Source organism: Cyprinus carpio, chromosome B16 (genome assembly GCF_018340385.1).
Source record: "Cyprinus carpio isolate SPL01 chromosome B16, ASM1834038v1, whole genome shotgun sequence".
Taxonomy (NCBI): Eukaryota; Metazoa; Chordata; class Actinopteri; order Cypriniformes; family Cyprinidae; genus Cyprinus; species Cyprinus carpio.
Genome location: NC_056612.1, coordinates 11,232,108 through 11,358,509, shown reverse-complemented (window position 1 = coordinate 11,358,509; position 126,402 = coordinate 11,232,108). Strand labels below are relative to the sequence as shown.

The window sequence follows — 126,402 nt, the reverse complement described above, 5'->3', positions numbered from 1 at the left end:
GTCAACAAGGTCTTGATTTTCAAGTCCATGCTGGAAATCCAACTTGCAGAGAACAACGTGGTAGGTTTCTAACTGTATATAAGCTTGTGCAAGCAAGTAGACCATTTTTGGCTAGCAACAAACCAGCAACAACCTGATCAGACCATATTAAAGGCTAATTCACACTGCAGTGACAAATGCCGACCAGTGCTGACAATTACGTACATAGAATGTCACTTCTCAGACATTCCATGACATAACTACTCGCAGGAAAAGTTGGTCAAGCTGGTTTTTAGGACATGGTAGCTAGCTAGATTCTATCTGGTCTAAGATGGCAACAAATTTAGAACAGTAACAAACCAGCTACCAGCTGGTCATGTCATTTTTAGGTGATCAAGCTGGTTTTTGGAACATAGTGCTAGTTTCTAGCTGGTTTAAGCTGGTCATTAGCTGGTTGATCATCATAGACCAAAGAAACAAAAAAAAGTTGGTGATCAACCTAGTTTTTGGGACATTGCAGCTGGTTTCTAGCTGTTCATTAGCAGGGAGACAAACACTGGGTCAAAAAAAAAAAAAAGTAAAGGTGGTCATGCTGGTTTTTGGAACATAATACCTGGTTTCTAGCTGGTCATTAGCAGGTGGACCATCATTGGGTCCAAAAACAAACAAAAAAAGTAGGTGGTCACGCTGGTTTTTGGAACATGGTAGCTGGTTTCTATTTGGTGCAAGCTGGTCATTAGCTGGTATACCATCTTGGACAAGTAACAAATCAACAACAACCTGGTAATACCAGCTTAAGATGGTCAAGCTGTTTTTGGAACAAAGTAGATGGACAAACAGCCATGGAACTGCTTGAACCATGGAGCTTGTTCCAAAATGACTAATTACTGACTTAAGAGTAAATGTTTGCACTGTTAATGGCATCAAAGCATCTGTGTTATTTGTGTACAATACTGAGATTTTTGTGTTTTGTTTAGATAGTGGTAGTGGTAGTGGTAGAAAGTTTTCCACAGAAACAACTGAACAATACTCTATACTGTATAATGTGATTTTTGGCTTATGAATTCCCAGAAATGCTTGTCAGTAGATGGTTGTTTTGTTAGGCGTGTATACAGCTCAAGGCTTGGCACTGCTTTGACTAAGAGGGTAAGGTCAGGTCAGTAACAGAATGGTGGTCTCTGATGTGGGCCTGCTTTAGCGTGATTTAAATATCATACAAGCCGGGGCGCTAGTGAGCAGTGGCCACCCATCATTTCCCATCAGCTGACATGACAAACACTCTCTGTGCTCCACTAGAGGATTTTCACACTCAAACTCTCATCAGGTGCTAGAAAGGAAAAGTACAAGCCAGATCTTTGTGGAGAAGGTCAAAGGAATTGTGTATGGAGTTATTTTAGATGAATATGTCCAACATGTGACAGGTTTTCAACAATTTTTGGGGGATGTAGCCTTTGCGTTCATTTCTCACAAAATGTGTTTTCTTTGCTTATCATGTAATATGACTACAACATTGTCAGGTTAAAAAAAAAACCTTACTAATAGGATCTGCTTAAATTGAAGGAAATTATTTAAGAAAAAATAAATAAATAAAAATCTGTGTGATGTTAACGAACCCATTGCAGTGGCAATATGAAAAGAGCTGACTTTATATTCACAGTTTTTATCAATAGGTGAGCCTGGACCACAAAACCAGTCATAAGGGTCAAAAAGTCCAGGGTCACATATATGTTTTATAAATATTAGAAATTTACAAAAACAAGTGACACAAAAATACTATAAAATGTTAGTAATGTTTCTTAAAGATATATTTATATTTCTGATTTTCTTACATGTTGCATATATTTGAGTCTATATAAAGTAGTAAATTATGGTCTGAGGGCAGGTGAAGTATAATCTAATGGCATAATTTTGATAAAATAAAGATAAAATCAGATTAAATTGTACATTTGTGTTAAAAGTGATTAAAGGGGTCATATGAAGCTGCTAAAAAGAACATTATTTTGTGTATTTGGTGTAAAGCAATGCTTTAATGTGGTTTAAGGTTCAACAAACACATTATTTTCCACATACTGTACATAACTGTTGCTCCTCTATGCCCCGCCTTTCTGAAAAGCGCAGATTTTTACAAAGCTCATCGTTCTGAAAAGCGAGGTGTGCTCTGATTGGCCAGCTATCCAGTGCATTGTAATTGGCCGAATACCTCAAACGTGTGACGGAAATGGTACGCCCCTTACCATACTGTGATGCCTTGTCCCGGCACGACGAGACAAAAACAATAAAACCCATTACAAACTAGGCATTTGTTGCATCCAGTGGGAACATAATTATTGATTATAATGACATATATTGTCTTTTTACACATTCCGTTGCTATCGTGCCACATACATTTTTTCATTTGTGATCGGAGAAATGACAAACAACAAGTGCTACTCTACACTGCTCAAAATTCACATTTGAATTATCAGTGGCAAATTCTTTAACTATGAAAACATACTTACAGGCTGTGAGTCAGAACAGCCGGATTGTAGGTTCAAGAAACAGTCCTCCGTTAAATGCATTGCACACACACAAATATTTGGTTTGAAGTGTTTCGGAAAAGAGTTGTAAATGCAACTTAACCACTGATTTCTAGTTGTGCCCTCTTTTGGAAGACCAAACAAAGTAGTTTCACTTTCACAACGAAACACACAGCGTCTTCACGACATGGCGGCAGTGGCAGCAACAATGCTACAGCAAGAATCAAAGTTACTCCTTTCTTTGCGTAAACATTTGGGGGGTGTTATGCAAATCTTCCCACACAGTGATGTAGACGTGGGGGCATGATTAAACGAGCTGTTTTAGGAGGGCGTGGACGAGTCTTAACTTTTATAAAGAATATCACTTTGGGTTTGAGACTCTAGTCTTTGCAACTTTAGGGATCTTATCTATGCACGAACAGCTTGTAACACTCCAAAGACAAAGGAAAACTTGAAATCGAATCATATGACCCCCTTTAAAGTATAAATCATGCTATTTAAAACATTTTAGTTTGATCCTACAATTATTACAAACCTGAAACCTGATTATAGCAGGATGTTTGGTTAAACTGTCCATTAAATCAGCATGGTGGTTGTAATATGTAAAAAACAGATGCCACATTATACATTTTTAATGTTTGTCTTTTGCCATTATATTGGTAAAAAAGGGCATAATTCTAGAGAACAGCATTCATCTTAAGCAATAACTGATAAACAAAGGTGAGAGACTGCTAATCGCAGATAGATTAAAAAAACTCTGTAAGCATGTTAAATGATTAGGGAATTTCTTACCAGAAGAAAACACCCATAAAGTCATTCAGGAGCAGGAAATATACTCAATGTAAACTGGCAAGGAGGCGGAGTATGAAAAAACTTTAAGTAGGAGATTTGATTGCCCCGGGTCCTTTGGCTAGTGGAGCTAGGGTCTCTCTTTCTTCATTAACCTCAATCAGTCACAGGAGGTTCTTAAAGCTGATAGAAGGAGCTTCATACAACACTGAGCAGGAAAGAAGCAGCTCCGAACACAGGTAAGACACATTCTATTACACATTATTATAATCATTGTATTCATTGCCACCATCAATAATTGGCAGTAAGAACTGCATTTATTTTAAGTGGGCTGGATGTTTTGTACTGTAAAATAATGGTCAGTTTAAGATTGGTGGATATTAAGAATTGTAGATGTTAGATAAGAATCAAATAATAAAAATATTTTTTTAAGGATCAATGTGTATATTTATTCATATTTATGCATGCTATTAATAATTTATATATATATGTGTGTATAGTTTATCAGTTTTCAATAAAAAATAAATAAAATAAAATAAAATAAACTATGATTTTTAGGCCAGTCTAAACAGAAGCCTTTGTGAAAGTTTTACTTCATCTCCAATTAATAAATATTTTTTTGGATGCTTCTGTGGTGAGCGCTTGAATATACTGGAGTATTTTTTTAAACTGGAAACTGGCCCTGGTAGTTTTCAGTTGGCCTAAGTAAAGATTATATAAGAGCTGAGTCAAAGACATACAGTCCCTGTGAGAGGAGGACAGTACGCCTCTGTTTCTGCGGTACATTCCCTCTGCTGATAGAAGTTTGAGGGCTTTTTCCAAAAATGCAGTCTTGAGCTCAGCCAGCCCAGCTCATCTTAGCCTGACATACATTTAATAGGCATGTATTTTATTTACACAAATTTGAGCAATGAATGAATGAAGGTGTGAAGAAAACTGCATGCAAAGACAAACTAACTCAGCTATTCTCTTTTTCAGGAATCACATCCATTATATCACAAATACCTTTAAGATAGTTGAGGAAAATATATCTAAAAAAAAATAGCATTTTAGGCTTTATATAATAAGTTCAAACCATTTATTTGTATGAAAGACTTGACACCTTAATCCAGCATAAAATGTTAATCTCAATAGTTTTTATCCTCATGCTAAATCCTGTGCTTTCTCTTCAAGGCACACTTAGCGAGAATAAAAATGGCACTACCAAATCTAAGGAACACACTATTAGCCACAATATTCCCAAGCTAGTAACCACAACATTAACCACCAAAGTGAAAATCCAGACCTATGCTGCTTCTTCAAAAAGCACCAATCAGCCTCTTAATTCCACACCAAAGCCTGTTGTGGATGGTGTCCAGAAACCTGTGCCTACTCTTCAAGACACACTAAGTGAGAAGAAAAATTCTACTACTAAATCAAAATGGAATGCTATTAGTCTAAATGTTCAGAAACCAGTAACCCCATTATCAAACCCCAAAACGAAAAACCCAAGTCAATCTGCTTCCTCAAAAACTAGCAGCATTAGTCAGACTCTTTTATCCACTACAAAGCCTACTGTAGATGTTGTCCAGAATCCTGGGCCTGTTCTTCCAGGCAAACTTAATGAAAAGAAAAATTCTACTGCCAAAACAACAGCAGGCACCGGTAGTCTTAATCTTCCAAAGTTAGGATCTACAGCATTAAATACCAAGCCGAAAAACCAGACTCATCCCACTTCCTTACAAATGAGCAGCATCAATCAGACTCTTCCATCCACTACAAAGCTGGTTGCTGAAGAAATCATACTTAGCGAGAAGAAAAATTCTACTGTGAAGTCAACAGTCCAAACTATTAATGTTAATGTTAAGTCAACAGTCAATAGTGTTAATGTTAATGCTGAGAAACCAATAACTACATTATTAAAGACCAAAAAGAAAGACCAAACTCAATCTACTTCCTCAACAACTAGTAGAGTGAATCAGACTCTCCCATCATCTACAAAGCCTGATGTGGAAACCATCCAGAAACCTGTGCAAGGTGAACAAAACACAGTTAGTGAAAAGAAAAATTCTACTGCCAAAACAACAGCCAACACCGGTAGTCTTAATCTTCCAAAGTTAGGATCTACAGCATTAAATACCAAGCTGAAAAATCAGACTCATCCCACTTCCTTACAAATGAGCAGCGTCAATCAGACTCTTCCATCCACTACAAAGCTGGTTGCTGATGAAATCATACTTAGCGAGAAGAAAAATTCTACTGTGAAGTCAACATTCCAAACTATTAATGTTAATGTTTCAAAGAAAGTGGCTACATTATTAAACACCAAAACGGAAAACCAGACTCAATATACTTCCTCAAAAACTAGCAGCGTCAGTCAGCGTCAAGACATCGTCCCGAAACATGTGCCTTCTCTTCAGGACCCACTTAGTGAGAAGAAAAATTCCACTGTTAAGTCAACATCCCAAACTATTAAAGTTGCGACTACATTATTAAAGACCAAATTGAAAGACCAAATTTCCTCAAAAATTAGTAGAGTGAATCAGACTCTCTCATCATCTACAAAGCCTGATGTGGACACCATCCAGAAGCCCGTGCAAAGTGTACAAAACAAAGTTAGTGAGAAGAAGAATTCTACTACCAAGTCAACAGTCAATAGTGTTAATGTTAACTCTGAGAAACCAGTAACTACATTATTAAAGACCAAAATGAAAGACCAAACTCAATCTACTTCCTTAACAACTAGTAGAGTGAATCAGACTCTCTCATCATCTACAAAGCCTGATGTGGAAACCATTCAGAAACCTGTGCAAAGTGAACAAAACAAAGTTAGTGAGAAGAAGAATTCTACTACCAAGTCAACAGTCAATAGTGTTAATGTTAATGCTGAGAAACCAGTAACTACATTATCAAAGACCAAAATGAAAGACCAAACTCAATCTACTTCCTTAACAACTAGTAGAGTGAATCAGACTCTCTCATCATCTACAAAGCCTGATGTGGAAACCATCCAGAAACCTGTGCAAAGTGAACAAAACACAGTTAGTGAGAAGAAAAATTCTACTATCAAGTCAGCAGTCAATAGTCTTAATGTTGATGCTGAGAAACCAGTAACTACATTATTAAAGACCAAAATGAAAGACCAAACTCAATCTACTTCCTTAACAACTAGTAGAGTGAATCAGACTCTCTCATCATCTACAAAGCCTGATGTGGAAACCATCCAGAAACCTGTGCAAAGTGAACAAAACAAAGTTAGTGAGAAGAAGAATTCTACTACCAAGTCAACAGTCAATAGTGTTAATGTTAATGCTGAGAAACCAATAACTACATTATTAAAGACCAAAAAGAAAGACCAAACTCAATCTACTTCCTTAACAACTAGTAGAGTGAATCAGACTCTCTCATCATCTACAAAGCCTGATGTGGAAACCATCCAGAAACCTGTGCAAAGTGAACAAAACAAAGTTAGTGAGAAGAAAAATTCTACTATCAAGTCAGCAGTCAATAGTCTTAATGTTGATGCTGAGAAACCAGTAACTACATTATTAAAGACCAAAATGAAAGACCAAACTCAATCTACTTCCTTAACAACTAGTAGAGTGAATCAGACTCTCCCATCATCTACAAGGCCTGATGTGGAAACCATCCAGAAACCTGTGCATGGTGAACAAAACACAGTTAGTGAAAAGAAAAATTCTACTACCAAGTCAACAGTCAATAGTGTTAATGTTAAAGCTGAGAAACCAGTAACTACATTATTAAAGACCAAAATGAAAGACCAAACTCAATCTACTTCCTTCACAACTAGTAGAATGAATCACACTCTCTCATCATCTACAAAGCCTGATGTGGAAACCATCCAGAAACCTGTGCAAAGTGAACAAAACAAAGTTAGTGAGAAGAAGAATTCTACTACCAAGTCAACAGTCAATAGTGTTAATGTTAATGCTGAGAAACCAATAACTACATTATTAAAGACCAAAAAGAAAGACCAAACTCAATCTACTTCCTCAACAACTAGTAGAGTGAATCAGACTCTCCCATCATCTACAAAGCCTGATGTGGAAACCATCCAGAAACCTGTGCAAGGTGAAAAAAACACAGTTAGTGAGAAGAAAATTTCTATTACCAAGTCAACAGTCTATAGTGTTAATGTTAATACTGAGAAACCAGTAACTACATTACAAAAGACCAAAATGAAAGACCAAACTCAATCTAATTCCTCAAAAAATAGTACCACTGATCAGACTCTTCTATCCTCCTTGAAGCCTGCTGTAGATGTTGTCCAGAAACCTGTGTCTTCTCTTCCAGCAACAACTGGTGCAAAGAAAACAACTAGTAGTACCGAGTCAGTGGGACACATTATTCATGTTAATGCTTCAAAGTCAGTAAACACCAAAATGATAAACCAAACCTATTCTGTTTCATCAAAACCTAGTAACGTGGGTCAGACTCTCGTATCCACAGCAAAGCCTGTTGTAGATGTCCAGAAATCTGGTCCTTCTCTTCAAGGCACAATAAGCAAGAAGAAAAATTATACTTCCAAGTTAACGACTCAAACTATTAGTCATAATATTCCCAAGCTAACTACATTAGTGAATACCAAAACTCATCCAACTTCCTCAGAAACTAGTAGTATCGATCAGACTCTCCCATCTACCTCAAAGCTTGATGTGGATGAAAGCACACTTAGCAAGAAGAAAAATTCTACTGTAAAATCAGTATCCAAAAATATTGATGTTAATCCGCTGAAGACATTAACTACATCATTAAACATCAAAACAAAAACTAAAACTCAGTCTACTTCCTCAGAAATTAGCAATGTCAATCAGACTGTTGCATCTACCACAAAGCCTGTGGTCGATAGAGTCCAGAATCCAACTAAAGACAAACCTGCAGAGAGTTCACCAGTTAAAGTAGTCATCACTGAGGGTTGCGTTCCTCAGGAGTCTCAGACAGACTCAGGTAACGTAACCAAAGTACAAGAAACTGAGCTCAGTTTGAATCCTGGATCTCCTCTGGTAATGACTCATCACATCAACCTGGTTCAAGGAGCCTGCACAGGAAGCTGTGACACTGAGATGGCCACACTGAGAGACAGAGTTGAGTTTCTTGAGAAGGAGATGGCAGCGATCAAAAAAATGTGTAAGTAAAGTTATGCACTAATAAAGATCTTACATTTTTTTGTTAACTATAACAATGGCACTGGTAAATGGTAAAACAAGCATTAGCAATCAAAAATGTGTATAAAACTGTTCAACAGGTTATGATTCACACACTGTATCTTCAGGTGTTCAGTGTTCAGGAGAGCAATGCCCTAAAAACTGTAGTAGCCAGGGCAAGTGTGAAGATGGAAAGTGTGTTTGTTTCCAAGGCTTTAGTGGCCCAGACTGCAGTGGCAAAACCTGCCCATCTAACTGCAACAAAAAAGGGAATTGTGTGAAGGGAAAGTGTGTGTGTCAGACTGGTTATACGGGCCTTGACTGCAGTAAGGGTAAGTAAGGCATATAAGAGTATAACACTGTTAAACTTTAAAGTTAATTGGAATGGTTCACTATAAAATGAAAATCTGATAATCTGTTGTTCCAATATGATTTTCTTTCATATGGCATAAAAGGAGAATTTTATTATAATGTCCATGCTGCTGTTTTCCATACAGTGAAAGTGGAAAATTGAATGTATGTAAGATGATAAACTTTAATGGTGCTTTTTTATCATTTTAGAGCTTAAAGGTAAATGGTGAGCAGTAAGCGATTTCTGAGAAACACTGTTGAAAATTCAAATCAACAATTTTGTGAATATTTTCTAGCAGTCTGTTCTGTGTGTGTGCTGAAAAAAAAAATTGTGTCCTGGCTGTAAATAGGGGAAAAACAAAGTGAATTTTACTGATCAGACTGAGCACCACAGCACACTGGTCAGAGAAATAAACCTGGAAAAAGAAGGGTTACAATAAGTTAATATTGGAAAATCTTTCCAGCGCTGAACAGACGTGAGCATGAAGTTACTCAAACACCTGAGTAATTTTGGTTTTGTGTTGTATTAAAGAACCAAGATACGCTGTTGTAATATTAGCTATAGTAGGACTGATTAATCCACACTTGCGCAAGCTTTCTGTTACCTACTGTAAGTTGTTGCCTGTGATGGACAGCATGTTTGCGAATTTGGGGACAAAGCAATGAAAGCAAGGGTGTGTTGGATGTGTTTGGGTGTCAGTTTCAAATATCAACTGTGTTTCTCAGAAATCGCTTACTGCACTATTAACAGACCATGGTCCCAACCTATTTTCATTGTGAATAAAAGAGCAGCAGGAACATTTTGCTAAATATGTTGTGTTTCATTTTGGGCTGAACTATTCAGTTAAGAATGTATTTAAGTCTCTCTCTAAATTATTTCCCCAGCTGCTGACAAAAAGATCACAGTAACTGTTGAAACAGTGGCTTTGAAGATCCCCACTGCCAAGCCCGATACAAAACATGTGAAGACAAAGCCAGACAAGACCATATTCGTGAAAAAGACAGACACAAATGACACAAAGACAAACACCACAGCCAAGCCAACAGTGAAGCCAAGTCCAACCGTGTCTCCAGGTAAAGCCCAGTCCAATACCACAAAGAGAGACAAGTTTATTAAGACTATTGTTCAAGTTCTGCTAAACCATGAAGGTAGAAGACGTCAAGAGCAAGCAAAAAAAGGCAAAACAACAATCATAAATCTAGAATTAGACAAACAATCACAAACTGATCTCACTGACATGTCCAAGAAAAATAATCTTAAAGATAAGCCTGTCTATCAGAATGTGACTCGGAAACCTGGAAAGAAGGTTAATGGAACCTCCAAAGTTTCAGAGAATGTGTTTAAAGGCACCAAAGAATCATCTAATTCAACTGTGTCCAAGACAAAGGTCACTATTAGAACTGTAGGTGATCAAGCAAAAGAAAGCAAGACTATTAATGTTACATCTACTGGAAAAGAAAAGAAGCTAACGCACAGCAATGTAACAACAACTCTCCAAGCAGAGAAGTCATCTGATAAGCATATAAATGGGACAGGTTTTGCATCCAAAACTCATACAAGGCATTTTAATAAAACTATCAGCAGATTATCAGTCATTGGATCAGTTGAGGTTCATAATATCACTTCTACTGGGTTCATTATGTCTTGGGAAGCTCATCGAGACATTTTCAAGAACTTCACTATATCAAGAAGGGAAATCAGAGGAGGAAATGAAGATTCTGAGAAAATTCAGGATGGAGCAGCGGCTGTAAATGTAACAGATGTCCAAAGGCCCAGTTTAAACAGAACATCAACTAAAGTCCAAAGTAGCAAACCTGAAGGAAAGACTGTGAAAAATTTCTACCAAGTTCTTGCTGGTACAGCACGGTCATATCATTTCAAAGGCCTTCAACCTCAAACGCGGTACTCGGTTTCCTTGTTTGGCTCTGGTCTTGGCATACGATCCAAAATTCACCGTCTTACATTATCCACAGGTAGGTTTCCCATACTTCCTGCTTTGTTTCACTGCAATAAACACCAGTGAAGAGCATTTACTCTCCTGCGGTGTGCTGGCAGCACTTAAGTATGCTTAAATCTCTAATGAATGCATGAAATACAGTACCTTGTGCATTTTAAATATTGATGTTGGCAAGACCCACTTACTCTATTTTAGTCATAAATACTAGGCATGAGTTCAGTGACATCAGGAGCACAGAACAACCTTAGATTTTCTTTGGCTGTCAACTTAACATAGAATTTCAACTGCTAAAATTAATGATGTGTACTGTATTGGTGAATAGTGATATTCAAAATTCCCCATTAAATAACTTTAAGACTGAATGCACCAATTGATTACTTAGATGATATGGCATATTTATGCAGGAATATAAATGTCTCAGAACTCTAAAACAAACATTTGTGGTGATATTTTTAATGTCACTGGCTTCAGTTTAAACTGCACCATCTTTGAGATTTTCTTTGACTGTGCTTTATGACTTTTTGACATTTTTTCCAGGCCCTGAACCACCCACTGACTTGATGTTCAGCAATATAACAGAGACTTCCTTCTCAGTATCATGGGCAAAACCTAAAAGCATAGTAGCAGAATTTAAAGTCACATACACCAACATTGTAACTGGTACTGTAAATGTCTTTTGAGTTATCCTGCTTTTCTGCTATGACTATTAAGTGCTACTGTGTGCACCCTCACAATACATGATGATTTTACAATGCTTTACCTTTTTGTACTGCAGGTGAAAGTGGCTCCATGTCTGTTGACTCCCAGCTGTCCCATGTTCTCCTGTCTAAGCTCTCTGCTGGCTCCACCTATGATATTACTGTGAGCTCAGTTCTGGAGACACTCGAAAGCGAGCCAATCACAGCCTCTGTCACAACAGGTGTGAAGAATGCTTATTGTTTTTTGTTTCTTTTCACTCGATGTTATGGTTGACGCTGATGTTTTGGGGTCACTGATGTCTCTTTCACATTTCTATAAATCCCAGTGCCGGATTCTCCTACTGAACTAAAGGTGGTGAACATCACAGACACTAAAGCTCTCCTGGTATGGAAACCATCACAAGCTAAAGTGGACAGCTACATACTCAGTTATGGAACTACAAAATGTAAGTGCAGTCAGGGTTATTAAATTGCTGGTTCTATACTAAACCGTCATTGCTTATTCAGTTTTTTTTTTTCTTTTTTGCTTTCTAGCTCCTAATGTGACTATTACAGTGACATTATCTGGCAGTACTGTGGAGCATCAACTCAGAGGACTCCACAGATCTTCTTTATACATGGTGAAAATCAAAAGCCAAGTCAACCGGCTCCAGAGTAGCCCAGTCTCCACAACCTTCACAACAGGAAGTGGTGCGTAAACGGTCACAATTCTGTTTACTTACCTCAAGTAAACTAAATGGCACAAAATATATCTAGTTAAGGAATTTAACTCTTGTTTGTGTTGGGAACGAGACGCTGCGTCGAAACGCTTTAGGGAACGCACTTAGCGTGAGCGACTCTGAATATCGTGTGTAATCTGTCTCATGGAAGAGTGTGACGTCACGGGCGGGGTGACGTAAGCGACCAGGAAGCTATAAAGGCACATGCCGCACAGCTGGCATCAGCTTCGAGTACCAGCAAGCGCCGGCAGGGGTGCCGGGGGTATGGCTCCGAGACGCAGCGTCTCGTTCCCTCGAGGAACCAGGGTTACATACGTAACCTAGAGACGTTCCTCTTCAGGAACTCGAGCTGCGTCGAAACGCTTTGGGGTACGAGTACCAACGCTGCTAGACTACCAAACCCCTGCCTAGTGTGTATCCGAAGAGCACAGCTTAGGACGAGAGGACAGAAGCGCCTGGAGTAACTAGCATGTCTAAGCCATAAATCTTGCAACTGTAGAGGGCGTGGACCACCCCGCAGCGTTGCAGATGTCCAGCATGGATACACCTGCTAAGAAGGCCTTGGATGCCGCCATACCCCGTGTGGAGTGAGCCTTGGCTCCCAACAATGGGGGAGGACCAGAGGACTCATAGGATACGTTGATAGCCTCGACTATCCAACGACTAAGAGTCTGCTTAGATGCAGGAGAACCCCTCTTGGGGGGACCATAGCATACGAGCAATTGGTCTGTTTTTCTCCACAGGGCAGCTCTGTGGACGTATGTGTCCAGTGCTCGAGCTGGATACATACGATTAGCTTCTACTGGTCTGACTCCCGGAAGGGAGGAGGGCAGAAGGCCTGCAGTACTATTGGTTGTGGTGTGACAGAGGGAACTTAGAAACACAACCCGCTCGAGGGTATAGAAGTGCTTTGGCCATGCCGGGCGCAAAGTGAAATGAGTAGGGGCCACTGAGAGGGCCTGAAGATCTCCAACTCTCCTCAGAGAGGTAATAGACAACAGGTCAGATGTCTATCTGATATATCTTGGATCGGTTCGCATGGAGCTTTACAGAGCCTCCAACACCACAACCAAGTCCCAGGGGGGACACGGGACCGTACTGGAGGCCTCAGCCTCAGCGCACCATGGAGGAAATGTATCAGTAGGGGGTGTCTTCCCACTGATTGTCCACCGAGAGGGACATGGTAGGCCGCAATGACCGCCACGTAAACCTTTACGGTGGAGTGGGTCAACCCTGCAGAGAACCTGGCTTGTAGAAACTCCAGAACTGTACCAACTGGGCAGTTAGCTGGGTCAAGCTGGTATGCTCTGCACCATGAGGTGAAGAGTTTCCACCTCAGGGCGTACAGTTTCCTCGTTGAGGGAGCTCTGGATTGGAGGAGGGTCTCAACAACCTCGGTTGAGAGACCGGATGCTATGAGCTGTGCCCCCTCAGGGGGCCACACCCACAGTTTCCACAAGTCCAGGCGAGGGTGAATTATCATGCCCTGCGCCTGTGAGTGTAGGTCTGTCCTGATCGGTATCTCCCGAGGAGAGCCGTCGAGGAGCGAGACCAGATCTGAGAACCATACTCGGCCCGGCCAGAATGGGGCTACTAATAACAGACGAACCCCATCCCAGCGTACTCTCGCCAGAACTCCCGGGAGCAGAGCGATAGGGGAAAGGTGTACAGACGAAGCCTCGGCCAGGTCTGTACCATAGCGTCCAGTCCAAGAGGAGCTGGATGAACTAGAGAGAACCAGAGGGGACATTGCGATGTCTCGAGTCGCAAAGAGGTCCAAAAAAGATGTCCATATCTGCTTCACCACCTCGGGGTGAAGCCTCCATTCCCCGGGCCTCGGCCCCTGTCTCGACAGTATGTCTGCTCCAACATTCAACCTCCCAGGAAAATATACTGCTCTGAGCTAGAGGAGTTTATCCTGGGACCACAGAAGGATCTGGTGTGCCAGCTTGTACAAGGGGCACAAACGCAGACCTCCCTGCTGGTTGATATAAGAGACCACCGCTGTGTTGTCGGTGCGCACCAACACATGATGACCTCTCAGGTCTGGGAGGAATATTTTAATGCTTGATGCACAGCTAGCATCTCTAGACAACTGATATGCCATGTAGATTGGCGACCGCTCCACAGACCGCGGGCAGGGTGGCCACTCATGACCGCACCCCAACCAGTGAGGGATGCATCCGTCGCTAGTGTTACACGGCGACCAGGAGCTCCCAGCACCGGGCCCTGATTCAAGAACCAAGGTTTCTTCCACATGTCTAAGGCACGGAGGCAGCGCCGCGTGACCTTGATAGTTCGAAGTGGATTGCCCCTTGGGGAAAATCCCTTGGTCTTGAGCCACCACTGTAGGGGTCTCATGTACAGCAGGCCAAGAGGTATCACGTTGGACGCAGTTGCCATCAGACCCAACAATCTCTGAAATTGTTTGACAGTGAGTGACTGGCCTTCTTTGGCTCTCTCGACTGAGATGAGGATCGACTCGATACGAGCAGGGGACAATCGTGCCTGCATCGCGTTCGAATCCCATACTACGCCTAGATAGGTGGTTCTCTAAACTGGAGAAAGTACACTCTTCTTGGCGTTCAGTCTCAAACCCAGCTTCCATGTGGGCGAAAACGACATCTCGATGTCGAACCGCCATCTGCTCTGATTGAGCTAAAATCAACCAATCGTTGATATAATTTAGTATGCGGATGCCCCGCAGTCGCAGTGGAGCCATTTGAGCAGCATCCACGCACTTCGTAAATGTGCTGGGTGAGAGTGCAAGGCTGGACGGAAGTACTCAATATTGGTACGCTTCGCCCCCGAAAGCGAACCTCCGAAACTTCCTGTGTTGTGGAAGGATGTAGACATGGAAGTATGCGTCTATGAGATCTGTCGTAACAAACCAGTCCTCAGACCTGATTTGTGGTACAACATGCTCTAGAATAAGCAGTTTGAACTTCAGCCTCATTACTGAGCGATTTAACTGACGTAGATCTATGATCGGACGCAACCCCCTCATCCTTCCTTGGAACTTGTGAAATACCGGCTGTAAAACCCCGGATTCCCTGTCTTGAGGAGAGACCACCTCGATGGCCTCCTTCCCTAATAGGGTATTCACTTTTTGTTCCATAACCAGAGCCTGCTCGGGTCCGACCAACGTCGGAATAACCCCGTTGAATTTCGGCGGTAATAGCCGAACTGAATGCAATAGCCTTATTGCCATATGCAGGCCCCATTGAGATACATTTGGCAGTCATTCAAATGCTGCTAAATGATCTACTAAGGGAATCAGTCTCTCGAGACAGACCTCTGGTGTAACTGTGGCAGCTAAATCGGCGCCTGAAGTAAACACCATTCCCAGCAGCCGATCTAACTATTTTAGAGACCCCCGAAGGGGTTGCGAGCCTCTCAGCACCGCTACGCTCGCGGGCGGAAGAAACTGAGAGCAGCGCTCGCTGGAAACCGCTGCGCCCTGGAGCTCTGGCAGGGTTGGCAGATCGATTTCCCGAGGGCACTGAGGAGAGACGGGCACCGTCTAAAGCGTGTAAACACCACTCTACCCCAGTAGGGGCCGCCCTCTGCAGTCGTGACCGATGTGTCAGGACTTCTTAGCCGAGGACCTCCCAGCCTGAAGCACGGCCCTCAGATCCGGCTTAGGCTGGGAAACCCTGGCCCAGAGCGTTGCTTCAGCCACCGGTCCCGACGCGCGGGGGAGCGCGGGCGGCAACACTCTGATTTTGCGCCTCCTTAAATGAGGAGACGGTACACCGAGAGGGCTGCTCCCGCCCAGCAGCCCCTCCAGTATATATATCTTTTCAAAGTGAGATAAATGTCATTATATTCCTCAGAATTTAATGCAGTCACACAATCAGACAAGTATACACGGTCTGAATTGTGATACAATTCATATCGAAAGTGATATATCGGACTTTTCATAGTCAGGTAAACACTGAATTTAATTCCTCAGAATTAAATGCAGCTAAACAACCAAACAAGTATACATGGTCTGGCGTGGTAAGATTCAGATCAAGAATCAAAAAATTATATATCTAACTTCTTTCAGTCAGATAAATGCCTCATTTAATTCCTCAATATTAAATGGAGCCAAACAAGCAGACGAGTAAACACGGTCTGGCTTGTGATAAAATTCATATCTAACTTCTCATAGTCAGATAAATACTGAATTTAATTCCTCAGAATTAAATGCAGCTAACCAATCAGACTAGTAAATACGGTCTGGTTTGGTAAGATTCACATCAAAACTGAAAGTGATGTCATACACGCGTTGCCTCGGCAGCGCGCGAGCCGCTTAGTCACACAAACAATTTTAATCTCCTCGGAGATAAATAGCTGCAGCTGCGAGTTCACGGTCAGAGGGGGGAGGAACCGCAACGCGGGCTTCCGAGCCTCGAGAACGAACTCTTGATCTAGGGAACACGGGTGAGATAGGAAAAGCCGTCTCCAGCCCGTCCCCAGATATGCGAGAAGCACAGTCAGCCCCCTTATTTTTCCCGCGAGCTGACTACGCGAGCTGCGCTCCTCATTAATGCTGCTCGTTATAATGTTTTGGCATAATATGCTTGTGAAACTGATGCTTGTGCAACTGATGCTTGTGCAACTGATGTCTGTGCAACTGAGGTTTATGCAGCTGATGTTTGTGTAACTGCGAGCTCATCGACGCCCTCCGTGTCAATCTCCTCGGAGAAAGAAAGGCGGTGCGTCGCGGCCGTTACTCAGGTGGAAGGACCGCAGCGCGGGCTTCCGAACCCAGAGATCAGGCAGATCTGGCGGGTGAGGTAGGAGATAGGGAAGCGCCCGTCTCCATTCCCTCCAGCAGATCTATCTGCGAACCAAGCGAATGCAGGCGCCGCTCCGCCTCGGCGAAAGCGGGACCAACACCGCGAGGAACGCTGGCGAAGACCCCCTCTCGAGGAAAGCCCTCCGGGATCGAAGCGTCCGCACTGGCCGTACACAGTGCAGGCAGACGGCTCCCTCAAGAGCTGAATCAGCGTGCTTCGATCCCAGGCAGATCGCGCACAGACTGTGTGTATCCCCACTCGTGATTGTAGCGAGGGCAGGGAGGAACACACAATCTGAAACGCTGATCTGGATTCGCCTTTCAGATGTCTCATCTTAACTTTGCTCTTTGACTATTGCTTACTCTTTGAGGAGCTAATAGTGACAAACAACAATAAATAAGACTGACAAGACAGAATGACATGCACACACAGAGCGCTTGCTGAAAGACGCGAAGCTGATGCCAGCTGTGCGGCATGTGGCTTTTATAGCTTCCTGGTCGCTTACGTCACCCCGCCCGTGACGTCACACTCTTCCATGAGACAGATTACACACGATATTCAGAGTCGCTCACGCTAAGCGCGTTCCCCAAAGCGTTTCGACGCAGCTCGAGTTCCTGAAGAGGAACCACTATAGAAGTAACATAAAAGTAATTTTAGTGTTGAGACTGATAATAATTAAATGGTCAATATTAAAAGTCAATATCAGCCAATATAGGCCTAATAACATACACAAATCTATTATAGTAACTGACATCCTTAGTTTTACTTGTTATATGGTCACAGTTGGTATGACAAAATTGTGTGATGAACAGAACGAAACTGATTATTTATTACTAAAATACACCTTTTCACCATTTTAGTTCAATATTCTCTAAAGAAGCTCCCATATCTTGTTTTTATCCTCTTTTTTTTTCATGCCTGTATGTTTTCCAGCAGTGAAACTTCAGGTCTTGACTCCCGATGAGGTGACCTTTCACTCAGCTGTGATTTCATGGAAGGCTCCCCGTGTGGCTTTCAAAAGTTATAGGCTCACATACCAACTGAGCGAGGAAGTCAAGGTGATTATACCAATAACTCAATAGCACCCGAGACAAATTTAGCAGACTTCGCACAGTTTTCACTGACCCCTTGCTTTGCATTAACAGGAGGTGATTTTAAATCCATCTGTGACACGTTATGAGCTGACTGGACTGGCAGCCTTTTCAAACTATACTGTGAAAATAGATGGAGAAAGAGATGGACAGTACATCAGTTTTGTCTATGCTGAATTTACCACTGGTGTGTAATGCTCTGTTTCGTAACTAACTAAATTTCACCCTTGGTTGTGTTCTATCTTTCATAGATTTGATTTTCTTTATTCTTGCGCTGTAGCCCAGCTCCCCCACCCATACCCCACAGACTGCTCAGAGGTACAGGTCAACGGGATGAAGGAGTCAGGAGAGGCTGAGATTTACCCTGAAGGGAAGGATGGAGAGCCAGTCTGGGTCTACTGTGACATGGAGACTGAAGGAGGAGGCTGGACAGTAAGCCTGGTTTGATACCTATAGTACACCCACAGCTTTCCCCATGAAACTATTTTTGAAGCATGACATATTTTATGTTTGGATGCATGATTGTGTGTCACAAAAAAATTTTTATTTTAAAGACTAAAATTAAGAACGAATTGAATGTTATGTTTTTAAACGCTTCATTGCATGTTAATTAATATAATGTATTTTAGTTTACATTTATATTAAATGCATTTACTTGAACTTACTGTAAGTGTGTTTACATGTAATTTCATTATTATTTATATTAATATACAATCTTTAAATAGTTAAAGTGCACTGTGAAATGTACAGACAACCATTTATAGTAATCTAAAATATACTTTAATGTTTCTGTTGAAGCTTGTATGACTTGTATTTAAATGTATCTGTACACATTTGTAATGAAGTTGCAATTTAGTCAATTTAAAATATATTGTTACACTTTATTTTATTCGCACTGTCACTTTAATGTATTTTGCACACAGAAAGACAAAAGACTGTTGCTTTTATGCATTTGCATTGTTTTGATCTTATGTATTTTTTATCTAAACTGTATTGTCACCCCCCTTTTTGTGAACTGAACTGATATGTGGCCAAGTATATGGTTTTTGAATTTGAGTAAGATTTTGTTGTCTTACAAATGCAGGTATTCCAGAGGAGAATGGATGGATCTACTGATTTCTTCAGGACCTGGAGAGACTACAGTAAAGGCTTTGGTTCCCTGAGCGGGGAATTTTGGCTGGGTGAGATTTTTCACAGTCATTGTATTATATTTTTAAGGAACCCAAAAATATGTACATTGAATATATTTTCAATTTCCCAGGTTCCCACCTAAATGATATCAGTTTAACAGTTGCGGGGACTTTGAATTACATTTTTGCACCCTCTCTCAACAGGAAATGATATCCTTCACGCTCTCACCAGTCGTACACCAATGAGCCTGCGGATTGACCTGCGTTCAGGAAATGACACAGCCTTTGCTCATTATACCAACTTCAACATTAGCTCAGAGACTAACCACTATGAAATCGAGCTGTCTGGATACTTTGGCACTGCTGGTAAGAGAAAATATAATACTTCGTGAGAAAAAAAAAGCTGTTTTTATATTAAGAAAGACAATCTGACGCTCTAGATATATTTTGTCTTTTTGCAGGTGATTCCATGAAATATCACAACCGCCGTCCATTCTCCACCAAAGACAGAGATCCAAGCACTCTTAGCATCCACTGTGCTAAGGCCTACTTGGGAGGCTGGTGGTATAAAAATTGCTACAAGGCAAACCTCAATGGCCTCTATGCCTCCTACTCGGACAATAAGGTACTGCATCAGCAAACAGCAGCGTTTCTGTAGCTCAAACAAAAGTACAATGTTAAGAGCATCAAACTATAGCCATTATAGAGACACCAATAGAGCTCAAGTTACAAACCATCCACCGATTTCTGAGTATTTTTTTTTTCTTGTCTCTTAGGGTGTGGTGTGGATAGACTGGAAGGGCAAAGACGCATCCCTCCCATTTACTGAGATGAAGCTTCGACCCTCCTATATCAGTCAAACGATCCCGACAACCCCAACAACCCAAGGTTAAATCTACAGAGTGAATAGTGCACATAGTGCAAATACACTGTACAAACTTCTACACACTGCTACTTCAATATTGTATATAGGTTAACAACATAAATTACAAAACAAGCTTTGCAAAGTAAATATGCAAACAACCTCCAACCAATCACAACAACTTTTGTAAGCAAGTTTTTTTGTAATTTTTTTTTTATTATTATTATTATTTTTATTTTTTTTATGTTATGTAGACTTTATGCATGTGTCGATGTACTTGTGTTAATGGAGGTCCATCATTGATATTAACATTTCCGCTACTGGAATAACTGCACTGTCTTGATCTATTGGTACTATTTTTTAACTATTTTTTATCTTTTCATATGACTGGTTTCCTCTCTATGAAAATGTTTTATTTGGATGTTGTAGACATGTAGACAAAACCAATAAAACAAAGTACTAACCAGTCCTGGATTCAGAAGTGAGGTTTTGTGTATTATTTTTTATATTTCTTTACATATTTATCATTTCATTATATTTACTAAATGTGTTTGCTGTTATATTTCAATAGGCTACATGTATATAATATAATATTATTTATAATTCTTTAAATGCAGAATTAAAGCCAAATAACTTTAAGAAAGTTTTTGCATGTGACGGCAAACAAATTTATGTTAATATAATGAATCAAATGATTCTATCAGTGGATTATTACAGCATGACTTTGCTTTACAGGCAAATCCTTTTATAACCTAATATCCAAGTTTGGTGAAAATGGCAGTTGAAGCAGACTGATTTAACAGTAACTCCATTCCTGTGTAGAGCTGAAGGCTTAGATTGTGGTTTGGCTATAGACAAGATTCCGCCATACCTGACACTATACTTCTTTGATTGGTTTTTCAGGGTGGCAACTGTATTTCACTATATTCCTGAGCTTATGCTGAATCACTGCTTTATTTGCAATGAATGGGGCCTTTCCATCCAACACTTGCGGCAATATATCAGCATGGAGCTCGGCAAGTAAAGGTTGTACAATACCATGCACAGTAACTTAGTGTTAGAATCCACTTCCTTTTTTCGACTAAATACAAACTTTGTTGGTTATAAAGCCAGTGGGGATTTGGTATCCTGTAATATAATTTATCAAATCGTAATGTTAGTGGTTCATTCTTCTTGCCTTGAGAGTAACATTGAGATAAAGGTCAGGATAATATTTATCTATCCTTGATGAGAGGATAAATTGAGATACAGTCATGTGGATTGGAGCAGGGTTGGAGAAGGAAGATAATAAAAGGGAGAAAAAGAGTAAAAGAAAAGCATTCAGAAAGTTTTCAGTAAAGAATCAACAGCATGTGTATCTCAGCGGTGAGTGTGGTGCTGTTACTTTTCATTTTGTGGATGCTTGTGGTCCAGCTCTGTAGACAGGCTGACAGGCAAAGTGCTGGAGATGCCAAAGCAAGCAAGCAACCAGAAGGTAGGAGGTTTGAGTAATTTAAAAATATGTCTATTGATAACCTGAATACCAGAAAAGTGAAGAAAGTGATTGTGATCTTCAACAGCTCTGCTCCGGTTTAATATGTAGGTTTCTTTCCACTGACTTAGCGGCTGTACCCAGACTCCTGCATTCCCTCTCTAAGTGCTTCTGTGGCACTCCTTCTCCCTCTCTTTCTGGTCCTCCCTCTCTCCCTTTGCTGGGCAACATGCTGGATCTTGCCCAAGAACATCTACCCATCCACCTGACTTCACTGGCACTTCGCTATGGAAATATCTATCGGCTCAACTGTGGGAACACAAGTAATTATTATTTTTATTCCATTTAAATGATAGCAAAGCTCATTGCAACTGGTGATATGAAGTCATATTATGTAAATTTAGAATAACATAAACTTCACTAAATAGAGGAGATCAGGACAAGCTGTCTAAAGGCTTACATGTTAATAACTATATGGTCTTTAATCAATATTTTTTCTGTTGAACAAAAATAAAAACAAAAATTAACACAATAAAACCACACATACATTCATACAACAGTGAATTATAATGAAGCTATAACTGTAATTGAAACTGTGGTGTCAGGGCAAGAATATTTGCTTGTCATTTTTGCTTTTCCAGGAACAATTTTGTGGTTCCTAATTGTCTTGCTCTTTATATTTACCTAAAAGCCTATATTAGGCTGTTTAAAGACAGATTCTATAGTAGCAATGTTAAACAATGTCAAAAACAAAGTTTTACTTTTAGATTTTTTTTTCTGATTAATATATAAAAAACCATGAGTGATATTTATTGGATTGGATTGTATGTATTAATTCATTAAAATCTGTTCATATTGTTTTTTTTGCAGCCATGGTGATTTTAAATAATAGTGAGATCATCCGCGAGGCTCTGGTTAAAAAATGGTCTGACTTTGCTGGGAGGCCTCATTCATATACCGGTAATTTAGCTCTATCAACTAGCCCAGCATGTTTATCTTTTCAAACTGATGATAAGTACTGTATATCATATCGTATGTGTTTCTTCTTGTACCTTAATCTTAGGTGATATAGTATCAAGCGGAGGGCGAACCATTTCTCTGGGTGATTTCAATGAGGAATGGAAGGCTCAAAGGCGTGTGGCCCATAGTGCTCTGCAACACTGCACAACGGATTCCCTGCACTCGGTCATAGAAAAGCAAGCACACCATCTCTGCCAGGTATGGTACAGACACATACACTGATACATTCTTTATCATGATGGACACTAATTGGCCTCCAGGTCACAGGCTCAAGGTCAGAGGAGCGAGAAAATGTGAATGCACAGTATAGGAAATGATAAGCACCCTACTTAGCTATCTTAATCAGTAAAAATAACAGTTATGTTTCAGAAAATAATGAAAAGGGGGTGTGTAGTTAACTAAAGGCTGGAATACACTACACGACTTAATCGGGGCAAAACTCTGGGCAAAAGTCGTGTAGTGTATTCCAGCCTTAAAACTAAAATGAAGCCCTCAAAGGTTTTTTTTTTAAGAATGAATGAAAGAATGAATGGTTTTGCTGGGATAAACTTAATTTCAACACTTGTGCTTATGAAACAGGTGTTGCGGGACTACAATGGAAAAGCAGTGGATTTATCCGAAGATTTCACTGTGGCTGCGAGTAATGTCATCACAACACTAACCTTTGGCAAAAGTGTAAATGATGTTTAAACATTATTCTCCACAATATACTCACATGTATTCCTAATTTTACAGTCTCACTTGTTAAACTATGCAATCTTAATCTTGTGACAGCATGATAAGTTTTCAGTAGATCTGCAGAAGCTGCAGGTCTGTCTGAATGAGATTGTGTCTCTCTGGGGTTCACCTTGGATCTCAGCGCTGGACTCCTTCCCACTGCTCAGGGTAACACATTTGATTTTAACCCCAAAGCTGGGTTTTAGAATTGATTTGACCCAAGAGCCCTTTAATTTCCAGCCTTTTTAAAGATTTTTTCCTCATAGAAATTACCCAACCCTCCATTCTCTCGCCTCATGAAGGAGGTAGCCAGACGCGATGAGCTGATAGGGAAACACATTGAGGAGTTTAAGGTAAGAATGAATGGTCAAATGATGCAAGTAATGATCAAACATAGATCTAAATTTGCAAAAATATATCTAAATCAAGTACCTTTGTGTGATGTGTGCAGAAAAGTGACTGTAAAGAAGGTGGCACAGTGACTTCCTCACTTCTGCAGAGCTTGAAATCACCACAAGGGGGAGCCAATCAGATAGTGAGGAGAAAAAAAAAAAAACATTTGTTTTAACAACACAGATTGCCAATCGTGCCACTAAAGAGCCTTGGAACTAAACTCTGCAGAACAGTGGCCCTCCAGAAGACAGCCATCTTGGACCAGGGTTTCTCAAACTAGAGACCCAAAATGAAAATAATAAAATTAGTTGTCCCTTCATAATGTTTTTCTAGAAACTCAATACGTAGCATTATAAATTGTCCAATGTTGTTAACCTATAAATAAATGCAAATATTGTTGTCTCCTCTACATAGACTCTGACAGACACTCATGTGCACATGACCACAGTGGATCTGCTGATTGGAGGGACAGAAACTACTGCTGCCTTGCTCAACTGGACTGTGGCCTTCCTTTTACACAGACCTGAGGTGCATTTTTTTTTCTGTAATAAGTGTCTTCCTTCAAATAGGGGTGCTCAATCCTAGTCATGAGAAGCTACCACACCAGAGGAACCTTTTCATAATTCCTAGAACTACTGGAAGAATTACCCGCTTTTTGGCGTATTCGCACCGCAGGAACTAGGAACAGTTTTAGTTCTAGGTACTTCAGAGTAGGGTCTAAATCAGTTCTATAGGAACTATCAGTGATGTAAATGTATGCTGATTGGCTAAACACAGATGAAACACAGGCTACCCTGCATTTTTAAAAAGCCATGTAAACATATTAACTCCACACACATGGAAAACAGTGATAACGGCATTTACCTGTTGTGTTCTTTTCTCAGCCTCAATGATATGTAACACTGCAAGCTGTCATAGAAATTTTGTCTCTTAGGCCAAATTTTTGCTGTTTCATTTGTGTAAATTGTGCATTTATGTTCCAACCCCTGTTATCACGAAACCCACGACACACAACAAAAACAGTTCTAATCATGGCGTCCTCCATTCACTGGTTGTTAATGTTTGAAAATGCTGCACACAAAGACGTTGCTGTTGGCCGCTTCAGATTTCCTGCTGCCAGTGCAAATGCAACCAGGAAAATAGCCCAAGGGAGACCACCCTGCTGGCTAGTTCCTAGAACAAATTTCCCATAACTATCCGGTGCAAAAGCTCCTAAGGTTGGCCAAACTTGGTTCAGATGTGTTTACCTGGGGTTGAAGCTAACTCCGGACAGGACATAGTTTGCTTGGATGTACGTCATTGATTTCATTGCGTGAGTGCCCACTACTGGCTGAACCATTGGAATGGGTTGAATTGGAACGTCCTAAGCCCTTGATCAGTTAGAATCTGCTATGGAGTTGGTTTATTGTTTACATGTTACCCCTAACCAATTTGTTTGGTGCAGCATTCTATATGTATATAGATATGCTTGGGCTGTTATAAATGTAAAAAAAAAAAAAAAATTATATATTATAGAGTTGTTTAGGGTGGGGATAAATTAAACGCGATCTGCAATGAAGTCATAGTCGTTTTGCACTGTGGTCTACAGAGCGGCCTGAAGTGTGCATATGAAGCCGACTCGCTCCCTCTGTCAAAATCGAGGGGTCAAGTGTATGTCCATGTAAACTTCCCTTGTCCACTTGATGAAGTGGAATGCACTTCAAAATGGCAGCGGGGATTCCCCCGAGGGTAAGTGCTTAGGGAAGTTTGCAAGTGCGTGTCTAAAAGTGGACTGGAACACAGCCCTTGATGAGCTTGCACAGGTGTGTTTGATTAGGGACGGAGCTAAACTCTGCAGGGCATTGGCCCTCCAGGGCAAAATATGAGGAATGCTGCTATAAACTCAACTCAGGGTTTGATCCAGAGTTTGTGACACAACTAAAAAAACAGTCCATCTTCTTAAACCCCCCAAAAAAGCTGTTTTTTTTTCCTAAGTTTACTTAGTCAAGTTTACTTAGCCACTGAAACCGGCTTCATGAAATAGACCACAGATCTACAAGCGTATAAAGAAACATTCAGCAAAAGCAAAACCATGTTTCCATTCTCTTGTTGTCCAGGTTCAGAATAAAGTGTACGAGGAGCTGTGTGGTGTGTTGGATGTGCGGTACCCTCAGTACAGTGACCGACACAGACTGCCATATCTGTGCGCTCTGATCAACGAGATGTTAAGACTTCGACCTGTAGCTCCCCTCGCCGTGCCTCACAGAGCCATACGAAACAGCAGGTGAGCATCAGTGCAATCACAGTGCTGTGATTCTTCACGATTAATTTCAGCTCAGTTCGTGACGTAGGCAAGGCATGGCAAGTTTATTTATATAGCACATTTCATACACAATGGTAATTCAAAGTGCTTTACATAAAAGAAAGTAAAATAATCATGAAATAAAAATAATAATCACATAAGTAAAACAAGGAATTTAAAAACATAAATTTAAAAATAAATTTAAAACAGTTAAAAATAGAAAATGATTTTACATGAAATACAGTGCAATCAGTTCGGACATCGCACAGTGCTCATTCAATAAATGCACAGCTAAACAGATGGGTTTTGAGTCTAGATTTAAAAGTGGCTAATGTTTTAGCACATACAGTATGATCTCTTCTGGAAACTGATTCCATAATTAAAAGTAGACTCCCCTTGTTTTGTGTGAACCCTTGGTATTTCTAACTTACTCGATTTCTAACTTACTTGATCCTACTGATCTGAGTGCTCTGTTAGGTTTATATTCAGTGAGCATATCTGCAATGTATTTCGGTCCTAGGTCATTGAGTGATTTATAAACGAGTAAAAGTACTTTAAAATCAATCCTAAATGTAACTGGAAGCCAGTTTAAGGACCTGAGGACTGGTGTGATATGCTCAGATTTTCTGGTTCTAGTCAGAATCCTGGCAACAGCATTCTGTATGAGCTGCAGCTGTCTAATGGTCTTCTTGGGAAGGCTGGTGAGGAGACCATTACAATAATCCACCCTGCTGGTGATAAAGGCATGATTAAGTTTCTCCAAGTCTTGAGTGGAAACAAAACATCTAATTCTTGCAATGTTTTTGGATGATAGTATGCTGATTTAGTTACTGCTTTGACATTACTACTGAAACTAAGGTCTGTCTCCAGAATCACACCAAGATTCCTGACTTGATTTTTAGTTGTTTGACCCCTAGAGTCAAGGTATGCATTTACCTTGAAAACTTCATCTTTGTTTCCCAATGCAATGACTTCAGTTTTTTCCTTGTTGAACTGAAGAAAGTTCTGGCACATCTAACTGTTAATTTCATCAATGCATTGGCAGAGGGAGTCAATGGGGCTGAAGTCATTTGGAGATAAGGCTAGGTAAATCTGGGTATCATCAGCATGGCTATGATAGGCAATTTGGTTCTTTCTCATTATCTGACTTAGTTGGAGCATATACAGGCTAAACAAGAGCGGTGCAAGAATTGAGCCTTGTGGGACTCCATATATCATGGATGTCCACTTAGACAAATTCTCCTATACTCACATAATAACCTCTCCGTTCTAAGTATGACCTGAACCATTTGAGAACCATCCCTGAAAGCCAGACCCAGTTTTCCATTGTCTCTATTGGTATGTTATGATCGACAGTGTCAAACGCAGCACTGAGATCTAGCAATACCAGCACTGATATTTTGCCAGAGTCAGAATTTAAGCGAATATCATTTATTATCTTAATGAGTGCTGTCTCTGTGCTGTGATGCGTTCGGAAACCAGATTGAAAATTGTCCCGGTATCCATTTGAGTTTAAGTATTTGTTCAGCTGATTAAAAACTATCTTTTCTATAATTTTGCCTATAAAAAGAAGATTTGATATTGGTCTATAATTGCTCAAAATGGTGTTATCAAGATTGCTCTTTTTCAGGAGGGGCTTAACAGCTGCAGTTTTCAGGGAGTTTGGAAATGTCCCAGAAAGAAGTGAGGGAAGTGTGTCAAGGTAGCAGGTTGACGATTTTAGATGCTGCACTATTTCTTCCAAAATTTTGCTATCAATTGCTTCAAAAATAGACATTGTATCTTTTTGATGTTGTGGCCGAATCTGTCTGACCTCTGCATTACCTGAGGATGTGCTAATCGCCTTCCTGATATTGATGATCTTCTCAGAAAAGAAGGAACCAAACTCATTGCATTTGCTGTCTGAGAGCATTTCACTGGGTATCTGACTTGGGGGGGTTGTCAGTCTCTCAACAGTAGCAAAAAGAGTATGAGTGTTGTTTAAGTTACTGTTTATAAGGTTTGAGAAGAAACCCTCTCTAGCTGTGGCTAGTTTCACATTAAAAGCATGAAGGCTGTCTTTAGAGATGCTATAGTGTTTTTCAAGTTTCGTCTTCCGCCACATCCGCTCAGATTTTCTGCATTGTCTTTTCATACTCTGAACTGCTGTTGATTTTCTCCAAACTGATTTCTGTCTGCTAATTTTCTTGTTGACTATTACAGGAGCAATATCATCAGTAACATTCTTAACTTTTGAGAATCAAGGAGAAGATCAACAGAGTCTGCAGAAATGCTTGGTGTTAAAAATATAGCCTCCATAAAAGCACACTAGTGATCCCGTTAATGCATCTCTTTCTGACAGAGACAGACCTAGATACAGTGGTAGCAGACATCAATAAATCAAAGAAAATACAGAAGTGATCAGATAGTGCTACGTCCTTAATGACAATGGATGAAATGTTTAGACCCCTACTAATGATTAAATCTAGAGTGTGTCCACCTTTGTGTGTGGGTCCATTCACATGCTGAAGCAGGTCAAAAGTGTTTAAAACCGTTATCATTTCTTTTGTAGTTTTGTTTGCTGCATTATCTACAGTATGTGAATATTAAAATCCCCTGCAATAGCAAAACAGTCAAACTCTGAGGAAATCATTGATAACATTTCTGTGAACTCTTCAACAAAGGCTAGAGAGTATTTTGGAGGCCTGTAAATAATGATAAACAGAATGCGTGGAGCACCTTTGAGCACAATCCCTAGATATACAAAAGACAAGTACTGACCAAATAACACTAGCTTGCATTGGTAGACATCTTTAAATATAGAAGCTACACCTCCACCTCTCCTAACAGTCCTGCAGACACTCATGAATGTAAAGTTAGGAGGGGCTGCTTCATTGAGGACTGTTGCACTGCAGCTGTCTTCTAGCCATGTATCGTTTAGAAACATAAAATCCAGAAAACACAGATCCAGATTTGTGATTAAGTAATTGATTAGAAATGATTTATATTTTAGTGAGCGAATGTTTAAAAATGCTAACTTGATGGCAGTGCTTTGTGTCTTTACAGCAATCTTATTAGGCCGCAGCATAATAGGCTGCAGATTAGATGAGTTAGCCCTTCGGCTTGAGAAGACCTTAGCCTTTCTATCATGTGATAAAACAGAAATAGAGAAAGCTACAGGCACACTGGGTTCCCGCTTATTCTGTAAACATTTGTGAATGTTGCTGCTATTATAGCGGGGACCCGACACATATCACTGAGAGCTGCTATCAGTTGTTTTTGGTTCACCTACAGCAGATGGAGGGTTGGGCCCTGGCAGCGGTCAGAGAGCTCTCACAGGAGCAGGGCCCACAGGCTTTGGTGGTTGGGGGACCCGCCTTTTTTAGATGATATCTGGGGGCAAAAAGAGCAAAAGAGTGGGAGAGTTTGGTCCCAGCATATACCAGTTTCTCCATTTTCTGTGAGAAGCATAGAAGTGGAGATGCTGGAGAGAGGGATAATGTGTCTGGTGAGATGGGCTGTGTCTCTGGTGTTTCCGGTGACTGTGATATGTTTTCTTGGCTTCCCTTGCTGTTTTCCAGAAAGTCGTCCTTGGATGCTGAGTCTTGGAGCTATTTTGATACATCACAGTCTGTCTGTGATGAGCTCTGTGGGCAGGGCTCAACCGGGATAGTGTCCATGAGCAGTGCTTGTTGTGGCTGCATGATGTTATCAGTGTCCTTGTGGGATGTGTCAACCACATGACGACTCTAACCAGGTGTGTGTGCTGAATGGATTGACACACTCTGCTGAAAGATGACATAGGGAGAAGTAGATATTGTCCTTAAGCACTCTAGCACCAAGTTTATTTGGGTGGAGGCCATCCAGTTTAAATAGTTGTCTATGGCCCCAGAAAAGATTGAAGTTGTTGATGAAATTCATTCCTTTTATATTGCAAGAGCTTTGTAGCCATGTGTTTAGCCCAAGCAACCGTGAAAACATATTTGTTCCCCTTGCTGGAAGTGGTCCACTAATGAACGACTGAACTTTGAGTCTTCGAAGTGTTTCAAAGAGTTCACTGAAGTCTTTCTTAAGGAGTTCTGACTGCTCTTTCCGAATATCATTCTTCCCCACATGGATGATGATTCGATTTGCAGTCTTGTGCTTCATCAGAATGTTCCGAAGTTCCTTGTTCACATCATAGACCGTTGCTTGAGGAAGGCAGCATGTTGTTGTTGTTGTGTCCTGCTACTGATGTTTCTGATAATGGAGTCGCCCACTATGAGAGACCTGGGCTCAGCTGCACTCTGAGCTGAATGCTGCTGTGTGCTCGACCTTGTGCGCCTGTTAGCAGCGATGTTAACAGCTGACTGATCCGATCCATGATCGCATTTGGGGATTCCTCACCCACATTCATTAATGCTTCAAATCTGTTCTCACGATGTATAGGGGGTGGTAGAATACCAGTATTCACAAGCCTTGTCATAGTCGAATCTGGAGAAGATGCTACAGCAGCAATACAAGAAACTCGTGACAATCTGATGTCTCGTGTGCCTTTGGGTCTCGCTCCCTGTTTGTGCCATCAATTAGTGTGACGATCAGTTTTGGCTTGTTCCTCTACATACAGTATAAACTATTGAGATTCACTAGATTCATGGGACTCACCAGCTGTATGCTGAGGGGGTCCGTGAGTGTTCCCCCTGATTTGGAAGTCCAGCAAGTAACTTTGTTTCAAGAACCACAATCCTTTGTAGAAGTTTGCAGCAGTTCATGCAACAAGTATATTCAATAGGAGGCATTTTTTCTCTCTTATGTTTGAATGTAGGCAGTTTTTTTCCCGTCTCCGGAACGTAAGCTGCTGGCAGTGGGAGGCAAAGTCTTCTTTTTGTAGTAATATTCCAGTCCCAAAGAGTTTTTAGTTTTAGTGTTTGTGCCAAAAATCTGTTGTTTGAGCATTGTGCTGATCTGCTGAAGTAAAAATCTTAGAAAAATCTCAGAAAAGTACAGAAATAAGAAGCAAAGCGCAGAGCAGTAAGCAAGAACGTCCGAACAGTAGTGAAGGTGGAAGCCGTATGCATTACGGTTTGTCGTGATTTTTCTGAGATCTGATTCTGAACTGCTCTTGATAGATCACTGTGTGGTTAAATTGACTAATGAAATTGACTGTGAGAGTTTGGGAAAAATTAATGTGTTTTAGACCCATTAAACTGGACACAAATATCATATGAAACAAATTCTGACATTTATTTTGCATTGTCCTGTTTTTTGGTGCAAAATTAAGTATTGTGGCATGAGAGTGTGACCCAAATGAGTGAAAGTTTAAGTTTTCTTACATTTGAGCTGAACTTTGTGCATTCTGGGATTGCTTTTGGTACAAACATGCAACGATACCTTAAAATGTGGCCAAAAACAAAGTAATTTATGACAGCATAATCAAGATGCCTACTTTTTGGAACAGCCTCTTCTTTGTAGGCATGACATCCTTATGCTGAATCCTTAATGCTGACTCTGTAGGCTGTTCACTGGGTTTTGAAACAGTCAAATTAACAAAGATGTAAACAGCTGTGCTGCATGAATTTGTAAGTTAGATTCCTGTAATAAATTCATACAGTCCTCTGTTTAGTATTGCAGGCCATTTCATCCCCAAGAATACAATAATCATTCCTAATCTGTATGGTGCCCACCATGATCCAGAGGTCTGGGATGATCCATACAGCTTCAAACCAGGTACAAAAGCACACATTTTCCATATTTTATAATTAAGATATTTACATAGTACATTTTGCAGTGCTCATTAACTGTGACAGTGAATCTGATTTATTGCAGAACGCTTTTTGGAAGGTGGTGGCGGGTCCCTTCGTGCCCTGATTCCTTTTGGAGGAGGGGCCCGACTGTGTCTGGGAGAGGCAGTAGCCAAAATGGAGATGTTTCTTTTCACAGCTTATCTGCTGCGAGACTTTCAGTTCCTACCTGCCAGTAAAGAGGAGCCTCTGCCTGACCTGCGAGGTGTTGCCAGTGTGGTTCTTAAAGTCAAACCATACACAGTTATAGCACACCCAAGAGAACAGTAACTGATATGAATAGAGTGCCACAGGAATGAGTCCTAAAACCCATTACAAACTGTCATTTTTGAACTTCCTGCTCCATTATCCCAAATTAAATGTTTTTATTAATATAGGTTTTTGGTTAAATGCCTGAAATAAGGTCTGTGGTTAACACAAGCTCAAGATATTTTCACATTTTATTCTACAACACAAAGTACATTAGTAATACCCTACTCATGATTTTAAGCTTTTATGTGTCTTGTAAAAGGTGGTTGCTAACAAGTGGCTAAATGGGACTACAGAGGTTGTCAGGGACATTAAACGACATCACGCTGAACTAGAAAACTCATCAAATCTCTTGTCCACTTTTAAAGCCTTGTTGCATTTATTGCATGACAATTTTAACTCAAACTTTCCAACTTGTAGATATTAATGGGATACTCCACCCCAAAATGAAAATTTTGTCATTAATCACTTACCCCCATGTTGTTCCAAACCCATAAAAGCTCTGTTCTTCTTCGGAACACAATTTAAGATATTTTGGATGAAAACCGGGAGGCTTGAGACTGTCCCATAGACTGCCAAATAAATAACAGTGTCAAGGTCCAGAAAAGGTATGAAAGTCATCGTCAGAATACTCCATCTGCCATCAGACGTGAAATCTGGGTTATATGAAGCGACAGGAACACTTTTTGTAAGCGAAGAAAACAAAAATAATGACATTATTCAATAATTCCTTTGTCACCTCTGTGTCTCTCCATATCACCGTATGCTGTGTACGCTCTTCTGTATCATCCGCGCCACAAAGATGCACTGTTTTTCAAATCAAAGCTAAATACACGTAGAAACAGCGCATTCCTTGTGGCACGGCTGTACTCCAGTCATCCTGAGTTTGAGTCCTGGCTAGCGGACCTTTCCCAATCCTGTCCCTCCTCTCTCTCTCCCGAAAAAAAAAAAAAAAAGGTTGCACTACAGATATTCTTCATTCCTAAAGATGCACTAATTTCCCACACAACAAACAATATATAGGGTACAACGGGGCTAAAAGCACACCCTAGGAAAAAATGTGCTTTTCACTACGTCCAAAGTTATGATTGCAGAATAAATATACGCTTGTATTGAACATTTATGGAGCAACAGATTTTAAGTGAAAGTCATTTATTTTGTTTAAAAATCTTAGAAATGTACGAGGTGGCAAGGGGGGCCTTTTACCCCACACACGGGGTAAAAGGCTCACCAGCAGGGGGTAAAAGGCACACGGTATTGATACAAATACTTTAACTGAAATAATGTTGTTGTTTTTTTTTTTTATAACATCTACAGTAAGTTAATACTTGTTCAAAACAATCACTTCAGCAAAGTTTGTACTATTTTCTGCTTATTTTGATAAAATAAAACAATTTTTGTTCAATAAATATACAGTTATTAAAATGTTTTTATAAAACTTTAATATAAAAACCATTTTAAACTACAGAAACAAAATCATTAAAAAAGTAAAGATTCTGAAAAGATTGAAGGAGATCCTATAATAATTTAAAACAGATTTTCAGTAGTAAAAACAAATGATATTTTATTATATATTACTATGTTATTCTAAACATGGTGATTATGGACACCCAATATCAAATATGATATTTAGCCTACCATCTGAATCTAACCACACTGTAAACTACCATAGCCCAATTAAGTTGTATGAACTTACTTTTTCTCTTGATAATTATAAAGATATTTTTTTTTACCGGAGTGTTTTTTTTTTTTTAATTAAAAAAAGAGGAGTTTTTTGTACAAAGGTGTTTTTTGGATGTTATAAAGACAAACACTTGAATGCTCACTTGAATTTAAACAAGAACTGTAAACAAGATATGTGATAGTGGTTATTATTATATTATTACTATTAATAAATATATTAATAAAAGAAAAACAACATTAAAAGCATTAGTATTCCATAATCCAGTGGTTATGCAGTAGGCTGATTCCAGGTCCTTGTGAGAACATTTTTTTTTCATTATATTAACGGAAGTATGACACCAAATAAGTACACGCTATTGAAATTAAAACCAATAAAGAAATTAATTTAAAATAATACCTCTCCTGTATCAACCTCATGGTGTGTGTCTTGTTATTGTTTTCATAAGAAGATTTTTTATATTTGTTCTAGTCACAGAACTATAACAGAAAACATGCTATCGAAATTCAACAAATAAGACAATGCTAGCAAAGAGTTGTTTTGCAGTTGTTTTGACTTGAATTTGAAAATATAAATTTTAATAAATTGATTTATAACACACACAGTTTTGTTACACAGCTTCAAAGGGTGTGTCTTGTTACAGATTAGACAAACATTTTGATGGTGGTTTTAGCCACAGAACTATAACAGAACACACACTATTGAAAATGAAACCATTACATCATTTAGTTCAAAATAAATACAGTCTTCTATTTTAGCTTCAAAGGCTGTGTCTTGTTATGGATTTCGTTAAGAACTTTTTGCAGTAGTTTTCATTGTCAGAAGTGAAACAGAAGTGACACTATTGACTTTCAAAAATCAATTTTGAAGCCGTCCAAAGAGTCTCCAGTGTTACTGCCCCATAGAGGAAGATAGTGCAGGTGTTTTGACTGAGTTTGACATTCAGAATATTTTAATAAATTCATTAAAAAGTGTACAGTTTTCCATATCATCTTCAAAAAGTGTGTCTTGTTACCTGGGCCTAAAAGAACATTTTCATGCAGGTTTTACTCTCATTTGTAATTCAGGATACATGCTACTGAACTACATTCAAATCTGTTAATAAATTCATGTAAAATGCATGCAGTGTTCTTTCTCAAATCCGAAGGGTGTGTCTTGTTACTGGTTTCTAGAAGAACATTTTGATGGTGGTTTTAGCCACAGAACTATAATAGAAGACACACTATTGAAAATGAAACCAATACATCATTTAGTTTCAAAGAAATACAATCTTCTGTCTCAGCTACAAAGGCTGTGTCTTGTTACAGATTTAATAAATGATATTTTGCAGTAGTTTTCATTGTCAAAAGTGATGCCGAAGTCATGCTATTGACATTCAAAAATCTCTTGCGCAGCCTTCCATAGAGTCTCCAGTGTTACTGCCCCCTATAGGAATGTGCTGCAGGTGTTCTGAACGAGTATGACATTCAAAGTTATAAATTATTTTAAAATCAATAAAGTCTTCTACTTCAACTTCAAAAGGTGTGTCTTGCTTCTGATTTCTAAATGAACATTTCAATTTAGGTTTTACACTCATATGTAAATCAGGACACATGCTATTGAATTAAATAAATAAAAAAAATCAATTCCATTCAATTGTTGTTGTTTTTTTTGTTTGTTTTTTTGTTTTTTGATAGTTGTTCATGAGTCCCTTATTTTTCCTGAGCAGTTAAACTGTCCAATATTCTTCATAAAAACTCCAGGTCTCACAAACTCTTTGGATAAATTGTGCTAGGTTTCTTCTGAAGCTTCTGACATAATTCAGTTATTATTTTGTCTTGTGGACTATATATAAACATCTTTGATGCAGCATATCTTACTCAGGGCAGCACTAAAAAATAAAATGCATTTTGTGTAATACCTCTTATTTTAGTAAAATAATTAACATTTTGCACTCAACTATATCTTCGTAGAACTATAAGAATAAACTTCAGTCAAATGGACAATTTGTACATTTTTTGTGCTTTGACAGCTAGCAAATGTTTATACTTATTTATCTTTTTACTGTTATTTAGAATCACATTTCTGAATGTTACAATCCAAAATAAACAATTTAAATAAATTCCTGTTTACATATTTTTTGTATTTACATGACATTTTAATTATGCATGATTTTTAAATACTTTCTGTAATGTTTTATTATTATTATTATTATTATTATTATTATTATTATTATTATTATTATTATTATTATTATTTATAACAATGTTCATTAAACAAAATAATTTCCTCAATATTTTACTCAAAAGTACAGTAACTTTTGTTTTAAAAAAGCTCTTTTAAGAGTGCAAGACCACTTTTTAGGTGTTGGTGATGGTAATGCATGGATAGATATTTTATGCTGATTTATATGTGTGTGTATGTATGTGTATTTATAGATCTATAGATAAATTGTAATTTGTGTTGTTCCATACTTATATGCTTCAAAAAACGAATGTATATGTCAATAAACTAATGTACAATATATATGGGCTGTTTTTTCTTTTTTGGATTAGAATTTCATATATAATATGCAGTGATGGTCAAAATTATTTGAACACAAGTATTCACACCAGCTAAAAATGGTTTTAAGTCAGTTATTTCTATCTTTTGCTGTAGTGTGTCAGTAGGAAATATCACTTTACATTTCCAAAAATTCATTCATTCAAAAATTCTGACAGCAGGCAGTGCTCCACACAGAGATCTGATCTGATCATCATCAGTCTGTCTGGAATGACATACAAACTGAGAGAATAAATCCAGAAGTACTGTGACAACGGGATGCTTCAAGAAACCTACTGTTTAATTCAATAGCATGTGTCCTGATTTACATATGAGTGTAAAACCTGAATTGAAATGTTAATTTAGAAATCAGAAACAAGACACACCTTTTGAAGTTGAAACAGAAGACTTTATTGATTTTAAAATAATTTATAACTTTGAATGTCATACTCGTTCAGAACACCTGCAGCACATTCCTATAGGGGGCAGTAACACTGGAGACTCTATGGAAGGCTGCGCAAGAGATTTTTGAATGTCAATAGCATGACTTCGGCATCACTTTTGACAATGAAAACTGCTGCAAAATATCATTTATTAAATCTATAACAAGACACAGCCTTTGTAGCTGAGATAGAAGATTGTATTTATTTGAAACTAAATGATGAATTGGTTTCATTTTCAATAGTGTGTCTTCTATTATAGTTCTGTGGCTAAAACCACCATCAAAATGTTCTTCTAGAAACCACTAACAAGACACACCCTTCGGATTTGAGAAAGAACACTGCATGCATTTTACATGAATTTATTAACAGATTTGAATTTAGTTCAATAGCATGTATCCTGAATTACAAATGAGAGTAAAACCTGCATGAAAATGTTCTTTTAGGCCCAGGTAACAAGACACACTTTTTTAAAATTGAGATAAAAGACTTTATTGATTTGAAATGAATGTACTGTATACGTTTGAATGTCAAACTCAGTCAAAACACCTGCACTATCTTCCTCTATGGGGCAGTAACACTGGAGAGTCTATGGAAGGCTTCACAATCAATTTTTGAATGTCAATAGCGTGACTTCTGCATCACTTTTGACAATGAAAACTACTGCAAAATGTCCCATAAGAAATCTGTAACAAGACACAGCCTTTGTAGCTGAGATATAAGACTGTATTTATTTGAAACTAAATTATGTATTGGTTTCATTTTCAATAGTGTGTCTTCTATTATAGTTCTGTGGCTAAAACCACCATCAAAATGTTTTTCTAGAAGCCAGTAACAAGACACACCCTTTGAAGTTGAGATGGAATACTGTATGTTTTAAAAATAAGTGTGTTAAGGGATTCAAATTTAATTCAGTAGTATGCATTCTGATTTACATATGATAGTAAAAGATGGCTGTAAGTACTGTTCTTTGTACAAGTAACAAGACACACCCATTTAAATTTACATATGTATGCATTCTAAATTAATTTATTTAAACTCCTGAATGCCAAACTTGGTCAAAACAAGTGCAATATCTTCCTCTAGGGGGCGGTAAACTGCACAATCTTTGTAATGCTTTGCAAGCTTTTTCTCAGTAGGTACATTTCAATAACTTTTGTTTTGCTACAGTTCTGTGAATAAAACCAAAAGCTAAATGTTCTTTTATGAACAAAAAATAAGACACAGCCATTTGATTTGAGATTTATTATTTATACATTTCACAAGTGAAGCATTTAGATGGAATAATTGTGCTTTTTTTTCTCTTCGTTTTGCACTTTGCAGACAGTCCCTTTCCTGCACTTTTACATTACAAGGTCTATTAGTTATAATTCCTTAAGGCACATTAAAACCAATAAAACACAATGTGTGTTCTCTTCTACATTTGAAAACAATTACAGTATCGTTCTTGTCATTGTGCTAAATCTTTAAAGAATTATTGAAGATTTTCGAGGCTGAATCTCTGACAAAATGTCAAACGTGAAACGTCGAACCAACTTTATATATTTTTACATTTAGACCACCTTAGTTATTAACTGATATCAGGTTGTGAAGATACTCTAATGAGGAAATGTCCCGAGTTGCTGCACCACCGTTACTGGTGCTGTCCCTCTCTCTTCCGCTAGAGGGTAACATTACAACACCCGCTAAACACAGAACAGCACACACTTCCTGTGCTCGCTCTAGTCGTTGATAAACAGCGAGCACATGCTGAGCACAATTTTTGTCTCATAACAAAATGACAACAACTTTGATTTAAATGCTAATTTATTAGCTTGACATTTTGCAGTTGTCATGTCTCTGCTATTACACGCTGCACAATGAAAGACTTCACTACTCCGGTATGTATGGTGTGACAATCCTATTCACAATATACCGACATAGTAGCTTAATTTGTAGTCGCATTACTGTTTATATACATGGTGCATTTTTCGTTTTCATTATAGCTGTTTTACCTGCCAGTTTGTTGCATTATCCAGTGAGAGTTTGTATATGTCAGTGCAAAGTCATTTCATGTTTTCATTGTGATTTCAATTATTTGTTTTGCAATAATGTTATACTTAAACATAATGTTTGTAGTGCAGTGCACACTTATAAGTGCACTGATTTACGCAGCTGTTTTATTTGTTAATAGGGCACTGATGGATTTTATAACAGAGTTTACCCCAGCCATGTCATGTGTGATTTTGTCTGTCTCATCATTGCATGCTGCTTATCGGCTATTCAAGGTAAACATCCATTCAGTGTCTTGAATGCAGCAACTGTTAGTAAGACGCATATGCACTGTTATGACTTTACTTTCTCTTTTTGCAGGACCACAGAGCCTCATCATTGGGCTTCCTCCTGATTGGCCTTTCCTCTGTCCTTTCAGTCTTTTCTCCCAGTAACCAAACTATCAAATCAGTCACGAACGATCTAGAATGGGCAGGCGAATCACTTGGTCCTGCTCTTATTACTTTTGACTTCTTGTGGCTAAGTGAGGACCACATCACTGCTAGTATCCTCCTGATTGGCTCTACTTTTTTCATAATGCTCTCTGATTGGTTATCATCAGATGGGTTGATCATTATGTCACGCTGCCTGGCATTTTCCACCCTCTCCTGTTCGCTGACAGTGTGTGCGTTTGCTGAAAATGCAGCAGGGGCAGTAGGGAGTGTTGCCCTCAGTCTGCCTTTATTCGTTTCCCCAAGGACCAGATCTGGGTCTTTGGGTTCCCTTGTGATGCCTACAGAAGGACTTCTCAGCTGGATCCTTAAAGTCATCATGGCATTTGGGTGCTGGACCACTGGGAAGGCCCTTAATAAATACCTGTTTGATTTAAAAGGCTGGGACTGACTAAAGCAATGGTTTTCAAAGACAACAGAAAACTACAAAATGCTGCTTTCGTACTCATGTTATTATCAGGCTTACACACTCTGTGTTACTGTTGCATATAAAGCCCTTCTCTGTCTTAATAAGCTAACATTATATTGTAATGTACTACAGAAACTGGAGTTTTTTACGTTTGTAATCAAATAATGGAGTTTGCTTATAACATTAAATCCATTACACTGACACTGAGGGCTAGTAAAATCCATGAGCAATGAATAAATTCTTTTTGCATCTACAACAATGAAGTCTTTGTAAAGGAAGAATGGGACTCTGTTTAAACCAGTGTTGCCATGTCCTGTCATTATGAACAACTTTGGTAATTGTGCATGATAAATTTACTCATTAATTTAGATGTCCAGTTATATATGTGAATTTTTTATTTTTTTTTGTAAAGTAATATAATTATTAAGATGTCAAAAATGCAACTTAAAGGGATAATTCACCCAAAAATGACAATTATGTCATCATTTACTCACTTAAACCTGCATGAATATACATAACATTTACATTTATTCATTTAGCAGATGCTTTTATCCAAAGTGACTTACAAATGAGGAATAGAACAAGCAATTCATCATAATTTCTTTCTTCTGCTGAACACATGAATACATTTTGTTTAGTCACTGCAGGTACATGGTTTGTTTTTATTGGGAGATCTTATCTCTGACAACACTGGTTTAAAGATGCTTAGTATTATATGTTTGTGCAGAGGACAGGTTGATTAAAAAAAAAGGAAGCACAGAAAAGAAACATCAGTGTATGCTGTTGCAATAAAAAAAAATTATATATATTTTTAACCTGAATTGGTAGGTTTGGTGAACAAGTCATTAACTTGTGTGATTCAAAATTAGGATTTTGCATGGACTTGATTATATGAAACATGTTGAATAAAATATTAAAACCAAAACCAAATACAGACATTATTTCTTGCACACTGGATGTGATGTTACTTTAAATATCATGCTGATGCATCTTGTTAATGAGGTGTTCGGCAATCACAAAGGACACATGGGAATCGCAAGCCTAGATTAAGTGCTTGTAGTGCACTAATGTAAAATCCTTTTAGGAAGTCTCCATTGAGATATGGTTTTAAATTAGCCATGAGACTTTTATTTCTTCAATATTATGACACTTGTAATAGGGAAAGTGAACGCGAGCATTTAGTATCCTGGAGGCCTGAGCTTAAGGCACTTTAATCATTCTGATTGATGATTATCCCTGGCACTTTGCAAACGATTGTATCATTAGACAGAGCATGGTATCAATAAAGTGTCCCATCAGTTTTAAATGTATTATAGTAGCAGTAACCCTCCTAATTCTGCCTCAGTTTAGTGGCGCTAGCTAAGGGAGGCACCTTTTGGTTTTGCTTATGTAATTGACTGTGGAATTGCTTTTGCTTGTACTTTTTGAAAACTCCTGACCCTCAGTATTAAACTTAGAGGCAAAGTATACCCTTTATGCCTTATTTTTGCCTAGTAGTCAATTAAACGGACAAAAAACAATGTCCTAGTATCTAAGCACTGGAATGGATCACATAACCTTGCAAGTGGGCTCATTTGACTTGTAAACAACTAGCAACCACCTAGCAACAAACAGTCATCCAGAACTCCCTACCAAACAACAACCAACCATTATAACAACTACCTAGCAAACACCTTTAATCAACCAGAACACTGTAGCAAACACCCAGCAACCATGTAGAATACTCTAGCAAACACCTAGACCCCAACGACCATCCAAAACATTCTAGAAAACAATTATTACGTTACATGACCATAGCAAACACTTAGCAACCATTAGAAACACCCTAGCAACAACATAGAATACTCTAGCAAACAACTAGCTCTAGCAACCATACAGAACAATCTAGCAAATATTTAGCAACCATCTACAACACCTTAGCATGCACTTGACAACTATCTATAAGTACATTAGCATACCTTGGCGTAGTGTATTGTAACTTCATTAATAAAATAAATGCCAAGTTCTGTCATGAAACTCTAGATGGCGCAGGCTGATGGGTCATTTATGATTTTAATGATAATTAAAATTAATGATATTCACAGCATTAAACTACTTGGAACAAGCTGATTGGTTCATGTTGCATACACAGCCAATAAGCTTGCTGCTTTGCATTTAAATGGCTGGTTAGCATCCACTACAGCATTTTGCAGTGCACTTTCAGAGTTACTCTGAAACCCTCCACCTTCCCCAGCTCCACCTGTATAGACCGCTATGGGTTATTTTCTATGCTATTTGTGCAGCAGCAGTATGTCTTAAATACTCACACTCACGGCATATGTATTGGCAGTAGCAGCAGCAGCAGCAATAATCTATAAAAACAACAGTGTAGCAAAACTATTCCGCCAAGACCAAATACATTAACATTGTCATATACATTACCATGCTAAAATCTTCCGACAGTTGTCATGAGAGAAATATAAACACAGTTTTCCCCTCTCCCCATTTCCCCCTCCATTGAAATTGCGTTCCAGGGAGATCGCTTAAACCAGCGAACTAAGAAACATTCTGCAACAACGGTGTATAAGTGGTCCAATTTTGCATTCATGTATTTCTATCATGACAACTCTTGGAGGATTTTGCATGGTAATGTATATGACAATATTAATGTTTTTGGTCTTGGTGGAATAGACCTGCTACACTGCTGCTGCTACTGCTGCTGCTGCTGCTGCTGCAGTGAGCATGTAAGAAATACTGCTGCTACACATATAACATAAATTAAATAACCCCCATATAGCATACTCAAATCCAATGGGTCTATAGCAGAGCTATACAGGTGGAGCTGGGGAAGGTGGAGGGTTTCTGAAGCATGCTGCACCTGCTACAGCAAGCACTGGCTAAGTATTGGAATGTTGAGCAGCGAGCTCATTGGCTGCTGATACAAAGCAAACACCTAGCAACCATCTAGGTTACCCTACCAAACACCAAGCAACCACACAGAACACCCTAGCAACCACTTGGCACATAGCAACCATCATGAATACAGCAGAAATCATATACCATGCTAAAACCACCCAGAACACTTTAGCAACCATGTAATAACACTCTGACAACCTACCACAACTAGTTGCCAAGTTTTGCACCGCAAAACACCACTCTCGTTTTCTTTGGAAAAACTACAAATCTAGTTATTACCACCACAGTCTTCAGTTTACAGGCCGAAAATATCATCATCAGATTTTAAGCTCTATGAGTCTGTGCTAATTCACAATCTTGCTGTGTTAGAAACTAAGGAAACAAATACTTTTGGTTCTCATGATTCATCACCATAGAATCCTTTTCTATGGTTGTCACTCGCTCTCATCAATCTCCATTAGTTTCACCCCACCACTGCAGTGCACGGCACCTCTGTGCTGAGTGTACTCAAACACTGGTGAGGAGAGAGAGGAAGGGGGAGGAGAGAGATGGATATTGAGAGAGGAGGAGAAGAAGGAGGGGAAAAAGGAAGCCAGGAATAGCAGGTTAGACAGATGTGTGGAGTCAAGAGCTGGTGTTGCCATCCAAATCCCGGAGAACAGGCACAGAATCATCATGTAGAGCTTCAAAGCTAAAGAATGATAATGCAGTGACTGCAGCTGTTTAGGATCAACCTCAAGCAGATAGTAAGACTCTGCAAAACACTGGGAATAGCATTATTCTCTGGAGCTCGACAACAATGGGAATGTCATCCAGACTGGATTTGCTGTGGTGGATTTTCTTATGGTGCAGTGGTTCAGTAACACTTGTCTGATTGCATTGCAGTGTGAGAAGAGCAGAGGGATGCTGTGAAGCCAAAGCATTTATTTCCAGCCGCTGTCGTTGTAACATCCATACCTCAGGAAACATGTATGCCTTCTATTCTCTGCTGGTGTACATCTTCTACACCGTTTTCAAAAAGGAGGAGGAGGCAGCACTTGAGGGGGCGTGCGCAGAATCCCCAGAGGTATGTGTGGCCACAGCAGACAGACGCCGATAGACATGCTAATATAATTATGCATTCTCTATTGTCTGCATAAAATATGTGCAAACGATTCTTGGAAGAAAAATGGAGTGATTTGATTTTTTTTATTATTATTTTATATTTATTTAAGTAAAAAATAATAAAATGTTTATAAAATAAATCGAAACACACAATAAAATAAAAGGATTTTCTAAAATATTATACAGTCAATATAAAATATAATATTATAGCCAATATAGAAACTAGAGGCAATTTCACAGAGGTGATAATTCAATAATGCACGTATCCTATGTCCTCAGTGGTGGCTTTAACACCTTCCAATAATCACATTCGTCTTCCTATGTAACTGACAGGAGCCTGGCCATGTTTCCATGGAAACAGAGAGCAAGGGGAAGGGTAGCCACACCCCCAGGTTGGGCAAAAGAGGGTGTGCAAGTCTGAGTGATTCGAGTAAGGATGTTTCTATAATGTTGTTTCATTACATGATGTTCTAAATACAATGAAGTGCTGCTCTATGCACTCAGTATACCACCACAATTGCCTTTTAAATTGCAGGCAGCAGTAGTGATAGCGATGGGACGTCCCTCAGTGATGAAGATGATGAGTTTGATGAAGGTCATGGATTACCTGCCAAAACACCATTAACAGCTTTCCTGTCTTTCAAGCAAGAGGCAGAAAAGAGAAGAGCCACTAATTCTCCAGCAGAACCAAATGAAAAGGTGAAAACCTACAAATAACATTCGCATATACCACGTTTCATAGTGGTGGTGGTGGTTTGGTGAAGTGGTAGTTTGCAAGATTTCAAAAGGCCACTAATTGTATGTATTTATCTTTGACACATCTTAAAATGCAAAGTTTTTTTTGTGATTATGAATAATTCCTCACATTTTGTGGCTTGAAGAGGTGTGCTGTTTTGTTTCAAAATAAGTAAATTTAATAAAATGACAGAAAAGACTTGCATTGAAGGATGTTGTTTTATGGTTTTAGTTTTGATTAAATAACCCTGCCATCAAGTAACCACCCAAAACCCTAGCAACCTCTCATAACACCTTGGCAACCACATTGCAACGTGCTAAAAACCTCACAGAACACATTAGCAAGTGGTTTTTAAGCACTGGTCACATTTTCTGAAAGAACGTGTAGAAATCTAGTTAAAGCAGTTTTTATTAAATTATTCAGTAAAATACTGAATGTGTATTTTCCAGGTGACAGAGTCTCCATTGCTGTCTGTGATGTCACACCTCCTGAGTTTTCTGGAGCAATATTCCCACCTGCAACAGCTGCAGCAGCAGGCGGATCAGTACCGTCTGCAGCTGCGCAGACACCGCGTCCAGCACCGGCGGAAAATGAAGGCCCTGCGTGCCTCCTACCGCCAGCGCCTCAAAGACAAGAACAGTGTGATTAACAGCCTGGAGGAAGTGATTGCTCAGCAGCAGAGCCCATCATCTGAAAATGAGGGTGAGACCTTTTGAACCTAAAGAAATAACAGAATGTGTTAATAACAATGAGTTTCATATTAGATGACGCTTGATATTACCTCAATATTGATTCATTGGGGGATGCAAATCTGTTACTAGCCCTGTTGTTTGGTCTGTCTGAAAGTATCAGACTATTTGTAGTTCACTATTATATTCTTTGACAAAGACCAAAAAATTGTGGTACCGGGTTTATGTATTTTTCAGGATTCTTATAGTTCAACGTCAGTCGTGAACAAGACGAGGACACGTTCACATCATGTGGTCTGCTAAAAATTGTACTTTAATTAAATGAGAACAATGAAGAAAAAATGCCAAAAATAGCAGACTGGTGGTTTTAGAAACCGCGTCTGGCAGTGACCTCAGAGCTACAGAGGGCATCTGGACTCTCTGGTGGTCTGTTTGTCCTCAGACATCACCAGATGTTCCTCTGTCAGCTGTTACAACAGGTTTCCTATCAGCCAGACTCACTATTAAACATTGCATGGGTTTAAAGTGCACTTCTCTTGCATTAATTCAATGTCAGATGTACTTGTCTTTGTAGTTCAGTGGATGCACGTGATCCATAATGCCATCAGGATTTACTGAGCTATATTAAGCCCAGAGGTGTTTTAAAAGGAGGTTCAAGATACTGGCAAAATCAGCCAACAAACTCATGGAAATTCACAAGTATTTTATGTTTTGGTGAATTGGTGGCTAAAGATCCATTTACACCAAGAACGATAATTATAAAGATGACTATAGCACCCACACCAGCACACAATAACAATGTTTATTAGTGCTGCAGTTATGCTGTCTGCTGCATTAAATGCTTTAAAGTCAGGTGGTAATTCTGATTGGCTGTCAATATATTTGTCAAATCTGTGTACTCATTTTTCCACAGAATTTTGAGTGCTGCATAATTACATCATGACAAACCCTTCACTAGCAATTATCATCAGCTGTGACTTGAGACGAAGCTGACAGAGAAAATATAAGTCCATTTCATGATTTTAAGATCCCTCTAAAAAAATAATAACCATGCACTGGTTAAGTGTCTAGTATTATATAATGAAATATATGAAAAATGAGTTCATATGTTGTTTGTAAAAACTGTATTTCGATCAAAGGAGAAGGTGTATTGTTATCGTACAGCAGGGCTAACTGGGCTATGCTAAAAAACCAGACACACCTTGCCAATTTTTTTCACGATACCAACATCTCTGCAGACATTTACATTTATCCATTAGCCACCTGAAATACAGATATGATTCATGTTAATCAGATGGCTAAATGTCGTATGGAAATGCATGTGTTTGTTGCTCCTGAGACCTTAATATTTTTTATTAGCCATGTAGTAAAAATACCCATCTGCTAAGCTGGCACATGTCTACAGCACTTGGCATGTTTCTCTGAGGCTCACAGAGATGAATAAAACATTGTAAGAGCTGCTTCTCTTACAAATGCAAGTGCACTTACAAACACTAGCAGAGCTGAACTTCACGTGCATCGCTGCTAGGAATTATATATATAAACCTGGTGTACAGTGGAAAGGAAATTCACCTTTAAACAATGAAGGTACACTTTTAAAAATGAAGGTTCTTTATTGGAATCAGTGGTTCCATGAAGAACATTGAAAGGGAAAGTTCAATCAAAAATGAAAATTCTGTCACCAGTTTCTCACCTAAAAGTTGTTCCAGACCTTTATGAGTTTCTTGCTTCTGTTGAGCACAAAGAAGATATTTTGAAGAATGCTGGTAATCAGACAGTTGATGGTAGCCACTGACTTCCACAATATGAAAAAAAAAAAAAGTCAATGGCTAACATCAACAGTTTTTGTCTACCAACATTCTTCAAAATATCTTCTTTTGTGTTCAACAGAAGAAACTCCTGAGTAAATAATACGTAAATGATGACAGAATTAAAAAAAAAAAATTTGTGGGGGGGTGACCTATCCCTTTAACATACATGGAACCTCTCCATTTCACAAAAGGTTCTTTATAGTGGAAAAAGGTCAAATGTTCTACACACAAAGAAAAATAAAAGATATTTGAAAGACTTTTTAAAAAAAGCTTTACATTTTAAGAGTGTAAATATGATTATACATTATTATGTAACAAGAAAGAGACCAGTAAACCTTCAGTAGCACAGCTAGGAAATTGGTGCTGGTTTAATGTTCATTGCGCAAAAATATTTGACAACAGAAATCAGTCAGAATCAAAGAGAAAGTTGATTAATACTTAATGAGCTTTTTGTCTAAGTCTGTTCCTCCATCACGTTTGTTCCACATCACGTTTGCAGTGGTGTCCCCGTGAGCGAGTCTCCATTCATCCTTCCCACCAATCCACTCACTCCCCCCGAGAGACAGATCTGACACCGCCTGCCTCGGTAATTAGTATACAGCTCAGAAAGAGACAGAATCTCTGACTTGGCATATCAATAATTAACAGCAGGAATTTAAATAATATGTTGCAGAGCAGTTAGGCCACCAGGCACGTTGCACGGGACTTTGAGTTCAAAACTGGGGTTATTGAGGTTGTCTCGAGTCATTGCTTAATGGAGTTTTGCTTAATGGAGTTCTAACCTTTCTTATAAAAAATAACAACTGGAACAAATTTTGAAATGAAGTAAAAATTAATGTGATTTGCAAAGGAGTCAAATTTTGAATTTAGATTATATTCTTGGGCTTTGATTTGATATCTTGGCAAACCCGAGAACAGCTTGCACAACTCATGAAACATGATGTTACGGGGCAGTTTTTCTCAAGAGTTTACAAATGTCAGATCTCAAAATGCTTTCAGATGTTCTCCATTTAATGCAAGAAAAAAACAAAAGTCTTTGTGATATTTTTATAAAAAAAGAACTTGGGTGATCTACATAAAACACATTTATAAAAAATAAAATGTGGATATTTGATCTTGTCTTTAAGCCCTTTTGGGTGTGGAGGTCTGTTTGGGAAATCAATATATCATTTAAGCAGACATTATTCATGTAAATAAAAAGATAAAAAAAAGAAAACGTTAGAATAACTAGAAAAAAATATATTTACTTTATAAGTGTTAAAGACAAAATATTTATCTATGCAATTATGAAGTGCTTAATAATTGCATTTTTAATTTATCTTTTTCTTTTTTTATTACCGTTTTAATGATTGAATCACTTGATTGATTCAAAGTCAGTATGAATTCAATTAAAAGTTGTGATTACTTTCTTTTGAGGTTTTGATTTTCTTATTTATGTTTTATTTAATATCAAATACCATTTAATTAAATATCTAATTATTATTTAATTTCAAAATTATTTAGATTGTAACTATACTTGTTCATTTATTTTATCTATTTTTGTCATTGTGATTTTTTTTTAACCTTTAATTCTGTCAATTGGTTTATTGATATCTCATTGATTATTGAGTAACACAATATTTATGCACTAATATTTTACATTTAAATTTAGTCATTTATCAGATGTTTTTATCCAATGTGATTTACAAATGAGGACAAATGTATACATTTAAGGGCAGGATATGGTAATACTGTAATTTCATACCTCTTTTATTTATTTTTAAATGAAACAAATAATCACTCATTTTAATTTATTTCAATTTTTAGCATTCTTTTGGACTGATTTTGAAGTCAGATGAATGATTTACTTTATAAAAAATTATTTTTTGAAGTTTTAAATAAAGCAAAGATTATTGGAGTACATTTTACAGGAAAATACGATTTTAGTCTACTTCAAAATGTTATGTTTAATTCAGTGTGTTATTTGCTGAATCTTTGTCACCTTGTCAATTTACTAGCAATTTCTGAGTAAAAATGGTTTTCAATTTTTTGTGTACTCTTGAAAGTCCACTCTGAACATCTATGACGTGTGTGTGTGTGTGTGTGTGTGTGTGTGTGTGTGTGTGTGTGTGTGTGTGTGTGTGTAGGTGACTGCATGCTTCCTGCAGCGTCTCCAGTTGGGCTGCATAAGTTGGTTCAGTCTCTTTGCGGGCTGCAAGTAGAGAAGAGTCAGCTGAGAGGAGAGCTGCGATTGCTTCATTCCCAGCTTGAGCAGAGAGAACAAGATCGCCATACTAACATACAGGCTTTCCAACAGCAGGTGCTCAGCATTATACTTCCCCTCTATTCATTGAGTCACCGATTCTATTCATTCATCCGCTCATTCAACCCACCAAATTTATTCATGCAATCAGCCATCCATTGACAATCAGTGTTTTTCATAGCAGGTCTCTACATATTCCTCTCTGTCTACCACATCAATGATTGTTAAAGTAAATTGGGTTTCCAAAATCAAGTATTAAACTCTGTTGGCTACATCTTATCCATTTATCTGTTAATTCAGTTTCACCCCCTTCACCCATTTTTCCTAAGCTGACAGCATTGATTTTCTCCCTGTAGATAGAGGAGCTGAAGAGCTGTATTGAAGAAAGAGAAGAGGAGCTGTCCAAACTCAGAGTTGCATCGGTAAGCTTTTGGAAGAGTCTGTTCCAGTGCTCTGCATTTGAAACTGAGCACATTAAAAACCAGGCCAGACAGTCTCAAAACCATTCATCACCAACAGTTTATCTGGGTTGTGTCATCAGATACTTTTTCCAGGCCAGCTGCAACTGTTTTGGTGCATTTTTTTTCCTTTTTTTTTTTTTTTTTTTTTTTTCAAGGGGGTGTAAGAGTCTGAGAAAAGAGTGTTTTTTTTTTCAGCAGAGAACGAGAGTTTGAAACACAGCCTCACAGTGACACAGGGTCTTCTGCAGCAGCTGTCAGTCATCCCATCCCAGTCCAGCTCTGTGCTCATCAAGGTAAAACTGGCTTTAAATGCATTGGGTATAATGTAGATCCCTCTATCTATCTATCTATCTGCATATATGCGACAATCAACAAATAGAAAAAACAGCAGCAATAATGACAAAACAACAGTTAAAAAAAGTCAGCAAACAGCAAAACAATAATCCTATAATAGTAACCTCTTAAATTATTCATGCTGCAATGCATGCTGGGAACTCACAAATCCTTAACATTTTTGCAATATTGAAATGAACATTTTGAAATTGACTAGTTAGGACTACATTTAGGGGAATTCTTTTATTATTCTGTTGAATTATATCTTAATATGGCTTTTATGTAGTTTCAAGTAATTTCTTTGTGACAAAAAAAGGTCCTGTAAACTAGAAAATATGTAGTTGCTTTTTTACAGTGTAATGAATGGAATAACAAAGTGGCTCTACAAAAGTACACTTCTTTTTTTTCTGTTTTAAATCAAATACAAAATGCAGCCTGTGATGTGAGGTTGTACTGCAAGCCCATATATGGACATAGGACATGTTTTATACAAATTACAAGGTGCACACACTCCCTCATTTAGAATAAACTGAATTTTCAACCTTCTAAACCTCTGCACACATAAATGAGGAAATTGTATGAAATAATTAGTGTACTGCCTGACCCTGTAGGAAAACGAGAACCTGCGCAGTCGCGTTCTGCAGCTGGAGAGTTCGCTGCAGCAGCAGGCAGAGCAGCTGTCACATCTGGAGCACCAGAGGGAGCAAAGCGACTGGAGAAAAGCAGAAGAGCTCAGGAGACGAGAGGAGAGCATGAGAGAGCTGCGGCTCGAATTGGACAAAGAACGCAACAAGGAGCCTGTGGTTAAAGTAAGAAAAAATGCAATAATATGAACTTAAAAACCTAAAAAAAAAAAACGACCAACAAACTTGATAAAAATGAACTTTTATTCCCATAGTATGTTACTCAAACTGTGGAGGTAGAGTCACCTTCAACTCTACGCCAGCTATCCAAAGCTAGACAACAGAATGAACATCTTTCTGAGAAGCTAAGCAATCAGAAAGAACGATGCCAACAGTTGGAGGAGAACATCCGGCATTCAGATGAAGTCAGCTGCAATTTGCAACACAAGGTTTTCAGCTTTATCCATTTGTGTTTATGATTGTACATAGTATAACTGCAGCTAAAGAACTCAACAACCTCTGTTGATGGTTTCTCAAATACAAAACTCATGAATTCTACAGTGTATGTCACAAAACTGTAGAAAACCTCAGCTCTTCTAAAAAAGTATTGGCTCAACAGATTGCTGCATATGAGAGGGAGATTGGGACATTAAGGGAGGAGCTGCTGAAGGAGATCGGACATCTTGAAGAAAAGAAAGAAGCGGCTGTAAAAGCGGCAGCTAACTGCTCTCAGGAGCATCTCCAGAGCCTGCAGGATCAGTTCACAAGTGAGTTTACTGTATATATAGTACAAATCTTATTGTTCATGCCTGTTTCTTAAAGGAACAGACAATACAAAAATAACAATATGTTGAAAGTGTACTCAGTCTAAGGCAATCCAAGATTTAGATGAGTTTGTTTTTTCTGCATCCGAACATTCATCATTTGCTCACTAATGGATGCTCTGCAGTGAAGGTGTGTGCTATTATGAATTATAGATTAATAATTTCACCAGAAGCGACAGTTTAGCGCTAAAATGCTTTAGCATCTGAAATTTATATATATATATACAGGTATATATATAAAAGTTTTTAACTTCACAAGAAATTAACTGATGAACTGATGAAATTAACTGAGTCATGTTGATAATTTGTGGATTATTGTGATGTTTTTATCAGCTGTTTGAACTTTCATTTTGACGGCACCCATTCACTGCATTAGGGAGCAGGTGATGTAATGCTCAATTTATCCAAATCTGTTCTGATTTGGAAACAAAATCATCTCTATCTCGGATGGCCAGTGGATAAGACCACTTTTTAGCAAATTTTGTGGGTGAATTATTCCTCTAAAATGCTTTTGGTGATTTCAGGAATGGTGCACTTTAAATCATCTTACAGTCTTCAGCGTGTGCTCATGAGCGCCCCTGTTGTTGACATTGTTAAACGTGCATCTTAAATGCAGCAATGCATTCAGCTTAGTTTATGTTTATGTGTGTAACTTCCAGCCCTCCAGAAGCGTCTTAGTGCTCTGCCTCCCACATTACGCACCATGAAGACCGATTATGCCAGCCTTCGCAGCCAGGTCCGCAACTTTTCAGACTTCTATGGAACAGCTATCAAAGAAGCCAAGAAACAGGTACTGCAAGCTGCATGAACTTATGTACTAAATGTAGAACTTTTAAGATCTAAGAGTTGATATAGTCACATTTTATGTGTTGCTTTTCTTTTATGAATATTTTTTAAATATTTCAACAGATTATGGCAGCTATAAATGAGATGTCAGAGGCCAACAAAGACCTTTTGGAAAAATATAGAAAGGAGGTAGCTCTCCGCAGGAAGTACCACGAGCAGCTGGTTGAGCTTAAAGGTAGGCAGTATTCACCATTCTTTCACCATATTTTTGTCTAAAATGCAAAATCAAAAACAACTTGTTTTTTTCACCAGGTAATATCCGTGTGCTGTGCCGTGTTAAGCCAGTACTGAAGGAAGATCAACATGAAGAAGGCCAAGCAGTAGTTGTGACAACAGACCCCAATAATGAATCTGCACTCACAGTTTTAAGCAAAGGAAAGGCTAAAAACTTTGAGCTGGATAAAGTCTTCCATCCTCAGGCCACTCAAGAAGAGGTAAGCATGGTAAAAGTCATATTCAACCTCACTATCACTAAATTGGTCATTTTCATGGCCAATATTAAAATTCTATACTATCTAAAGCTATAGCTATCTAAAAGAACTCTTTTTGATATGTATTTTTGACTATTCTTGGTCTTTATCTCTCAGGTGTTCCAGGAAATTGAGCCACTCATCACATCCTGTATAGATGGATATCACGTTTGCATCTTTGCTTATGGCCAGACAGGATCTGGCAAGACCTATACTATGGAGGTAACGTATAGGGATCTGTAACGATATACCAGTCATAACACACGGTTCCAATTTCATACTTTTGACCCAGATGATCTGTTTCCATTAACTATTCAATAAGACTGTCAGGTCTCATTAACCATCCGTGTCTGCTCAGGGAACTGTTGAGAACCCTGGCATCAACCAACGAGCCCTGAAACACCTGTTCAATGAGATTGAGGAAAGGAAAGACATGTGGACATACACCGTCAGTGTCAGCTCGGTGGAAATTTACAACGAGGTCCTGAGGTATTGCACTTTACCACTTTATCATGCCAAAATCTATGGTGGTTGCCACTTAAATGTAAGCACATACATAGAACACATCAAATATGGTAAGTGAAAGCTCAACTGTACTTGCTTGACATGCAAGAAAAAACCTCATTGGAAAAACCAATGAAAAAAATCTCTTTATGTACTTTTTGATGTGTCAAACTTTTGGTTTAATGGACTTTCAATGGAGGAACAGAAATGTCTAGTTTAATTTTTGGGTGCACTAACCCTGTATTACAATTAAATCATTAACATTTTTTTTTTTACTGTTAACGTCAGAGATCTACTCACTAAGGATGGAGAGAAACTTGACATCAAGATCAACCCTGATGGGACTGGTCAGCTTCATGTGCCAGGACTCAGGGTCATGGAAGTCAAAAGCTTCCAGCATATCAAGAAAGTGAGTTCATATGTCAAGATAATGCTGACTTTACAAAGACCACTCTCTCCAACGATCTGTTGTTACATTTTGCAGATTTTGGCCATAGCTCGAAAGAACAGGATTACATTTGGAACTCAGATGAACCAGCATAGCTCTCGATCTCATGCCTTGCTCACTGTGACTGTGCTGGGCACAGACCTCGCCAGTGGAGCCAAAACCACAGGTCAGTCCCAACGATTATGGAACAATTTAGATTTGAGTTGTGTGAGAATTTTCAAAGTCACGAGTTCCCCCTCTAAAAGCCATCACTATGCTTGAATGACCATAATCTGTGACCTCTCCTTTACAGGCAAGCTGAATCTCGTGGATTTGGCTGGCTCTGAAAGGGTGTGGAAGTCTGGGGCTGAGGGGGAGAGACTGAAGGAAGCCCAGAATATCAACCGCTCACTGCTGGCTCTAGGAGATGTGATCCAGGCCTTGAAGGCCCACCAGACTCACATACCCTTCAGGAACTCACGACTCACCTACCTGCTGCAGGACTCACTGGGAAAAGGCAACAAAACCGCCATGGTTGTACAGGTACAATGATTTACCAAGACTCACTAGCTAACCCTGTTAGCTTAGCTGTGCTATGCCCTTTTCTAAACGACAAATGTGTAAAATTGCCCAGGGTTAAAAGTGGGGTTTAAAAAGAGTTAGTTGGATCACAGCGTTAAAGCGCTTCCTACACTGTAATGTCAATTTTTAAATAAAGCCAATAAACAACAAAGCTCATGTAAAAATAATTTGTTTTCTTTAGGTTTCTTCTCTTGAGAGCAATGTTGGAGAGACCCTGTGCTCGCTAAAATTTGCCCAGCGAGTGTGTAAGGTGGAGCTAGGCCCTGCTGCAAGAAAAATTGAGACGGGGGGACATAACGAAAGCAAAAATTAATGCATACCATCAACCCTCACAAGTAAACACCAGAAATGGCATCATCAACCCTCACAAGTAAACACCAGAAATGGCATCAACTCGAGCCTTGCACTTTTCAGATCCTACTCAAGGGCTACAGTTCTGGAACCATCTCTAATGCCACATAAGTTCCAGTTTCTTCCATCTACCTAACAATGGCTTTTCTCCACCAGCTGATCTGCATGTCAAAGTCTCACCAACACCACCAATATCTAGACAAGCTCTCTCCATCACCATAAGCTCAAAATATCACAGAAAGTTCTCCACAAGGAAGACTGGTGAGGATATTTCAGTGAAACTTGCATAAAAAAAAAAAAAAAAACTTTGTGGAGTCACTACACAAGAGGCCACAGTATCTTAAGTGTGTAATGCTTGGAGTTTCTACTGATATTTACTCAAAAACCTTTAAATTGTTTGGTATAATATATAGTCTAGGAAATAATGGCCAAATGTCTTTTTTTGTGTATGATTGGTGTGGACTTCTATGATTGTTATGTGTGTTGAACCAGCCAATCTGTCTTTTATTAGGTTCAGAGGATGTGAGTTCAGCCAAATTGCACGAGATCAGCATTTGCTGATTTTATTTCTCTGACAGAGGTGGTGGCTTAGCATTTTAAGATCCAAGCTAATAACCGTAAGGTCTCATTTTCAACCACTAGGGCCTCGTTTATAAAGTGTGAGTATGCAAAGATTTGATCTTAAAGTGTATGTGCGTTTAAATCCATGCCAACGCTTATATTTGTAAAAACTGCCTTTGATGAGGAAAAGTGCTTAGCATCACGTCAGGGTCGGAGCAGATGTACACACTTTTTCTTGTCAGAGTACTGCAGGTTTTTGGAAATGTAAGCTGTTCTTACAGCTCGCTGTTCTGAATTAAAGGATTTGGATGATGACTGGTGATTTTATGTTAATGACATTAATTAGGAGTCGTTTACAAGGCAGAGAGCTGAAACCATTCAGTTGCGCGCAAGTTCAAGATTATTTGTGATTCATAGATTTCATAACTGAAAGAGAGGCATACATTCATTCTATGAATCACACATACGTATATTTGAGAGATGATCATAAGATAAATTTTAGGATGGTTTCTGCACAACATTTTATAAGTGAGGCCCTTAAAACAGTGATTCATGAACTGACTGATTCTCGAGTTATTTGATAACACCACTCTGCCACTGAAGGAGGAAATAAAGCCAGGATTTGGATAAGAAACCATCTGCTTAAGATGAGAACGAATGTAGCTATACTTCAAAGCATATTGTGTGCAATAGCACCTCTTAGTGGGGAGCATCTCATTTTTTGGTTTTGGCCCAATTGAGTGACCACACAGAACAAAATGTTACTCAAACATTAATATATGTATTTTCATTATTAATTCATAATAAACATACCAACATATCAATATAGTTAAATGATATATTATTATTATTATCTTTCTAGGATGTTTAGGATAATTTTACGTTTAATGTGAAATGTCATTATTGGTCTTTTAGTTTTAGCCATGTTACAGAGGGAGGTGAGGAATGCACTTTATTGTCAAAGACTTGTGCTGTCCATACAACTTGTCTTTTAAACAAAAACATACAGTAGGTCTATAAATTTGTTTCTTTCAAATCATGGAAGAATAATTCTAGAAAAAAAAATATCTGACACTGATTTAATTAACTCTTCTTTAAGCAAAAATATACTTGATTTTATTAAGTACCTGAAGAGACTGGTTCATGTACACACACTAATTTATTCAAACTTAATCTAAATATCTTGAAGCCAGAATATTGTAATGCAGTTGTATCTGTACTATTCTCCTCAGTTATGATATTGTATTCTTCTCTGTAACGTATCTGATTTAAGAACTCTCATATTAATGAGAAAGGAGAAAAATACAACATGGAAATATGAATTTAGCCCTTCTTTATCAGCATTCAGGTTCTGTTTTAAAAGAAGTGTACTGGCATTGGAAAACGTTTTTATCGTAAGACCCAGAAAGGAAAAAGACAGAGTCCATTTAGAAAAGAAAGAACTGTTTACTTATACAAAACAACAAAATAATAAAAATGAGAAAGTCGTCTTTGTGTACTCCATATGAAAACACAAAAATACCTGTATTCCGCTCGTTCTTCCTTTCTGTATTTCAATCTCTCTCTCACAAACACTCACACTTCTAATCACCTGATCTGGATGTGTTAACTCATGCTGAGCTCAGCATAAAAAATCCATTTTAAACACACACTGCTATGTAATGAGGATTTGGGCAGGAAACTTCTAGAAAACCAGTTGTGAGTGACTATCATTCTCAACAGATTCAATCCGAGTCTCCCTCTTCTACGCCAACTGCTCCTACCGCTCCAGCCAGCTCTTCCTCACTTCCCTTGAGCCGTTCTCCTGTGGAATGACACAAATGCCCAAAGACATAAACAAGCTATGAATATCAAATATGTGTTTCACCAAAAACTCTTGTGTGCTTATGTCTGATTTGGTGATCCATAAAATACTTGTTTTTAAGTAATTACAGAATTTTCCTTTAAATTGTGAGTTTAAGAGACAAAAATAGTAATGTTAGGTCTAGTTTGTGCCAGAGGAGCGTACAGAGACAGGAAGTCCATATATGATGTCATTAAGAGATCTCCAGAGCTTTTGAACCTTCTCAGCAATTAGCCTTACATCAAGCCCTGGCGGAGCTCAGTGCAAAAAGGCTCTACAACTATAGTTTCAATATATTACTGATAAAAGAAGTGATGCAGAGATGGATTAATGCTTTAGTTATACACTGTATATTATATTAGTGTCCACACCAAAGGGACGTTCTAACATTCTTCTTGTTGTCATCTGTCACTTTAAATGCTCAAACTCTTTCAATAATGTTTTTAATCATCCATCATCAGCTGGAAAAAAATAATTTGCATTGTTATTTAGTAGATTTGCAATTTGAACAATTATTTAAATTTAGTCATTACAGTTATCATTATAGATATCATCCTTGGTGCAGTCATGTCATACTCACGTATAAGTTCAGCAATGGCTTTCTGTGTTCGCCTCTCTAATTTCTCAAGCTTCTTGGCAACGTCCCTCTTTAGATCCCTATTACAAACACACAACACAAGCATTGAATGAATGAAAATTTAAACTAAAATGGATCTCAATGAATATGATGCATGATTGCGTTTTAAGAAGTAAAAATTAAAGGTTTGTACCAGTCTGGCTTTCTGGGGGCAAGATTGGCCAGATCCTGAGAACACAAGTGAAAAAAAGAGAATACGATTAGTTTAAATTCAGGCAAGGGCTGCCCAGTGATTCTTGCACTGTTTGAGATGACACTTTTCCACTACAAAAGAAAATTAAACATAATGAGAAATAATGATATGTAAATAAGTCTACAAAGACAGAGCACACATATAGTGATGTGACATACAGTCATATGGTGACCCATACACAGAATTCATGCTCTGCATTTAACGCATCCAAAGTGCACACACACAGCAGTGAGCACACACACCGTGAACACACACCCAAGCAGTGGGCAGCCATTTATGCTGCGGCGCCCGGGGAGCAGTTGGGGGTTCAGTGCCTTGCTCAAGGGCACCTCAGTCGTTGTATTGCCAGCCACTCGAACCCACAACCTTAGGGTTAGGAGTCAAACTCTCTAACCACTAGGCCACAACTTCCCCTATATAGTGTAATTTGATTAACTCTTTTGGGCTGTTATTTTAATGAATTGTTCAAAACAAGACTCAAATTATATGTTTGCAGCTCCTACTTCAAAATTTTAATTTTTTGTAAATACTTTTATTTAGCAATGAACTAATCAGAAGTGAAAGCAAATACATTTATAATGTTACAAAGGATTTATATTTTAAATAAATGCTGTTTTTTTAACTTGTCAGTAATCAAAGAATCCAGAATTACGATTTCCAACCTTGATCATAAGAACTGTTTTTAATAATTGAGCACCAAATGCAAATATCAAAATAATTTCTGAAGGATCATGTGACACTGAAGACTGGAGTAATGGCTACTGAAAGTGTATCGTTGCATCACAGAAATAAATTAAATTTGAAAATACATTAAACATGAAAAAAAGGTATTTTACATTGTAATGTATTTTTGCAATATTACTGTATTTTTTTAATCTAATAAATATGGCACTGGTGACTTCTTTCAAAAAAACTTCTCACAAAAACAAAATTTTGACAGGAAGTGTATATATTCAGGAAACACTGGTGCTCTCCATATGGCATCATGTTTGAAAACTGAGACTTTGTATCAAGGGACAAATCCACTCACCACTTCCTCAATCACAGGCTCTGGGTTTGCAGCTTCCAGCTGGTCCTTGACCTTGTCCTCCACTACAGTAATATGAAACAAGACCAGTCAGACAACCTGTAACCCAACACCTGATCACCTGCTCTAACATTATCACCCAGCATCACTATCACTGAACGGTCTGTTTATTTTGCTGGTATAAACATCTGAAAATATAATTTAAAGGTAGAGCCAGTAATATGTCTTGCAGATAAGCCAGAAGTGTTCTCACCTGATGCAGGTTTTGCTTTGGGCACCTGTCGCTCCTTCAGCTCCTCGTCCTCTGGCGTGTAATTTCTCAGCTTCAGCTCTCTGCAAACATAATTCCAGAATTATGTAATTCACTCAGTTATAAACAAGTGTTTTGTCACTGCCCCATTATATCCTATTCAAAAAGATATTGCAAAGGCGATCGCACAAGCAATCACAGGAAACCCCAGTAACCAGCAGGTGGCAGTGCAGATAAACATTTGGTTTGGACCGTCAGCAGCTGGTGCTGTTGGATAAGCGAATCCGGCCTGTGACAGCATCCAGAGTACATTTGCTCACCATGTGTACAAAGCATCCCTTCATCTTTGTAGCACTGGCTTATTAGCATGTAGCACCTGACTGTGTCTAGGGACTGCAGTATCACAGCTGAGAGGGGCAGAACCGTTAGGTCTGTTAACATCTTTGGAAGTTACAACAAAATTGGCTGCTAGATCTCCAGGGAAGCATAGAGGGTTCTTCACAGCTTGATCAACAGAAGATGCATGTGAAGGTTCATATAGGAGACTGAGAATTCCTTTTCATCGAATTGCTCACTGGTTTGTCTCCAGAGATGTGTACCCAATTTGTCCTCAAAAAAAGGGGCTACAGAAGGCCTACATTCATTACCACTTTATGAATAAATAATGTATATTTAGATAAAAACTGATGTACTCACTCACATGTAATTAAGGTAAATGTAATTACTTTATATCCAGACAGCTATACCACATGACATTTGCAGAAGCTTTTCTTTAAAATGGTATAAAATTTCAAAACCAAAGTCATGCGGTGTGACCAACATTAATAAAATGATATCAAGGACAATAAGTCAATTGTGCGACTTGTGTGACTTTTTCTTATCAAAGCAAGGTTAGTGCAACTTCTAAAATGTAATGTGGTGCGACTATCCAAAAACTAAAGATTAAATCAAAATGATCTTTTCCTTGAAAAATATTTTGAAATGTTTTGAAACAATTATTAAGATCAGGAAAACATGTAATAATGTTTTACTTTATGGTTACACCACCTGACATTTTTGAAGCCAATAAACTATAAGTGTAGAACTTAAATATTAAGCATTATTTTATCTTATTTTAAGTGCACAAGCATTAAACTTTTCTTTTAAATGATACAAAAGTTTTCAAAACCACAGTCATGTGGTGCAACCAGCATTAATAAAATAATATCAAGGACAATAAGTCAATTGTGCGACTTGTGTGACTTTTTCTTGACAAAGCAAGGTTAGTGCAACTTCTAAAATGTCATGTGGTGCGACTCTCCAAAAACTGAAGATTAAATCAAAATGATCTTTTCCTTGAAAAATATTTTGAAATGTTTTGAAACTATTATTAAGATCAGGAAAACATGTAATAATGTTTTACTTTATGGTTACACCACCTGACATTTTTCAAGCCAATAACTAGAAGTGTAGAACTTAAATATTAAGCATTATTTTATCTTATTGTAAGTGTATACGCATTCAACTTTTCTTTAAAATTGTATAAAAAGTTATAAACCATAAGAAACCAACATGAAAAGAAAAAGTACACGTCCTTTTAAACTAGTCTTCTAGAAGATTATTTCTTTTCCTTATCATGGACACTCTTATGTGTCACTGACCCGACTATAACAAGCCCACATTCATCACCGCTTGATCTATATGAGTGCAAGTACAGCCAAACCATGTAATTAGATGGGCTGGGACCAAAAGAGATTGTTAATGTCAGCTGTGTCACTATTCCTTTTCAATGCTCTTGGGTGTATGGTTATCAAGCTAAAGCTTGAAAATGGAAAAACATGTCATCAAAAAGTATTGTGACCACTACCTTAATAAAACTAAATTTCACAGCCAAACCCTATCAAGGCCTTGCAAAGCTGCACTAAATATTATGACCCCAAACAAGAGCATTGAAGGGTTTGGGGAAAACACTCAAAACAACAGACTGAAACAAAGAGCTGGGAACTCCTCCCTGCCCTCAGCTTTCCTGAAAAGACTTCCTGACCACCTGCTGAAACAAAACAGGACCACTGGCTTTCCTCATCTACAGTAGATCGGCCAAACAATCCAACACTTTTAGAAATGTCAACAGCTGTTTGTCAAACTCTAAGTGAGCATTTCGAACATCCTGGAGGCTTGAATAATTTGTGGCCAAGGCACTGAGCGAATTGGCTCGAACAGTATCCTGTTTTCTAATTTAATTACATACAGAAAGACGGATTAATGCTCAAGGGGAAAAGCTCTCGTGTTCATAGCGACGGCGCTGAATTGAAGGCCTTGACAGTTTGGTGGAAGGTCTCTAGTTTCTCAGAGCTTGCAAAACAACCGAGGGGAACATCATCAGGCTTCCTTAAACCTAAAATAAGCAGCAGTGGTACAGTAAATCCTGACTGCTGACAAAACTAATTTAGAGAGAACAGAAATAACAAATATGATGTGGTAGGATGGGTTGCTTTGCTTGGGAAAATTCCAAAGCAAGTTGGACGTTTGACATTTGTCCTACCGCTTAAGATGTGACTAAATACTATCTGGCACAGGTAAAAGGCTGAGCTGCATTCAAAAGCTGAGCAGATATTCATTATCTGCCTCACCTCACTTCAGAATTTTGACAGCTTAAACAAAAAGACCAAGCTGTTGCCCAACTAAAGTGGATGTTTCCACTTAATGAGTATGGAACTCAAGAAGCAGAAAACACTTATGCACAATAAAGTACACTACCGTTCAAAAGAAGTCCTTTATGTTCACTAAGGCTGCATTTATTTGATCAAAAATACAGTAGAAGTAATATTGTGAAATATTATTACAATTCAAAACAACTGCTTTCTATTTCAGTATATTTTAAAATATAATTTATTCCTATTATGGCAAAGCTGAATTTCCAGCATCATTACTCCAGTCTTCAGTGTCACATGATCCTTCAGAAATCATTCTAATATGCTGGTTTGCTGACGAGAAACATTATCATTATCAACGTTGAAAATTGTCAGTTTTGCTGTGCTGCTATTTTTGTGGAAACTGTAATACATTTTTTCAGGATTTGATGAATAATAATTTTCTTTACTGACACTTTTGAATGAAAGTAATACTTTTAAATGTAATTTTGATTAATTCTGAATTTTATGTATCCTAAAAACAGACGATTAAATCCCCTCTGTGACTAGTTTATACAAGTTTTTTTTTTATATATTATAATAGAAATAATTGCTTTGTTTTACTAAAGACAAGTAGATTATCTGTCAGTTATAGCAGCAAAGGAAGTGTTAAAACAACAAGTGTGCTGGGTGGTGAATCACCTCTCATTGTTTCCAAACTGTGTAACCATTTTAATAATGCATGTTTACGGAGACACACCTTGAAACATTCTCTGCCTGACAACATTCAATACCACCTTCACCTCAAAAACCAAAGCTAATGCCTCATAGCCACAAAATTATAGATCTATTAAGTGTTAAATAGGTTAATTCTGTTATTTACCCAGCCTCATGTTGTTCCAAAATCATTTTCTTCTAAGGAACATCAAAACTATGCAGGTTTGAAGGGATGTGAGCTCAAGTAAATGACACACTTTTATGTGGACTATTACTTTAACAGGTACTAAGGGAGATGCAGTCCAGATATTGGGTGATGACTGTTTAGGAACCTTTGCAAACTGTCAATGCCAAACACCTCTTGAGCTCAGGGAGGGAAGCACAAGGGTTCTGTGGATCTGAATGTAAACAATGGAAAAAAAGCAAAGAGCTTGAGGCCTTGAGCCTGAAATAGAACTGAGAGCGAGAGAGACCTTTAACTCACAGCCCTTTTTAAGATCATGTAAACAGAGTACAGTTTTGTTATTTATTGCCCATTTAGAACAGGCAGTCTATCCAACACAAACCTATTTGGTTCGGAATGATAGAACTGAGAATTTAGTTTAGTATCTTAATGTATAAATGACACTAGATTTTATATCTTTTACCTGTGTCTGTCCTCTGTCTCAGAGTCCTCCAGAGCTCTTTTTCTCTCAGGCTCTCCATCCTCAGATGCATGTCCCTTTAGTAAATAAATAAATAAATAAATAATTTAGTTAATATAAGCAAAGAGACAAAACCCAAAATAATGTTCCAAAACTCGAATAAGGTTGAGATACAATGAAGCACAGGAAAGTTCTGATACACAAAGAAAGAGCCAAAGCTCTAATGTCAACATTTAATGAAACAAACAAAAAAGGAGTCACTGAACTAACTTAAATAGGAAAGCATTCTACTTGTTACACATTAGTGTAATACAAATTAGTAAAGAACAGTATTTGTTTAAATATCATTCATATACAAAATACAACATCAATTGAGGCGTAACATATATTTTTTAAAGCTAAACTTCCTTCTTTGGATAATAATACGTTCATTAAAGACAAAATGTGTAAAAGTCAGAAGCTAGAATTATTAGAATGCATCTTCTTGACGTCAACTGATGCTAAAATGCTGATAAAACTGACAATAATTATAATAATAATAATAAAATGCAATGCTTTACTGTTATGCTAACTCGCTAACTAAAGCATGTTAGCCCGTGAGCGCGCGTTTCCCCTACGTCTTAAAGAAATAACAATTATTATCACACTCACTTGAAGTTGCCGGTCTCGGAGAGCTTTTAATCTTTCTTTTCTTTTTAAAGCTTGCTCTTGTAAAGAACCCACAGGCTTCTCCATGGTGAAAATAAAGCATGGGTAGCCGGATCAAAGAATCTGTTATCGATTATGCAGTCTGTTCAGAGCTTGGTAGAAGAACACCGAACACATCGATTACTCAACTTGTCAGACTTGAACATGATAAACTAACGGTAAAATATGTAAATAATACAGTTTTATATACAATAATACCCGGACTATAATACAATGACAACGTAATTATAATATTACATGCCTTACTATACAATAAAAAAGTTAAATATAAATAATACATTCATCTGTGCGATGGTAACGTAAGGCCTGTTTAGATCATCTGATTATAGTCACATATGCAGGATTTAGGATTTTCTCTGACTCTGTGAGCATCTGATATGTGCAAGACTTTAATGTACACATGAGCTCAGGTTAGTAGTCTGGATGCATTTTTTTTTATTTAACAAAAAAATCAAATATATAATCATTTACGTACTCCAATATCCTTTAATTTTCCTTTTTCCATGAAACACAGAGCTTCTGGAGCTGAAGCTGAAGATGATTCTGCAGATTCTGTTTTTCACATAAAGAACGTGGATGGTGATTTACAGGCTATATTTTAGCTAACGGCTAATAAGATAATAATTTCATGTTTGTACTGGAAACCGGTAAATGACTGATTTACACACACATACACAAAGAAAAATTACACTTCTAAATAAAAAAATACAATACAATAAAATCAACAGTTTACAACTGCATATAGACTTTAAAACATCATAACAGTAAAATATGTAAGATAGATAACCAATTTGCTACTATGCTCTAAGAAAGAACAAGTAACATTTATGAAGATTGGGCAGATTTTAAGTTAAGTAGCCTAATGAACAACACATTTTAATACACAAACACTCACGGCTCTATGTATAAAATAAAAATTAAATCAAAAACAATTTCAGAGATCACAACTCATCTGAATAGAAAAAATGACCCACACAAGTTCCCCAAACAGGAAAACAAACACCCGGTGACATGACATGGTGTGGTATGTAGGGCATTGCCATGGCAATACAGCTGCCTCTAGGTCCATCCTCTTCCCAGTGACCAAACAGTCACAGAGATGCACTTAGCAAAGGGATTAATACAAATGGTGCATTATGACCACTTCTCTTTTATTTGATTACTAAAATGACAACATTTTTATAAAAATATTTTATTGTTTAAAGGCACCATATTGTAGTATATCGTGTGGGAAAAGGGGTAAATATGTGCTTTGACTTAGAAAGGATGTATTGGTTAAGTTGTGGTATCTTTTAATCTATGTTAAAAGTTTACCGTCATCAAAAGCATATTGCTGTTCCAGTCAGGCACCAGACACAATAGACCCTTCAGAATTATGTTAAATATGGCGGTGTCATTGCACATGCAGTTATAGACAAAAACAAATGTGCCAAATGAAAATGGAAAGACACTAAATGAGATCATTCAGACTCTTTACCAAACACATGTTTATTTGCATAGAGTTTGCATGGCCATATGGATCTTCAATCATTTTGAATGTAAAATAGTGATGTTTAACTCTCAAAACCTTGAGTTGTGAAAAAACTCATCAAGTCACACTGTTTTTGTGATTAACACAACAAGAAGGATTATTAATACTTTATAAAACATGGCAGGCCAAAGGCATGTACTGTATTAGGGATATGTTTAATTTATATGTGTGTATGCTAATTCATCTAGATCCTTTTTGCTTCTAAATGGTGAAGTGAGAGTGTGTTTTGTGGAGAATAATAAATACTGCAGTGTGTTGTGTAGAATAATGATGACACAGTGTGCCTGTGTGTGTTTTGGTTTTACCTGTGCTTTCAAAGCTTTCAGACTCTCCAGCCTCAGGTGTCCACCCCTGTTGTTAAAATAAATTACAATTAACATGAGCAATGTGACAAATCCCAATTACGATCCAAAATCACAGGTAAACCCTGTTATACAATGAATCAGAGCCAATGTCCTAATGTGCAAATTTCAATCAAGATGGAAGCATCAAATATTCAGGCAGCATTAACTGTACATAAACAACATGCACTGCAGAGCCAGAACAAATGAACACTCATCACCAAACAACGCTCAATTTAAATAAGGACTCTATAATAAGGATTTAAAAAAAAAAAAAAAAAAAAGCCTGAGACCTCAGTAGGCTTGAAACAAATTATTGTCTTTTGTATTATCTTTATTGAATTTCACTGTAATTTATGTCTAAGAGCATGGCTAAATCCAGCATAATTACACTTTCATTTTTAATAAACTTGTTAGTGGGGCTTCATTTGATATGTGATTATTTTTCTTTCGTTTTTGGTGAACTATCCCTTTAAATAGGATCTTAGGAATTAAAAATAAAATTAAATAAAATGTAATAATAATAATAATAATAATAATACAAACAACATTCTCTTCCATAATTACTTCTGTATATAGATTTTTTTTTACATACATATTTTGTCTATGTGTGTGTGTATGTGTGTGTGTGTGTGTGTAGAGAGAGAGAGCGAGAGAGAGAACTAAATTGGGACACTTTTGACATTGAGATGAGAGGGAAAACGTCCATTTATAAATTTACTTACTATTGTTTCATATGTCATTTTACTATTTACTTTACTATTGTTTCATATCTATCTATCTATCTATCTATCTATCTATCTATCTATCTATCTATCTATCATCTATATATATATATATATATATATATATATATATATATACACACACACACACACACACTTTTTCCTGTGTACTGGAAGCTTCACAAATTAATAATGTAAATGTAAATTTGCTTTCTACAAACCAAGTCACCACTCCTGCTCTCCAGTGCCATTCCATCCCTGCTAATTCTCACAATCAGCTGTGACATGATGCTCAATGGGTTTCCTTCATCTTGTGCAGCTTTGAGGCTGAACTCCTCCCGGCTATTCCTTGCTTGGCTCTCTACTGCCACTATAACGCTCGAGAGGAGAGGAGAAGAGAGGAGGGGAGTGAGTGCGAACAGGGTAATGAAAGCGTGCACAGACAAGTGCGTTCAACTCCTCTAGAATTCCTCCAGCAGAGATGTGCGTTTATCCAGCGCCTAACCTGCGAGATTTCACAAACGTTGCTCTCTGCATTCTCTAGTTTCTTTCTTCGGAATTGTCATTTTGATCCATCCTCCATCTAAAAGACATGCAACTTTGGGAGAGCTTGGCAACCAGGTAGTGGACAGCTGTACAGCAGCATGCCGTTTCTAGCAAACAGTATTCCCTGGGTCAATCCATGACCACTTCGCTTGTGGATGTATATTCAGATGGTTTGATTGACGGCTCAGTGGAGGGAATACGCAGAAGAGCGAGGGAGAATGGCTTCGAAAGAGCGACTGTACGAGCTGTGGATGTTATATTACACTAAGGTGAGCCACTCGACACCTGCTAGCTTTGGAGTTTATGTTGTTGTATCATGTCGCATCCTGCATATAGTTAAAAGGCAAGAATACTCGCCATAATCCTTTGCCCATTTGTGTAGAAACAGTTTCAGGAAGTGCGCCCGTGGTTATTTTTTGGGAAGGTTGCGCGTGCACGTACACAGTGAAAATATTTGACTCTCGCTTAATATTTCATGTTGTTATGAAGCGACTGATAATTTTGATGACAAGGACTGATGATATTTTCACTAAGCGTAACGCTATGGTTCATCACAACAGGTCGATCTGATGTTTACAGTTATTCTGTGTAGTTCTAGTGTTTACCTGTGAGTCAGGTAATGCCATGCCTCTTCCTGCTCACTTCTCTTTTTCTTTGGATTTTGCAGATAGTCTCTAATAGACAACGTGGTTTGCAAGTTCTTTTATTTGAACTTAATCAACAGCATTACAGTGAATACGATGTAGGCTATTTTTTAATGTTTAATTTTAAATCTTTAATCACAATACCGGGGAACTTTAACTACATGCTTGAATTGCTTATAGTTTATTTAAAATATGTTTTTCATGTATTATTGCTGATATGCTTTATATTTACTCTGTCTCTGAATTAGCTATGTCCGATTTGCGAACGAATTGTTCTTTTGAGTCGGATCTTTTTTAGTGAATCAGCTGAATCGGTTCCTAACGATTTGTTCACGAAAGAACGATAGTTCACGAATCGATCCGAGCAGGTCTCGTAAGCAGTTTACTGACTGCATAGAGAATTGTATGTTTACAGTTTGAGAGTTGACCGTTTTATCAGCAGTTTTATGACTTTGTTTTTATGAGCTGAATCGTGGTTGAAACAAAGTGAACTGGGGCCTATGAAATTACAATGCAACCCGTTTATAATAAAGCTTAATAAAAAATAAAAGAAAGAAAGAAAATATCCAAACAAATTTTCTGTATTGATTTTTCACTGGTGTTTTACCAGTATTTTGATTTGTGTTTTAGGAATAAAATGTCTGTAAAGTTAATGGATAATGTCCTGGCATAATAATAATCAATATGTGTACCTATGGATTTTTTTTCTGAGACATTTAGAGTATATAATATGCCATTAAAGGATGTCAGGGGCAATGTGATTATGTCATGACTTGAAACTCGCTGAATCATTTTTTTTAACCGTTTAGAAACTATTCTGGAATAACCTGATTCACTGAAATGAGTCTGGCTTCTCTTCACTATGAATAAGAAATGGACATGCCACATTAAGAATGGTTATGTTGACAACAGACTAGTGCATACAACGACCACACTGCGCTCTTGCACATTTTTGAGAGCAATTATATAATTAAAACAATATGTAGAAGTTGTGAGTCCATGTATTCCTTCTGAAACTCTGTCATGATGGCCACTTTAGTGGTTAGCAGATGAAGTCTGCTGGAACGGCACACTATTAGTGTTCTTTATGAATGGCTACCATGGTAACCAAAACAGCAGGTGCAGGACACAAGAAGCACCAGGGGTCACCATAGAGAAATGTCTACATGCAGATCACTGTTTTAAGTTGACACTCTTTAAAAAATATTGTATGGTTAGCAGATTGCATGGAAAAGAAGCTTTATAAATTATGCAATAGTGTTCCAGTCTGGTCTTGCTGGTCTTGGCACAAAGTTCTCCAGATAGCTGGGAGTTTCTCTAGATCTCATTCATTTCATAATCTAAAAAGCAGCCCTTTGTCATTTCATTCCCTTTTATTAATAACTTCACACATATAGCTAACAGGGATCCATACCAGACATGCAAAGTAGATAGACTGGTTCCTCTGATTGTTATAGCAGGCAAATGGGTCTGCCTTTTCTCGCAGTTACACTGATATAGATGTGATTTTTTGGGGGAAAATCATATGTGATTTTTGCACACCCATATTTGAGTTAGTTAGTTTCCCCTGCATGGTTGACAGCACAATGCATTCCAATGTTTTGAATCTGGTTTGAAACACCCATTTTAAATGTCAGCTGCGATTTAAACAAGATAAGGTTGAAAATTTGCTTGTTTTTCTCTGGGCTCATGAGGGCTTGCTGTATTTTAAACCCATTTAATGCTCTCCTCACCTATTATGCAAGTCATTTGACCGTAGAATGAGTCCTATGTCCTCACAATGTAATGAGGTCTCATGGGAAGTTTGTAAATTTGGACTGACACAGTGTGTGTCCTTCTTTAAGCTTGATTTTATTTTATTTTAGTTTAGTTTAGTTTATTATTGCAGTTCTATGTTATTTTAGAATCTGGTTGCAGGCATAAAATGTTTGCTCAAGCATAAAGTCAGCATATTTTTTTTTATTAAGTCAAGTCAAGTCAAGTCAAGTCTGCTTTATTGTCAATTCTTCCACATGTACAGTACATACATACAGAGAATCGAAATTGTGTTACTCTCAGTCCCCCGGTGCATACAGATAACACTAACAGTAGAGCCTAAAAATCAAGATCAATATAAAATATAAGATATAACTATACAATAAGGGAATGTAAAAAAGACATATAATAAAAAATAAATTTAAATAAAGCAGCGCAAGGCACATTGCAGATAGAGTGCAAACCAATGAACAAACAGTGCAGATAAAAAGATTTTTAGTGCATAAAAAATGCTTATTCAGTCTGATTAAAGTGACAAAAGGGCTCAAGAGCAGTTATTTTATTTAAACTGACTGATGAGGTGGTAGAATGACGTCAGTTCCATGGTGAATGAGGTAGTGAGCAGACCCAATGCTGCACAAAGTGACTGGTGCATGTCATCGTATGTTAGTGGGTGGGGGGGTGGAAGGACCTGGGGATATGTGATCTGGGGGGGGGGGGGGGTTCATAGTTCAGTGGTGCCTGGGGCAGAAGAGGGACGGCGGGCAAATAATTGTCTTATTGATCTTGTTGTGAATGATTCATTCATTCTATATGTCATTTTTATGAATGTTCTGCAAACATAATTTTTTATCGAAATCTCATAACTGGATCTTCCGGTGAAAATGACAGACTTCTCTTTGGTGACATATGTAGAACATTTCATCATTTAGTCCGCTTTCTCTTCAAAGTGTCAAATATAATAAGATATTATTATCCAAATTGATCTTATTTTCTAACGGTTCAAATTTACAACACTGACAGCAACAGAAACAGCAGATGGGCTGAATGACAATGCAGATTCACTGTCTGTCAGTAGGTGGCACTTTTGGACAAGCGAAATACAGTGGTTACCATGTTTGCCTCTGTAAACAAAGCACTGCTGTGCTTATAACAACTATTTTAACTTCGAAAAACTTGAAATAACTGAAATAATGAAAAAATGTCAACGGACGTTTCTGAAGAAAGCCATTTTACTTTCATTCATTATGTAAATACCGGTAAATATGCTCCCACACCTTGCTCGTCTTCCTAGTGAGCATTTAGTGAGTGGCACGATGAAAAAACATGCGTGCAAGGTCTGAGGTGAAATGAAATGATTTAGTTTTCTTCCCCAGATTTGTACTCCCTTTCTTTTTTTAAATGTAACAGTAATGACTATATTTCGACTAGTATTTCAAGTGTCAACTAGCAGCTGCAGTTCCGTTTAGTTAGCTAGTCAACTAGTCTTTCACATCCCAACTGTACAGAAGAAAAAAAATATGCTGTTACTTTTTCATTTTCAATTTAAAGATGTGTTCAATAATATTTATTTTCTGGCACTGGCCAATATGCAGTCATCTTGGACTTACTGACACCTAGTGGTGTGGATGTAGCATTGCACAAAAGCAAATGTTTGCATTGTGGAAATGCATCATTTGCTGTCAGGCATGATTAATGTATTCTGTGAGGAAATGTGCTCAGTTAGGGGAAGGCTACCAAGACAGATTGAATAGTATTTGGTTGGCTGTCCCCATAAGGTGACCCTCTCCATGTAGAATAAAACAGTCTTTATCACATGTGAGTCTATATGACTTTAAACATATTTTTCATTCGTTTATTTAAGTGTAAAACTTTTGTACAGAAGAGCTCACTGTTAAGCAAGCGTGTTAGATTGTATTTGGCTGAATACTTCTTCCCCGTAAGAGGCAACTGTATACAATCGCAGAAGAACAGCAAAGTTTAACGTCATGTCATTCCGGTGATTTCGCTGTATTTGTAATGATGTGCCAGCTATTTTTTTCTTTTGGCTGCGAGCGCAACACTGCCTCTTTCAGACCACTTCCTCTTGAGTGTGCTGTTCAGAGGACAACATTGATGTGATAAAAACCACTTCCTGCCATGGTTGCTACCATTTGTAACCTCTCTGCACAACCTGTTTGTGAGTTGACAAACACATGGTACACATCATCACCCCAATTCAGCTGAAAACCAAATGAGGAAGGGGTTTTGGAAAATAACAAGCTTGTGTGTGTGTGTGTGTTGTGATTTTTGTGAGTTCGAGGGTTGGTGCTCTATATTCTGTGGAGGACCTTCGTGCAGGATGATCTACAAATAAACTTGAGCTAGTTTTCTAGATCTGTATTTAAAATAGCTTTCAACGATGGAAAAACAGTACACCCGACATTCATGAAAAACAAAATGAGGTTCTGGAGCTTCTAGTTGATGAGGAAAGTTAATGGTGATTCATGCTGCAGAACTCCTATAAAAAAAAAGGACAATAAAAGCACCACTGGAGTTGAGATGAGGAAGAGAAAATGATGACAGCATTAACAGAACATCATAGAATCTTTCACAATTCTAAGAAATTATCATCAACATGAGGTGTCAGACCTGCTGGATGCCCTCATGGTTGCGCAATCATGCCTATTATGTTATATTACAACTATTTTTCGGTTGTTCGTTGCTCCTTGCACGTGCTCCTCCTAGGAGGAGACTGACTTGGCAGGTGTGTATGTTTTTACAGATGACAAACCAGCTTGTACATCTGAATAGATTTTAATATATTGTCACAATAGGCTGAGAGTCCTGGCAGCACCCGCCTCAATTCTCTGAACTGCCATTGTGTACCTTTGTCATGTACCTGTAAGTCAAGTTTTTGAGATTTACATCACGTTTAAGACAAAAGTTGGCATACAAGTTCAAAATCTGATGTGAATGCCAGAATTTCACACGTGAGGATCTTAAAAGCATTTTCAGCTCTTGTTTTATCTTCCCCTCACAATTCTCCAAGCAGAGTAACTTAGAGGTTTCAAATCTTTGTGCTGGTTAGTTCAACACTTTAATAGATGCTTTAAAGTATTCAACAGGGCTTTGCCTTTGTTCATTGTCAGGGAAGTTGGAAAAACTAATTTAACATTCACATTTAAAACTTTGGCATTGATGGTTCCTTTAACATCCATGGAACCTTACCATTGCACAAAAGGTTATTTATAGTGGAGAAAGGTTCTTTAGATTATTAAAATATTCTTCAGACTAGACGGAATGGTTCTTTTAAGAAGGTCCTTTGGCATCACTGTCAAAATCCACCTTTTGGAGAGAAGCTGTTTGCTGAAGAGCAGGTGGGCATAGCTTGATGTCTCTGGACATAATGGCTAAAGCTTGGAGGTCCAACCCTAAACAATAGCCCTAGCCCTATACATACTATACACTAGATCAAGCTCCACCCATTAGGTCCACAGGGGTGGGGCTAGACTAGATTAAGCCCCACCCATTTTACCAATTTGGCTCTGCAGTGAGTACCACTTTTGCTGCTTTTGGAACCTTTTTTAAGAGTATTGTGTTATCCAGGCAGTCTAATGAAATGTTTGCAGTCCATTTCTCCAGAGACATCTGATTGATTATTCTAACAGTTCAATGTCTAAACTCTGTAGAGCTGATTTATTGGATGGCCTGTGCTTTTCTTTATAGGAATCTCTGATATTTGCCTTCTTTGATATATTCTACACCATGTTTTAGCACTGGATGACTATTTATCTAAACTAGGGGTGCACAATAAATATCGGCCGATAATTAATACACATCTTGTCAGTAAAGCAATTAGCTTATATATTAATTAATTATCTGCCGATATTTATTGTGCATCCCTGATCTAAACATAATATTTTGAGAACAAATATCTACAATATTCATTTATTTGATTAAATATTAATAACTTATCACTTTACTGAGGCCTAAGGTCACTACTGCCAAGTTTTGAAGAATGAGACATCTTCATAAGTAGAGTGTATACAGTTACCAATGCTTATCTGCCAAAATCTGCTTTCGCTACGTAATAGTAATGTTTTATCAGTATAAACAAGAACCCATTACAGTCCATGATTGACCACCTAAATGATCTGAGTATTAGGCAGACATGAGAATGAATCTGCACTGTCAAACCCAAAGAGCTACAACATGTACTTTGAACAGCAGATTAATCAAAAAGATACAAAAAGGTTGGCTAGTTCCTGATTTTGTAATGCATTTTATGACTGTGACATATTTTGTTTGAGTCACTGACGTAGCTGCTGACTTGAAGAGGCAGAGGATGTGTGCACACAAACAGACTGTCTGGATAAACCAGAAGGCTGTGATCTAAGCTTTGACTTCAGGCATTTACACTGATGTGCCGATGCTATTGTTTTTGTACAATGGCTTTGTTTTTATGTTGCAAGATGTTGTGTTGTTACTCAACTGCACGTTTTTCTGGAGGCCACATAGAAATGATTCTGTATGAATCTAAATTTTACCTACTTGTTTGCTTATAATTGTCTTCAGCAAAATATCAAACAGGAGAGTTTACATTCATTACATTTTGACCGAAATCTAAGGTAACCTCAAAATGCATTACATAGGGCCCATTGCCCATTGCACGCATGTTTATTTTATTTTATTTTTTGTAACTTATTTGAAAAAAAATGAAACTTTCATATATTCTAAATTCATTATATGTAAAGTAAAACATTTCAAAAGTTTTTTTGTTTTAATTTTGATGATTAGAGCTTACAGCTCATAAAAGTCAAAAATCCAGTATACAAAAAATAAATAATATCCAAATGCATAAATCAAAATTATAATAATAATAACAATAATAATAATAATAATAATAATAATAATAATAATATACATCACAAAATTTTGGCCAGATTCAGATAAAATATTAGTAATACTACATAAACAAAATAAGAAATACTCCTTTTAATATATGATTGTAATGTAACAAAATTACATATTTAAGAAAAATAATATAATTAATAATATTAATAATAGTAATTGATATATACATGACAAATTTTTGGCCAAATTTAAATCAAATCTTATTACTACTACTTAAAAAATATTAAAAATATTAAAAAACAGAATAAGAAATACTACTATTTTAATATATCTTGTAATGTAACAAAATCACATATTTAAGAAAAATAATACAATTAATAATAATAATAAGAAGAAGAAGAATAGTAATTTAATTTAATTTTACATTACCTCTGTAAAATTACAATACTAATATTCATGGCTGTCTTAATTTCTTAATTTACAAACATTAAATCATTAGTTTGATTGGGCAGCTCTTGCATATAGTATACCTTCCTAGCAAAATATGATTTTGGTTTTGGAAGTGATACTACTGAACTCTTACCTATTCTCTTACCTAACTGAAACCAGGATTCTTCTGTGGTTAACGAGATGCAACAACTGTTGTTGTTTTTTTCTGCCATTGATGTGAATAGTATTGTATTTATCTATATAAAATTTGTATTTAACTTAAAATATTTTAATACTGTATGTGCAAATTAGCATTTAGCTGAACATTGGTTTCTTATATTCAGGTTTTCACATAAAATGATTACATAATAATTAATATTAAGTTGATTATTAATATTAAGTAATCAGCAGACCTGTTAAAAACCAGGTAGCAAGAGGTGCTTTAACATTTTCAGTGCTGCAGGGAAATCCACACAGATTTTTAGAGAAAAAATCCCCAGGTGGAGGGATAAGTCCAGGCTGCTGCTGTCAAGTAGCTCCAGTACTTTCCGAGATTTACCCGTGGGACTGCTTAACTATATTTAGCCCTCTTTGACTCATTTAGCAGCTTCAATCATCTGGAAGAAGGCTAATCAGGAACAGTAATTCAGCCATACTACTAATTTGCACAATGGTATGTCATGAAGCTATTATTTATTCTATTAAAATTTCGATCCCCCAGTCAGTCTGTGGCCTAATTAAGAGGAAGTTATAATTTCCTTCTTTAACATTGATGCTTCAAGGACATTATTCTGTTTGCTAGGGTAGTGGGTGAGGCTAGTAGCCGTTGGTGGAGATGTGGGATGTTTGTATGACAGCTGGGTGGGCCTTTTTTATTTGGCTAGGTGTGTATAAAGTTCATTCGTCTTAAATAATTAGGAAAATCTTAAAGCATTTTGAATATGTGTTGCCTCCTGATAGAATATTTGAGGATTTTCACATATATCCTGAGGCCTGTGTTTACTGACATTGAAAATGATTAATAGAAACCCAGAGAAAAACTCTCTTTGTGTCCGCTGAGCAGCTGCGAGCTCTCTGAGCTGCCAGGAATCTCAGACAGAATGGCTCATCTGTGATTTGCCATCTTTACAGAACACCACTGGAGTCAAATAGCGTTCAAGAACTGACCTGAATTTAACTAACTCTACTTTATCATCACAAGACTATTATTAATTGAATTGAATTGATTAATGAATAGCAATTAGTTTCCATGAGTAGGGTACAAACTGGTGTCTCATTAGAGAAATGAATTTGATAAAATATTGTCTAGCATGAAATTAATCTATCATGAAAACTAGTTCATCTTAAACACATCAGATGTCTCCATCCTCCCTTAAAATGGGGATTTTGGTCTGTTCCACATCAGAGGTTTGGACTTTCTTGACTATATCAAACAATTAAATCGCACAACAGTGTTATAATTTTAACATCAGATTACATAAATGTACATAATATTGTGACACCCATTAGGTATTATTGACATAAATAATCTAAATTTTTCCCCATTTTAACCATTTCATTCTGTGACCAAAAGTATTGTATGAAAAAGATATTTGAATATAATTTAAATATAGGCTAAGTCCAATAACTTAACTGTAACTTCAATACTACTATAAAAAATGCAGTTTTTTTAATTTATTGTTAAGTACCCAAAATAATAATTATATACTTATTATTTTCTAATATGTATTTATTTCCCATATTTTAATATCTATATATTGACTGATTAATTCACGTTTCAAGCCCTGTTTTGTACCTTATTCATGGTAAGAATCAGAAAGTATTTACTGTTGCACATGTATGTTTGTGAATACAAAAATAACGACAGTTTGGTTTCACAATATCTGTTTCAGTTCTTAGATCTGCCTAAAACTTTTTCATTTCCCATTATCAATTAAAGAAATTTAGCACGTTGGCTGTTGCTGTTATTTTTGACTGTTTGTTTGAGGAAGTGCAATTTATAATTCTGTTGAAATGTAGCAACCCTGACAGATCATCTAGTGGTGTAACAGAGGTTACAAGACTGCCCACTCTCTGTGTAGTACATACAAAGTATGATTATATTGTTATAGTTCATATGTAAATAAATGGTTTTGTTTCTTTAGAAAAGCATCCAAGATAAAACATGATTGCCGTAGCTGTCTCAATAAATGAAATCTGTGTCAAGTTCAAAATCTAATTTACTGGATTCAGCTGTGCCAGAGCTTAAAATGGAAAACTCATTAAGGGTGATGATATAAACAGTAGGCAACACTGGGCCTACAGAGACACACTGTTGGCATTTCCCCTGTAAAGCTCAGCACTTAGTTAGGATCAAGTGATCAATCGGCAAAGTGACTCAATACCAGCTCAACTTCAGTTCCGTGTCATTGCTTTAAGAGTTTCAATTTAGGGTTCATTCCCCATGTGGTGGTAAAAGTGTTTTTTCATGCGTCAAGTCAGGGCATGTCATTTCCATCTGACTGCTGATTCATACTAAACCAAGCTCAGTCTTTAGGTTTCCCTCCAGCTATTATTTGAAAGCCACACCAAATCTTTTTGTGGGATAAAAGCATGCTTTTACAGTGCTCTCAACCATGTGTACCAAAATGAAAGGTTTCTCTGTTGCACAACTGGGCTTTCAACTCTGTCAAGGTCTTTAGAAAGAGTTCAGTTCAATTACAGCATCATCACATTTTTGTCAGTCAGCCTTAGGTAGCATGATGGTTTACAAACCAGTTTGTTGAAGGTGAATGAGAACTGGGTTTGTCCAGTTTCAAAATGACTTAATGGGCTGTATACCAAATCTTTGTAAGTCATTTGACTCGTGTGAGAAACGGGTTGAAATTTGAAGGAATGGTTCACCCAAATATCAAAAACCAAACCAGTAAGACAGTAGTTCATCTTCAAAACAAAAATGAAGAGTCCATCCATTGAAAGTCTATTCTATTAAAAATGTAAGGCTTCAGAAAGTTCATAAAGGATCATGAAAGAAGTACATATTAATCGAGCAGTTTTAGAGATGTGCTTGTTTTATACGATATACAGATTTTAGGCTTTTATTTGCATATACACATTGATAAACCATACTTGATTGACATGTAAGATCAAACCTCATTGCTTCAAGCAAGTACTTTGAGCTATCATTTAACGTAAGTGATGTGCTCTATGTATGTGTGTTGATCAGTGTTTATATGTGAGTTAAAGCCTAAATTCAAAATATTCATCATAGAAAGAGATCATGTTTCTTCAGAAGACTTAAGCATAAACCACTCTATACATATGGGATTTGTTTTAAGGGTTTATAATAACATGAGTGTGAGTAAATGATGACAGAATTTGAATTTTTTCATGAACAAATCATTTTTTAAGTCAGATTTCTTTCAATGATTCAGTTGATCCAGTTAACAGAACTGACCTGAATGATTTGCTCAAGAATCAGAATGATCCTGTTCTCAAATTGAACTTAATGATTCAGTCAGAGAGGTTAACAGCTCTCTGGACAGGAAGATTAGCAGTGTGCAACGGCTTGTTTGTGACACAAAGTCTCCGAATATAATACACGTTGTATACGTCACTCTTATGAGGTTTTATATAGTGCTTTTTGTCTGCGTGGAAAAGAGCAGCCAGTACATTATTCTAAATTTCTCTTTTTGTGTTCCTTGAATGTAAGAAAGTCATGGTTTAAAACAACATGAAAGTGAATAAAGACATAATTTTTATTCAAAATGTTATGAAAGGTTGCATCAGGTGGCTTACCGGTTTTAGTTCGTAGCAAGATGAAACATACTCCACCAATAAAGCTGTGGTAGCGGCAAAGGAGGAAGAGAACATGGTGACGATGAGCCCAGCTCAGAGAAGACAGGAAATATGGCTCAGTTAAAGTGACTTGCCATTTCCTGGTTGCTCGACAGAAGTACAGACAGCAAGAGAGCAGACAAGAGCAGAGAAGTAAACAAGCGGAGGCGTCATGATGGATTCTGAATGATTCTGATGCTTCCAGGAAGACACATTCTGGACTTTATAGAAGCAGCTTGGTGGGGGCTCAGCAGAGACCGGGGTAACAAGACCCCCTCCACCACACATCACCTGCCATGAGACATGGACTGGCCCCTAAATGAACAACAATTGGTAAAGTTTGTTTCTTTGCATCTTGAGCAGGTTTAGAGTTATTTTACAGTTGCTTTTTGCTGCAGTGCTCATTGTTTCGGTATGCCAGAAGCCCTCTGTATTTTGCTATCAGAGTGTGTACATATCAGAGAGTGTTTTTATGAAGCTGCTGACAGCCCAACTTCCCCAATATGAGTAGGTGGATCAAGTTGCATCATTTAAGCTAAGCAAAGCTCCTCGGTTTGTTCATGTTGGTACACATGTGACTCATTCTTGACAGAACTTTACAGTAAATGTTATTGTGATCTCTCCATCAAAGATGAATTTTATCAGTATTTCCTTAAATTCACTGATAATGATGATGATGACTGAACAAATAAAATTCAGAGTTCTGATTCTACTGCATTCTGCTTACATTGCATTCAAGGTCTACATTTGATCAGTTTCAGTTTTCTTTCTTCTATGACTATGCATTGCTGCATGAACCTTCTACAACGACTTTATCTTATTAAATTACCCAGAAAGGATATCAGATCTGTTTAACTAGGCCTTCTGTTTCAGTTATTATGGATTCATGAGATCAAATAGCAGGTTCGCAGTATGACTGATGGTTTATGCACCTTTGCTGGCATTAGATCCAGGTGTGCATCCATGACCAGCTTTCTTTGCTCCAGCTCATTCTCGACTAGTGGAAAGATTACAGAATTTCATACTTCTCAGCTCAGAAAAAAGGGACTTCTAACAACAATATGATTTGAAGAGCGATAAAGGGAATTTCTTGTAGATTAGGTTGCAATGGTGGCGATTTTAAGATCTGTTTATCAAAGAAACTAATACAGCTACTGATAACTGTTGGCATATGGCAAACATTATGATGTACGCTGTCAGAATTTTTTTTTTTTTTTTTGGAAAAAAATGTACATTAGATATACAACGGGTTGTTACTGGGGCATATTTGTATTGCACAAACAGTTTAATGCAAGACATTATGGATTGTGCAAGTGCAACTTGTTTTTTGTCTCATAGACAAAGCCATTGTCACTGCTTTTATTGCATTACGAATTCACAGTATACACTGTTACATTGCACAAGTTTGCATACCCTTTAGTTTCCTGTTGTGTTAACACAAGTGTGTGCATGCTCTGATTTTGGAGATAGCACCCAGTCATGCTCATGGTATAAAGGTTTTATATGCATGTGCAAAATTACATAATTTCCAAGCTGAATAGCTTTTAGGTTGCCTGAGAGACTGGGCTAGTTGACTGGGTTAGTTGATTAACTGGTATTAAGGAAGTTCCGATTAATCTGGCTTCAGTTTCATTTGACCCCGATAAGATGCGTTTTTCACAAATTATGTGTTCAAAAACAACTGGACTGGGCACAGTGGATGTGGTTTTACAAGAACTTTTCAATTTAGATGCAAAAGGAGTACCCATAGACACACAAAGAGATCAGCAGTTTGGATTATCTTATGTGTGAGTTTGTTTGTAACCTAGACCTCTCTGACCTTGGGGTTGTCCTGTCAAACATGTTTTACAGCCTCTTACCTTTTCCTTTTATCTCTCTCTGTCTTTCAGAAAGATGTCGTTTACCTGCAGCAATGGTTGGAGGCATTCGTGGCGTCTTTTGAGAAGGTCATTGATGTGCAGTCGACGGAGCCTCGTCGGTGAGTCGGTTACATGCTGACCTATCAAAATGTCACAGGCAGAGGGAGTTGATCTGTAGGTGGTCAGGTCCAGATGGAACTCTAATTATGATGGTATTTTAAGGCCTATATTTGTTTAATATCTCATTTAACGGATGGTGAGTTTGAAAAATCCATATTTTGAATACTTTGATTTAGTGAGTTTTGATATTGGCTAATTCAGTGCACACCAGATCTGTGATCTAAAGATTGTGTTGGAGAGGAAGGATCAATTCCAGCCCAATGTTGTGGTTCACCTAGGGTTGCCTATTTAACATTAAGAAAAAGATCAGTTGTATAAAAATAACTTTAGGCTGTCTGGAAAAGATTTTTAGGAACATCAAAACAGCAAAATGTGACGCAATAGCCGAAGACATGCACAGCTTAAAAAAAAAAAAAAATTAATAGATGAAACATTAATTTGTGCTCTGTGTGGACAATGCCAAGGTGTAAGTCCAAGGCATATGTTCAGTGACAGTGAAAATAGTGCTTTGACTTTTTAAATGTCTATTTACCAGTGCCTCATCAAAACAAATGACAAACAAAACAAAAAGCTAAATAAAAGCAAAACAAACAAAAAGCAAAACAAAAAACAAGCAAAAAATAAAACAAAACAAACAAAAAGCAAAACAAAGAACAAGCAAAAATCAAAACAAACAAACAAAAATCAAAACAAAAGCTAAACAAAAAATAAGCAAAAATAAAAACAAAACAAGCATAAAGAAAGCAAGCAAAATGAAACCAAAACAAACAAAAATCAAAACAAAAACAAACAAAACATCGTTCTTTTTCCCTGCAGGCTGGAGGAATGGAGCGCCGATGTCCCCCTCCTCCCCAAGGAGGTGTTGGTGTTCCTCAGCACCCAGCTGTGGCACAGTGCCCTCCACATGTCAGGGCAGGATCAGAGCAGCACTGCTCCACACCCACTGCTCCTCATCAAGTTCTTCATCATCATCTGCAGGTCAGTGCCCACTGAGCACAGAGTGAACACCCTCATTGTCTTTGTGATAATGCCCCAGTGACTCAAACCCCTGTTGATAAGCTTCTATCTTCAAACAGCAGGGATAACACAAGCCGGCAGTTTATGCCAAATTGCATAGCAGATGTGGATCTTTCTTGACTGTACAATAATACCTTTTCTGATGTGAATCTCTGCTTTCAGGAATATGGAAAATATAGACTCTGAAAAGACCCCGGGGTTTGTGTTTGAGACAATCAAGCTCCTAAACTTCTGTTTGACTCAGGTAAGAAGTCAACAAGTCTGTGAAACAATTTCATAGCAGTTTGCACCCCTGCTGATACATTGAGCCATGGTGCTTATGTGGGAAATGCGAGTTTGAGTCTAGGTTTGCATCATTTCATCATCCAGTTCCCCTTCGTCGTCTTATTTTTTTCTTGTCACCTCTCCATTATTCTATCAATATCAGGAAGCCACTGTTATATTCATGATCACTTTTCTAGTTTTACTCTGGTATTTTTTTTTTTTAAAGCTACTTCAGATTTGTTGAACTTTTGTTTATTCCAAACATGCCAATGAAACTTTCATTCAGTTTATTCTATGCAGCTATTGTTATTACTATGCATGTGCTTGTAGTGTTATTGTAGGTTTCTGAACTAAAAGAACAGGTTGAGTCAGAAAGCTTTGGGTGGAAGACCTCGACTTTATTCAAAGGACTGTTTGTGTGTTAACAAGCCAAAAACAGATAGGTTTGTGTATTGTGTAAGACTCATTTGAGTGTGTTTATGTATGTGTGTTACAGCTGAAGAAGCAGCCAGATGATCAGAGCACTTTACAGTCGGTGGTACAACATGGCCTGTTGCTGTGCGAAAATCTCTTTGACCCTTATCAGACGTGGAGGAGACGACAGGCAGGGTGAGTGTGTGTCTGTTAGTTGGGCAGGGTGTTAAACCACTACAAGAATGCGTAGGAGCCATTAAGAGCGGCTAGCTCTGTTTCAGCTCCACTCTAACAGTTAATAACACACCCAGTCCTCACCTCTCAGCTCTCATTCCTTTTTATGCTCAACTGTCTGAACTACGCACAGCACAAACTTCCAAGAGTATGTATGCATCTCTTCAAGGAGCACTGTTCTGCCCATCCACTAATGTGCAGGTTATGAACTGAGGTGTATTATGAAACAGTCCACCTTTCTTGGCCTCTGTAAACAGCCTACAAATAGACTAATGAACTATTTATTAAATATGTATTCATTTTTATTTATTAATTTATTCATAAATGTAATACTAATGTATTTGGCAGATGAATTGAGTAGTCCCTTATACTATATTAAAGTATTACAGTGTTACAATGTTTTTATGAAAACATTCTTTGTAGTATCTTGAGATATTATGTCAGCATAATGGTGTCTAGTAGATTAATCATTATTGTTCAATGAAATAGCTTGAGATATATTTGGTATAGCCTATATCATGGTATTAAAACGTGGTGATACCGTTTTACTTTTTGTTGTTGTTGTTATATTTAATAATTTATTATTTTTTGAGATTTATGCTTAAAACAACAAACAAGTTGCCAGTGGGTAAGAAAAATAAACATTTTTGATGCCAACACTATGGTGTAAGAGTCTATTAATCAACTTGCACCATGAAACATCCATATGTGTGTGTGTATATATATATATTTATACACACACAGAGCTGGGTAGTAATTGATTACATGTAATCTGGATAACATAATCAGATTCCGGATAATATTACTAATGAAAATTTTTGGATTTTGGATTCTGTTACAGATTACGATTTGCAAGTAATCTATACAACTACATTGCTGTTTTTCATTATTGTTATTAAATAATATTTTAACTCTTTGCTAGATTTATGCTTAAAACATGAAAACTCAAGATATATTCTTGATTATAGATTAAGAAGATTTACTGCAGTGTCCTGTAGCTTATTGTTTTAGTAGTAAATAGGAACTAAGTAGATATTTCCAAAAAGAGCTTTGATTTGTGTGTTTTTCAGGGAGGAGGTCAGTATGCTGGAGAGAAGCAAGTATAAATTCTCACCTCTTGTTCTACCAGAGGAGCTTCCTTTGCTCTTCCATGGTATGTCACCCACTCCTTCCTTTGACACAATCTTTCATTTTCTCCATTTACACCCATATTCACATCCTGTGAGATATCGCACATCCCGCCTCCCAGGAGAAAATCTTGTTTCTAAAGAAGTGGCGATCTCATCCCTATAGTATTAATCCATTGTGATTAAGGGCTCTGTTTTGTCATTTTATTTGCCTTTAAATGTGCTTCATGTAAATCATCTTGAATCAGTGGACTTGTCTTTTTTTTAAGTGATAGATGGTTATGACTTGTTTCTTCTGTTAGTTTGTGTCAAGCTCTGTCTTGACATTCTGTAGAAGCAACCTTCCATATAAGGATATATAGGGAGAGATCTGCATTTTATTTATAGATTATTGAGGTAATGTGATATATTGGACAGTTGAGGCAGGAAAGAGTGAGGAAGGGGACATGATGCAGTCTAGATTTGACATGGACTCTTTATAAGCACATAACTTGAATATGAGAAGCAGGACTGTTGCAGCCTGCAGGCAATGACTAAAACAAATAACATAATCCTGATAATGATGCAAGCTTTGTTCAAGTGATTATAAGCTAGTTAATAGGCAAGCTGCAGTGGGTCCAAGTAGCCTGTGGTCGTGATGCGAGGTAAACTAGATTCTTGTGCTAAAAAGTTGTTTTTCACCAAAAGGTTTCTCCACATCGTGTTTATGATGTAATGGTAAACTTGTTTGTTTGAGGTTTGTTCGATTTTCTCATCTACATGTACTAAATTCAAAGGTAGGGTGGCCATATGAACACACACTTCAGGGTTTTGGAACAGAAATTTGTGAGTGACATGGCAAATCCCCCCCCCCCCCCCCCCCCCCAAAAAAAAAATGAAATCTCAGGTCCACACTGTGGAGCAACTTAAAACTCAAAAACTCTCCTGGTTCATATTTTGGTGTTTTGTTTTATTTAGTTTTTTGTTTTGTTCTTTTTGATCATTTTGTTTAGTTTAGTTTTGTTTCTTTAGTTTGTCTTTGTTTAGTTTTGCTTTACTTTTTGTTTTTTGTTTCAGTGTTTATTATTTCTTTCTTGTAGTTTCAGTAAACAGAACAACAAAAGCCTTTAAGCCCTTCATTTGAAGCCTCAGTGTTTTTGTATGATAGGTGGTTTATTATTTAATTCTGTCAAACAACATTGGACCACACTTTCTCTCCAATAAAAATACGTTTTTGTGCCTTAAAATGTTACAGTAATAAAAATTGCACAAACAATGCTCAGCTTTAATATTCTTGTGACTAAATGACTGGCTACACCCACAGACTACCTACAAGAGAGTGAACTAATCCCAGAGCCGCTCGTGGTGAGACTGGTGCATTTACAGGGAGCTGTAATCAGTGGATGCAAGGTAAATGAGACTCTCTGGTCATGTATTAACGCATGAGGGATTTCAGAGGGATCTCTGATTTTGCAACCACAAACCTTACTATATTAGTGTGTAATGTGCTGTTGGTTGTTTGTTTGTTTGTTTGTTTGTTTTTCAGAAGAACGGCCTTCTCTCCATCACCCCCCAGGCTGTGAAGGACCTCATGTCTGTGCTGCATTCCTGGTGCCTCACTCCTGCCTCACCCCCACAAGAGCCCAAGGATCCTTGGCTGCTCAAAATGACCCTGCGGTGCCTGACTGCAATGATCCACCTTCTGCACTCCAGCAGCCCAAACGAGAGGCAGGTTGAGATCCGGACAGTGCTGGATAGTTACTTCCAGCTGCTTAACTGGAACCGGCCACCAGACCGCCAGCAGGAAGATATGCAGACCTGGGAGGATAACCTCATTACCCTTCTCGAACATATGCTGAGTAAGAGAATATTTGCCCTCACATCTTTTTTTTTTAATTATTTCCTTCTGTGGAACTCAATTGAAGATATTTTCAAAAATGTCTCAGCATTGCACACCACTGACTTTAGTTAAAAGGCTCTCTATTTATATTCTACAAAAATCTTCTTTTGTGTTCTGCAGAGCAAATAAAGTCATGCAGGTTTGTAATGATATTGAGTATATGATGCCAAAATTTTAATTTTCAGGTGAACTATCCCTTGAATGCACCAATATTCCCTAATTGAATTATTCTGCCATTTAGAGGCCTAATTGTGTATTTTTGTGTTTATTTGGTTATCATGCTACTTGCTTAGAAACATGTTAATGTCATGCTTTGAGTTTAGTCTCCTATGCAGAATGCTATTTGTGTTCAGTAGCTACTTTTGTAGCGTGTTTCAAATCACTCACTCTTTAGATTCTATAGCTGTTAGGATGGTTTCGTTTAATCTTTTTGTTTGTTTTTTATTTTTTTATTTTTTTATTTCAGTGTTTAGTAATTTGTTGTTTTGTTGTTTATTTATTCTTTCTTGCAGTTTCTTTAAGTAGTCCAAAAAAACTCTCTTCATCCATTTCATAATATTTCCTTTTAAAGCGATAGTTCACCCAAAAATGAACATTCTATCATTATTGACTCACCCTCATGTTCTCCCAAACTGGTATTACTTGTTTCTATGGAACACAAAGGACAATATTGAGGTTCCATGACTGTTAGGATGCTGCTTGTTTGTTTTGTTGAGGGGTTGCGTTGTATTTGCACTGTCTGTTTGTGTTCATTAGGTTCCCAAAGACTGTGTGTTTAGTAGCTTTCATGATGCCTCTACAACTTTGGTTGCATTTCATTTCTTCTCCATGAGTAATGAAGCTGTCCCAGCATTGAAGTGCTTAAAACTGACACAGTTCTATCTCTCCAGAAGGCACAAGTCAAAAAGTTGAATGTTCTTGTGTTTTTGCCCTGCAGATGCTATCCCAGAGATCCTGCAGTGTTCAGACCGGCCGGTGTTGCAGGCTATCTTTCTCAATAACAACTGTTTCGAGCACATCCTCCGCCTCATCCAGAACAGCAAGGTCAGAACGCTACCTTCTTAAACCTTCTGAGATATCTGCAGCAGCGCTTCACATTTCCAGCCCTGAGGATTCAAAAATGAGTCTCATGGCGGACAATGAAAATGTGGCGGTCTGCTGATGTTTGTTCTGAATGAGAGTTGAATTCTCAACCACAGATTTGTTAAGGTTCAATCCAGAGGTTGCTTTAAACTAAAAAATTTTTTTTTTTTTCATTTATCAAATTTAAAAGTAGTGACTGATATTTGAAAATGATATAAGATCTATTGAATTTTCCCTACTCAGGAAACATTTCCACTGAAGGATGTCAGTAGGGATTTGAAGCATTTCGTTTAAATGCATTTCATCTGCCGAATAAGAAGAAAAACTAAAATGTAAAAGCTCTCAGGGTTGTACCAACTGTCTTATTTTTTTGTTTTTATTTTTATGTTATTTTTTTATATATATATATATATATATATATATATATATATATATTATATATATATATATATATATATATATATATATATATATATATATACATTTATATTTATTTCAGTCAGTAATTTTAGTACTTCACCTAAATATATTTCAAATACCAAAGCAACATTTCTAATTTTCTTTATTATTTAGCTAATATTTCTATTTTATTTCAGATTTATTTCAATTAGCATATAAATCAGCTCTTTCACATGCATTTTGTTAATTGAACAAAAAGGAAAAGTTAAAAAATGTTAATAAAATAAAATAAAATGTCATGCAACTACTGTCCTAACATCAAAAGTAATTTGGCAATGAATAAACATTTGTCTGCCAAATAGAAAAGTAGAAAAAACAGGAAATGATATCATCGAGATGATCCCTGCAGACAGAAATCTCAGTTAGTTTGGCCTTTGACATGATATCATGTTTTACAGCTCACTAAAATGTAATGATATTTATTTATTGAATTATAATTGTATTAAAAGGTATTATATTTAAATTAATAATTTACTACTTGACGAGTTAAATTGAAACTTTCTTTGAAGATGATATAAAAATGTTTTGAAACCACATGAAACCAACATTAATACAAATGTTGCAATTCTATTTTTATTTGTCATTGACACCATAAGGACAATATATATTTACTGACAGATAAAAATTAACCATGACAGACGATTTACAGCCCAGTGCATCGAAGTGATGATCAGTAATTATTTGTAGCACAGCCTGTGTGTTTCCGTCCTGTGATGAAATCTAGGTTCTGCGTCATATGTTTGTATGTGGTCACAGTCGGTCTGGGTAAGATGGGTGGTTTTTGAGTGTGTTGTAACTAGGCATTATGTTGTGTAATGAGGATTTCGCAGACCTTCTCTTTTTCGTCTATTACCTTTTCATTACTTTTTGCTCGATCTGTCAGTAAGTTCAATTTCTGCTTGCTTGTTTTATCTCTGACTCACTTGTGTTCGTGTGTTTGTGACGCTGTGTGTGTGTGACTGTGTGTCTGTCCTGCAGCTATATCAGAGTAACAGGTTTAAGGTGGAGTGTGAGGGCCAATGTGACCTCACTACACGTTTGCTCACAGAGGCTGAAGTGGAGCAGGTACTTTCCCTTCACCGCTGATCCGTGTGGCGTTCGTCAGCAGGAAACCCACTCTTCACTTGACTGACACAAACACAGACACGCAGATGCAGACGCATACACAGACACACAACTGCTGACTGAGCAACATTAGATTCTGCATAAACAGCGTGCAATGTTGTCTAGGTGAATATACAGTAGCAAAACATCTGCATGTTGTCGGTGCATGTGCCAGTTAGTGACACAGTTGACTTAAATGCAATGAAAAACATGAAACCTTAAAACATTATGATGTCATTATTGTACCATGCTAGTTGGATATGACATGATGGTACTATTGTGTTCTAATATAGTTTATAGATAACATCAATATTTTAGAGGAAACCTGGCGTCAGACTGCTATAATGTCATGTAAAATGATCTAGAATAAGTATGTAGTATGTTATATACTATTATAGTTTTTATTAATATTTTGAATTAGGTTTTGTATTTATATGTACAGTTTTCATTTTAATACTGAGTTTTGTTTGTTCTTTTGTCATTTAATTGGTTTGTGCTTTTTTATATTACTAAATATAATTTAATATAATTTATTTTTATTTCAGTTTTAGTTTGTTTGATTTCAGTTAATAATTGTAATACTTCACTAACTTTGTTCAGTCAGCATTTCTGTTTTTCATCTAATAAATATATTTTATTTTACCTTAGCTTTTTTAATGAACATATTTTGTAATAGTTTTAGTTAATGATAACAATATTGAGATCACATAGTACCATGAAATTACTGTTTGATACCATAGTACCACATAAGTACATTTTTAAAGGTTATTGCAGTGTCAGTACACAGAGTTGGAGGGTGAGGATCCTGCTGGTTGTGGTTTTGTGTGTGTGTGTGTGTGTGTGTGTGTGTGTGTGTGTGTGTGTGTGTGTGTGTGTGTGTGTCTAGTTTGTTGGATGTTGTCTTGCAGTGTGCAGAGTGTTTCTAGATTTGTAGCATGTCTAGTGTAGCTGTGGTGCTGTGGGTGTAACATTTGCTGTGTGTTTCATTTGGTGGTCTTTGGTGGGATATTCGTGGTGGGGTGCTGGTAAATAGAAAAATCTGCTCTACTGTTGCATGTTTTGATCTCTTTAATTTAATTCATAACATGAATTTGTATTCAGTTTGTTTTTAACTGAATCTTGCACTTCAAGGAGAAATGTTCAGAATTCATATCTGCATGCTTCTCATTGAAATTGTTCAATTTAAAGGAATATTTTTCTCAAAACTGTTTATGCTACTGATCAAAGGTTTGGGGTTGGTAAGATTTTTTTTAAGTATTTTTGAAATACAGAGAAATCATTCTAATCTTCTAAATTGGTGTTTAAGAAACATTTCTGATTAGCCTGTTTTAAGGAAAGGGCTTATGCTACATATTTTATTTTATTTTAAAAAAATTTTTGTGGTAACCAAAACCAAATATATATACTTTTTACTTTGGTAATATAAAAGTCTGCCACTTTTGATCAATTAAATGCATCCCTGCTGAATAAAAGTGTTAATTTCTTAAAAATCTTACTGGCACCAAAATGTTGAATGGCAGCGTCATGATTTACTCACCTTAATGTCATTCCAAACCCATATTTTATAGTTATTGTCTGTGGAAAGCAAAAAGAGAAATTATAACAATATTTATAGTGACTATGTATGTGTGTCAAACACTACAATGGTCTAAAACACCATAAATAGAGAATAAAAGTAGCCTGTATGTACTATATTCCAAGTTTTCTGAAACTGCAGGATAACAAAAAAAGCATTTGTCATTGTTTATGTCCGTGTTAAAATCCAAAATGTAACACAAAGCGTCATTGTTTCTTTAAAAAATTCTCCTATGGGCTTGGAAAAACATATTCTTGGGTGAACAATAATCATTTAATACATTAGAATGTAAATATGAACTAAATGATGTGTGTATTTCGCATATGTGTATGTAGGTCTGGGAAAAGGGCTCTGACTGCATCACAGTACACGCCATTCGAGTTCTTACCGCCATAATGAGCAACTCGCCCTCTGCCAAGGTATGACACGTCATCGACTCATGTCTTCCACCTCCTCTCATCTCGTACCTTATGCATGTTTCTCCTAAAGTCTTTGAAAGGTCAGCTTGCAGACGTCTCTCGTCTTATCAGCGTGATAAGTCAAAGTGCTTGTGCAAGATAAATGTGCCCCTTATGCCTGTGTGGATAATCTTATCAGCACATTTGATGTGGTTCTGCAGAACCAGGTCACCCATGGTGACATTACGAAATGCGCTTCCTCCTTTATTTTATGGCACTTCCTGGGTTATTCGTGAGGTTCAAAAGTATCATGATCCCATGTCGTGTTTTTTGTTTATTATTAGTGTATTTAGGTTTCTTTGTACCAAAATGCAATATCATGATATAGATTTCATAACATTGTTGAGTTTTTCTCTTTTTACTGCTACTTCATGTACAGTAAATGTCCGTGTTTACGTCTTCACTGTTGGGTTAAATATAGTTTGTGCCGCCCCGTTCTTCAAAAACACCCTCTTTGCAAAGTAAACATTATACTGTGACACGACTATGAAGATTTATGGTTATGTTTTCTCTGTTTTTGCAGGGCAGTTTCAATATATAATCTGGGTGGCCTTGCATTGTGAAAGCTATTTACATAGTAGACTTTCTAATTGGACTTAAATTTGAAGTTTTTCACGATATCCCCTTTAATATCCTGATTTCATGCGAAAACGTTTCTGTTTTGTATAATACCTTTTGTTTTTTGGTTTATTTTGGGGAACAGGGTGGTAAAAACACTCGTTGTATTGCGTGCTTGGTCAGTTGTAATGTGGTTTTGTGTGGTTTGTCTTCCCAGGAGGTCTTCAAGGAGCGGATTGGCTACTCACAGTTGTTTGATGTGTTGAAAAGTCAAGGACAGCCCACCAAAAGACTCCTGCAGGAGCTGATGAACATGGTGAGTCAGAAGAAACTGTGAGTGTAACTACTATCACAGACGGTGTGACCTACATTTCCTTCCTTTTTGACATTTAGGCAGAAATGTGTAAGTTTTTTTTTTTTAACCAATAAAGTAAATAGTACTTTGTAACCATATTATTAAAATGACACACTTTCATGTGAGTCTCCAATCAGTAGCCTATTACAAGTGGGCTCATTTTACATGGAGAGGGTCCCTTCATGGGGGCGGACATTTCTAAACTAAAGTTGAAGAACCAAAATTACTAAAAGTGAAAATAATAAAAACAAAACTGAAAGTATAATTTTTTTTTTTTTTTCAGGAAATGTAAAAGGTAGATTTTTATCCCTAAGAAAAATTTTATTATAATTACATTTATTTCATTTTTTTTAAATCACTGTTTAATTAAAAAAAAAAAGGAATTTTATGTTTAGTTTTTTCACCCTGCTGTACTGAAAATATAACGCACCGTGACGTCAGAAACAAGGTACGTACCAAACCGCAATGTTTGTGTACTGTTACACCCCTTATAATAATAATAAAACTGACAAAAATAAAGATTTATTAAACTTAAATGTAATATATATATATATATATATATATATATATATATATATATATATAAACTAATTAAAAATATTATGAAATAATTTAAAATATAAGAGAAAATTTAGTTAGTTGCCAGACCAACTATTTAATCTAATTAATTGAAGTTGATATACTAAAATGACTCAAACTAAAAGTGAAAATAACTAAAAACGAAAATAAAAAATAATTACAAAAATAAATAGACCTATTTAAAAAAACAAAATACACAACAAAATTACTAAAATAGAATAACTAATTTAAGATTAAAAATGAAAACGTAAAATATAAAAATAAAAACAAAAACAAATTTGAAATAAATACTATAATACTTTATTAATAGTACTTAAATAACACTGATTTTCATACTACACATATGCATGCTTATAAAACATACTTATTAATGGTCAACAAGTAAGTTTTTCATCATATGCGGTACGTTTTTCAGGATAATGACTGAGAATCGCCATACTTAAAAAAATGTGTATTCTCATAGCATCACTTTTTGCTCTGTCCATCCCCTGGTCCCTTGTTGTTTCTCTCAGGCTGTTGAAGGAGAGCATTCCCAGGCCATGCAGCTGGGCATCAGTAACGAACAGACTTTGCTTCTGCTGCTGCAGTGGTTGCCTGATCTGGGCTCTCGCTCTCTGCAGCTGCTGGTGTCCCAATGGCTGGCGGCCGTGTGTCGAGGAACTCTGTCCTGCCGCACCGTAGCCGTTGAGGCGGGCTTAGTAGGCGCTTTGCTGGAGGTGCTGTCCGAAGCCCCGGAGCGGCTCGACCGGCAGTGTTCCGATGCTCTCTTGGGCTTGCTTCAAGACTTGGGATCTCTTTCTCTACGGCCCTGTGAACTGAAGAGTCTGCTGAAGCTCTTGCGGACCGAACCTGGTGCACCCCCTCACCCGTACTGCGGGCGTGTGGTAAGGGTGCTTTCGGCCATGGCCGCTCGCAGAGAGGGTGGATGCAGCGCCTTGCAGTATTTTGACCTTACGCCCCCTATGGCGGGTATTATGGTGCCGGCTATACAACGCTGGCCAGGAAGCGCGTTTGCTTTCCACGCTTGGCTGTGCCTCAACACAGACTTTCCTCCTCCTCAGCACCACTACTCAGAATCTCACCTGACAAACCCAGATAATATGGTTCGAATGGCTAAGGGACCACGTAGGAAACAGCTTTACAGGTATTCTCATGATAAATGGGTGTTATAATAAAAATGTCATCATCTACTGTACAGAAGTCAATGTAATATGCTATTTTCGGTGCTCAGGAAACATTTATTTTTATAATCAAGGTTGAACTATTTAAGTATTAATTAGATTATATTTTTAAATCAATAGTTTTAAATGCGATAGGTGATTTGAGGCATAACATCATTATGTATTATTTAAATGTTTGTGTAAATATGCATATTGTGCATCTGCAGTATTTGATCATTTCCATTTATCTGTAATCAATAAGTACTACTTACAAAGGAATTGTTCACCCAAAAAGGAAAATTTTGTGATCATTTACTCACACTCATGCCATTCCAAGCCTGTATAAGTTTCTTTTTTGATCACAAAAGAAGATATTTTAAAGAATTTTGAATGTTGGTCCCTATTTACTTGGGAAAGAAATACTATGGAAGCCAATGGGGACCATCAACTGTTTGATTAGCAGCATTCTTCAGAATATCTTATTGTATGTTTATCATAAGAAAGAAACTCATACAGGTTTGGAGCAGCATGTAAATGATCAAATATTTGGTGTTAGCTATCCCTTTAACATTAACAACAATTTTACTACTGATGTTTGATTCAGAGATGACATTAAAATATGTCTTAGAACTCATGACTGCAGTTAAACATAGAATAATTGCAAAGCGCTGATTAAAATCATAGCTATAACTTTCTTTTGCCGTTAAAATAGTTCTGTGTCAGGATTTACTAAAGAAAAGTCTAGTGAAGAATTAGCACTGAAAAGGCTTGGTTATGGTTATTTTTGTGCCTGACCTTATTGAATATGCATTTGTAGGAGTTTCCCTTTCAGACTCAGAATTTATGGGAGGAGAATATTAAAATGAATCACGCAATGTGATTTGCTAATGTTTGCGCTCCTCAAATTACTGGTATTTGCGCCATTATTCAATGCCCATTTGTTTTGTGTGTACTTATACCTTTAAAAGCTGTATTGTGTCCTGTGTGTAGTTTCTTCACAGCAAGCGGAACTGGATTTGAAGCTTTTTTCACCACAGAAGAAGTTCTGGTGGTGGCAGTATGTACTAAAAAGGAATACATGGCCGTTTCCCTGCCAGAACACCCATTCAATGACTGCGCCTGGGTTAGTGACATTACAGACAACTCACACACACATTAACATAGATAATTTAAGGAAGAAAAGACAGAACACTTGTATGAAAATAAATAAAGAACCCCCTTTCTGTTTACAAAATGTCAGTCAGCTTTTTTATAGAAGCGTCACATGTATTTTTCTTTTAATGCAGAATTAGCTTTAGCTTGACTAGCCTCTTTAGCTTGATTTCAGCTAAAGAATCTTACTTTATGATATCCAAAGTTGGATAAAGTTACTTTTAAAAGTAATGCGTTACAATATTGCATTACTATGTAACGAACTGCATTACTTAGTTACTTTTTGTGGAAAGTAATGCATTACGTTACTTTTGTGTTACTCTGTCTTACCTTGGCTGGGCTTGCTTATTTGTTTTTTAATAACAAAAAATATATATTTTTTCGTTATTCCGTTACTTATTTGAAAAAATAACTCAGATATTTTGTTGTGAATCTAAATTAATGCTTTACTTTACTAGTACTTAAAAAAAGTAATCTGATTACATTCATGATATCATTGTAAGATTTTGATTCTGTATTCAGAGTCTTATTCTTCCCCTTCTTTTCTTCGCTCTAGCATTCAGTAGCCATTGTTCACATTCCTGGCCGTCGGCCCTTTGGACAGAATGTGGTCACTGTTTATGTGGATGGAGTGCAGTGTAAAACAGCACCCCTGCGCTTTCCTTCTCTGAACGAGGTAAGTAAATGTTATTGTCTGCAGGAGTTGGATTTATTATAAACATGTTTTGTTTCATTGGTCTGTTGTTCTCTCAACATTTCAGCCGTTCACTTCCTGCTGCATTGGATCAGCTGGTCACCGGACCACTACCACCATGACTACCTCTCCGACTCTGCCCAACCCGTCCCACTCGCCCTCAGAGATGGCATTTGCAGCACATTCTGGGCCACCCACCCTTGCACGTTCCCAGTCCTTCCCTGCATCCTTTGCAGCAGCCACAGGGGGTCGGCCAGGTTTGAGTCGGGACAGTCCGGTCCACACAATCCCGGCAGGGCTGCAGGACACTGCGTGGGGCTCTCCTTCATCACTGGGCGGCCTTTTAGCCACGGTGTTCATCTGCCATGAAGCTCTGCAGCCTGCTCAGGCACGAGCCCTGTTCATTGCAGGTATAAATGAGACATCCACCACATTCATAATGCAGAAAATCACATTTCCATCCAAAAAGAAACTAGCGTTAATGAAAGTCTATCTCTGTTTCACTTGGCAGGTCCCAATAATGTTTCTTTATTCAAAGCTGATGGTGAACCTTCAGAAGTCAACAGTAAACTACTGTTATACTACACCCCACAGGTAATTCTTTTCAGTGATCCATCTAATACATACACATACGCACATTACAGCAGGAGTCGCTTCCCCTGAGCCCACTGACTTTTAACAGACCCCCTAAATCATGCGGTGGGTTTGGTGGGGGGTAATTGAGAATGAATGGGGGAAAGTCACATGCAGGGTTCCTACGGGGTTTGGAAAAGTATGGAATTTGATTTAAGAATTTAATGAAAATAAATTTATTGTAAAAGACGTCAAAGTCAAAATACTGAATGAATTCAAAGTGCACTTTTTCATTATGCAAAATGCAGGTTTTTGGGTTTCTTCTCACAATATTCTTAGCACCATATTACATAGCCTTAAGGACTTTTGCAAAAAATAAAATATTTATAGACTTTTATGTTTGCACGAGAAATCATTTAACTTTGCATATAGGACAGAGCACACTGAGCCACCTATTGTGCCATGCCATCTTTTTTTTTTTTTTGTATAGTACCAGTCTTTCTTATAAACCCTTGAACTTGGCAGTTTTTTTTGCCATCAGCCCATTTCATGTCATGGTTTCTGTGCCCCCACGGAGGATATGTTAAATTGTACAATAGTCCTTGATATCACAGGTACTACCCTAAGAAAATAATAATTTTGAGCAAGTAGATTTCTATTTATTCATGTACATCCATTCTGTTGTTTTATGCAAAGTAAGATGGCAGTGATGCACGAAGGAAATAGGTTATATAAAACTAGAATTTGTAATGTGTAAGCACTAAAAATTTTTTTGTTATTTTTTATTTTAAGGGCTCTGTATATTAATGTCACTCACAAAAAAAATGAATGCACTGCAAAAAATGATTTTCGTAGTATTTTTGTCTTGTTTTCTAGTATAAATATCTAAACATTCTTTGATCAAGATGCATTTACTGTACAAGTAAAGAATAAGATAATTTTTCGTACCCCATTGGCAGATATTTTTGCTTGTATGAAGGAAAAACTTCAAGAAAGGAAAAACTAAATTTTTATTTTTTTTACAGAAAGCAAGACATAATATCTTAAGTCATTTTACTTGTACAGTAAATTCATCTTGATTCAAGAATTTTAGATATTTATAATAGAAAACAAGACAAAAACCATAAGAGAATCATTTTTTTGCAGTGTGAAAAAAAACCTGGGAAAATAAAGATATTTACAGATGACTACTATATACCACATATAATGCTGAAAAAAATCTTAAATTATTTATATTAAATATGGTCAGAAAATCTACTGAGAGTTTTGGAAATTTGAGACTGGAAAAGTATGGAATTTTGAAATGGAAAATATATAGGAACCCTGCACATGAGAGGAGACAATGCCTTCATCATGATATGATTGGATATGACTGGTTTTGATTGGCTGTGATTGGTTCATGCGATAAATCCCACCTCTTGTGCATTCTGCGTTTGCGAGTCAGTCTGAATAAACAATATAATATCATTAATGGGAAGACTCATTTAAAAAAAAGTAAATAAACCTCTCACACACTTAGATATAACTACATTGTAACATCAAAACAAGACTTAAAAGGACATGAAAACATGATCTGTAGGATTTTTTAGTGAGTAATCAGCTTAATGAAATTCAAAGTAAATCTCCACGTATGTGACCAGTAATTACCAAACTTTGATGACTGATGATCTAAAAAATACAAAAAAAATAGTTAGAAGTTACCTTAAAAAGAATAGCTGAACATAAGTTCATAAATAATATATATTGTTTAAACTGAGTTATTTTGGAATAAATGTAAAATAAATGTAAAACACTAACTTGATGAGATTCATACTTGGCTTTAATAAATAGAATATTGATGACATTGTTAATCTAAATTGTAAAAGTGGGACACAAATGTACTTTTGATAACTTTAAATTAGTTGTTTTTAATGTATTTGCATCAAAAACTATTTTAAAATATTTATTTAGTTTTTCTTTACCTTCTATTGGGATACAGTTAAAGATAAGGTTTAAAGGTGGGTCAAGGGTTCGGAATAGGGGCGAAAGTCTAATTATAGATGAGACTACAGAAATTAATTAAAAATAAAATTACAGGAAGGTATTTTTAAATGCACAAACAATTACAATGTAAAAACATGTATGTAGGCAATAAGTGCATTGTATCAAATGGTTAATTTAAAGATAAGTCTTGTGCACATTGTCCACATTCTTTTGTCTTGTAGGCCTTTAAGATCCAGATCTGTGTGGATTTGTCCCCCAACCATCTTTACGATGGCAGGCTTACTGGTCACAGAGTGGTGAACTGGGACGTCAAGGTGTGTATCTGTCACCGAGCTTCATTGTCTTTTAAGATCAGAATGATTCATCTTGTTGTGACATCACTACAGCCTTTTGTGTGTGCCAGTGTTGGGAAATGTGTGTATTCAACACATACTTCTAGAACAAAACTCATAATCTCATACATCCCTGCAGGAGCAGTAATTGTTAATTATGTTTTATTATCTTGTCTTGCGTGTAGGATGTTCTGAGCTCAGTTGGTGGCATGGGAGCTCTCCTGCCCCTGCTGGAGCAGGTGTGTTTACTGGACCAGGGCGAGACTGTAGGTCAGGAGACTTCAGATCTTCTCGGGCCAGAGCTCACGTCCTGCAGAGGCCCTGCCGGCATGCTGCTGCCACTGGGGAAGTCATCCGGTCAGTAGTCTCTCAGCTGTGACACATTGGTAGCAACATGTCTGATTCCAATCCCTCTCTGTCTTCCCATAATTCATGTCCATATATGCATCAAATAAAAAGCATTAGCCTAAAAGTATAAACAGATTCTGCTGTAGTTTCTGTAAATTGAATGTACAAGTAAGTCTCAAAAAACTGACAAGTTTGAGTCATATTTCACTCCAAAACCAATTTGCATGGACATTAAAGTCATGATAAAAAAGTAGTGGCGACAGATCTTTTCTTCTATATCCTGAAATAACAAAAGAAAGGCTGGGGACTTGGTTGTAGCCATCAGTTGGTGCCTGGATTTTGAGATTTCAGAGTTACTTGCAGCTGATTGTGGAGGGGCAGGTTTAATGGACCGAATGATTGCGGTCCTGCATACATCACCAAAAGCAAGTCTGAAGTTTTCACCAGAAGTTCGAGTTGTGATGTTTTGATTAAACATGATAAGGTCAAAATAAAAAAGTCAAAAATGAAAGGCATGCATAACTTTACATAGCAGTTGTCAAATATTAAATGTTCCGCTACTTCCGTTTTCTATATATATATATATATATATATATATATATATATATATATATATATATATATATATATATATATATATATATATATATATATATATATATATATATATATATATATGCATCTCAATAAATAAGAATGACGTGGAAAAGTTCATTTATTTCAGTAATTCAACTCAAATTGTGAAACTCGTGTATTAAATAAATTCAATGCACACAGACTGAAGTAGTTTAAGTTTTTGGTTCTTTTAATTGTATTGAGATATATATAATGGAAAATGAAGGTTATTATTGTAATAAACTAAGACTAAAAACAAAAATTAACAATTAAAATAAATAAAAATAGTTGTATTCCAACTAGTTGCCGAGACATTTCTCATTTTCATTTAGTTTAAGCTGAAGCACTAAAATAACAAGTAAATAAACTAGAACTAAAGACAATATGGACGTATTTTAAAACTGTAAAAGTATATAGACATTTAAAAAAAAAAAAAAAAATGACACTCATAAAACGCACAAAACTGTTTCAAAATACTAGCAAAAGCTATAATAGATTATCAGTTATACTAAAACAGCACTGGGCAAAATATGGTTTTAATATTTGTTAGGATAGTTTTTTTTTTTGACAGTTACGTTAACAGTAACAGCTTGTTATCTGGCTTTTTAGAGCTGCTTTGCGCATTTATGGTGTAAATTCTTCTGTAATTGCAGTATGAGTCACCATTGATGTTTTTTGAGCACACTGTTTGTGATTCATAAAGTTGTGTTTGAGTGATTCTACATGTGTTTGTATATGCCTGTGTGAGATGCAGCAGGTGAGTTTTTCATGTTTTTTGTGTTCTGCAGTTGAACTTTATATCACCTTTGGCTGTTGATTGCCCATGCAATGCCGTTGCAGCAATTTGTCAATGTTACGCTTTGCTAATGTGAAACTGATTGCTGCTTTGTGTGTGTATGTGTGTTAGAGGGCCGTTTAGAGAAGAACAGCGTAGCAGCGTTTTTGCTGATGATTAAGAACATGCTGCGCAACCATCCGGCCAATCAGGAGAGTCTGCTTCAGTGCCACGGGCCGCCCATCATCGGAGCCATGCTCGGCAAGGTACGCGCACACACACACACTGGTGAATAGAGAGGGCGTCTGGACGTCTAACAGGACATATTGGTGTATGTGTCTTCAAGGCGTAGCATCCTGTTAGGAAACACTTGTGTTAACAGTCCCATGATATTGCACAATACACACACAACCGTAGTTTCTCATGCATTAAGGTTTTATCTGGTGCCAGGAATCTTTAAAGAAATGAGTAAGCGAGGTTTGAGTGTCTGACGTAAACTCATTCAAGTTCACACGTTTATCACAACAGCATGTTCAAACATCTATGACATTTAACACATAATCAATATGAAGGTTTTAAATAGAGGCTGTTAGATTAGATCAGATCAGATACTAGGCATGTAATATTAAGCAGATAATTTGATGAGACGTTGATAAGTAAAAATGATATCTATGCCTCTGTTACAGGAACTGAAGTTCATAGAAACAGATGCTGATATATTTCTGATCTGTTGTAAGATCATTAGGTTTAGCAGTGGCTTTTATTGTTCCACAAAATTAAAAGTCATATCTGATTTGCTTTTGATGTGCTGTGACTTGACAGTCTTGTAAAGTCCTTTGAAGAGAGTTTCTCGGGTTTGAGAGTTGAAAAGTAGACACACACACACACACACTCGTAGTTATATAAGTATACCATCCTCAGGCTTAAAACATGGGCTGTCAATTAAATGCATTAATGTAGGACAAGTATTGAATTTAATTAAATTAAAATACATAGTAGTTTACCATTATAGTTATAATAATAGTTATTTTATAAGAATGTTTATTAATATGTACACTATCATTTAAAAGTTGAACATTTCATTGTCAGCTCAGCACATATCAAATTGATCATCATATAATTTAAATAATTGGATTATGTATTTTAATTGATTGATGGCAAAACACTTCATCTCCTGTCTCGCATTCTTTTTCTCCCTTAGGTTCCCAGCAGTATGATGGACATGAGTGTATTGATGGCCTGTCAGTTCCTGCTCAAGCAGGTGTCCAACGAGGGCAACAACGCCCTTCTATCACAGCTGTACCAGTACCTGCTCTTTGACTTCAGAATCTGGAGCCACAGCCACTTTGCAGTCTGCCTGGGTAAACAACCAAAACACATTACAATTGCATTGGCCATTGTTTTTTTGTTATTCAAATGCAAATAATAACCAGGTCCTAAAGGAAAAATTTACGCTAAAAGTGAAAATCCATTCATACCTGATTATTTCATTCCAAATCCTTTTATCTGTATGCCTGTATTTGTGTTGGTTTGTAGGTCATGTGCAGTACCTTGCCACCATCATCAATGAAGGCAAGCTGAAGACTCGTAAGAGGTATGGTGTTCAGTACATCCTGGACTCAATTCGGACACACTACAGGTACGTTCAGAACTGAGAAGTACTATTATGATTTTGCTTGGAGATCTAAGAAAATATATAAGGAAATATTTAGTGTGGATGAAAGATTTTCTTATTGTGTCCACAGTGTGGAGAAGGATGGCAGTCCTCTGTCTGATGAGAGGCGGACAGTGCAGATCTCTCTTTTCGCTCTGCTGAAGGACCTTCTGAAATCTCCCACTGCTGAGGAGCTGCACAGTGTACTAGCCTACGCTGCTATAGTGCAGGACGAGCAACAGGTGACCCACACAAACACAAACTTGCTCTGTTCCAAAACCTAGTGTGTTCCTTCTAAAAATGCATGCAGATAGCTATCTAGCTAATTAATTAATAGCTTGGCATGTCATGGATTACACAGCAGTTTGGTTTGTCACTTTCATGATGGTTTCATATTGTGTGTTGGAATATGAAAGGTTTTGAGCTCGTCCACTTTCGACTACTTCCAGAGGAAGTTGAAAACGTATTTGATTGGAATTATTTTTATTTAATGTAGACACTCATGTGGTCAAACGCACTCACTGAATACTGTCCTAATTCTTAAAAATTATGGGATGTGTTGTTGAAGTGTGCTAACTAGATGGGATTTAAATTTGCTGGCTGAAATTGTAAGTTGGGTTTGAAGGTGAAAAATTTCAGCCTGTTTTCTTAAGATGCTAGATTCTAACATAAACCCACAGTGTTCGGCGTAGTTTCACAGCTATTAGAACAAAAATGAAAGTTGCGACTATGAATACAAATACACAGTATTATATCAAAAGATCAGAAGAGGCCCATACATACATACACCCAGCCAGCCATAGACTCTCCCCTCAAAGAAATAAGGAAAGTGGCCAAAAGTGGGCAAAAGGGAGATTAAAACAGCAGGTGTAAATGGGAATGTGTCTTCATTGTCTACTTGTGATCTGATCAGCCAAAGTGCATTTTAATACCAGGTATGTTAATTTTTAATTAATTAATTGATACCTTTTTCAGTCCATGTGTTGTTTCGTATTATGGTGATATTCTGGTAAGGCTGGAGCTCGCTAATTGCTGACTGAATGTTCTCCTTCTCTGTAGGTGATCAGTATTCTGGATGTGTTACACACTGTATTGAGAAGTTCTTCATCTCCACGTGAGCAGGCTGTGACGGTTCTTTTGGAGCAAAAGGTGGAGCAGCTCTACTGTCTGCTGCTTAAAACCAACTATGGAGACGAGGCTCGTGAGAGAGTTTTCAGGGTGAGAATAAGCTTGTACTTGGCATTACAGTAAGGCATGTATTGAGATGAACTTTTAAAACCAAAAACGATTAGATCAGTATCTTTCAGAGTGATATGAACATGTGTTCTGCCGCAGGTCTTGTATAAAGTCCTGAAGAGTGAACGTATACCTGAGCGCAGTAAGATGCGCATCAAGCTCAAGGACTCTGGCTACCTTGGGCTGGTCTGCTCCTTTGGTGATGTCCCCATCACAATGGTGACTGTACGCTGTCTGTATGAGCAGGTGCTTGCCACAGGTAAACTGAAGAATAGGTGGATTGCAGTTTTCAGGTTTAAACTTCAGGTGTTGATTGGTCTGTTTTGTTGTTTATTTGGTGCAGAACCCACTCCTAATTTTAGAGACCTGTTGGCAGTGGCATACCTGTCCCATCGTGCTGACCTCAGCGTCCGACTAGATATCTGTCGTAAGGTGAGTGACTGATGACAAACTGATGAAAGACCAGCCTAAGATGGTTGGCTGGCCTTACCTGGTCTTCCAGTCTGGTCATAGCTGGTTTAGCAGACTTGTTTTAGAGGGGTTTTGACCACTTCTTTATCTGGTAAGTCTTGGCTGTGAAACCAGCTAAAACCAGATAAATACTAGTTTGGCAGGACTGGAAGACCAGCTTGATTGGGTTAAACCAGATACATCCAGCTTAAACCAGCTAAGACTAGCCAACCAGCTTCAACCAGTATTAATGATAAGCTTATTTTATGGAGTGTCGGACTTTGAAAACAGTTTTTTCAGTTAGACTTTGGTTAGCAAACTTGCTAAGAGCTAGCATAGTGCTAACTGGTTGGAATGACTTTTGCATTGCTACGATATCAAGATAACAAGCTATGTTTTTGATCATGCATTACAAATGTATACAAAAAGGGATAAGATTGTGTTTTCATTTAGCCTATGGCTAGCAAGCTTGCTAACAGTTTAGCGTACTGCCTTCGCATAGCGTTAACTGTGCACTTTAGGTAGAGTCAGAAATCTCATAATTCTGAGTAGCCTACATGAATCATACTTCTGATTGCAAAACACAAGATTCTAGATAATACACAAGTTATCTAATTGTGACATGGATAGGGATGTGTCAATTTAGCAGAAACACTGATCTGTAATATAGATGAATTACTCAGTAAACAAACAATTCACTCACCGGTTACTGATATGAATTAGTCTAATGAACCCTTCACTAATGAATCACTGCATCTGTCATTTTGAAAGAGTCTTTACTGATTCAGCAGCTGACTCACTCAGGTTCAGATCATATCAGGTTCACATGTCCAAACAAAAGCTAATCTCTCATTTCACCCATTCTACCCATTTTAAAAATATTAAACTTGCTTTACCTCAAAATAAAGTCCATCTGACATTCACTTGCAAAATGCAACACAAAGATAGAGCATTTAAAACACTTTGAAGCAAAACAAAACCCATTTCTAAGCATACATGTTGTGAATGGTATGTTCTTGACTAAATGATTAATAAATTAGTAAATTAACATTTCTCTCTCCCTCTTTCATCCCTGTAGCTCTTCCACTTGATCTACTCCAATCAAGAGTATGTGAAGCAGCTCGCTCGTCAGTCAGGCTGGCAGGATGTTCTCACCAAACTCTACATCAAAGAATCGTACGAGTCTCGCATTCTCAGCCAATCCAATTCTTTTTCCAGCCCCACCAACTCGCTGGACCCCATTCTTTCCAGACCCGTCTTCCATCGCGAGGACAGCGTAATGGAGGACACTCAGCAGAACGTCTACATTTCCCTCACTGCCCGCCATGAAGAGGAGTACGAGGAGGAGGAAGCTCAGGATGCGTCTGAGGGCTACTCTGACCTCTCCCAGTCTCCCCCGTCAGCCGGACAACTCAAAAGCGATTCCTTGCACTTCAAGCCATTTGACTCCGGAGAACAAAGCAGTCATTCGTCCACCCTGTCCAACACTGTGGACAATTCATCGTCGTCCCGTCTGCTGGAAGAAGAGGAAAGCGTGTACCAGCCACTCTCACCCTTCAGCTCACCCTTTGAGCTTGAACTAAGCCTTCAAAAAGGACCCCAGACACTTGTGGGTAGCCAGCCAGAGACCCCCTCTCCTCTGGAGCACAGTAAGAGCTTCCCAGGCATGAGGCCGCGCAAGAGCTCCAGTCTGTCCAATGTCCTGGACGACACAAGCTACACCACCGAACGTCCTACAGACACCATCTCAAACACATCCAACCCACAGGTACATGTTAACTGGGGGTGGGCGACATGACCAAAATCTTTTTTTCACAATAACGATATATATATATATATATATCGTAATATAGTTATTTTTGCTTTAAATAAGGTCTGTATGAAGTCAAAATTTTTGATACCATAGAAATTGTCTAATTCTTGTCACTAGTGGTAATTTTACAAAAAAACTAATGAATAGCCTAAATAAAAAAAAAACTATTAAATAAGATACGAAACTAATTACAGAAATGCTACACACATTGTATAAAGTATCAAATGTATGAAATACTATATATTCTTTGCTGTGCAAATTAAATATATATATTTCTTATTATTAAAGCTACAAAAGTGATTTAATCAAGAGCAGTGAGAGATTTTCTATCTCTAACATGAATGACAGACAGCAGCAATATTAGACTGCTGTCACTTTAAGAGCTGCCCAGATCCAATATCCAGGTGTTTTCTTTCTCAGCTGTTTGCTTCACAATTACTGTTTACACAAGGATACTTGCAAATACGGCATTTTGACACATACAAATGTGTATATTAAACCATATAAGTCACAGCAAAAATAAAAATAAATAACGTTCAATACCCCCTCGCACATTGAGCACCATCTTCACGTATATAGCGTAATGGTTTTCTTTTGCTGCTGATTGTGTTTCAAGGCATAACATCACTTGTTTTTAAACCGCAATGCCTAGTGCAAACGATGTTTTCATGACCACGTAGCACAGCAATGTTGCGTGAGCATGCAACTGCCATAGAGACGATAGAGTCCAAATCCTCCACCGGTTGACACATTTCTACCGGTTAATCGTGCTGAACACTTGCTCACTTGTTGTCACTCACTCATTCAGTGGATTGTATTAGTAAAGTAATGTAGGGAACCGTAAATATAAAAGTTGAGGGGGTGATTGCAGAATGTAGCTCCTGAGACAAGATAACTACAGACACAGCAGACTGAGACTGAGGGTGTAATTAAAGACAAAATGAGAAGCAAGGTCAAAGTAAATGGTAACACTTTATTCTATATTTATGATCATATTAATTACTTATTCTTAATGGCTTTATTATTAAGTTTTTTTAAGATGCAAATTAGGAGTTTATTGAGGGAAAAGTCATATTTAATAGCGAATAAGTGTTCCCTATTCTGAAGTGTTACCAAGTAAATTTATAAAATTAAGTAAATTAATAAAATATAATCTAATAAGCTCTATGGACAGTTTTATAAAGAATATACATTCCTTTACTTATGCCAAATCCTAAAATATGTTATTAGGCAGAAATTTTAATAATAAAAAAATCCTTTTCTTGTAAATGCAAACAGCTGGAAAAGGGGGCCCTCAAAAATTGTGTATTACTTTAATAACTTTGTTCGCTGAAAACTTTCCTCTCTATCTCCCCCATTAGGCTCCCGAGGAGGAGTTGTGTAACCTGCTGACGAACATCGTATTCTCTGTGCTGTGGAGCGGCACTGAGGGGTCTGAGGATGTGATATGGAGAGAAAGGGGTCAGGTGTTCTCTGTCCTCACCAAGCTTGGCTCATCCTGTCAGCTGGTGCGGCCACCTGATGACATCAAACGCAGGTCAGAAACGTAAAACTTTAATGCTTTAAAACTTCAGAGACAATGACAACTCATAAAAAATTGAGAAAGAAGGCCCTGCATTAACAATTCCCCTGTCCCAGAGAGATGAAATGAAGACTGACATCTTTTCAGACTACTGAACTTTGAAGATTAACTTTTTGGAATTGGATGAACCTTGAACAATCTCCTAACCCTCCTGAAGTATTTTTTTTATTAGTAGGAGTGTGGGTGTGTTTTTAAATTTTAATTGAATTGGAAGAATGGTGGTCTTTTTTTTTTTTTTTGTGTAAAGCTTATTTTTTTCTCCATTATGAGAAAACCTACTGCATTTGAAATCCAGTCGAGATCAGTGTACAGTACATGTATAGAAAGTGTTCTCTGGATTCCTTTGGTTCAGATGAGGGCAGGGTGGTGAGGGCAGATATTCTTTGCGCTACAGTGCTGTTGCTTTTCTTTGGTGTGGCTCCAGCATTGCATCACCATAGAGCTTGTTTTTCTTTAAGTCTTAGGGTGTGTCTGTCTGATGACTTGTTCAAGACATTGTATTCTGTTTGTTTTGCTGCTGCGAACAAATACTATAAGCTTGTGGGAGTGTTACAGATGCATTATGTGTATGTTGTAGTTTGTTGGAGATGATGCTGGAGTCGTCTCTGTCAGATCTGAGGGACTCTCAGGGCGTGTCTCTGCCCCATGTGCCTTCTTTGCTCCGCCTCCTCAGACTGCTCCAGGACTTCCTGTTCGCCGAGGGCACTGACAATCAAACACTATGGAGTGAAAAGGTGGGAAATGGATGGATGTGTTCTCACTCTGATATAATAACTCACACACTCTTATTTCAAAGCCAGCAGAGTTTGAAACAGGAAGTTGAAAGAAATCCACATTTAGGATATTAGGCTGTGCATGCAAATCTAATCAGATTTTTTAAATATGTTAGAAAACCTGTGACCTAGAAAATATTGTTACACACCAAATCCCAAATTATGAAATGAATAAATAAATAAACAAATTTTTTGTTTGTTTTTTGTTCAGAAACCATGGCAATTTTAAACCTTTTGTAACATTATTAATGCATTTACCATCATATTTGATCGATTTAATGAATCCTTGCTGAATGGAAATATTAAGTTATAAATTACCACATTGTATCCTAATATGTACTGTTTATACATGTATGTAATATTGGTTTTAATAAGTGTACAAATTCTTATTTAGGGAAACTTTATTCTGATGTTTTATTGAATACAATATGTTTATTTGTGAATGAGTATAAGAGTGTCTCTATATTTGTGTTAGATTTTCGAGGGGGTGGTGAATCTGTTGGACAGGCTGCAGGCATGGCACACGACCCCTGGGTCAGCGGGGGCTGCTGAGCTCAAAGAGATGTCTCTGATCGGCCTGCGTATCATCACCGGATACATTCAGCAGCAGCAGAACCCACAGGTACACACATATACACCCGTCTTAATAAGAATTTCCAGGGTTGTGTTTTAAAATTCTTCCTCTTTGACATTTAGAAAAGTGTGTTTATTCGCTGATTATGTGGGATGAACTGAACAATTATTATGACAGTTTTAAACTAAAATAAATATAACTCACAGTGTTGAAATTGAACGCTACAGTAGGTATACTCCCTTCTACAGGTATGTTCAGGATTATTAGATATGCCTTTGGGCTATAAAGAGCTTTTTTTGTAAACAGCTTCAGTTCATTCCATTGGAGAGCAGATGTCCATATATGGGTATTTGTTTTTTTTTTTTATCTTTCTCCTCCAGACTCAAACCCATCGCACACTCAAATTAGATCATATCAACTGACTGAAGAACTGACTTACTGTGAGGCAGTCATTTTGACCTTAAGGCTTAACATGACTTTAATATTCATAGAAATTCTGAATTGGATCAAATAATTCACCTAAATGCATCCTTAAAACCATAAATGAGAGTGAGCTCGTAATAACGAGCTGCTGTGCTCACAGGGACTCTATAATAAGCATTTATAAACAAGTGCCACTCAGAGTGAAAGCCGTGTTTCAGAAATAGCCCTAGATAAAGACAAGAGGCAGACAGGAGTAGCTGAACAAGACTAACAAGGGGACATGACACAGGTGTGCTGTTTAACGTGATTTTGAACACTTTGAATCCAAAGGAATAATAGCTTACTGCATCCTGTGCACTATATTAAAAAAGTTGAAAAAATAAAAATAAAAAAAAGGTATAGTCCAGTCCAGTAGTTAGGCAATTATTCTATTAATGTAGTATATTTTTATAGCATATCATATACTGCATCGGGCAAATCTATTAAAATAGCTTTTGTTTATTTAAGTATAGCTGAAACAAAATAAAATGTAAAAATTAGTTAAAAACAAACTTAACCGGAAATTAGAAATGTTGCCTTGACAACTAACTGAAGTGAAATAATTTTGAAATACTAAAATTACTCAATCTAAAACAGAAAATAAAATGTAATTAAAGCAGAGTAGAAAAAAAAAAGTTCTACAAAAATACAAATAAAATTGACAAAAGCACATCATTAATAAGTACTATGATAGTAGTATTATTTATATAATTTATAATACTAAAATAACACTGATGTATCACACTAAAAATGTATACTATAAACTGTAAGTATAGTATATAGTACATAAACTGTATCCATTAAAATGTTTTTATTATGTACTGTGCAGTATGTAGTCAACATTAATCTATTATTGGTAAACTATACTATTTTTATAGTTACAGTATATATAATATAGTACAACACTAATTTCTGTACTATGTCTGGACATCTTCACATTAAAAACATTGTATGAACACTTTAAAATGTTTATTTTTTTAAGTTATAATTAAGTATTATTGCAGTACGTTTTACAATAAAATACAATTTTAAGAATTTGAAATTTACAGTTTCTGAGTGAAAGTAGTTTTCAGTGTAGTACATAGTATTTGTACTATAGTATTTTGTACAGTATATATCACATAAAAATTATGGTATAGTATATACAGCATGAATACAGTAATGCATAATATACATTCAAAACATATTCAAATATCAATACACATATCAAAATAAAAGTCTAATATGAACAAAAAACAAGACAAACACAAAAACCATGCCAGCAACATGTAATATCTGCTGTTTGTTTTTTGTTTTTCCTCAGGTGTGTGAGATGGCGTGTTTAAAGCTTCATAGCCTGCTGCAAACTGTCTTATGTCTGTCGTGGGAGGAGGTGTGTTTTCTTCTGGGTCGTCTTGGTGTACCACTTTGGTCTGCAAACTGTGGCTCAGACCCGGGCGCTGAGGCTTTGCTGAGCCCTCTGGTGCCCATCGTCCGAGCGCTTCTGGACCAGCATGCGGATCGAACCACCCTTCAGAAGATGCTCCCCAACCTGCCCGCCACCAACGGCAGCCCCTCCTTCGCCCAGGATCTCCAAAACTACTGCAGCACAGCTGAGTGGCAGCAGTTCCACCAGAACCACGTCAGTACAGCGCGATCCCCTCACACACACACACACACGCTTCACTTAGCAGACACCCGGTTACACTGTTTACCTTACGATAAGCTGGCAGCTTCTCTGCCGCAGTCTTGTCAGTATATGTTTCCACAAACCTGTTTTGTTTTACCTTTTTTGGATGCAGAATGTCAGAAATAAGTCTCTCAGCACTCATTCTCAGTCAAACAGGAGATAAACTCATCATTTCACACAAAGCTCAATCCTGAAGGATTATACACACATTTTTCTTTGAAACAGCCCATTCTCTTATTTACATCTGTAGCATACTATATATAATCATCTTGGATTCATTTAGGTTTAGCTGAAGCTGATTTCAGCAGTGGTCCAGCATCAGAGCTGTAGTCTTCTCTCTCTAAAACTCAGCGGACGTGTGCTTGTTTTACCGTGAAGGCACTTTGAGTTAATCCGCTTCCATTGTAGTGATGAACTCTTTATTTAGACTCTTTTGTTCATCCAGTGCCACAACAAAAAGCTGATTTATTCCCCTCATCTCACAATCCAAAACAAGCCATGCGTTTAAATTAAACAGAAAACCTGCCAGAGTGACCTGGAGATGATTTTTGAAGGCTGGCGTGTGACAGCATGTGCTTATAAATCTAACCAGTTTGGACTGTTCGTATATACAAATCACTCCATATATTACCATGCCTTGAATCGGGAAGTAAACCAGGTTTTACACTATATCTGGGTGCAGGGAAGGTGAAGAGAAAGAGAAAAAAAAGTGTATATTTCATATGTTCAGCATTACAATATAACATGTCTACTAACTTTGTAAAAGGTTGCTAGAGTACATATAATAAGCTATATTTTCAGTGTAAATGAAAGCAGCAAAATGTCAACAACAGCAATATGATCAGACACAACAGTAGTCCTATTTTAATATTATTATAAATTGAAACAATATATTTTAAAGTATTATTTACATAGTTGTAAATTGTACACATTTATAATATGATTAAAATATTTATTTTATGCAAATTATTGTATGCATTAATTTGTAAGTATATTATTTTTTCTTTTTATAAATTAATAAATTCAAATACACATACACTTAAAAAACAATTAATTATTTAATGCACTATTGCTATATTATTTTTCATTTGACCAATTTTAATAATTTTAAAGAGTTTGTTTACATTCATAATATAATTCAAATAATTATTTGACACTTTAATTTATGCAATTTATTATATAATGTTATATTATATTATATTGTATTATATTTTATTGCAAACAATTCTAAAAAAAAAAAGGTTGATTATCCTAACTGTTAACTATTTAGATTTGATAAACACATTAATATATATTAATTGGCACATTAATAAAAATTTGCTGATTTGTGGTTACAGATATTGGCTGCTTCACAGTAACTTCTAACATGTCTCATTCAATCAAATATTATTGAAAGAAATACCTATTTAAAAAAATAAAATTAAATAAATGTTTATGTCTGTAGGTGGAGCCCACAATGCAGCAGTATGAACTAGACACTTTTGGGAAGAGTCATGACCTGATGTCCAATTTTTGGAATTCCTGCTTTGATGACCTCATGAGCACTGCACAGAGGAGAGACAAGCACCGCTCCGACTGCAAAGCCAAGTTTCAGGTGTCTGTTAACCCCATTTATTCAAACACAGAGGGAATATGTTGGGCTAGTAAACAAAAGATTGGTGTTCAATTCACACACTGAGCAGACCATGAGTTTTTTACTGCTTGGGAATACTGGGATTATTCACTGCACATCTCAAACCCCAACCAAATCATGTTTTTTTATGACAGATGAGTTTGTGTTCCTCTCTTTACAGGAGCTCATCATTGACCCATACCTGAAACGAATGCGCACAGAGAACAGCCGCTACCACAGTGTGCAGAAGATGATTAACAGCCAGCAGGAGGTGGTGTGGAGGCACTGGAAATCACTGCGCAGGTTACTGAGCAGTGAGAGAAGAGCCTGGGCACTCAGGTCTGCATACATTCAAATGTTTTGATTCTTAGTGAATATTATGCATTGATGTGTTTTTTGTCATTTAGTTCCCTTTTATTTTGCACCATTATCGCTATCAGAATAAATAAATACTATATAGAGAGAGAAAGAGATTTAAAGGGATAGTTCACCCAAAAATTTACATTTGCTTTTAATTTACTAAGCCTCAGACCATCCAAGATGCAGGCTCCTAAATATATAAGGTCTGTGCAAGACAGTGAACATTATGTACATTATATCATCAGGAGCTATGGGTTTTAATTTTGTGTTGCTTGTGATGCTTTTTTGACTCTCAACGTGAATTACCAAAGACCATGGTTTAAGCTAAAAATCTTCTTTACTGTTCTGCTGAGAAAAACTTTCCTAAATCTTGGATGGATTTAGTTTGTGAAGGTTAACGGCTAATTTTAATTTTTGGTGTGATGTGTTTGTTTAAGTTAGAAAAGATTTTTGTTTTTGTGGATATATAAATGGGGATTTTGGGGGATTTAAAAAATATATAAAACTTTACTTAATATTTATTTAGGATTTTTCACTCATTTTGGGTCTCTAAAATCTATTAAATTAAATATATAAAATCCCAAATAGAAGCAGTCAGACTGTTTTGTCTGACTGTTGTAGCTCACTGTGTGAGGTTGAGTTGTATACACTATATATTAAAGGATTATATCGCGGTGTGTGTGATTGTGGACTGAGTGGAAGTGTTTGTGTTTCAGGGTTCAGCCACAGGTGAACTGGAAACTGTCGAGCGCGGAGACGTACTCTAAGATGCGTCTGAAGCTGGTGCCAAATTACAGCTTTGACTCCCACAGTGATGCCAGCGCACTGAGAGATAACATGGGTCAGTATCCCTCCGGAAAATGTCTGTGTAATCTGTTAAATGAATATTAATGAATTAATGATATTTAAGAAAATCAATAGTGAGTAAAAGATCACAGAATGACTGTTTGTAAAATCATTTTGCTTTGACCAGATATTTTAAAACAATCTATGTCCGTTTGAACTCCCAGTTATTTCACTGTTAATATTTATATATTGGAGTGTTTTTTTTTTTCTGCAGGAGCCGACAGCCCTCGCAGCTCAACTGAGCCCATCCCTCTTGCTGTTGCAAAGGAAGCCAAAGTTAGTGACATGGAGGACGACAAACTAGAGGATTTTGAAGATTTTGTCTTCATTGATGAGTAAGTGTTTTCATGTAACTCTGAGATACATTTGCTTTGTAAAGTAAGTTATCTAAACCAGTTGATATGATATACAAGTTGATATAATAAGAAGAAGAACAAGAAAAAGAAACAATTATTTTAACAAATAATAAGAACATATATTTACACACTGGCTTGTAGTACAAACAGTTTTACCTTTTAATGGAGTTTTACAAATGAGGACAATGGAAGCAATCAAAATCAACAAAAGAGCAATGATATGCGAATTTATTTATATATATATATATATATATATATATATATATATATATATATATATATATATATATATATATATATATATATATATATATAAAATTATTTTTTTTTTATAGTTTTTTATTATTTTTCGTTTTAGTTAACAAAAGTCTGTTTAGTCTATTTATACTGAAAATAATTCCTCACTGAAGTCAAAGCAGAATTAACTGTTACACGTTCCAGTAAACGCACAGTAGTGGTGTTTAGTTCCTGAATGAATCTGTGTTTTTGAATGAATCATTTGAGTCATGATTCAGCCTTTTGGTGCCTGCAAAGGCTTTGTGTGTACAGCTTTTGAGATGTGTTTAGTGTGATCGAGTGTGTGTTCAGCAGGGTGTGGTTGTGTGTGTCATTCCTCAGGGCGGAGGAGGGCGAGGAGGAGAGCCAGAAGGAAAAGCTGGTGCTCTCGGAGGAGTGTGAGCTCATCACTATTGTTGCCGTGGTACCAGGTCGTCTGGAGGTCACAACGCACCACCTGTACTTCTACGATGGCAGCAGTGAGAAAGAGGAGACTGAGGAAGGTGAGTAACAGCTTGTATTGTGTAGTACATCCGTCATAACGCCCAGCTCGTTTTGTTTGTCTCACTGATAAGCCTCCATTCATTGTTCACATTATGAATGTCTGTACACTACCAATCAAAAGTTTAAAATAATTAATAATTTTAATGTTTTATGAAAGAAGTCTCTGAAGCTTACCCAAATCTTAATTTATTCTATCACAAATACAATAAAAACAGTAATATTGTAAATGTGTATATATATATATATATATATATATATATATATATATATATATATATATATATATATATATATATATATATATATATATATATATATATATATAATGTATTTTAAACTATAAATTATTACTGTGATTTTTTGCAGCCATCTTCGGTCACATGATCCGTCAGAAATCATTCTAATATGTTGATTTGATGATTATTAACAATTATTATTGATGATCAATTATTGGTAATTTTTATTATTATCAATGTTGAAAACCGTTTTTGCTGATTCATATTTTTGATGATTAGAAAGATCAAAAGAACAGCATTTATTTGAAATAGCAAAAACTGTTTTCAGTATAATAATAAGAAATGTCTGAGTAGCAAATCAGCATATTAGAGTGATTTCTAAGGGATCATGTGACACTGAAGGCTGGAGGAATCGCTGCTAAAAATTCAGTTTTACCATAAAAAGAGTACATTGAATTTTAAGTATATTAAAATAGAAAAACTTTATTTTAAATTGTAACAATATTTCACAACATTAACATTTTTTATTAAATAAATGCAGCCTTGGTGAGCATAAGCAACTTCTTTCCAAAACATTTAAAAAAAAAACTAAATTATTCCAGACTTTTGACTGGTAGTGTATGGGATAAGATATGATATGTGATAATAATGTGACTGCTTTGGTGTGGACTTCTTTTCTTTGATTGGGTTTGGTTTGATTAGGCCATTGTCACAGCTAAGGGAAGTCCACCTGAGGCGCTACAACCTGCGGAGATCAGCATTAGAGCTGTTCTTCATCGACCAGGCACACTACTTCATCAACTTCAGGAAGGGGGTGAGCTAGACACATACTAACTGCAGGAGAAACTACAGTGGAACAGGATGCATAGTAGATGGCCACAAGCATTTTTGCCATTTTTTTGTTTTGGTTCTCCAACAGGTCCGGAACAAAGTCTACTCCAGGATCCTAGGTCTCAGACCACCCAATCTCTTCTACTTTGGTTCTCGCTCTCCTCAGGAGCTCCTGAAAGCCTCCAACCTGACTCACGTACGTCTGATGTGATGCCAGTATTTTCCATTTTTGCTGGTTGGTGGTTGGACTCATTCTTGCTCTCTCCCAGCCCAATTCCTCCCTTTCTCCTCATAGATTCCTATGCCCTCTGTGCTGTATCTGCCAACAAAAGCTGTCAAAAAGCCTCACCCCCAAAATTTCCAGATCTAACTATTGTTTATTTTCATTTTTGTTTCTATTGCAGAGATGGGTTTGCAGAGAGATCTCCAATTTTGAATATCTGATGCAGCTCAACACCATTGCTGGTCGCACATACAATGATTTATCCCAGTATCCAGTGGTGAGTTTTCACAGAGCTAGCATTGATTTGGTTTTGTTTTGAAATTTTTGTTTGCCTTTTTTCTGTTTTGTTTTGTTTTCTTTTGATTGGTTTGTTTTGTTTTGTTTTTCTGTTGTTTTGCTCTATTCTGTTCTGTTTGTCTTGTTTTTTTTGGTTTGGTTTGGTTTTGTTCTGTTCTGTTCTGTTCTGTTTTGTTCTGTTCTGTTCTGTTCTGTTCTGTTTTGTTCTGTTCTGTTCTGTTCTGTTCTGTTCTGTTTGTTTTTGTTTTGTTTTGTTTTGTTTGTTTGTTTTGGTTCTGTTTGTTTGTTTTTTGTTTTGTTTTGGTTTGATTCTGTTTTGTTCTGTTCTTTTTGGTTTGGTTTGGTTCTGTTTTCTTGTGTTCTGTTCTGTTCTGTTCTGTTTGTTTGTTTTTTGCTTTTGTTTTCCACACTGCTTGTCTTGTGCAGTATCGCAGGGATGCTGTAGCATCTTGGGCTGAATTTATGTATTTTATTTCATTTAGTTTTTCAGTCTTTAAATTTCATTAAAAAAATAATTTATTATTTTAGTAAACCAAGATTTTTATTTAATTTATTTAAACTGGGTGATTAATATGCATTTAATATCCATTTCGCTGAAGAAAAAAAAAATATGTGTGCGTGACTGACTCTTCTGGTGTTGGTGGATGTTATATGGGTCACATGTCTTCTTTTTTCTTCATGTGCATGTCTGTATTCTCAGTTCCCCTGGGTGCTGTGTGACTACACATCTGCTGAATTGGATCTGGAGGACCCAGCTGTTTTCAGAGATTTGTCCAAACCCATTGGTGTCGTCAACCCTCGACATGCACAGAACGTCAGGGAAAAGTGAGACAGTGTTATAGTCCTTTTTGCAGAATTCTCAGTATCAAAGAATGTGTTGTTAAAAGATGTATCACAAAACTAGAAAATACCACAAGCTGCTATCTACATGATTTATAAATATATTTAAATTTGTAAATAATAACAGTATGTTCTATAATAAGATAAAGCAGCGTAATGTAGAATCTTTGGAGTATTTCATTTGATTTTCTAAATGTCTTTTTGTTGTTGTTGTTTGATTAGGTATGAGAGTTTTGAGGATCCAACAGGCACTATCGATAAGTTCCACTATGGCACACACTACTCTAATGCTGCCGGCGTCATGCACTACATGATCCGCACAGAGCCCTTCACCTCATTACATATACAGCTCCAGAGCGGCAAGTAAGACACACACTCACACACCACTGCGTTCATACTGCAAGCTAAAGCCAGGGCTGTCCAATCTTGCTTCTGGAGGGCCACCTCTAGTTCAAACACACCTGAACCAGCTATTCAAGGTCTTCAGGATTACTAGAAACAGGAAGGTGTGTTGGGGCAGGCCAGAACTAAACTCTGCAGGATGTTAACCCTTCAGGATCAGGATTGGACACCCCTGCTCAAGTTTTTTTTTTATTTATTTGTCCTACTGGAGATATTTGAACACAAATGTTGTATGTGTTTATTCATTCCAACGGTACCTGAAGTACAACTGGAAATTTGACTCTACGTTAGTTTAATGGTTTTAATTCTCCATAAAACATGAAGTGTCCATACAGGAATGTAGATCGCCAACATCAAATTGTGAATATTCTGAATATGAATAATATTTTAAATATTGTAGATAAAATGTTATGTTTGTTGGCACTCCATAGTATTGACCACTAGGTTGCAGTGTTGTTTACTTGATGGTTTTTAAGTAATCATGTATATTGTCTAGTGTTTGGGCTGCACTTACAAGAGTGATTGTGTGTGTGCTTAGGTTTGATTGTGCCGATAGGCAGTTTCATTCAGTAGCAGCAGCATGGCAGGCACGAATGGAGAGTCCAGTTGATGTGAAGGAGCTCATCCCAGAGTTCTTCTACTTCCCAGAGTTCCTGCAGAACATGAACAGTCAGTGTGCTTCTCTGAAGCTTCTCAGTGATGAAAACTACACTGGCACGAATTATGTTGGATTGATGGATTTTGAATTGTAATATGTCATGTGTGCAGGTTTTGATCTGGGCTGCTTGCAAATCAATCAGGAGAATGTCAATGATGTGTTGATTCCCCCCTGGGCGTCTTCGCCTGAAGACTTCATCAGGAAACACCGCAAAGCTTTGGTGTGGAAACATACATACTAAACAAAACAATCAATTATTTTTGTAACCTTTATTTTGTAAATATGTTTTGTACAATACAAAATACTATTAAAATACCATTAACTACAGACTTTTAGAATGATTTGTGGAAGGGATAATTCACCTAAAAAATTTAATTTGCTGAAAATTTACAAAATTTAAAATCCTCAGGCCATACAAGATATAGATGAGTTTGTTTCTCCATGTGAAAAGATTTTTGAGAAATTTCCACCTGCTCACCAGTAAATCTTCTGCAAGTGAATGGGTGCCGTCAGAATGAGAGTCTAAACATCTGATAAAAACATTAGTCATTTACAAGGAATCTTCATGAATCCAGTCCATTAATTAACTTAATCTTGTAAAGTGAGAAGCTGCGTTTTTGTAAGTAAACTAATCTATCGTTAAGGTGTTTTAACTTTAAATCTGGCCAAAATACCAGTCTATAATCAATAATGTTTGTAAACGGTGCTTGACCTGTGCATATTTCTCGCCTGATTCAGAAGAGATGACTTTTTCACTGGAGAAAGCAATACTATGGATAGAGGACTTGTATTTTAGCCATAAACAATGGTTTAAAAACATCTTATTTATTAATTTATTACAAATATGCAGCTTTTCACAAGATGTTAATTGATGGACTGGAGTTGTGTGGATTCTTGATGTTTTTATCAGCTGTTTAGAGATCATATTTGGGTAAACTACTCCTTTAAAAAGAAACAGCTCAAAAAGTAATTTGTTTGTGAATTGGCCAACATTTGTGCAATGACTTTTGGATGCATCCAGCAAAGAAAACTGACACAATCTCTTTGTGTATCTCTGTGTTTAAAGGAGAGTGAGCATGTGTCTGCTCACCTGCACGAGTGGATCGATCTCATATTCGGGTATAAGCAGCGAGGCCCTGAAGCGGTGGAAGCTCTCAATGTCTTCTACTACTGCACTTATGAGGGTAAGAGAGCTCTTATGAGTTCGTATAAATTTAAACATCTTCCTGCATGGAAAATATGACTGATCGCTGTGTGTTTTGGCTGTCAGGTGCAGTGGATTTGGACGCCATAGCTAATGAGACCGAGCGCAAGGCCCTTGAAGGCATCATCAGCAACTTTGGCCAGACGCCCTGTCAGCTTCTCAAGGTGGGACATCAGACATATGTTTCCATCTCTAGTCAGCGACAAGTTTTTTCATTTCAGCTTTATTTCAGTTAACAGAAATGCATTTAATATTTTTAGTTTTAGTTAATGCTAAAAACCTTGGTTCTGAAAGCATTTCTGTAATGTATTGTGGGTAATATGGCACAAGTGAAACCTCTCTGTGTAATTCAGGAGCCCCATCCTCCCCGTATGTCAGCCGAGAACGCATTTAGGCGGCAGGCCCGTCTGGACATTCTGCCTCCCAACCTTTTTGATCAGCTCACTAAACTCCGATCTTTTAAGGAGGTGAGTCCCAATTTATCAGTATTTAATTTGAATTGAATAATATGCTGAAATGCAACTTTGAGCACCACGTGCTGATGGTTTGATTTAAGGAGCTGCTGTGTGAAACTGTGATTTGAGTTGTTTTTGATGTTGGTTCACATAGGTGGTGAATGATGGTCTGCCTTTAGTCCAAGCCGTGGTGCCCAGAAATCAAACCCGCTCCTTTATCATCCCTGGTTCTGATATACTGGTGAGATTATTTCAAGATTATGTTCACATGTCATGTACTAATACTTGAATAAGATCAGAACCAATTTTGAGGATCAAGAGGGTCTGTGGAAGAGGGTGTTAGTACAGTTGTTCTCAACCATGGGGCCAGGGGCCACTAGGAGGCCTCAGGAAACTTTCAAGAGAGTCGTAAGATGACTTAAAATGATGTAAATTAAGACAAACAAGCATTTTTCCAAACACTGTTGACCTAACTCAAAAAAATAATGCAGCTTATCACACTCACCTTAAATTAACTCAACTAGCAATCGACAGCTTAAAGGGATGGTTCACCCAAAAATGAGAATTCAGTCATTAATTACTCACCCTCATGTCGTTCCAAACCTGTAAAACCTTCGTTCATCTTCAGAACACAAATTAAGATATTTTTGATGAATTCCGAGAGCTCTCTGACCCTCCCATAGACAGCAAGAATCCTTACACGATCAAGGCTCAGAAACGTAGCAAGGAAATCATTAAAATAATCCATGTGGCATCAGGGGTTCAACCGTAATTTTACGAAGCTACGAGAATACTTTTTGTATGCAAAGAAAACAAAAATAACTTTATTCATAAATTTGTCTCCTCTGCATCACCCTATAGCACCATTTTTGAGGGTATCACATGTAAAAAACACTTTTTTTTTTTTTTTGATTAACTATCCCTTAACACACACTCACACACACACAAACAGACAATATTATAATAATTTCCTTTGTTTTAGTACAGCGACAGTATAAAAACTAATTCAGTTTAATTTAATTATTTTTTGGGAACAACATTTTGTCTATCTCACTCTTAAAAATGTTTTCTCTCAGCATATGTTTTAGAAAGTGGGTCCTTCACAGATTTTAGGGTTCCTGATCATTTGTTGAATGGCATTTGTCCTGTTTCAGGTGACAGTGAGTGCTAATGGAATGATAGGCACTCATAGCTGGCTGCCCTACGACAAGAACATAGCTAATTATTTCACCTTCACCAGAGACCCCACTGTGAGCAACCCAAAGTAAGTTTAAACATGTACACATGTCTGAACACAACATATAATCATGTTCAGAGAATTAGTGATTTTATATAGTTTTAAAGACAAGAGGTTTTGATTAGGCACAAAGATATTTTAATAGTGACAACATTGGGTTTTGGACAAATAATCAAAAACTTTATAGCAGCTTATAAATAGCAGCACTTTGACATTAAGCTCTGGTGGTTTGGCTGCTTTGGTCTCTATGAATGTTCTTCAGTCAAATTGGGTCCTTTGTAGTAAAAGCTAATTTGTTTTGCCAAGCCTTTCTTGATGTTTTTGAGTGGTCTGCTAACGTGTCGAATCTGATGCTTAAACACAACATTGATCTATTTCAAATGTTCTCCTGCTGACAAGTTTAGTCCCATTTGTTGGTACTAACCTTTTGTTTGATCTGTTTTTAGGACCCAGCGGTTCCTCAGCGGGCCGTTCTCCCCAGGGGTGGAAATCGGGTCCCAGGTGCTGGTGGTGTCCACTGACGGGCGTCTGCTGTTCAGCGGGGGGCACTGGGACTGCAGCATTAGGGTCACTATGTTAGGCAAGGCCAAGCTGGTGGGCAGGATCTGCCGTCACATAGGTAAGGCTCGCCTGTCCAACACAGACATACCTAAATAGTACAAAGCCAAGGCGCAGCTGTAGGCAGTGGAATGAGCTTGATAGAGCTGAATCCTAAATAAAATTAGCAGCTGTCAGATTTGGCAGAGATGTTTGATGAATCATTTGTTGCTGAAACAGAACCATTAACCCTGTAAAGCCTGAAATATGATTAATAACTTAATGCATTTCAGTGTGAAACAGTGTAAAGTTTACTTAATAAAAAATCTGCAAATATTAGACAAATTTAGTTTCGACCATGTTGATCATTTAAAGGCGGTAGAAATTTGACAGCTCTCTCTTGATTTCAGCTTCTTAGAAGATGTGTGGTGCAAATTGCTGATTATATAATGCATTTGATTATGATATGAACAAGTATCCTGATGGCTGAATAATGTGCTTTTTTGTGGGATATAGATGTGGTCACATGCCTGGCTTTGGATCTCTGTGGTATCTACCTCATCTCTGGCTCACGAGACACCACCTGCATGGTGTGGCAGGTCCAACAGCAGGTTTGCTCACACAGAATACTTATGCTTAGATAACAAGTTAATACAAAAATAAAAGGGCGAGAAGGGTACATCTGCACCTATGAGCAGCCATTTAAATTTGGACAGAATGTAAACTGTCATACAATATATATATTTTTATGATGTTAGTACTTTTATTATGCAAGGGCACAAAAACATTGATCAAAAGTAACAGTAAAGCAGCGAATCAGCGTATTGGAATAATTTCTGAAGGATCATGTGACACTGAAGACTGGAGTAATGATGCTGAAAATTCAGCTTTACCAGCACATGGATAAATGACATTTAAAAACATTTTAAAAATAGAAAGTTATAGAAATAGAAAAGTTATTTTAAATTTTACCAATATTTTACAATACTGCTGTTTTTAATTAATTTTCTTATCAAATCAATGCAGCCTTGTTGAGCATAAGAGACTTTCAAAAAAAAATGTACAGACCCCAACATTCTGGGTGTTTTCTCACATTATGTGTTATTAACTTAAATCAGTATTTATTTAACTGACAATTACTTGAAGCCTGTATTGTAATGTTGTTATTAATTTGTTAACATTTATTTTTATATTTAAGTTTTGAAATAAAAGTGTGCTCAGGTACTTTTTGGCTATTATCAAGATGGTGTTATTTTACAGGTATACAGTAATTTAGCTATTGCGGCAACTACTGCTATTGTGATTCGGCTTTATGTTGCTATTATAAGTTATATAATACTATGTTGTAGTGCTGTGCAATAAATCGTATCTTTTACATGTAGGGTGGTTTCTCTAGCGGTCTGTCTCCACGGCCCGTGCAGGTGCTCTGTGGACATGATCAAGAGGTCGCATGTGTCGCAATCAGCACTGAGTTGGATATGGCGATCTCAGGGTCAAAGGTCAGTTTAGATCAGACCACTTCTTAATCGTCCCTTCAGGAGTTACTGCATTGCTATTAGAAATCATGAGTTTATGAGTTTTCTCTCTGTTGCTCTCTTTTTCTCTTGTTCAGGATGGCACAGTAATCATGCACAGTGTGCGTCGTGGACAGTACCTGCGGACCCTGAGACCCCCGTGTGAGAGCTGCCTTCCTGCCCCTGTGGCACACCTGGAGGTCGGCATGGAAGGGCACATAGTGGCACAGACTGTTATAGAGGGCCGCTCTGCTGGAAAGGTGCTGATTGACAATGTTTGGCAAAAGAGACAAGTGTTTTTTAGTTATTGTGAGAATGGAAATTAAAATAAAATTCAATATTAAATAAACAAAAAATTGTAAACCAAAAAATGCTTTATGCAAGACCACTAGTGCAATGGCTCTCAAATCTGGCCTGCACACCTGTTTTTTTAAGAAGAGTATTTTTTTATGATTTTTTTTTTTGTGCCTGTAGGAGAAGTATGCACTGCATGTGTACTCTGTGAATGGCACTCTCTTAGCATCTGAGACCTTGGACGAGAAGATTTCAGCTTTGCATCTGGTGCCTGACTACCTCATTGTAGGCACACAACAAGGGAACCTTCACATTCGAGACTTGTACAGGTAAACACCTATAATGGTCATTTTAAATGTACACCTTGTTAAAAAGTTTGTAGACAGTATTTATTTATTTATTTTTACATTTTTATGTATATTTTGAAAGAAAGAAATATTTTATTATAATTATAATTTTATTTAGCATGGACATTTTGATTTGTTTGAAAGCCCATTTCTTCAACTGAATAAAAAATAAAAAAGGTAACTGTGACTTTTTTTCTCACAATTGCGAGTTTACATCTACCAATCCAGATTATTTATTTTTTTTCAGAATTGCATGATACAAACTCACAATTCTGACTTTTTTCTCAGAATAGTGAGATATAAAGTCACAATTGTTAGTAATAAAGTTAGAATTGGGGGATATAAACTTACAATTGCAAGTTATAAAGTTAGAATTGCAGGATATACACTCACAATTGCGAGAAAACAAGTCAGAATTGCGACCTGCAATTCTTACTTTTTTCTTGCAATTATGACTTTTTTTCTCACAATTCTGAGTTTATATCTCGCAATTCTGACTTTTTTCTCAGAATTGTGAGATATAAACTTGCGACTTGAAAGTCAATTGTTTCTCGCAATTGCGATTTTATATCACACAAAACTGACTTTATAACACAGCATTGCGAAATTATATCTCACGGTTCTGAGAAAAAAAGTCAGAATTGCGAGTTTAAAACACGCAGTTCTGCGAAAAACATGTCAGAAGATGTAAACTTGCAATTGCCAGAAGCCAGAAATGGGCTTCCATAGATTTGACTAAAATTACAGTAAAGTCTTTTAAAAATAAATGCTGTTGTTTTGCATTTATATTCCTCCAAATAATCTACCGTTTTTAACATTCATAATAATAAGAAATGTTTCAATAAGAAATGCAGCATATCAGAATGATTTCTGAAGGATCATGTGACACTGAAGACTGAAATAATGGCTGCTGAAAATTCATTTTTGACATTAAAGGAATAAATTACACTTGAATAGAAAATATAAAACAGTTATTTTAAATTGCGATAATATTTAAAAAAAATATTTTTGATCAGACAGATGCAGCTGTGGTGAACACAAGAGACTTCAGTAGTGTAGGCGTACAGCTGCTCAGCTTAGCACGACCTGTTTGATCATATTCTTTGATATTTTTTCCCATTGTAGTAGATGCATTCTTAATAAATCCTTTGTGTCATCACAGTAAATCTTCAGCAGCTGGGTGCATATTTGCTTCTCATTCCCAAGCCTCTTTTTCTCTGTCTTTGCGTGTGTTTAGTTTGAATCTGGCTGTTGCGCCCTTGGCCCTGAAGGTCCCTGTGTGCTGTGTGTCTGTCACGAAAGAGAGCAGTCATATTCTGGTGGGCCTGGAGGATGGCAAACTCATCGTGGTGGGAGCAGGAAAACCGGAAGAGGTGAGGTGGAGGGGTTGCCAGCAGGTTTTTTCTGCCTGAAATAAATTCCATGCTGCTAAACTGTTATTAGTACATCATAATGCTGATAGGCACAATTTACACCTTTAAAAAGTATTGATTTTTAAAACAGTTTACTTTTACATTATAAGTGTTAGAATTTAAAAAAAAAATAATGGCATATGTACTAAATATTGAGGAAACAGTAAAGATTTACTTTAAAAGAAATTACTTTTTAATTTATATATATATATATATATATATATATATATATATATATATATATATATATATATATACTATATATATACTATATATATATATATATATATATATATATATATATATATAAATGAATCCATGCAGTCAAGTTTCCTTTCCTACGCTTTTTATTTTTTAATAATCCGTTACACTCAGAAGTACATAGCTGTGCTGAAAAAAAGACATGTCGCTACTTCTGTTACATACTTCTGTGAGGTTATAGTGTTATTAGTAATAATGTAGATGTAGCCACATTTATATGCTATTACGTGTTATAAAGAGTTTATCTTGCAATTTTGACTTTATGTTTGATAATTGTGAGCTTATATCTCACCGTTCTGACTTTGTAACACACAATTGTGAGTTCTATCACGCAATTCTGAGAAAAAAAGTTTGAATCGTGAGATTAAATGTTGCAATTACTTTTTTAGTTTTTAGTTTTTATTCAGTGATGGAAACAAGCTTCCATAGTGAATATTAATAGAAACAGTGAGAAAAAAGGTAATTGCGACTTTTTATCTCGTACATGATACAAATGCGCAATTGTGACTTTTTTTCTTAGAACTGTGAGATATAAAGGCAGAATTGCGAGTTATAAACTCGAATTGATAGTTGTTACGTCAGAATTGTGAGATATAAACTAGACTTTATAACTTGTAATTGCGAGTTTATATCTCATGGTTTTGAGAAAGAATATCAGAATTGTGAGATCTAAACTCGCTATTGTGAGAATTGTGACATAGAAAGCCGCAATAACCTTTTTAAAAAAAAAAAAAAAAAAAATGTATTCAGTGGCGGAAACGGGCTTCTATAAACTACTGTTTCATGTTACCAAAAAAAAAGAGGTCACCTTCCCTTTGTTAAAGATGTTAATTTATGTATAACTTAATAATAATAATTTTTTACCGGAGTCAGCAATTTCTTTTCTCAAGGACTAATTCATTTCTCCTAATTCAGGTGCGGTCTGGGCAGTTTTCCCGCCGACTGTGGGGCTCCACACGCAGAATCTCCCAGGTGTCCGCAGGAGAGACCGAATACATCCCTGTCGAGCCTCCTGCTAAATGAGCCCCACGTGCCTTCAGCAAACACTGTGCATCCACAAGAGACGAGAGCGTCAGCGCTCCTGCACCACTCATCCACTTTCCTGCCCTTCTGAAACAGAGAGCTTGGGAACAAGAGTTAAGGGAACACAAGTGGTGAACATCCAAATGTGCACTTTTATACAAAAAGGGAAAAGAACATTCTTCTTGAAAATGCAATGATTTATACTGCTTTTAACAGATGAACATTCCAAAGATTTTTAATCAGGCGAATCAGGCAGTCGCCTGCAAACTTTTTAAGTGTTGACGGCAAAGACTGAACTTTTTAAAAGCAGTATGTTCTGTGCTGTGAATCACAGACTGTCTTCTCACTGACTGGAGCCCAAGGCACTGTGGCTCAGTGTGATGGACTTAGTCTCTGTCACTGAGTGACAAACCGTCATCACCTGAGCCGTTTTATAGTATAGTAGATCATCTTATGCTGATTTTTGCTTTTGTACACTGGTACTCCATCTGACACTTGAAAAGTTTCTTATATTAAACAATGTCATCTATGACGCCATATTTTTCCCTGGGACAGGCACCAACAGAGACATTTTAGCTCTGTGCATGTACAGTATGTGGGTGTGGGTGTTTGTATTGCTTTGCACGGTTACTTGCAGACGCTTTGTATAATGCAGTAATTAATGTGACGCCTAAATTAGAACAAGATCCTTTCACTCTTGTTTAATGATGTGAAGCGCTTTGAGCCCTACTAAGCCTTGAGACTTGATTCAGTACCTCTGGTGCCTTAAACCAGGTCAACAATAGAAATGTCCATAATTATGATGGATTATGAGATGAAATATATTAAAGAGGTAGTTCACCTGAAAATGAAAGTTTTGTCATCATTGAATCACCCTTATGGTTCCAACCCTGTATGACTGACTTTCTCCTGAAAAAAGAAAATTATAATGCACATATTAAATTTTATATTTTGGTTTTCATTTTTATATATATATATATATATATATATATATATATATATATATATATATATATTATTATTATTATTATTATTATTATTATTATTATTATTACTATTATTATTATTTTTTTTTCAGTATGGTCCATAACTAAATCTTATAGTTAGATAAACACAAAGATTTTTAAAAATGTTCTCTTTTGTGATTAAAATGTTTAATTAAAATTAGGAACAACATGACATGAGTAAATGATCACAATCTTAATTTTGGGGTGAACTATCTATTTACTTAATTAGGTTCTGCTCATAAAAACTGCTTTTCTTCAATATTGGCACACATTTATCTCTTTCGCACTCTGTGTAAATCTTTCATATTTTGCTATATATTATAAAAGGAAGTGCCTTTCCTGTTATGGATTTGCACAGCCATCACAAAAATCCTCTTAAACGTGAAAATGTGTGCACTTATATGTTTGTTCTTCCCCTGTAGGGCAGTGCGCTTTCTAAAATGGGCAGAAAAGCGCTTTTGGCTTCTTTTCATATGATAGTTGCGAAACGGTTTTAGCACATCCTCACATGCCGCTTTTTAACATGCTGTGCTTATAAACTCATTTACAGAAAATCTAAATCTTAACAGGAATTTTATCAAT

The 126,402-nt window shown here is 37.1% G+C and overlaps 5 protein-coding genes and 1 long non-coding RNA gene across 8 annotated transcripts; 5 read left to right on the top strand and 1 right to left on the bottom strand.

The window, feature by feature from the left end:
- The first annotated feature begins 3,425 nt into the window (after nt 1–3,425).
- On the top strand, nt 3,426–20,505 carry LOC109105208 (mucin-3A-like). 2 transcript variants are annotated; one of them, XM_042740723.1, is made up of 15 exons: nt 3,426–3,523; nt 4,263–8,411; nt 8,557–8,760; nt 9,665–10,753; nt 11,275–11,397; nt 11,513–11,656; nt 11,762–11,881; nt 11,970–12,125; nt 17,875–17,999; nt 18,087–18,219; nt 18,313–18,464; nt 19,117–19,213; nt 19,367–19,528; nt 19,624–19,787; nt 19,939–20,505. In XM_042740723.1, the coding sequence occupies exons 2-15, from the start codon at nt 4,403–4,405 to the stop codon at nt 20,053–20,055; spliced, it is 6,795 nt and encodes a 2,264-aa protein (XP_042596657.1). In that variant the 5' UTR covers nt 3,426–3,523; nt 4,263–4,402; the 3' UTR covers nt 20,056–20,505. The 2 variants fall into 2 exon arrangements, with proteins under 2 accessions (XP_042596657.1, XP_042596658.1); XM_042740724.1 differs by lacking the exon at nt 3,426–3,523 and having other exon boundaries at nt 4,153–8,411; nt 17,878–17,999.
- Nucleotides 20,506–20,896: 391 nt separating this feature from the next.
- Nucleotides 20,897–32,416, top strand: LOC109104569 (steroid 21-hydroxylase). 2 transcript variants are annotated; one of them, XM_019117832.2, is made up of 12 exons: nt 20,897–21,498; nt 21,627–21,818; nt 22,366–22,455; nt 22,559–22,713; nt 23,095–23,190; nt 23,290–23,400; nt 23,499–23,585; nt 23,684–23,767; nt 24,040–24,153; nt 25,722–25,888; nt 31,488–31,591; nt 31,672–31,862. In XM_019117832.2, the coding sequence occupies exons 1-12, from the start codon at nt 21,375–21,377 to the stop codon at nt 31,842–31,844; spliced, it is 1,497 nt and encodes a 498-aa protein (XP_018973377.1). In that variant the 5' UTR covers nt 20,897–21,374; the 3' UTR covers nt 31,845–31,862. The 2 variants fall into 2 exon arrangements, with proteins under 2 accessions (XP_018973377.1, XP_018973376.1); XM_019117831.2 differs by having other exon boundaries at nt 20,898–21,498; nt 31,691–32,416.
- A 5,805-nt stretch (nt 32,417–38,221) lies between these two features.
- Nucleotides 38,222–39,963, top strand: LOC109078780. The gene is made up of 3 exons (XR_002015837.2): nt 38,222–38,435; nt 38,729–38,822; nt 38,908–39,963. It is a non-coding gene; the product is annotated as an uncharacterized LOC109078780 (long non-coding RNA).
- A 2,985-nt stretch (nt 39,964–42,948) lies between these two features.
- si:ch211-257p13.3 (kinesin-like protein KIFC3) lies at nt 42,949–55,221 on the top strand. Its single transcript, XM_042740721.1, is given in 19 exon segments — nt 42,949–43,408; nt 43,780–43,876; nt 43,982–44,145; nt 44,632–44,884; nt 48,809–48,981; nt 49,281–49,346; nt 49,541–49,678; nt 50,330–50,527; nt 50,617–50,790; nt 50,961–51,108; nt 51,825–51,955; nt 52,075–52,186; nt 52,264–52,445; nt 52,599–52,703; nt 52,840–52,970; nt 53,274–53,394; nt 53,470–53,599; nt 53,726–53,955; nt 54,176–55,221. Coding segments are annotated over 19 exon segments (2,784 nt in total). The 5' UTR covers nt 42,949–43,309; the 3' UTR covers nt 54,308–55,221.
- Nucleotides 55,222–56,332: 1,111 nt separating this feature from the next.
- Nucleotides 56,333–63,634, bottom strand: LOC109078779 (coiled-coil domain-containing protein 12-like). Its single transcript, XM_019093982.2, has 7 exons — nt 63,478–63,634; nt 62,830–62,903; nt 58,860–58,939; nt 58,610–58,671; nt 57,520–57,554; nt 57,330–57,406; nt 56,333–56,710 (listed from the first exon to the last, which is right to left on the bottom strand). The coding sequence occupies exons 1-7, from the start codon at nt 63,559–63,561 to the stop codon at nt 56,631–56,633; spliced, it is 492 nt and encodes a 163-aa protein (XP_018949527.1). The 5' UTR covers nt 63,562–63,634; the 3' UTR covers nt 56,333–56,630.
- Nucleotides 63,635–66,540: 2,906 nt separating this feature from the next.
- LOC109063164 (neurobeachin-like protein 2) lies at nt 66,541–125,661 on the top strand. Its single transcript, XM_042740720.1, is given in 53 exon segments — nt 66,541–66,946; nt 80,047–80,135; nt 80,953–81,114; nt 81,316–81,397; nt 81,914–82,026; nt 83,136–83,218; nt 84,496–84,581; nt 84,718–85,030; nt 86,009–86,115; nt 89,629–89,712; nt 90,527–90,625; nt 91,756–92,387; nt 93,394–93,526; nt 94,112–94,231; nt 94,317–94,659; nt 94,761–94,843; nt 97,027–97,119; nt 97,323–97,494; nt 99,008–99,141; nt 100,077–100,236; nt 100,412–100,514; nt 100,621–100,771; nt 101,589–101,747; nt 101,865–102,024; nt 102,109–102,197; nt 103,294–103,983; nt 105,390–105,565; nt 106,188–106,344; nt 106,859–107,005; nt 108,723–109,040; nt 110,533–110,682; nt 110,882–111,039; nt 111,777–111,901; nt 112,121–112,241; nt 112,881–113,042; nt 113,960–114,305; nt 114,514–114,609; nt 115,330–115,454; nt 115,692–115,832; nt 116,410–116,540; nt 116,640–116,749; nt 117,596–117,713; nt 117,800–117,897; nt 118,087–118,200; nt 118,343–118,429; nt 119,343–119,452; nt 119,872–120,044; nt 120,479–120,573; nt 121,345–121,461; nt 121,575–121,736; nt 121,951–122,099; nt 123,355–123,490; nt 124,706–125,661. Coding segments are annotated over 53 exon segments (8,421 nt in total). The 5' UTR covers nt 66,541–66,895; the 3' UTR covers nt 124,814–125,661.
- The last annotated feature ends 741 nt before the right edge of the window (nt 125,662–126,402 follow it).

Bases quoted from the DNA above. Each gene is read 5' to 3' on its own strand.
- LOC109105208 (XM_042740723.1), top strand. From the start codon at position 4,403: ATGTTAATCTCAATAGTTTTTATCCTCATGCTAAATCCTGTGCTTTCT. The intron at 8,412-8,556 runs GTAAGTAAAGTT...CTGTATCTTCAG, and splicing joins GGCAGCGATCAAAAAAATGT to GTGTTCAGTGTTCAGGAGAG. The intron at 18,000-18,086 runs GTGATTATACCA...TTGCATTAACAG, and splicing joins AACTGAGCGAGGAAGTCAAG to GAGGTGATTTTAAATCCATC.
- LOC109104569 (XM_019117831.2), top strand. From the start codon at position 21,375: ATGTGTATCTCAGCGGTGAGTGTGGTGCTGTTACTTTTCATTTTGTGG. The intron at 21,819-22,365 runs GTAATTATTATT...TTTTTTTTGCAG, and splicing joins GCTCAACTGTGGGAACACAA to CCATGGTGATTTTAAATAAT. The intron at 23,191-23,289 runs GTAAATGATGTT...ATCTTGTGACAG, and splicing joins CACTAACCTTTGGCAAAAGT to CATGATAAGTTTTCAGTAGA.
- LOC109078779 (XM_019093982.2), bottom strand. From the start codon at position 63,561: ATGGAGAAGCCTGTGGGTTCTTTACAAGAGCAAGCTTTAAAAAGAAAA. The intron at 62,904-63,477 runs GTGAGTGTGATA...TATTTACTAAAG, and splicing joins TCCGAGACCGGCAACTTCAA to GGACATGCATCTGAGGATGG. The intron at 57,555-58,609 runs GTGAGTGGATTT...TTGTGTTCTCAG, and splicing joins AGCCTGTGATTGAGGAAGTG to GATCTGGCCAATCTTGCCCC.